This window comes from Gorilla gorilla, chromosome 7 (assembly GCF_029281585.2).
Source record: "Gorilla gorilla gorilla isolate KB3781 chromosome 7, NHGRI_mGorGor1-v2.1_pri, whole genome shotgun sequence".
Classification (NCBI taxonomy): Eukaryota; Metazoa; Chordata; class Mammalia; order Primates; family Hominidae; genus Gorilla; species Gorilla gorilla.
In genome coordinates this window covers 71755197-71899375 of record NC_073231.2, presented here as the reverse complement: position 1 = coordinate 71899375, position 144179 = coordinate 71755197, and the positions used below count along the sequence as shown (strand labels likewise).

Sequence of the window (144179 nt, the reverse complement as noted above, 5' to 3'; positions counted from 1 at the left end):
TTTGGCCAGCCCGGAAAAAGTTGAATAGGTCTTATTGCATAAATTGCACTGAAACTTTTCAGCTTCAATGGCATGGGGGTCTGAAAGCTTGGACTGTAGTCTTTCCTCTTCATCACTAATGGGGCTTTCTGAGCCACTGTGGTCCTTGGAGGAGGTGTCAGATGGAGGAGGGGGACTCACTCGCCCCAAAGATGAGGAGTATCCGGAAAGAGGAGAGAGGCCATTGGGTAGCTGGGCGTGGAATGGAGCTGCGGTAGTCCACACAGTGATGGGGCTGTATGCTCCTGAGCTGAGGATCTCTGGTTGTGGTATGACAGGCATGGAGTAACTCTCATAGAGATACGGGGAAATAATCACTGGGAAAGAAAAGGGAGGGAGAGAAGATTAAGGCAAAAATTATTAAAAATAAATCCACACGCAAGCATACACACACTGGAAAGATATTTAGCAACACACACGTGATTTTCTTAGGAAGAAGATAGACCCACTTAGGAGGTCATACACACTGGTAAAATGTTTCATTTCCACCCTGGCACCTACGGAGTTACTGTACTTAATGCACACATAGGCTGACAGCTGCACGGAGCTATAGGTGCTCTGCAGTCAGACAGTGCAGCCAAGCCAGTGCCTTCGCCGTCCCCACTGAGGAAGGAGAGCCTCAACATTATTTTTAAACATACAGAAAAGTTGTTTTCCATGTTACGTATGGGCTATTTAGGTGTATTACGACCGTGAGTACAAAGATATGCCTGCATCAAGCCGCCTTCTAAAGGAAAGGAGACTTAGTGCATGAAAAACGCAGTAATTCAACCCTTATGTTGCTCATCTTTCACATACTCATTATGCACGTATACACAGGCTTTAGCAAACGAAGCTGCGAGATTTGAATGAAATCTTCCTTGTTAGTCAAGACTTTTAAAAGTTTTGAATTAAAACGCACCCTAAATGATCAAAAGAATGTAAGCTCCCTTTCAGGACACTGTTTAAAAGGAAAACAGTTGAATCTTTGGCTCTTTTGTAATGGTATTTGAAGGGTAATACGTAGATTCATATTTGCAAAGCTCTAGATACGTAGTTCTAGATATATTTTTCTCTTTTTACCTGTATGTGTGTCCAGTTCGCTGTAGTTTGGCTTTTTGGAGGCGTTGAAATGCTTCTTGACCAGGAAGGAGCGCGGCATCTTGCCAGCGGGTCTGGCGGGCGCCCGGCGCGGATAACGGTCCGGCGGGAGGACACGGCGGTCCCTACAGCATCGCGGCGGGCCAGGCTCGGGCAGGGGCCGTGCTCAGGTGCGGCTCAGGACGGGCCGGCGCCTCTGAAGTCGCCCGGCTCCTTTACGAACTGAGCCCGTTTTGGCTGGGAGGGTTTTTTTTTCCTCTCTTTTGCAAGAAAGATCCAATCACAGCTGAGAGGTTCAGATTTCAGCTCCTCCCTCTGGGACAGCTGTGAACAGAGGAAGAATCTGTTGTCAGACTAAATTATTCTGGTTCAAAATGGGCTGTTTTTCGAGATTTCAGTGGAGAGGAAAAAAAGTGTTTAAGTATTTTCAAGAGAGGTAACCTCGCTCGGTGAGCCCCGCCCGCGATCCACGCTCTCTGGGAGCTAGGAGGGGCGCAGGAGCTGGGGTCTCTGCCCTGCCCGCCTGGCTTCCAGATGTGGTGCAGCGCCAGCGCGCGGGGACACAGTGTCCGCCAGGGGAAGGAAGGGCCGCCCTGCACCACACCAGGCCAGCCTCTGGTGTTAATGAGAGCCTATATTTGGAAGTGGCATCTGGAGAGGTTTGCCTTGCACAAAGACCAAATAATTACCTCTTGGCTTTTGAAAAAGGAAGGGGGAAGCGGGAAGACAAAGGCGCCTGTGAGCGCGGAGGACGCTCTCCTGGGACTCTGGCCTGGAGCGGGACTGCAGCCTTGCGTGCGGCGAGGGCGCTGCGCTACTCAGGGCTTCCGCGAAGCCAGGGGCAGCGCGGCCGCGTGCAAAATAAGTACTCATGTCACCGTGTTAGCTATGGTGGCTTGAAAGAAATGCTTTGTAGCCCTCTAAAGGCAAGCTGATCGGAAGAACTGGAAGATTGCAAAGATAAAAAGGAACTCTGGCAGAGAAGGGGGGCAAGAGGTAAACTGTCATTTGGAACCACCGGACATTCTCTCACACTTTTGACAAGAGATCTTATCTTTTCATGTACTACAGTGCATCTTTTTTTATGGGAAAAAGGGTGTATGGGTCTTTAGAGACAATTATTTTTATTTCAAATATTCCCCTGCTTTTATTTGGTGCTATTTTCATCAGTATAAAGCCATTAAAATCCATCTCAGTATCTGCCAGTTTCCTGTATAATGCTAAAAAAGAAATTGAAGGATATTATTATGAGTATAGATTGATTAAAGTTTTAAAAACCCAGTCTACTAACTGCAAAAACACGTTTATTTTGTGTATGGTCTTCAATCTAAAAATACTTTCAGGTGGTTTATTTTAAATATAAAATTTCAAGCATATTTTAAAGCATCTCTGTCCATTGCAGACTTTTATCCCTACCTTTTGCTAAAAGAATAAGGAAAGAACAAATTCACATGAAGATCACCCTACTCTTGTTTCTAACAGGTGCTGGAGGAAAAAAGTGAAAAAGAAAATAACAGTGGTGATGTCAAGACTTGTCAGAGAAAAGTGCATTGTCAGGTTGCATAACTTCTTAATCTTGGAATGAGAAAACAAGAGTGTATGTGTGTTTGGAGGGTGAGGTGGGGCACTCACAGATTTCCTAAGCTAATTTCAATGATTATTCTTATTTCTTCCAACAGTCACTAATTTAAATGTCAAACAGAGAAAATAATTCAAAGGAATCCTTATGCTAATGGAACTGTACTTGCAGGAGAGAGGAAAATATGAATACATATTCGATTTCTCCACACACAAACTGGAACCTGGAGTACAAGCCAGAGGCAGTTTTCTAAGCTTGCTACTCTATGTGAGGGTTTGTTCGGATGTAGGCACCTGGGTTTATGAGAGCAGGAGTCCTCCTTGCTTTTCACTCCATTTCCCACAAAACACACATTTTTGTTACAGATATAGCACAGTTGAGAAAACACATATCGCCATGGCTATTATTTCCTTGTTTCACTCTACACAGTCTATTCACAACAAAGAAGAGTGTTAGACAATGTTTTGGTATTTATTTGCTGGTAGTTATAACACAAGATCATCTACTAAAATGTGTATTCAAAAATCCATTTACAACGTTTAATAATAATTCACTATGCATGAAAAAAGCTTACATTTGGATCACAGAGGCATAATCCAGCCCAGCCCCATCAGCAGGTATCCAGGGTGCACTGCACAGATCGGCGTCGGGACGTGCGGCCACACCTACTGTGAGGAGAGGATGGGGCTCGGGTCTGTGCATGGGGCATGTCATTACACAGATCCGCGTGCTAGCGAGTAACACGTATGCCCGTGTGAGGTCTGGGCCGCTGTCAGAGCAGGGCGAGTCTGCGCGCTGATGGCGTGAGTCAGACGAAACAGGTGCTCTGCTCAGACACAGCGGAGGGCATGTGGCGCCAGCACCATGTGGTAAAAACGCAAGCCGGGAAGTCAAGGCCACACCCAAAGGCCAGCTGCTGGGACTCTGCTAAGACAAGACAGAGGTTTCCTCTCCTTCTGCCAGCCAGAGGGCTCATCTGGAGGGGTTGGCTTTGGTCGTTGACAAAAAGACTTTCTCTTGCCCAGGGACAGAAATCTTTGTGGAGGCAACTGCACCAGATTTTAAAGCTTTCATTCTGGAATCCAATAGAAGTCAAGTCAATGACTGAGGGGGAAAAATGGAACAAGCAAACCCAAGTGGGTTTGCTATAATCCAAGGATTCAGTCCTAGGCTGGTGAGAAATTGGTGCTCCATAATTAGGCTGATTGGGTTTATCAGCCTAATTTATTTCATAACTATTAAATAAATGGTGCTTGTTCTTAGAGCCACGTGGACACAGCCCAGCCAGGGTGAAGCCAGTGGGCACGGGTAAGACAAAAGGAAGGCACAAGCTCTGCTCTTAGGCTCTTGAGAGTTTAATGTAGTGTAGGGAGAAAAGAAGAACTCTGGAGGCCATAGTGAGGCTTAAAAAATAATCCTTCCTAGGCTTGAGCCACACTGGCGAGACTCCATGGCATGGGTTGTGTGGGTTGCCTGGCACCCCAGACACCCGTATAATCTAATTCCTTAATTGCCATGATGTGATTTGATGTGACGTACCTGACAGGCTCTCATTTCCTCTGTTTTCTGAAGAAGCTGACCAAGATAACTTGTGGAAAACTTTGTAAGTTAAAGATCTGGGCCAGCCTTCCCCACAGGCTCCCTGGATGGGTGGGGTTTCTCCTGGAGCCAGTCTTCTTCATGAAAGACACATTCTTGCCCTGCCAAGTAGGGGAATAAATTAGATCCGTGAGGTTTGGGAATGCACCTTGGGTTTCTTTACTTTGCGTGGAGATTTGTACACATTTAGATATTTAGGTGTGTAAAAAGCAGTGCAAGTATTGACTACCATGTTTAGGAAATGGAGTAGTAAATCTAGCACCAGAAGAAACCAGGGTGTGGCATAGGCTGAAAAATCCCATTTTATGCTGTGTCCTGTCTCCTAAAATGAAAGGCATCTCTTTCTAAGTTTGGTGTGTGGTATGATCACTCTGGAGGGGGCTCATATCTCCTCAATTCATATGCATATTCATATCCCTTGAAAAATATGAAGTGATGAAATATCATGAGTTTGGCTGTGCTATCTGGAGAATATTATAACACATTAGTAATTTTAAAAATCTATTTACATAGAAACAAAGCATTTATTAAATATAACTTTGAAGTTTGAATGACAAGGGTGTGATGCCATTTTGTGGGTTTTTAACATAAACATATCTGTATGTAAAAGGATTTAGGAAGAAATATTCCTAAATTTCCTTTTGGAAAATTGTTAGAGCGGGCATGGGATTCTGCTTATATATTCTGAGCTCCACAATAAGGAGAACCTCTTTTCTCAGAGGGAATGGATGGCACTCGCCTATGCACTCCACATATGTAAGTATATGTGCTTGGTGATGTCAACAGGGCCAAATATGAGCATGAACACGCCTTTGTGTGAGCACTCACATGTCTGAATGTTGGGAAAATAATAGCCAAAAGTGGTGTCAGGATGTCCCTCTGCTGTTTAGGAGTTTCCATTATTTCCTGCGTGTTCCCAGTGTCATGTTCAGCAGGCCAATAGCCACTAGGCATCTGTGTCTGTCTGGAGTTAGTGCTAATGCCAATAGCTCAATAAGTACCATCACATATGATCAGTAAATATTTAAGATCACTCCAAACAGAAAACCCTTAACTTGGGAACAGCATTTTAATGAAATCTGCTTTCTGCCAAGTCACTTGTGTTCAGAATCTCATTCCTAGTTATGTTTGTATGATCTCATTTCCCTTTGGGTGGATAGCATATGGTTAAGTGTATCATGAAAAGTAAGAGATATTCATCTCTTCAGTGTTCTGTGTGTACCTTGTGGAAAGTGTTGATGATATTATCTGTAAGATGAAAAAGAAAGACTAGGGAGTGTTGAATTTGTGTGTATTTTAAGCTACAGCTCAGGGATATGTGGTTGCAAAGAGACATCTATTGGTCAGCTTCAGAAGACTCATTGTTTTCTTTTTCTTTCTTTCCTTTTCCGTAACTATTTAACAAGGTCTGCCACCTAGTGGAAAATGGGTGGATTTGACTCAACCCTGAGAACATCAACCTGACCTTGTTTTGCAATTGCCCCAATTTCAGATGGACGTTATATAAATTTGTTGAACTTATTAATGTACTCATAATTCAGAGTGACACATTTGTATTTGTAGAAATATGCACAACATTTACACAACAAATTATGATGATTTTATAAGATAGGCGAGAAAGGGAATGTTATGACGTCATCAGTCTGTGCAGTCAAGAAGGAAGTAGGCAGAAACAGCTAGCGTTACACTGGAGGCAAGTGAGCAACCTTCTGGACTCTTTGTTATGTTTGCATGATAACCTACAAGGTAAAGGAATTTAAAAAATGGGAAACCAAGCCTGAGCCCAGTTTCCAGGGCATTCAGAATGATTTCTTCTTAGTCTGTCTGCCTCCAAGGCTATGTACTTCGTTGCTGGAATCTGCTATCCCATTTGGTTTGCTTAAAGGACACTCAGTGCCCAACAGTGTGTGGCATTATGGGTAGTGATAAGAGCTGCTATTCTTCATGATTAATATGATTGTCTGGCTACTATGCTAAGCACTTCACACGCATTATTTTAATGCATGCCTCCAAAGTAGCTTATTTTGCAAGGTAGAAGTTATCCCTACTTACAGATGAAGAAATGAAGACACAAGGAAGTTAATTATCTTGGTCAAATCACACTGCTAATAAGGAGTACTTAGAGGTCGCACTTGAATCTAGACCTGTTTAACTTCAAATCCCATGCATTTCACTACAGTAATGGTAATAACACATCATAATGGTGAAATAGACCCATGATTAGCTGTAAAACATGACTTGTTTGAAAATTGGCCTCCCTGCTTTCTCTTCCCCACTCAGAGGATACTCACATACAGTGTTTGCAATCCCTCACTGTCACTCACTGCTCTCTCCATGCTGTCTCTCCCCCTTTTCCCAAGTCATACCAGGGTGAGGGTTACTTGATTTCAGACTTGATGCCAGTTGCCTCCAGGTGTTGGGTGTGACTTCAAGGAATAGAATACTAAGTGCTTAATGAAATAGGTGCCATTGTCTTCTGGTCTGCCAAAAAAGGAGATGATCATTAATTCTTATTCTGTAAGAATCATGTGGTTTTTCCAAACGGGTGGTTAAATTTGTTGCCTTATCTTGAATGGGATTATGTGGGGAAAGATAAATGCATCAGTGAGGAATCAATGTTTCCAAATATGATGGAGAAGTTTTATAGTCTGAAAATTTCTCTTTTCCTCTCATAGGTGTACCCATGTGTGGGTGTGTCCTTGTGGTGTGCCTGCCTTGCTCCAGAATAAGCCTCCATAGGTTCCCATGGCAGTGGACATGTTTGGTAAACTTGTAAGGTAGGCTGGTCTGCATTCTTTTACAAGAAGGGCTTGAGGTGCTTCCTGGGGGAGAACATATCCAGGAACAGTAGGGAGAATAGGAACCAGGCCTACCAAGCCTAATCTTACAACCAGCTCTTAGTAGCCACAGAAGGGTGTTGAAGCTGAGTACAGCAGGGTACCAGCCACTCCAGTATGTCTTTTGGCCATGCACCCAAACATGCTACGGAGAAGCACGCATGAATCCCTCAGTGAAGTTGAAATGTGGCTTTCCTGGAACTCTGTTGGCGTTAGAGAGCAGGTAGTGCTGCCTTGGAATCTCTGAGGCAGAGGTCGCATGAGACAAGGAGAGAGCTTCCTGAGAGCATTGCCACAGCTGGCAGTGAGCACGACAGTAATGTCCCTGAGTGCCCCAGGGGCATCAGCATGGGTGGTGGGCTTGCCAACAGGTGTCGTGGTGCCTGACAGGCAGGTGGGTCCCCAGTGGAAGTGGCAGTGCTCTGCTGCTGTGGACTGAATGCTTGTGTCCCCCTAACATTCCTGCGTTGAAACCTGACTCCCAAGGTAGTGGTCTTTGAAGGTGTGTCCTTTGGGATTTGGTTAGGTCCTGAGGGTAGAGCCCTCATAAATGGGATTAGTGCCCTTTTAAAAGACCTTAAGGAGCCCTCTCCTCCCTTCCTGTATGTGAGCATACCAAGGAAGACAGTCTCTGAGCCAGGAAGCTCACCAGACTCTGAATCTGCCCGGGCTTTGATCTCTGACTTTCAGCCCCCAGAAGTGTGAGAAATGAACTTCTTTCTTTTGTTCTTCATAAGCCAACCAGTCCCAACACTTTATTCTAGCAGCCCCAATGGAGGGAGGAGGCTGCCCAGGGAGAAATGAAGGCCTTTCAGATCCTTTGGCTCTCAGCAGAAGTAAGAGCAGTGCCCTGTAAGGGGGCAGAGAAGACAGGGTGCACAAGACAGAGAGACTGGAATGGATTAGGAGGAGGAACACTGCCTGTTCTACATCAACACCCAAAGCTTGTCTTCTAGGCCATAAAGGACAGCACTGTGGGATTCCCAGAATGATGTTGCAGTTGCTGGGCCCTGCATCAGTGGGAAGGGAACACAGCCGTCGCCTGCACATGAGCAAAGGAGAAACAGATTGGGGTCGCTGGCCTAAGGGTGCTGGTGTGAATTCCCAGTCCTTGCCCTGCATGGCACCCCTGCCTCTCTCTAGGCTGGAGATCTGAGTCATCAACACACCTATCTGAATATGAAATTTAAAATCCTTTAGAACAGCAGACTGTGATGCTTCCCAGGGTGATGTAGAGAAGCAAAGTCTAAATTATGACATGTGTAGGATGGACTCCCTCCTTTAGATCTTGATGAACCAATTGCTGAGCTATATCCAAAAGCACACCTGTCAGAGCTCTGGGAATACAAGGCTTGGGAGTGCTTCCCAGGTCCTACAAGTGCTGTTGCTTTTTCTGCTCCACAGACACTGGCCACTTGCCTATCAAACTCGGTTACACCATTTGCAAACCTAATCCTTGATAAAGATCCCTGAAAAAAGATGGAGAACCTGGCCTTGAAGAACTTTGTGGCTACTTGGACTCACCACGAAATCCAAATTTTTCCCGGGATAGAAATATTTGTATGTTGTGCTTTATCAAAGGAGACATTTTCTTAAATGATACCATGGCTATTTAAAAAGAAACACACACATGCACACACTCCACAGGTAGAAAGATCTTTCCTAAAAGTGCTTTTGGGCCTTGCATTTAAAAATGAAAGTCCTATCTTAAGGCCAGAATGATAACGGGAAAGAAATATTGCACTTATTTGTCCCCTTCAAACCTACTGCTGTCCTTGGATATGAGCCTTTGCTGGCACTAGGAATGTGCCCTCATTGCTCAATTGTCAGGTGAGTGGGCAGTCCAGGTGAGCCAGTAAGAGAGGAGTATTCTAATCTAACACTGAAGTTATTGACATAACACTTGCCGCACTTAGAGGTGATTGGCTGCTTGTGGAGGCACAAATCCTTTTAAGACCTGGGTTGATGGGTCCCTTTCTCATTGTGATTTTTTAGACAGGCTTTCTTCTTCCCCACCCTGCTTCCCCAGCAGCGTTATATAGACCCAAACTCTACTGAGTGGGTGGAATTCATCATTGTACTTTTAAAGAGAAGGTGGAAGATACTGTGAAATCATTTGCAAGTGATAATGAATGGAAGTTAATGGCATGCAAATCATCCTGAACCTCCTAGCTCTCTTGAATCTTTGGGATTGATTGCAGTACCTCAATGATGAGTGAGTGATGAGCTAGAGTCGGTAATTGTACTCCAGGAAAGTGGAAAGGGAATCTGAGTCTTAAGAGAAAACTGAGATGGAATGAAGTCATAGAACATTAGAGTGAGGGAGGGCCTTGGCGACCTAGTGTAACACTCCCTCCCATTTTTTACTTTTGCCTGAGAGGGCAAGAAGAGGCTTGTGCAAGGATGTGAATCTTCCTAGCATCATAGAGGATTACAACTGTAATGTGCAAACTTCTAGCAGAGCGCCATAGCAGGTAGCCCCCAAAAGGTACCCTGCAGAGGCAGTCTTTTATTTGAAAATGTAGTTGATCAGCTTCTGCAAATTATCCTTGAAGGCCTTTAAAGAGAAAGAATAGTACTCTATTTAACAACTCAAGTGCAATTCTGTATCTTGACCTGCTTAGTCCTTTCCCACCCCATAAAGTAGTACAGTTTAATATCTAAGGGGTTATTCCTTGTGGGCCATCTACCTTGCGTGTTTCATTTTCATTTTCATTATTATGCTTCTGCACCCTGTGCAGAAAACAGAAGGTACAAGATATTGTGGCTTCAATAATTTTAGACCAAAATGCAAAGTAGGACTTTTAACCCACACAACTCCAAGTGGCTACATCGTAAGGAAGAACTTATGGTGGAAAGGATGAATGTGTACACCTTGGTCTTCCTGACTCCCAGTGTGTGGTTTTCTTTCTATGATCAAGTCAAGAGTGGATTTCCCTTAGCTAGAAGCTACAATGGAGTAAGATTTTGTTGGCCTAGTGAGTAGATACTTTGAATTTTATACCGCAACTATATGGGTACAATGGCGTTCTCAAAATTGGGTTGCAAGTTCTTTAGTCCCTGATATCTACCCTAAAGCCATCAAATGAACCCAAGTCCTGCTAGGAACAGTGAGGTTGAGCCGCCACTTGAGACACTCCTGTGGGGACTCTAGGGATAGCACTGTCAGGCACAAGGCAACAATCCTCACTCCACCACATACCACAAAAATGTCTCTTATTTCTCTAGGTGACAAGGAAAATTGATCAAGTTACAGTAAGAGGAAAAAAGGCATTCCAGGCCACCATATCCTTAGTCACATAGGCTACTACCAGGTCACTTCTGTAGAGGGAGAATGCCGAGCCAATTTGTCTGCATCATTTCTATGCCATGAATCAAAGTTGTATTTGTGTCCATCAGAATAGAGACTTTATGCTGGAGGAAAATCACCCATGAGCCCCAGGGAAGGCAGTGATTTGACACAATGATGTTGAAAGTCAAGAGTGCTCAGCATGAAATGCCCCAGCGATGACAGCAGGATTAACCGTCAGTGTGAAGACAGAATGGGTGTGCCTGTTGACGAAAGGCGCTGGGATACAGAGGCAGCCCTTCCCTGGCTCTTCTGAGGATGTCTGCTGGATGGAGAACAGTCAGAACACCTATGGATCTGAAGCTTAACCAAAGTGGAGATTGAGCAGCTGTGGGACGTCATAAGTAAATCAAATTTACAACTCAGCTGGTTGTACAGATGCAGTTTGGAAAATTTGGAAGCTGGTTTTATATATTGTATCATTCTCTTTTGAGAATAAGATTTTGTTGTTGTTGCTGCTTTGCACTTGGAAGAGAAAAGTTGGATATTTCTGCTTGGAGTGTGTCAATGGATTCCAAAGTGAATTTGAAAAAAAAAAATCTAGAAATGATAGGAAGTGGTATGCTCTTCATCACCATCATCATTTTCTTATGAGAGCACTTAAATGTATATATTTTGAAGAAATTTCAGTAGATACACCCACAGTCATTTCAGGTTGATGAACCATGCTCTTGAAGCCTCCGCGCAATTGCCAGAGCACTAAGATGGAGAAACAATAGATGTTTTCTTTGGAAAGAACAATTAAAGGTGATTGATCACAAATTCTTTGTCTTACACGCAGCTTATGTTTTCTTAAGCTGTGCCAGCCTGGAGGTTAAAAGAAGGTTCAATTAAAAACACAGAAGAGTAGCTGTCTGTCTTTGTCCCTATAGCTTTGCAGAAGGCCTCCTTCTCAGGCTCTCCCCATCCTTCCCAGAGTACTGGGTGGGGGCTTGGGGTCTCTCATGGCCTATCCATCTTGGTGGCACTGTTATTGTCTTTTTCCTCCTTTCCTGGCCCCAAGCCAGGCCTCTGGTAGTCACCATTGCTGCCAAACATGCTGTGCAAGTTGCCAAAGCCATTGCAAAGCTTGTATGATGTTCTTGAAGGGAGGTGTTCCCTCTGGCTTCTTTTCCTGTGTACATGCAGACCCATTTTGCTTAGACTCTAGTGTCCATGCTCCCATGGGCTCCAATCCTCTGCAGGTAGAGAACATCTCACTGCCAGATATGTCTTCTTCTCTTCCACATGGATTGCTGAGCACAACAGCCATAAGGCCTCAATACCTTTACCCAGCCCTATGCTGTGTAACTTTGTTTTAATCCCCCACCCTAGGGTCTGGAAATGAGGCCACGGGGCCCAAGAAGAAAATATTAATACAAATGACAGATACTGTGCTCAATGCAAAATAACCTTTCTTCTTTGACACTGAAGCACTTGTCTTCAGATTTGTGCCCTTGGATTACCATCATATTCACTTAGCGATGGGGATATATTCTGAGAAATTTGTTGTGCAATTTTGTTGTGTGAACATCAGGGTGTATTTACACAAACCAAGATGTCAAGCCTACCGCACTCCTAAGCTATATGATATGGCCTATTTCTCCTAGGTGACACACCTGTAAAGCATGCTATTGTACTAAAAACTGTAAGCAATTGTAAAATAATGGTATTTGTGTATCTAAACATAGAAAAAGTACAGTACAGTAAAAATGCAGAATCATAATCTTATGGTATCACCATTGTATGCATGTTCCATTGTTGACTCAAACCTCCAAAACATTGTTTATGTGATACATGACTGTATTTTCCTTGAAGGCCTCCTGGTCTTTTATGCAAATAGACACCTGATAGGTGATCTCTCCCCTGCCCTGCAGACATCTCCTGATTGTTGAATGCCAGGATGAACACAACCTAGGTCCTTGAACTGAAAATCTTATTACATACAGATTAATAAATTAAGAACTAGGCCAGGTGTGGTAGCTAACGCCTGTAATCCCAGCACTTTGGGAGGCCTAGGTGGGTGGATCATGATGTCAAGAGGTAGAGACCATCCTGGCCAACATGGTGAAACCCCATCTCTACTAAGAAATAAAATGGCTTATTTGAAATCCCATGTGTGCTTGGTGACAGAGTAGCACCCGGGAGAGCAGACCCTTCCTCTGCCACACTCAGTCTATCACCATGGATGCTTCTGTTCCCTTCAGCTCTGTGCTTTGTGTCACTTAAAAGCTATGGAGCATTTCCCCCTTCATTTGGTCAATACCAAACATTCTGAAAGGGAATACAGTCACCCACATGGCAATGTGGGCATAATGTAGAGAACACTGCTCGTAATTTCTCCCAGCCAGAGACATTATAGATTTGTATAACTCTGGAAAGGGTAGAAGAACCTTGATGACAGAGAATGAAATAGTGCAAATGGGTAAAGGTGGGCTGTACATTGTTTTAGGAGGAAGTGATTCTTCAGGTTGCAAAGATTTCATGTGCTGCCTATCAATCATCTAACATCTAACTGTCACCAATCAATCTATCATCAATCTATCATTAACCTGTCACCTATCTATCAGTCATCTATCATCAGTCAACCACCAATCAATCTATCAACAAATTACCTATCAACAAATCATCTGTCATCAATCAATCATCTATTTATCATGATCTACCTGTCAATCATCATTTATCACATGTCCTCAGAAATGTACATATAGATATATATATTTCTTTTTCTTAAATATACACTTATTGAGTGCCTACCTTGAGCCAAGAATTGTACTGACTATATTTATGAATCTTATTTAAATCTCTTAACAACTCCCTGAGACAGGTATAATTTATTATTTTACAGTGGATGATGTTGAGACCTAGAATTTATACAATGGTAGTTGTTCTAACTCTAAGTTTACTGGTTTTTTTAAACTGGATCTTAGCAGAACAACCAGTTATCGACTTCCAATTATTTCTGAATCAAAAAATAACAGCCATTATTCAGATGGCGGAAATTGTGTGTGTTTGGTTAAGAATATAATAAAGAATAACATGATGTAGTCTAAGTGCCCATTACATTATACAGCTTTAGAGATCTGTAATGATAGCAGACTTTGAAGTTCTATAGGTCTGGATTTAAATAATGACCGGTATTACTAGCTCAGTGACCTCAGCTTCTTTATTGAATTGCCATTTACTGACTGGTAAATGGGAATGTTGATGATTGTCTTGCAGAGATGTTGTAAGTATGCAAGATAATGCATGTAAAGTTATAAATAGAGTGCCCAGCACATATAGAAATAATGAAAAGAACTGCCCTTTATTAAGTGCTTACTATGTGCTAGATACTCTATTAAGCAATTTAGCAGATTTTATTTAATCCTCTCCCAATCCTTTAATTCAGTCCTGATAAAATCACCGTTTTGCATATGGGCTGCCCAAGTTAACAGCCCATAGCTATTACAGACAAGAGGTGAATACAGTTAGTCTGACGCCAGAACCCATGCTCTTATCTGGTATGACCTCGTGCTTCTCCCACAAGACCTGCTGCAGAGGAATGGAATTAATGCTCTTATTGTTCGAAATCACATAACACAACTCCCTTTCATTTTTTTTTTTTTTTTGGTTATAAGAACATTTTAAAAGGAACTAGATTGACCTGTAGATCAGACCTATAGAACTGATTTAATATCCAACAACAGCAGTTTTATTTCAGAAACATGATTATTGACCTTTTAATGCCATGATTCTAGGGTGACCGTAAGTTTTGTTTTGTCTTGTTTTTCTTTGTTTTTAAGCACCTTAAGACAAGTTGAGATAGAAGTAATCCTAAGACTTCTTTTACATAAGATCTTGCCTCTGTCCTTACTGCTGTTAGTTCTCAGGGTGGTGTTATTTATTACTGCAAAAGTGGGCATTGGATCTGAGCCAAGATAAGCCATTGAGACCTCTGTCACTCTCCTGCCAAAATTTAATAATAACAGTAGATCCCTGTTACAGCATGACTCATCTGCAGATCTGGATATATTGCTGGTCAACTAAGTCTTCCAAACATAACAAGGACACCTGCCAAAACCTCAAATAATGTGATTAGTCTGTGATACAGGTATTAGTCCTATTTCTTGGGACTTGACTTATAAAGTATGAAGGTGTAATAACTCTGAGTATATTGCTTGGATAGACTTTGCTGCACTATAATGATTTAAAAAATACACTGAAGAGGATATGACTAAGTAAATAAGGCAGGGGAAAGGAGTTGATTTAATTTCCCCCTTACTCTTACTTTCAAGCATGGTGACTGGAACTTAGACATTCTATACAGGGAGAAGTGAGGGGTTGTAAAAAACGATGTGTATACTAGTTCATTATTTATTCCACTGATATTTATTAATTGTCCAGTATATACAAGATGATGTTCAGGATGCTGGGGAAATGATAGTGAGCAAAACAGACCCCTGATCTCATGGAGCTTGCAATTTAGAGGGGAGAAGGGTATTGATTGCCTCAAAAATGTGAACCACAAATTGTAGCAACTGTAGAGGCTGAGCGACGCTACAAAAGTACTTAACAGGAAAACAATCCTTTTCTGGAGAGTCAAGATCCTGTTCTGATGAAGTGATGCTCAACTGAGTTCAGAAAGTTGGGTAGGTATTTGCTGCCTGAAAGGAGGAAAGGGCTGGGAAGCATTGTAAGTAGAAGAAATAATGAAAGCATGGAGCCTGGGGAACATGCAGGAACTAAGAGGCGCTGTGTTAGAATGGGGGCCATGGGAAAAGTGTGGCCAAAGGAAACCCAGGAGGGGAGGCTGACTCTCGCAGGCTACTGCTGGCCATGTTGAGGGTATTTTCTTTATTACAAGATTAACAAAAAAAAAATGGAGAAATCATATGTGTGAATATGTACATTGACATTTTGTTAAAAGTATAAAATACTCTTGTATTTAGAAATAAACCACTTTTTCAACAGTCTAGCTTGATTAAACAAAAAGTAAAACTCTTCATCCTTGTTCTCCTTCCTTGTTGCATTCTTTGGAACATCAGTGTTTGTCATTTCCCCATATTTATCTGTATTGTTGAGGGTGAGCTCCACGAATTCCAATCACATTTCTTGGTTTGTAATGCGAGGCAGTGTCTGCTAGCTCCCCACCATGAAAACTGGACTGAAAGTGGGGAGGTCCTCTCCTCTCTCCTTCCCCAACCTATTTGTGGTTTTGCATTAAAAATTTTAATTCAGTCAGGTTATTTTACTAGTTAGAAACTTAACTATATCTTTGATTTCTGTAGCTTTGCAGTAAGACTTAATGTCAGGTAAAGTGATTCCTTCCACTTTATTCTTCTTTTCAAGATTGTTTAAGCTATCCCAGGGCCTTTCCCTAGGAATCTTAGAAGGAAGCTTTTCTATGCCTATCAAAAATATTGCTGGGATTTTCATAGGAATTGCATTAAATCTATAAATTAATTTAAAGTCTATTGACATTTTTGCTAAGTTTAGACTTCTGATCTCTGAATAGGGCATGTAGCTCTGTTTATTCAGATCTTCTCTTATTTGCCTTGACCCTGCTAATTAGGCATATTAATGTAGTTTTATGAAATTATTCTTATTCACATTTACCTATTTACCATTATTTTTGTGGTAATAATGATAACCCAAATGAAAACAAACCAAGGCTGTCTATTTGGAGCTTGCTAAAGCAAGGAAGACAGCTACCATCACTGAAGATCTGCAGGTCCTCAAAGGTAATCAGGGGAGTGGGAAAGTTTTACTGAAAAGGAGGGAAGACTTCAGGTATTTCTGATTAGAAGTTGTTTGTTATGGGGAAGCTGGAATGAGCTAAATAGAAGCTAAATATCTTTCATAATTGGTTTGGGAAGGATATTTAACTTTCTCTATCTGTCCTGAGTTGGAAATGAGGGTAGGAGCCTGGGAGAGGTGGGCCAATTCCTATAGAGGTGGTTTGGTTTCTAGAGCTGGTTAATGCAGAAATTTGGGGTTAGAGTTCTACAGGCATGCACGGTCTAGCCACGGTCAGTGTGCATATTTAGTCTCTTTTGTTCTCTATTCTTTCTTGCATCTTAGAAATTTCTTGCAGAATCATTTTTGTTTTCTTCTTAAAGAATATTCTTTTCTGATTCATTTTCTAAAGCTCTCTTGGTAATAAAAACCTTATTTTTCAGTCTGAAAAATGTTGTTTCGTTCAATTTCATGAAAGAATATGCATTATTTCCTTTTGCTTCTGTGTTGAATTTGCTGTTTTTTTGGTTTCTTAAATTAGAAACTTATATCATTGGTTTAAAGTCTTTCTTTTCTTCCAATATAAGCATTTAGTACTTTAAATTTACCAATTGGGACTGTTGTAGCTGCATCTTTACATATTTTGAAATATTGCATATTCACTGTTATTCAGTCCAAAATGTTTTCAATTTACCTTGTGATTTCTTCTGTAACTCATTGACTATCATTGGGTTGTTTATTTTCAAAATATTTGGGAGTTTTCGGATATATTTCACTTACTAATTTCTAGTTTAATTTTTGGGGGTCAGGTTTCAAACACCTGTAATAGTTTATCTTTGTGAAAGTGTCATATGCCCTTGGAAAGAATTTGTCTTCTGCTATTGTTGGCCAGCGTGTTCTATAAATGCCGGGTAAGTCAAGTGACTTGATTGCATTGTTCAAGTCTATACATCCTCACTGAATTTCCACTGTTTTTTATCAATTACTAAAACAAGAGTGTTGAAATCCTCACTGATAGTTGTGAATTTATGTCTTTCACCCCTCACTGCTGCCACTTTTTTCTTCACCTATTTGGGACCGCTATTACATGTGCGAACCTTTAGTGTTGTTACATGCTTATTGTGATTGATGTCTTTATTGTATTGTCTCTTTTTATCTTTTTTTTTGGATGGGTATTCGCCAAATCTTTTTGCATTCTTTTCTTTTAACTATATGTGTCTTTATATTTAAAAACGTTGAGCGGTTTCTTGCATTCTTATTCAAAATGACAATATCTACCTTTTAAGTTAGGTTTGTAGACCTTACACATTTAGCACATCTTGGGTTTGTGATTTGAATTTTAATATGCCAGATTGCTACTTGCTTTCTACTCCTGTCATTTGTTCAATTGTCATAATTTTACTTCTACATATGCTACAAACTCCATAGTATAATAGTCAATTATATCCTAAGGAGATGAAAAGTGACATAAAAATGTCATTTATATTTACTCCCGTATTATACTTTCTTTTCATCTGCCATCATTTCCTTTCTGCTTATGGAACTTCCTTTAATATGTTTTTGCAGGGCAGGTGTGCTAGCAATGAAACTTATTTTTTTCAGATTTTGTTTCCTGAAAAAGTCCTTATTTCATCTACTTTTTAAAATGACATTTGTGCTGTGCAAGGAATTCTATGTTGAGAAGTTTTTTATCTTCGGTACCTTAAAATGTCTTTGTTTTTAATAGTTAAAAAGAAATAAAAATCTATACAGTTGTTATTCTCATTTTTTAATATATCAAGCTAATCCTATTAACTAAGGTAACAGATAGATTATTGAACAATGAACCAAGCAATTTAATTAGATAAAAAGAGGGGTGAAGAAAGGAGAAAGCTAATGGAAGAGGGAACTCACAGAATTCCCTAACAGGAAGGCTTGTAATATTTAAGAACAGATACAGGGAATTAGATGAGTAAGCAATTCAATAGAATGAAGGGATATAATCAGATAATAGGAAGCTGGACTGATTCTGGAGGTAAGGCAGTTCTGAGCATGCAAGGCATCAGCCCCTCCGTTGACTGGCGTGGGAGCCTACATTGACCCGAGAGGCCAGGGCGTGGGTGTGTTTCACATGGACACTAGGAAATTCAAGATGAGAATGACACTTCAGGGAAGCAGGAAAGTTGCAGGTCAGATCCTAAGGTTCTTGCAAAATAACAGCCACACAGAGGTCATTATCCACAATTATGGAGGGTACTAGAAGGGTATGGTTGTTGTAGTTATGTTATACCCCTGTTCTCCTTTCCTTTTGTTCAGAAAATATACATAAATGAAGAGACTTTTGAAAAATGTCCGTAAGCCACTGGCAGGACCCTAAAAAAGGGAGAATTGTTGAAGTTGATCTCTTAATGTCAACTTTGAATGACTTCTATTTGAATTTTCTCTGAACTTGCAAAATGAGGGATTGAAGGCGAATACTTTTCATTTTGAAAATAAAGAACCATAGAATTTATTTCATTCATAGTAAAGTAGAATATTGTGTGTGTATATATTACATATGTATGTATATATGTACATGTATATACACATATATGTTGCATGTATACACACACACGCACATGAACACACACACCTTTGTATATGAGTTTATGTTAGTTTGGTGCAAAAGTAATTGCGATTTTTGCCCTTAATTTCAATGGCAAAAACTGCAATTACTTTTGCACCAATCTAATAAATGTACCAAGACATGTGGCAGAAGCACTCATATGTTACTATAGCTGTTTTCTTTGCTTAGACTTTGAGATTTTATAATAAGCACGATTAAAAAATTAAATAAATCTTGGACATTTTTAAAAACAAAAATAAAATGGACATATAAATTATATATATATTTTTATTATTATACTTTAAGTTCTAGGGTACATGTGCACAACGTGCAGCTTTGTTACATAGGTAGACATGTGCCATATTGGTTTGCTGCACCCATCAACTCATCATTTACATTAGGTATTTCTCCTAATGCTATCCCTCCCCCAGCCCCCTCCCCTCACTGACAGGCCATGGTGTGTGATGTTCCCCACCCTGTGTCCAAGTGTTCTCATTGTTCAGTTCTCACCTATAAGTGAGAACATGTGGTGTTTGGTTTTCTGTCCCTGTGATAGTTTGCTGAGAATGATGGTTTCCAGCTTCATCCATGTCCCTGCAAAGGACATGAACTCATTCTTTCTTTTTGGCTGCGTAGTATTACATGGCGTATATGCGCCACATTTTCTTAATCCAGTCTATCACTGATGGACATTTGGGTTGGTTTCAAGTCTTTGCTATTGTGAATAGTGCTGCAATAAACATACCTGTGCATGTGTCCTTATAGTAGCATGATTTATAATCCTTTGGGTATATACCCAGTAATGCAATCACTGGGTCAAATGGCATTTCTAGTTCTAGATCCTTGAGGAATTGCCACACTGTCTTCCACAATGGTTGAACTAATTTACATTCCCACCAACAGTGTAAAAGCATTTCTATTTCTCCACATCCTCTCCAGCATCTGTTGTTTCCTGACTTTTTAATGATCGCCATTCTAACTGGCGTGAGATGGTATCTCATTGTGATTTGATTTGACAAACCTGACAAATGGAACTGATGACCAGTGATGATGAACATTTTTTCACCTGTCTGTTGGCTGCATAAATGTCTTCTTTTGAGAAGTGTGTGTTTATATCCTTTGCCCACTTTTTGATGTTTTTTTTTTCTTGTAAACTTGTTTAACTTCTTTGAAGATTCTGGATATTAGTCCTTTATCAGAGGAGTAGATTGCAAATTTTTTTTCCCATTCTGTAGGTTGTTTGTTCACTCTGATGGTAGTTTCTTTGCCATGCAGAAGCTCTATAGTTAAATTAGATCCCATTTGTCAATTTTGGCTTTTGTTGCAGTTGTTTTTGGTGTTTTAGTCATGAAGTCCTTGCACATGCCTATGTTCTGAAACCTAGGTATTGCCTAGGTTTTCTTCTAGGGTTTTTAGGGGTTTAGGTCTAATATTTAAGTATTTAACCCATCTTGAATTAATTTCTGTATAAGGTGTAAGAAAGGGATCCAGTTTCAGCTTTCTACATATGGCTAGCCAGTTTTCCCAGCATCATTTATTAAATAGGGAATCATTTCCCCATTTCTTGTTTCTGTCAGGTTTGTCAAAGATCAGATGGTTGTAGACGTGTGGTGTTATTTCTGAGGCCTCAGTTCTGTTCCATTGGTCTATATATCTGTTTTGGTACCAGTACCATGCTGTTTTGGTTACTGTAGCCTTGTAATGTAGTTTGAAGTCAGGTAGCGAGATGCCTCCAGCTTTGTTCTTTTTGCTTAGGATTGTCTTGGCAATGTGGGCTCTTTTTTGGTTCCATATGAACTTTCAAGTAGTTTTTTCCAATTCTGTGAAGAAAGTCATTGGTAGCTTGATGGGGATGGCATTGAATCTATAAATTACCTTGGGCAATATGGCTATTTTCATGATATTGATTCTTCCTATCCATGAGCATGGAATGTTCTTCCGTTTGTTTGTATCCTCTTTTATTTCAATGTGCAGTGGTTTGTAGTTCTCCTTGAAGAGGTCCTTCACATCCCTTGTAAGTTGGATTCCTAGGTATTTTATTCTCTTTGTAGCAATTGTGAATGGGAGTTCACTCATGATTTGGCTCTCTGTTTGTCTGTTATTGGTGTATAGAAAAGCTTGTGATTTTTGCACATTGATTTTGTATCCTGAGACTTTGCTGAGGTTGCTTATCAGCTTAAGGAGATTTGGGGCTGAGACTATGGGGTTTTCTAAATATACAATCATGTCATCTGCCAACAGGGACAATTTGACTTCCTCTTTTCTTAATTGAATATCCTTTATTTCTTTGTCTTGCCTGATTGCCCTGGCCAGAACTTCCAACACTATGTTGAATAAGAGTGGTGACAGAGGGCATCCTTGTCTTGTGCCAGTTTTCAAAAGGAATGGTACCATTTTTTGCCCATTCAGTATGATATTGGCTGTGGATTTGTCATAAATAGCTCTTATTATTTTGAGATACATTCCATCAATACCTAGTTTATTGAGAGTTTTTAGCATGAAAGGCTGTTGAATTTTATTAAAGGCCTTTTCTGCATCTGTTGAGATAATCATGTGTTTTTTGTCATTGGTTCTGTTTATGTGATGGATTACATTTATTGATTTACATATGTTGAACAAGCCTTGCATCCTAGGGATGAAGCCAACTTGATCATCATGGATAAGATGTTGATATGTTGCTGGATTCGGTTTGCCAGTATTTTATTGAGGATTTTCACATAGATGTTCATCAGGAATATTGGTCTAACATTCTCTTTTTTTGTTGTGTCTCTGCCAGTCTTTGGTATCAGGATGATGCTGGCCTCATAAAATGAGTTAGGGAGGATTCCCTCTTTTTCTATTGATTGGAATAGTTTCAGAAGGAATGGTACCAGCTCCCCTTTGTACCTCTGGTACAATTCAGCTGTAAATCACTCTGGTCTTGGACTTTTTCTGGTTGATAGGCTATTAATTATTACCTGAATTTCGGAACTTGTTATTGGTCTATTCAGAGATTCAACTTCTTCCTGGTTTAGTCTTGGAAAGGTGTATGTGTCCAAGAATTTATCCATTTCTTCTAGATTGCCTAGTTTATTTGCACAGAGGTGTTTATATTATTCCCTGATGGTAGTTTGTATTTCTGTGGGATCAGTGGTGATATCCCCTTTATCATTTTTTAGTGCATCTATTTGATTCTTCTTTATTTTCTTCTTTATTAGTCTTGTTAACAGTCTATCAATTTTGTTGATCTTTTCAAAAAATCAGCTCCCGGATTCATTGATGTTTTTTAAGGTTTTTTTGTGTCTTTATCTCCTTCAGTTGTGCTCTGATCTTAGTTATTTCTTGTCTTCTATTAGCTTTTGAATTTGTTTGCTCTTCCTTCTCTAGTTGTTTTAATTGTGATGTTAGGGTGTGGATTTTAGATCTTCCCCTCTGTCTTTTGTGGGCATTTAGTGCTATAAAATTTCCTCTACACACTGCTTTAAATGTGTTCCAGAGATTCTGGTATGTTGTTTCTTTGTTCTCATTGGTTTCAAAGAACATCTTTATTTCTGCCTTCATTTCCTTATTTACCCAGTAGTCGTTCAGGAGCAGGTTGTTCAGTTGCCGTGAAGTTTTGTGGTTTTGAGTGAGTTTCTTAATCCTGAGTTCTAATTTGATTGCACTGAGGTCTGAGAGACAGTTTGTTGTGGTTTTTGTTCTTTTACATTTTCTGAGGAGTGCTTTATTTCCAATTATGCAGTCAATTTTAGAATAAGTGTGATGTGGTGCTGAGAAGAATGTATATCCTGTTGATTTGGGGTGCAGAATTCTGTAGATGTCTATTAGGTCCACTTGGTGCAGATATGAGTTCAAGTCCTCGATATCCTTGTTAACCTTCTGTCTCATTGATCTGTCTAATAGTGACAGTGGGGTATTAAAGTCTCCCATTATTACTATGTGGGAGTCTACATCTCTTTGTAGGTCTCTAAGGACTTGCTTTATGAATCTGGGTGCTCCTGTATTGGTGCATATATATTTAGGATAGTTAGCTCTTCTTGTTGAATTGATCCTTTTACCATTATGTAATGCCCTTCATTGTCTCTTTTAATCTTTGCTGGTTTAAAGTCTGTTTTATCAGAGACTAGGATTGGAGCCCCTCCTTTTTTTTGCTTTCCATTTGCTTGGTAGATCTTCCTCCATCCTTTTATTTTGAGCAAATGTGTGTCTCTGTGTGTGAGAGGGGTCTCCGGGATACAGCACACTGATGAGTCTTGTCTCTTTATCCAATTTGCCAGTCTGTGCCTTTTAATTGGGACATTTAACCCATTTACATTTAATGTTAATATTGCTATGTGTGAATTTGATCCTGTCATTATGATGTTAGCTGGTTATTTTGCCCATTAATTGATGCAGTGTCTTCCTAGCATTGATGGTCTTTACAATTTGGCATGTTTTTGCAGTGGCTGGTACAGGTTGTTCCTTTCCATGTTTAGTGCTTCCTTCAGGGGCTCTTGTAAGGCAGGCCTGGTGGTAACAAAATCTCTCAGCATTTGCTTGTAAGGGATTTTATTTCTCCTTCACTTATGAAGCTTAGTTTGGCTGGATATGAAATTCTGGGTTGAAAATTCTTTCCTTAAAGAATGTTGAATATTGGCCTACACTCTTTTCTGGCTTGTAGGGTTTCTGCTGAGAAATCCACTGTTTGTGGGTAACCCAACCTTTCTCTCTGGCTGCCCTTAACATTTTTTCCTTCATTTCAACCTTGGTGAATATGACAGTTATGTGTCTTGGAGTTGCTCTTCTTGAGGAGTATCTTTGTGGTGTTCTCTGTATTCCTGAATTTGAATGTTGGCCTGCCTTGCTAGGTTGGGCACGATCTCCTGGACAATTTCCTGAAAAGTGTTTTCCAACTTGGTTCCATTCTCCCTGTCACTTTCAGGTACACCAATCAAACATAGATTTTGTCTTTTCACATAGTCCCATATTTCTTGGAGGTCTTGTTTGTTTCTTTTTATTCTTTTTTCTCTAAACTTTTCTTCTCACTTTATTTCATTAATTTGATCTTCAATCACTGAAACCCTTTCTTCCACTTGATTGAATCAGCTATTGAAGCTTGTGTATTCGCCACGAAGTTCTTGTGCCATGGTTTTCAGGTCCATCAGGTAATTTAAGGCCTTGTCTACACTGTTTATTCTGGTTAGCCATTCATGTAACCTTTTTTCAAGGTTTTTAGCTTCCTTGGAATGGGTTTGAAAATGCTTCTTTAGCTCAGAGAAGTTTGTTATTATCAACCTTCTGAAGACTACTTCTGTCAACTTGTCAAAGTCATTCTCTGTCTAGCTTTGTTCCATTGCTGATGAGGAGCTGAGATCCTTTGGAGGAGAAGAGGCGCTCTGGTTTTTAGAATTTTCATCTTTTCTGCTCTAGTTTCTCCCCATCTTTGTGGTTTTATCTACCTTTGGTTTTTCATATTGGTGACCTACAGATGGGGTTTTTGTATGGATGTCCTTTTTGTTGATGTTGATGCTATTCCTTTCTGTTTTGTTAGTTTTCCTTCTAACAGACAGGTCCCCCAGGTGCAGGTCTGTTGGAGTTTGCTGGAGGTCCACTCTAGACCCTGTTTTCCTGGGTATCACCAGTGGACGCTGCAGAACAGCAAATATTGCTGCCTGATTCTTCATCTGGAAGCTTCATTCCAGAGGGCCACCTGCCTGTATGAGGTGTCTGTCAGCCCCTATTGGGAGGTGTCTCCCAGTTAGGCTACATGGGGCTCAGGGACCCACTTGAGGAGGCAGTCTTTCCATTCTCAGATCTCAAACTCTGTGCTGGGAGAACCACTGCTCTCTTCAGAGTTGTCAGACAGGGACGTTTAAGTTTGCAGAAGTTTCTGCTGCCTTTTGTTCAGCTATGCCCTGCCCACAGAGGTGGAGTCTATAGAGGCAGTAGGCCTTGCTGAGCTACAGTGGGCTCTGCCCAGCTGGAGCTTCTTGGCCACTTTGTTTACCTACTCAAGCCTCAACCATTGTGGACGCCCCTTCCCCGGCCTGGCTGCAGCCTTACAGGTCAATCTCAGACTGCTGTGTTAGCAGTGAGCAAGGCTCTGTGGGCATGGCACCCACTGAGCCAGGCACGGGAGAGAATCTCCTGGTCTGCCAGTTACTAAGACCCTGGGAAAGCACAGCATTTGGGTGGAAGTGTCCCATTTTTCCAGGTACAGTCTCTCATGGCTTCCCTTGGCTAGGAAAGGGAAATCTCCCAAACCCTTACTCTTCCTGGGTGAGGCGACGCCCTGCCCTGCTTTGACTTGCCCTCTGTGGGCTGCACCCACTGTCCAAGCAGTCCCCATGAGATGAACCAGGTACCTCAGTTGGAAATGCAGAAATCACCTGTCTTCTGTGTCCATCCTGTTGGGAGTTGCAGACCGGAGCTGTTCTTATTCAGCCATCTTGGAATGGACTCATGAATTATATTTTAATTGACACATGTGGTGGACAATTTATGGTGGACCCAATGACCTCACCCCTTGGAGTTCATGTCCTCTGCAGTCTCCTTCCCTAGAGTGTGGGTACAGCCTGATGGTCCCTAGCCAATAGAATATGGCCAAGGTGATAGGCTGTCACTTTCAATGATTACGATAGTACATGGGACTCCATCTTACTAGAGGACCCATTCTAGAGACTCTCTCCTTCACTGGCTTTGAGGAAGTAAGTGGCCTGGTTGGCCACAGGTGCCAAGGTGCCAAAGTGGCACACAGGTGCCAAGCCTGTGTGGCAAACATTATTCAAGTTTCTGTCTCTGTAAATTTTCCTTTCATGAGTCTTTCAAATAAATGAAATCATTCCATATGTTGTCTCTTGTATCTGGCTTCTTTCACTCCACATAAATGTTTTTGAGGTTCATCAGTCTTGCAGCATGTCTCAGTACTTCATTCCTTTCTATTGTCCAGTGGTATTTTATTTTAAGGACATAACATGTTTTATTTAGTCATTCACCAATATACTAAAGGGGAAAGCTTAGATTATTGATTTGAGATCATTCGTCTTTTCTAATATAGGTACTCAAGTTAAATTACAATAAGCACTGTTTCAGTTGAATACCATAAATGTCAATGTGTTGTATTTTTATTTTCATTCAGATCAAAATACTTTCTGATTTACCTTATAGTTTCTTCTTTTGCTCATGTATATTATTTAGAAATCTATTGTTTGATTTCCTAATATTTGTGGTTTCCCCAAATTATGTTGTTATTGATTTCTCATTTAACTTTGTGGTCAGAGCATATTGTTTGTATGATTTCAACCCTTTCCATTTATTAAGACTTGGTTTATGCCAGGATACGTTCTGCATTGGGGGATAGTCCATGTGTACTTAAAAAGGGTGTGTATTCTGCAGCTGTTGGATGGTATGTTCCAGAGGTGACTGTTAGTTCAGGCTGGTTGATCGTGTTCCTCTATGTCTTTATCAACTGCTATTTTTTCCTATACATGAGCCATAGTTTCCTATTTCCTTAGGCACCTTAAGATATTTTGGTAAAAACTAGATATTTTAGATAACATAAGATGACAACATTGCAATCAGATCCCCATCTTCTCCCGCCACCCTGCAGGATTTGTGTGGTTATTGCTGTTTTCCTATCATTATTTTTCTTTATTAACTTTCCTAGACTAACTCCCTGAAGTCTGTATTCCCTGTTGTGTGTTGAGCACTGAACTTTTAGTTTTTAGTTAATGATTGATCAGTGATTTCCTTAGGTGTCTCACGCCAGTAATTCTACTCTTTTCCGAGAGGCTGTATGTGTGTGCATGTGCATGTGTGCATGTGTGCATGTGCATTTGTGTGTGAGTGCATGTGTGTGAGTGCATATGTATCTGTGTGTTCATGTGCATGTGTGAGTGCATGCATGTGTGTGTGCATGTGTATGCATGTGCATGTGTGCATGTGCATGTGTCCCTGTGTGTGCATGTGCATGAGTATGTGTGTGAGTGCACGCATATGCATGTGAACATGTGTATGTGTGTGCATGTGTGCAGGTGCATGTGTATGTATGTGTGCATGTGCATGTGCATGTGTATGTGTATGAGTGCATGCGTGTGTGCATTGGGTCACACGTTCAATGCTGAGACAATTCCATGTTAATTTCCACTTTTAGCTTGCACAGAGCCTCCAGGTCAGCCAGAGATAGCTGGGACCCTCCGTGTTTTTCCTGCACATGCACTTGGCCTTCTAGATCTCCAGGAATATGTCAAGCTTTTCACATCCCCCTTTGGACATCTTCTCCAGATCATTCTTTTAAATTTTTGGTCAGGCTCCTGTTTGCATTAGGCAGCTGCCATGTTAAGCAATTGCCCTGGGATAGAGTTTTTCAGGAAGGGAGCTCTGAGCCAGATTGAATAATGGCAATACCTTGGAATGTGGCTTTTCCAAGGAGCTAGAAGACAGACGTGATTGCACCACCGCACTCCAGCCTGAGTGACAGAGCGAGACCCCGTCTCAAAAAAAAAAAAAAATGATGTTTCCCAAAATGCATTCAATGCAACTATGGAGGGAAAACAAAAATTGAAAAGAAGATAGGAAATTGAAATGGAATTATTTCAAATTCAGATGAATAATAATAACCAGGAAATAAAACATGAAGATGAAGAGGATTTTAAATAACTTTTTAGGGAAGAAAAAAATCTAAATTTAAATAGAATAGAAAATGGAGAGAGAAAATCCTTCTTCGTAGCTCTAAAAAATTAATTCGAGGGGTCAAACTAACTTACTTTCACCTGGCACCCTGATTTCATCTTCAATAATTTTCTGGGCGTTAATCATTCTTATTTCTCTTCATAATATAAGACTAGTGACAACTGGCCACTAAACATTTGAAATTTCAAAAGGTAAGTGTCATGAATGCAATTGTTTTGGATATCTGTGAAATCATATATCTGAAAATATTCTAGCATATAGCCTCTATCACCAGACGTCCTTGCAAACATGGAGAGAAGTCACTGTGGGGTGGCGGAATAAGCTTCATGAGTGATAAGGTGTCTTTCGCCTCCAGGGGCTGGAGTTCAAGGCTCGCTGTGCTTGCACACATTTGGCCTTCTCTCTACAACCTCACTTTGTCCTCATTGGATATCTTGCTCGGGCCTCCAGTCTGTCATGTGATGGCTGTAGTGTAGAACAGCAGGCCTGCTCCCTTGTTACAGGGTCTCTGTTCAGCAATGACAAGCATTTGACAAGGAAGGACTGAAATATTTTGGGAACCTGAGTAAGTTAGAGTTTACAAAAGGCCTTTGTGCTTTGCCAAGCTGAAATGTTATTTCTGATGGAATAAATGCCAGCTCTACCTGAACCTAGGGAAGTGAGAAAAATGAAGTTTCCGCAGTAACCACAACACAGCCACTCCCAGCAGCAGAAGGAGGGACCTTTAGTGCATGTGCAGCTGGGGTCACGGCCTGTCACACACAGGAAGAGGTCACAGAAAAGCTCAGTATTGTGGTTGAGGTGTGTGCTCTTCATACCTCATCAGGCACAGCAGGAAAGAGCCCCTAGGATGGATGTTCCGCCTCCTCATTTGAGAAAGGAAATAACGTGACGTTCATGACTATGCAACTTCTGTATGAACATGGCATGGTGTTAAATTCCAAATACTGCTTCTTATGGTGATTAATATATTACATATTTGCATGGGAGCAGTTTACAGATAAAAATGATGTTTTATTGTTAGCCTGAAAGCTAGAAGAAGGAGGTAATATTTTTAATAACTGTGGCACTTCAGTTCTGATTATTTTGTGGGGGTCACTTGTTTCCATTAGTGCCAGTGACAATATATTTTGATACTCTGATTCCTGGTAGGTCATTTTCACATATAGTCAAAAATTTCAGTATAAAGACTTAAATGACCATGGTAGCTATTAAAATGGTGATTCTTTGGTGTCAGCAGAAATAAAACAATTGCCAAACAGGCACCTCCTGGGGTAATATGGAGCTAATTGGCAAGTGGGGATGTCCAATCTTTTAAGGGAGTTTTTTTATGTTTCTAAGTGCATTGTCTGCAAACACTTAGATTTTTACTATTTTTATCTGATTTTGCATAGCCTTTTGAACTTCTTTACGTTAAAAAAATACATTTCTTTATTTTTAAAAGAATTTAATATTTTCAAGAATCAAATCAATGATCTGTGAATATGCTTAAGTTGTCTTTTATTATTAGTTTAGAAATGTAGCACAGTAATCACTCATTAAACTATTATATTTCTGAATTGAATTGTTATTAAAAGTTACTACACAAAAATAATGCTACTATAATTCTACTACTCTGCACAGGTGCTTCTTGAGCATGAAAATTCATAATTTTAAGGGGTTGTTTCAAGAGAATTCACTGCTTTTCTAAAAGCACCCTATGTGTTACTCTTTTTACTTTGATCAGAGCACCTACAATTGTCATTTGGACCAGTTCCTCCCCATTTCCCATCCCAGACCTTTTCTCCACTCCTCTGTAAGCCCTCAAGGGCTAGCACATGTGGAGTGCATTCCCTAGGTTTCTGGTTGGCTAGTTAGGAGTCCCTGGGTAGCAGAGCAGCAAAGGAAGAGATTTGGGTGTTTCCTCTCCTTCCTTGTGTCACAGTCATGCCTCCTGCCCTGAAGAGCAAGCAGTTTGGTCACCCTTTGCCTAAAGTGCCAGCTCCCACTGGGTTTCAGAGTCTCTGTTCCCTCCCTGTGCCCCTTCCATCCTGTGGGTGGTGCCAGTCTCCTGCTCCTACTTAACTCTGTGTACCTCATTGTCTTGTTTGTTCTTTTCCTCTGTCTGCGTCTCTATGAGTAAGCCCTGCTTTTAAGGATCTCCATTTGACCATTGGGGTGAAGTTTGTTGTTTGCAGGGACCCTTATTCCTTCACATGCCCATCTTGCTACCCAGCTAAAGGGTCCTGGAAGCCCGGGAATTATGGGCGAATTATGTGTCATTCAGGGTAGGCTAAGTCATGCTGCAGTAAGGAAACAAATATTAAATTTAAACAACATGAACTATCACTAGCTTAAAACATAGAGATTTATTTCTTGCTTTATGTTAAATGCACATGTTGAGACTATGTCTAGAGTAGGGAGGGGACTCTCCGCTTTTTATAGAAACTTGGGATTCCAATTGTCATGGCAGAGAGGAAGGGACTGACATTTGTAATAAAATATTCTCTTCTGGGAGTGGCACACGCCAGGCTCTCCACAGCCATTTGGCCTTAGAACTAGTCATATGGACCCACCTAAACAGAAGAGGGGCAGGGAATTCAGTCTTGTCATCTGAGGGCAGAAAGTCAGCATGTTTAACAAATAGCACTAGTTCCTACTAAGTGTGCGCTTCTGTCACACATACTCAGCTCATGGTCCTCCCCAAAGGCAAGATGTTTTCACCTCTTCTTAAGGGGGGCAGCCCAGGGTTCCAATCCTGGCAGGCCCTATACTCAAAGTCAAGACTGTCTGCAGAGTGTCTGAGGCCTCCACAGGTGGATCTCTGCCTTGGTCTACAGACCAATGAGCTGTCCCTTTATGCACCTGATATATGATGGTGAAAAGGGCAGAAAAAGTAGACAATAAACACTCTCTCCACTTGAAAAAATAATAATGAGAGACATACAGAAGTCACTGGGACTCTAAGTATTCACTGGGCAGATATTTTAAGCATCCCTCACACAGGAAGTGGAATTATTCCTTGACCCAGCTCTGATTCTTCTTCCCGGAGTGCCTTGATCACCATGGTCTCCAACACATCCTGAAATATTCTTCCTTCTTCATATGCTCTTTGGTCACATTTGAAATGGTCACCGGGCATGGTTGCTCCTTGGGGACTAGTTTCTTGAGCCACTACTTCCCCATGGAATGTTATGCACATTTGGTTCTTTTAATTCTAATACAGTCTCAGTCTCTTTTCTCCCTGGCTGATTGTTTCTTTAGGCAGCAAAACTCTCAAAAGACTTTGGTGGCTTTCAAGAGAATTGATTCCTCAAGTATATGTGGCAAAAACACACCCACTGTTATTTTCTAGATATGTTTCTTAAATTCGCTATATTTCTCTGCTTTCTGGGTACCATGTCTTTCTCTCTCACAACTTTAATTCTGGCTTTGGAAGCTGAAATCTTATTTCCCTGAATCATTTTGTCCACTTGAGATTTATCTGGTGCCAAAATTGTAACTGATCATTGCTTTAAAATACCTCAATCCATCCTGATATTGTAACAATGCATGTGACTTCTATGCCTTGGTATTAAAAAAAATGTTGTTTGTAAAATGTCCCACAATCTGGATTTATGTGAAGATTTAGGTTAACATTTTTGGCAGGAATACCACATAGGCGATTAACATTCTTCTAATAATTGTGTCAAATCTGGTGGCACATCATGTCAGTTTGTCTTATGATATGAAGATCACTTGATCCCTTACTAATCATTTTGCTGTTTTAAAAAGAGCTTTTTCACTTTATAAATAATCTGCATGGGGTACTTTGGGCAAGGAAGTCCATTCTGGATTAAAGGACACTAAAAATACTCTCTGGGTGGTCTCGTGTGCTTTAGCCACAGCTTGCTGGTGGCAAGCTGCTTGGTCTGGAATGGTCCTGGCTACAGTGACAGCTCTCCCCCTGGGGTCTGTCACTCAGGCTCTTTCCTGTGAGGGACACATTCTCATGGTGGGGTGGGGATCTCCAGTAGAATGCTAAACTTCATAACTGTTTTTCCAAGGCTTTGCTAGGGTCTAGTTTGCTATGACTCATTGGCCAGAGAAAAATCCCACTGCCAATCTCAGAGTCAGTGTAGAAATGTATGTCCAAAGGGCATGGTCACAGGGAGGGCTAAAAAAAGTGGAGGCTCTTAATGAGTCAGAAGGTAAATGCATGTGTAATACTGCAGGTGACTGACAATTCTCCTCTGCAGGGAATAGTAGTCTTCATTCCCATCAGGAATGAAATTTTATCTGTTAAGAATTTATTGGACTGTCTATTTCTCCAGGACCTCCTCCACAGTATATGTTGTTAAATTTTGGGTTATGTCATCAATCTGATTTTGGAAAATTGTATATCACATCTTAAAAAATTGCATTTCACTTATGCAAAACAGAGAGCATTTTTAGTAAGGTGAACTGCCATTTGTAGATTTTTTTTTCCTGTAAGCTGGCTTTTTATATCTTCAATGTATTATTAATTGTGTAATTGCAGCTTTATATATTACAAACGAAACCCTTTGTAAAATGTTGTAAATATAGTTTTACTTTGCTTATGGTGTTTTTTTGTTTGCCTGTTCATCACAGAAATTTTTTATGTAATAAAAAATTCTATTAATAAATATTTTCCCTTATTGCTTCAGGATTTCAAAGGATAGGAAATTGTTTTCTACTGCCATGTTTCAGAGAAATTCATCGGTGTTTTCTGTTAATACTTGTATGGTTTCATTTTTCACATTTAAATGGCTGATCAATTTGCAATTTATCTTGCTTTCTAGATAATAATTGAATTTCTTTTCTTTTAAAATATGAACATCAATTTATTTTAATAATAACAAAGAACATCAATAAATTTCTTTTTTTCCTTTGAAATCCACTTCCTACTTTTTAAAAATATATATATTATATATGTTTATTTATTATACTTTAAGTTCTAGGGTACATGTGCACATTGTGCAGGTTTGTTAGATATGTATACATGTGCCATGTTGGTGTGCTGCACCCATTAACTAACCATTTACTTTAGGTATATCTCCCAATGCTACCCTCCCCCTTCCCCCACCCCACAACAGGCCTCGGTGTGTGATGTTCCCCTTCCTGTGTCCAAGCGTTCTCATTGTTCAATTCCCACCTGTGAGTGAGAACGTGCAGTGTTTGGTTTTTTGTCCTTGTGATAGTTTGCTGACAACGATGGTTTTCAGCTTCATCCATGTCCCTACAAAGGACATAAACTCATCATTTTTTATGGCTGAATAGTATTCCATGGTGTATATGTGCTACATTTTCTTAATCCAGTCTATCATTGTTGTACATTTGGGTTGGTTCCAAGTCCTTGCTATTGTGAATAGTGCCACAACAAACATACATGTGCATGTGTCTTTATAGCAGCATGATTTATAATCCTTTGGGCATATACCCAGTAATTGGATGGCTGGGTCAAATGGTATTTCTAGTTCTAGATCCCTGAGGAATTGCCACACTGTCTTCCACAATGGTTGAACTAGTTTACTGTCCCACCAACAGTGTAAAAGTGTTCCTATTTCTCCACATCCTCTCCAGCACCTGTTGTTTCCTGACTTTTTAATGATCGCCATTCTAACTGGTGTGAGATGGTATCTCATTGTGGTTTTGATTTGCATTTCTCTGATGGCCAGTGATGATGAGCATTTTTTCATGTGTCTGTTGGCTGCACAAATGTCTTCTTTTGAAAAGTGTCTGTTCATATCCTTTCCCACTTTGTGATGGGTTTGTTGGTTTTTTTCTTGTAAATTTGTTTGAGTTCTTTGTAGATTCTGGATATTAGCCCTTTGTCAGACGAGTAGACTGCAAATATATTCTCCCATTCTGTAGGTTGTCTGTTCACACTGATGGTAGTTTCTTTTGCTGTTCAGAAGCTCTTTAGTTTAATTAGATCCCATTTGTCAATTTTAGCTTTTGTTGCCATTGCTTTTGGTGTTTTAGACATGAAGTCCTTGCCCATGCCTATGCCCTGAATGGTTTTGCCTAGGTTTTCTTCTAGGGTTTTTATGGTTTTAGATCTAACATTTAAGTCTTTAATCCATCTTCAATTGATTTTTGTATAAGGTGTAAGGAAGGGATCGTTTCAGCTTTCTACATATGGCTAGCCAGTTTTCCCAGCACCATTTATTAAATAGGGAATCCTTTCCCCAATTCTTGTTTTGTCAGGTTTGTCAAAGATCAGATGGTTGTAGATGTGTGGTGTTATTTCTGAGGCCTCTGTTCTGTTCCATTGGTCTATATATCTGTTTTGGTACCAGTACCATGCTGTTTTGGTTACTGTAGCCTTGTAATATAGTTTGAAGTCAGGTAGCGTGATGCCTCCAGCTTTGTTCTTTTGGCTTAGTATTGTCTTGGCAATGCAGGCTCTTTTTTGGCTCTATATGAACTTTAAAGTAGTTTTCTCCAATTCTGTGAAGAAAGTCGTTGGTAGCTTGAGGGGGACGGCATTGAATCTATAAATCATCTTGGGCAGTATGGCCATTTTCATGATATTGATTCTTCCTACCCATGAGCATGGAATGTTCTTCCATTTGTTTGTGTCCTCTTTGATTTAGTTGAGCAGTGGTTTGTAGTTCTCTTTGAAGAGGTTTCACATCCCTTGTAAGTTGGATTCCTAGGTATTTTATTCTCTTTGAAGCAATTGTGAATGGGAGTTCACTCATGATTTGGCTCTCTGTTTGTCTGTTATTGGTGTATAGGAATGCTTGTGATTTTTGCACATTGATTTTGTATCCTGAGACTTTGCTGAAGTTGCTTATCAGCTTAAGGAGATTTTGGGATGAGACTATGGGGTTTTCCAGATATACAATCATGTCATCTGCAAAAAGGGACAATTTGACTTCCTCTTTTCCTAATTGAATACAATACCCTTTATTTCTTTCTCCTGCGTGATTGCCCTGGCCAGAACTTCCAACACTACCTTGAATAGGCGTGGTGAGAGAGGGCATCCCTGTCTTGTGCCAGTTTTCAAAGGGAATGCTTCCAGTTTTTGCCCATTCAGTATGATATTGGCTGTGCATTTGTCATAAATAACTCCTATTGTTTTGAGATACATCCCATCAATACCTAATTTATTGAGCGTTTTTAGCATGAAGGGTTGTTGAATTTTGTCAAAGGCCGTTTCTGCACCTATTGAGATAATCATGTGGTTTTTGTCTTTGGTTCTGTTTTTATGCTGGATTACGTTTATTGATTTGCATATGTTGAACTGGCCTTGCATCCCAGGGATGAAGCCCACTTGATTATGGTAGATAAGCTTTTTGATGTGCTGCTGGATTTGGTTTGCCAGTATTTTATTGAGGATTTTTGCATTGATATTCATCAGGGATAGTGGTCTAAAATTCTCTTTTTTGTTGTGTCTCTGCCAGGTTTTGGTATCGGGATGATGCTGGCCTCATAAAATGAATTAGGGAGGATTCCCTCTTTTTCTATTGATTGGAATAGTTTCCGAAGGAATGGTACCAGCTCCTCCTTGTACCTCTGGTAGAATTTGGCTGTTAATCCATCTGGTCCTGGACTTTTTTTGGTTGGTACGGTATTAATTATTGCCTCAATTTCAGAGCCTGTTATTGGTCTATTCAGAGATTCAACTTCTTCCTGGTTTAGTCTTGGGAGGGTGTATGTGTCGAGGAATTTATCCATTTCTTCTAGATTTTCTAGTTTATTTGCGTAGAGTTGTTTATAGTATTCTCTGATGGTAGTTTGTATTTCTGTGAGATCAGTGGTGATATCCCCTTTATCATTTTTTATTGCATCTATTTGATTCTTCTGTCTTTTCTTCTTTATTAGTCTTGCTAGCAGTCTTTCAATTTTGTTGATCTTTCAAAAAACCAGCTCCTGGAATCACTGATTTTTTGAACGGTTTTTTGTGCCTCTATCTCCTTCAGTTCTGCTCTGATCTTAGTTATTTCTTGCCTTGTGCTAGCTTTTGAATGTGTTTGCTCTTGCTTCTCTAGTTGTTTTAATTGCGATGTTAGGGTGTTAATTTTAGATCTTTCCTGCTTTCTCTTGTGGGCATTTAGTGCTATAAATTTCCCTCTACACACTGGTTTAAATGTGTCCCAGAGATTCTGGTAAGTTGTGTCTTTTTTTCATTGGTTTCAAAGAACATCTTTATTTCTGCCTTCATTTCGTTATGTACCCAGTAGTCATTCAGGAGCAGGTTGTTCAGTTTCCATATAGTTGAGCAGTTTTGAGTGAGTTTCTTAATCCTGAGTTCTAGTTTGATTGCACTGTAGTCTGAGAGACAGTTTGTTATAATTTCTGTTCTTTTACATTTGCTGAGGAGAGCTTTACTTCCAAGTCTGTGGTCAATTTTGGAATAAGTATGATGTGTTGCTGAGAAGAATGTATATTCTGTTGATTTCGGGTGGAGAGTTCTATAGATGTCCATTAGGTCTGCTTGGTCCAGAGCTGAGTTCAATTCCTGGATATACTTGTTAACTTACTGTCTTGTGGATCTGTCTAATGTTGACAGTGGGGTGTGAAAGTCTCCCATTATTATTGTGTGGGAGTCTAAGTCTCTTTGTAGGTCTCTAAGGACTTGCTTTATGAATCTGGGTGCTCCTGTATTGGGTTCATATATGTTTAGGATAGTTAGCTCTTCTTGTTGAATTGATCCCATTACCATTATGTAGTGGCCTTCTTTGTCTCTTTTGATCTTTGTTGGTTTCAAGTCTGTTTTATCAGAGACTAGGATTGCAACCCCTGCCTTTTTTTGTTTTCCATTTGCTTGGTAGATCTTCCTCCATCCCTTTATTTTGAGCCTATGTGTGTCTCTGCACGTGAGATGGGTTTCCTGAATACAGCACACTGATGGGTCTTGACTCTTTATCCAATTTGCCAGTCTGTGTCTTTTAATTGGAGCATTTTGCCCATTTACGTTTAAAGTTAATATTGTTATGTGTAAATTTGATCCTGTCATTATGATGTTAGCTGGTTATTTTGCTCGTTGATGCAGTTTCTTTCTAGTCTCGATGGTCGTTACAATTTGGCACGTTTTTGCAGTGGCTGGTACTGGTTGTTCCTTTCCATGTTTAGTGCTTCCTTCAGGAGCTCTTTTAGCACAGGCCTGGTGGTGACAAAATCTCTCAGCATTTGTTTGTCTGTAAAGGATTTTATTTCTCCTTCACTTATGAAGCTTAGTTTGGCTGGATATGAAATTCTGGGTTGAAAATTCTTTCCTTTAAGAATGTTGAATGTTGGCCCCCACTCTTCTGGCTTGTAAAGTTTCTGCCAAGAGATCAGCTGTTCGTCTGATGGGCTTCCCTTTGTGGGTAACCCAACCTTTCTCTCTGGCTGCCCTGAACATTTTTTCCTTCATTTCAACTTTGGTGAATCTGACAATTTTGTGTCTTGGAGTTGCTCTTCTCGAGGAGTATCTTTGTGGCATTCTCTGTATTTCCTGAATGTGAATGTTGGCCTGCCTTGTTAGGTTGGGGAAGTTCTCATGGATAATATCCTGCAGAGTGTTTTCCAGCTTGGTTCCATTCTACCCATTACTTTCAGGTACACCAATCAGATGTAGATTTGGTCTTTTCACATATTCCCATATTTCTTGGAGGCTTTGCTCATTTCTTTTTATTCTTTTTTCTCTAAACTTCTCACTTCATTTCATTCATTTGATCTTCAGTCACTGATACCCTTTCTTCCAGCTGATCGAATCGGCTACTTAAGCTTGTGTATTCATCACATAGTTCTCGTGCCATGGTTTTCAGCTCCATCAGGTCATTTGAGGCCTTCTCTAAATTGGTTGTTCTATTTAGTCATTTGTCTAACCTTTTTTTCAAGGTTTTTAACTTCTTTGCGATGGGTTTGAACTTCTTCCTTTAGCTCTGAGAAGTTTGATCGTCTGAAGCCTTCTTCTTTCGACTCTTCAAAGTCATTCTCCGTCCAGCTTTGTTCCATTGTTGGTGAGGAGCTGTGTTCCTTTGGAGGAAGACAGCTGCTCTGATTTTTAGAATTTTCAGTTTTTCAGCTCTGTTTTTTCCCCATCTTTGTGGTTTTATGTACCTTTGATCTTTGATGATGGTGATGTACAGATGGGGTTTTGGTGTGGATGTCCTTTCCGTTTGCTAGTTTTCCATGTAACAGTCAGGACCCTCAGCTGCAGGTCTGTTGGAGTTTACTGGAGGTCCACTCCAGACCCTGTTTGCCTGGGTATCAGCAGCAGAGGCTGCAGAACAGTGAATATTGCTGAACAGCAAATTTTGCTGTCTGATCGTTCCTCTGGAAGTTTTGTCTCAGAGGGTACCCAGCTGTGTGAGGTGTCAGTCTGCCCCTACCGGAGCGTGCCTCCCAGTTAGGCTACTTGGGAGTCAGGGACCCCACTTGAGGAGGCAGTCTGTCTGTTCTCAAATCTCAAAGTCCATGCTGGGAGAACCACTACTCTCTTCAAAGCTGTCAGACAGGGACACTTAAATCTGCAGAGGTTTCTGCTGCCTTTTGTTTGGCTATGCCCTGCCCCCCAGAGGTGGAGTCTACAGAGGCAGGCAGGCCTCCTTGAGCTGTGCTGGGTTCCACCCAGTTCGAGCTTCCAGGCTGCTTTGTTTACCTATTCAAGCCTCGGCAATGGCAGGCGCCCCTCCCCCAGCCTGGCTGCCACATTGCAGTTCGATCTCAGACTGCTGTGCTAGCAATGAGCGAGGCTCTGTGGGTGTGGGACCCTCTAAGCCAGGTGCGGGATATAATCTCCTGGTGTGCCATTTGCTAAGACCATTGGAAAAGTGCAGTATTAGGGTGGGAGTGACCCAATTTTTTAGGTGCTGTCTGTCACTGCTTTGCTTGGCTAGGAAAGGGAATTCACTGACCCCTTGCATTTCCCGGGTGAGAAGATGCCTTGCCCTGCTTCAGCTCATGCTCAGTGCACTGCACCCACTGTCCTGCACCCACTGTCTGACAAGCCTCAGTGAGATGAACCCAGTACCTCAGTTGGAAATGCAGAAATCACCCATCTTCTACGTTGCTCATGCTGGGAGCTGTAGACTGGAGCTGTTCCTATTTGGCCATCTTGGAATTGCCCCAATAAATTTCTTTATTCAAGAGAACCAACTTAATTTAGAAAAGTATGTGGATATGGTCAAGCCTAATGGAGATATTGCAAACAATAGAGATTTTGAAGGAAAGCGATGAAAAGACGGCTGATAGTCCACAAAAGCAAGAAGGTAAACCACAGTAAGTTAGTAGTTTACCAGAGAACCAGAGAAAGAGACAGGTAAGAAAAGCCTTCCTGGGGTTGGGATAAGCTTCAAAAACTGGCCTAAAAACTACTACTTCAAAGAAGCTGGAATTTAGTTGGATCAGACTGTGCAGCAATTTATGTCCCAGAGCATTGTTGAAAACAACAGAGAAAACCAGCCAGCAGTTAGTGGAGGCTAACAACTGGTGTGATGTCATCCAAGGCAGTGGAATTAACAGGGATATGAAAGAAAGAGAAAGGCAGAGAGAACCCTAATGTAAACACTGTCTTTCCAAGGTGGCCGTGCACCTGCCCATGGCTACGTTTTCTGCAGAGTGATGGCAGGAGCTGCACACTGTTGTGGAAATAACAATCACTGAACAGTCCAGCTAAGGCAGTAACCAAGTAATAAACCAAATAAACAGGCAAAGAAAAGCAATGAAAAGCCCTAAACCAGATGAAGATAGCACAAGTAAACAATTACAACAAACTATTGACCAAAACCTCTTAAGGCTATAGACACAAAAATCCTCCACAATATTACAGAAAACCACATCCAGCAACATTTAGAAAGTAATACATTATGACCAAGTAGGACTTATCCCAGGAATGCAAGGCGATTTAACATCCAAAAATCGATGAATGTAAGATACTCTATTGATAGAATAAACGAACAAAATTCAAATGATCATCTCAGTTGCTGCCAATAAAAGCATTTGATAAAATCCAACACCAAGATAGAAGAGAACTCCACTTGATAAAGGACATCTATGAAAAACTCAAAGTTAGCATCATGTGAATGATAAACTAATTCATCATGATGAATTGATGGTGAATCACTAAAAGCTTTTCCCCTGTGATAAAAAAAATACACAGCCTGAAAATCTGTATTCTTCATAAGCATTTACTGTAATTCCATATGGTGAATTCACAGATCAATACTCAGCAATCTCTGTAAGAGAAAAATAGATTTTTTTTATCTGATTAGAACTGGAAATTAATAACCTATTAAAGAGCACAGATTAAGGGGGAATAATCATTAAAAATGGCATGCACATATCTTAACCTTTCAATAAACTTGGATTAGTGTAGGTTACCACAAAAGTGACAAGGAGTTTGGTGCAGGTAATTTATTTGGGACTTGGGAAGTGATTCCAGAAAGCAGAAGGGTGGTAATAGGGAGAACGTAACTCCAATACAGAGCAAACATCTCACAGACTTGCTAGGGGCATTAAAGTCTTGAATCCACCAGATCATTCTTGGGCCTAGTCATTGCAGCTGTGCCTAAGATCAGAAGTGGGCAGAGAAATGTGAATTGCAGCATTAATGGCATCTGCTACCAATATTGATCCTATTTAATAAGAGAACATTTCATTGTAGGTCATGCCAACACTCCTTCATTCTTCAATCTTTGAATGCTGGAAAAGTTCCAGAAAGGTTGGTTTAACTGCAATGTATTTTAGGGGACGTTTAAAACTTACTGAACCTCTGTTTCCTTTAGTTTTCTCATATTAATATTCAGATAACCCTAGTAACTAAGTTGTAAAATTGTTTTAAGGAATAAATAATCATTACTTATAAAGCTATGGAAAAACACCTGACACAAATTTAGCTCTCAGTAGATGCTATTTGTATTCTTAAACTGGCTGCATTATCTGTAGTTACACACTTGTACTATACACAACCATAATGATTTGCTCTCTTACATATTTTAAAGTGGATAAAATTTTAAAACACCTTTGTAAAGGAACCACATAATCAGAATGTGTCTAGATTTTCATGATTTTCCTTCAGTCTTGTATATATGTTTGTCCATAACGCAATTTGGTATTCGTTATTTACCTTCATTGAGTCTTTTCAAAATAGTTAACAGACATTAAATTCCAATATTCATGTATTTTTTTTTGCAAGGCAATATGCATAATGCACATTATTCAAAAGGCACAACCCTGTAATCAGTGAGGAGCAAAATCTCTCCTTCCTTGTCCCTGGGCCTCCTAGGTTATTTCCCAGAATCAGTGGCTCTTACCATTTTCTCAAAATTCCTATTAGAGATAGTCTGTGCCTTCAGAAAGTTTTCCTTAACTTTTTGCTCCACATTTATGTTGGGAGCAGGCCCCCCAAAATCTGCCATAAACTGGCCCCAAAACTGGCCATAAACAAAATCTCTGCAGCACTGTAACATGTTCATAATGGCCCTAATGCCGAAGCTGGAAGGTTGTGCGTTTACAGGAATGAGGGCAAGGAACACCTGGCCCACCCAGGGTGGAAAACCTCTTAAAGGCATTCTTAAGCCACAAGCAATAGCATGAGCAATCTGTGCCTTAAGGACATGCTCCTGCTGCAGTTAACTAGCCCAACCTATTCCTTTAATTCGGCCCATCCCTTCATTTCCCATAGGGGATACTTTTAGTTAATCATATATCTATACAAACAATGCTAATGACTGGTTTGCTGTTAATAAATATGTGGGTAAATCTCTGTTTGGGGCTCTCAGCTCTGAAGGCTGTGAGACCCCTGATTTCCCACTTCACACCTCTATATTTCTGTGTGTGTGTCTTTAATTCCTCTAGTGCCACTGGGTTAGGGTCTCCCCGACCAAGCTGGTCTCGGCAAGTGGCGTCCATCATGGGGGTTTGAATCCAGGTCAAAGGGTCACCAGAGTGACGGTTGGAATGGAAAACTAGCTGGAGGACACCCAAGTACTCTTAAAACAATCCCCATGGTGAGTAAGAAGGGGAGCTCAGAAGCATCAAGGTAACAATGGGACAGGTGTGGGGCCTGGTTCGTTTCACCTTGGAGCTTTTTCACACTGATGATGAGGAGGAGTGAGAGTATAGCAAAGTAACAGAAGAGGTTACAGAGCACGTTTATTTACCAGCTAAAGCTAAAGTGGCAAAGGAAGGGGAGGTTCATCCCTACCCTTCTGCACCCCCTCCTTATTATTTTGAAGAAAAAGACCCTCCAGATCTTTCTTTTCCAGAGGACACTGGGCAAAAAGTAGTTGCTCCAGTGACTGTTCAAGCAGTGCCTCGAACGACTGCTCTTAGTTCTATTCTGGCAGGAATTCAGCAACCTAGATGAGAGGGCGATTTAGAGGCTTGGCAGTTCCCTGTTAGACTACACCCCCCAGATCAACAGGGAAATGTAGCTACATTTGAGCCTTTTTCTTTTAAATTACTCAAAGAATTTAAACAAGCTATAAATCAGTATGGACCAGGTTCTCCTTTTGTAATGGGACTGTTAAAGAATGTTGCTGTTTCCAGTCAGATGATTCCTACTGACTGGGACACTCTTACTTGAGCTTGTCTAACTCCTGCTCAGTTCTTACAATTTAAAACTTGATGGGCAGATGAAGCTTCCATTCAGGCTGCTTGCAATGCCCAGGCCCAACCTCAAATTAATATAACTGCAGACCAACTTTTGGGGGTTGGTGGCTGGGCTGGCTTAGATGCACAAGTGGTCATGCAGGATGATGCCACAGAACAGCTTAGCAGAGTGTGCATTAGAGCTTGGGAAAAAATCACTTCAAATGGGGAACAATACCCTTCCTTTAGTGCTATAAAACAGGGACCAAGAGAACCATACTTTGATATTATATCTTGGTTACAGGAGTCTCTTAAAAAGATGATTGCAGATTTGGCTGCTCAGGATATAGTATTGCAATTACTAGCTTTCGACAATGCTAATCCTGATTGCCAGGCTGCTCTGTGACCTATCAGAGGGAATGCACATTTAGTTGATTATATCAAGGCCTGTGATGGTATCAGAGGTAATCTGCATAAAGCTACTCTGCTAGCACAGCCACTGGCAGGACTGAGAGTGGATAAAGGAAATACTCCATTTCCTGGAGCTTGTTTTAACTGTGGGAAGCATGGTCATACTAAAAAAGAATGTAGAAAAAATCAGTGAGTCAGGCCGCCAGATAGGGGAAAAAAGAAAACTGCTGATCCTGAAATATATCCAAAATGTGAAAAAGGAAAACATTGGACTAATCAGTGTCACTCTAAGTTTGATAAAGAAGGGAACCCGATTTTGGGAAACACCATGAGGCGCCCATCCCGGGCCCCATTCTAAACTGGGGCATTTCCAGCTCAGGCCATTCCCTCACCCCCATACAATGTCTGTCCCCCACCACAGCCAGGAGTGCCGCAGTAGATTTATGCTGCACAAAAGCTGTGAGCCTTCTGCCTGGGGAACCCTGCAAAAGGTCCCAGCAAGAGTCTGTGGACCCTTGCCAGCAGGGACAGTAGGATTACTTTTAGGAAGGTCTAGTTTAAGTTTAAAAGGGGTACAGATACATACAGGAGTCATTGATTCAGATTATAAAGGGGAAATTCAGATTGTTGTATCTACTTCTGTTCCCTGGAAAGCAGAGCCAGGAGAGCACATAGCACAGCTCCTGGTTGTGCCGTATGTGGGAATGGGAAAAAGTGAAATTAAACGAACAGGAGGATTTGGAAGCACAAATAAACAAGGCAAAGCAGCTTACTGGGTAAATCAAATTACTGATAAACATCTTACCTGTGAAATAACTATTCAGGGAAAGAAATTTAAAGGTTTGGTAGATACAGGAGCAGACGTTTCAATCATTTCTCTACAGCACTGGCCATCCATGTGGCCAATTCAATCCACTCAATTTAACATAGTTGGAGTTGGTAAAGCCCCTGAAGTATATCAAAGTAGTTATATTTTGCATTGTGAAGGGCCCAATGGACAACCTGGGACTATTTGACCAATTATAACTTCTGTACCTATAAATTTATGGGGAAGAGATTTATTACAACAATGGGGAGCACAAGTTCTAATTCCAGAACCATTATATAGCCCTCAAAGTCAACATACAATGCATGAAATGGGGTATGTCCCTGGTATGGGACTAGAAAAAAATTTGCAAGATTTGAAAGAACCGCTTCAAGCGGAAAAACAAAGTTCCCGCCAAAGATTAGGAAATAACTTTTGATGGCGGCCATTGTTAAGCCTCCAGAACCTATATCTTTAAAATGGTTAACAGATAAGCCAATTTGGATAGAACAATGGCCTCTAAGTAAAGAGACACTGGAGGCTTTAGAGAAATTAGTTACTGAACAATTAGAAAATGGGCACATAGCTCCAACATTTTCTCCTTGGAATTCTCCAGTTTTCATAATGAAGAAAAAATGAGGTAAATGGAGAATGTTAACTGATTTAAGAGCCATTAATTCAGTTATACAACCTATGGGAGCATGACAACCAGGATTGCCTTCTCCTGCTATAATTCCAAAAAATTGGCCCTTGATAGTCATTGATTTAAAAGACTGTTTCTTTATTATCCCTTTAGCTGAGCAAGACTGTGAATGGTTTGCATTTACAATTCCTGCAGTAAACAACCTGCAGCCTGCTAAGTGTTTTCATTGTTTTACAGATGGGTCTAGTAATGGTAAAGCTTCTTATTTTGGATCAAAAGGTAAAGTTTTCCAGACGCCCTATACTTCAGCTCAAAAAGTGGAGCTTGTAGCTATAATTGAGGTATTGACTGCTTTTGATATGCCTATTAATGTGATTTCTGATTCTTCATATGTGGTTCATTCCACACAGTTAATTGAAAATGCTCAGTTACAATTTCATACAGATGAACAACTGATGACTTTATTTACCCAATTGCAAACAGCAGTTAGGAGTAGAATGCATCCTTTTTACATCACTCACATTAGGGCTCATAGACCTCTTCCAGGACCTTTGACTAAAGGGAATCAAATGGCTGATCGCCTAGTTGCAAATGCAATATCTAATGCTAGACATTTTCACAATTTAACCCATGTTAATGCCTCTGGTCTCAAACGCAGATACAGCATTAACTGGAAAGAAGCTAAAGTGATTATCCAGCGATGCCCAACTTGCCAAATGGTACATTCCTCATCTTTTACAGGAGGAGTTAATCCTCGAGGATTGGAACCTAACTCTCTTTGGCAAATGGATGTCACACATGTTCCCTCATTTGGGAGACTAGCTTATGTACATGTATGTGTGGACACCTTTTCTCACATTGTCTGGGCTACACGCCAAACAGGAGAGTCTTCTGCCTGTGTTAAACATCATCTTTTGCAGGGTTTTGCAGTGATGGGCATTCCAGCTTCTATTAAAACAGATAATGCCCCAGGCTATACTAGCCAAGCTCTGGCTACATTTTTCTCTATGTTGAATATTAAACACATTACTGATATCCCATACAATTCTCAAGGTAAAATAATAACTTGGGGTAGAGGTTATGCTTGTGTTTCTCCAGGCAAAAATCAAGAGCCGATTTGGATACCATCAAGACACCTTAAATCTTATTATGAGCCAGATACTGGGAGGATCCCAAGGACCCCTCAGTTGCAGCCATGTCAAGACTGACGCTGAGGAGGACCCCAACTGTCATAAGCAATACCTGTCAATCACAGCCACCCACCTGGGGACAGATCAAGAAGCTGTCACAGATGGCGGAAGAAAACCTGAGGAAAGCTGGACAACCAGTCACAACGAGTAATTTAATGGTAGCTATGATAGCAATTTTCACTGCTGCCATGAGTATTCTTTCAATAAGGGCTGACACAGAGAACAATCATACTTATTGGGTATATTTATCAATCTTGGCTGGCAATAATGCCTGGGTGCAATCACTTTATGACACAGTTACACATGCTTTCTGATCTCAGTACTTACCATAATAAATCTGCTCCTATAATTGAGGCATACTGCCCTCAAAAACCTATTTGTAAACAGGATTGGACCCAGTTAGAAAAAAATGAATGTACTTGTTTAGGAAGATTGCATTGCAGAACAGGCAGAGGTGCTGCACAACGATTCCTACAGAATCATTATTAATTGGAGCCCTAAGGGGATGTTTAGCTTGAATTGCACCTCTCAGTCTGCCTGCCATGGCCACACTATGTTCAGCTGGTGTGAACAAAATGGTCAGATTGCAGATATAATAAGAAGTATGGCAAGAGTTCCTATTATCTGGAACCATGGCGGTATAGTGGCACCTCAACCTCAAATGATATGGCCTGCTCCAGGAGCTTAACATAAGGATTTAAAATTAAAAGAACAAATATTTAAAGCATCCCAGGCACACCTGACTTTAATGCCAGGAACTGGAGTGCTTAAAGGAGCTGAAAATGGATAAAACACTTGGAAGCTCTGTGATTTCAATGATGATTGTGCTTTTAATCCATGTTGTTTGTCTCTGCGTAGTCTGCAGATGTGGATCCTGACTCCTGTGAAAAGTAGCTCACCGTGACAAAGCTGCCTTTGTGTTTATCAATTTGCAAGTCAGAGAAGGGGACATGTTGGGAGCAGGCCCCCCAAAATCTGGCCACAAACTGGCCCCAAAACTGGCCATAAACAAAATCTCTGCAGCACTGTAACATGTTCATAATGGCCCTAACACCCAAGCTGGAAGGCTGTGGGTTTATGGTAGTGAGGGCAAGGAACACCTGGCCCGCTCAGGGCAGAAAACCTCTTAAAGGCATTCTTAAGCCACAAACAATAGCACGAGGGATCTGTGCCTTAAGGACACGCTCCTGCTGCAGTTAACTAGCCCAACCTATTCCTTTAATTCTGCCCATCCCTTCGTTTCTCATAAGGGATACTTTTAGTTAATCATGTATCTATAGAAACAATGCTAATGACTGGTTTGCTGTTAATAAATACATGGGGAAATCTCTGTTTGGGGCTCTTAGCTCTGAAGGCTGTGAGACCCCTGATTTTCCACTTCACACCTCTATATTCCTGTGTGTGTGTCTTTAATTCTTCTAGTGCCACTGGGTTAGGGTCTCCCTGACCAAGCTGGTCTCGGCACATTTAAATAAACTTTAACGTTCTTTTTTTTTCCCTACGAATGGTAGCATAGTATATAGGTCATGTTTATTTCCCCTTTCTCTATCACAACTTAAAATTTTCTCTTATTCTTTGTTCAATGTAATTTTTATTGGAATCTAATTTACTATTTATAATTTACCAGTGAAAAGTGCCAATCTTCAGGACATGTGGGAGACATTTTGAGAAATAGATCTACCTGGGAAGCCCACATCTGGATCAAAATAAGGAACATTTCCAATTTCCCTGGAAGTTCCTTTGTGCTTTCCCAGTAATCCTTCCAGCCATGGAGGTACTCTTGGTACACAGGTGAGTCTTCCTGTTCCTGAGCACAAGCGCACAACACCCTGCCCTGGGCTTGCTCTTCTCCCTCCATGCAGTGCTAAGGCCGTATGACTCGTGGGCTGCTCCTGTCCCTTATTGTGCAGTATTCATTTAAAAGAAACCAATAAACTTTAATGATATATAATTTCTATACAATTAATGTCCCTTAATTGCACAATTCTATACATTTTGGCTTTGTGTGTATGTGGTGTGTGTGTAGTGTGTGTGGTGTGTATATGGGTATGTGTGATGTGTGTATGTGTGTGGTGTGTGTCTATTTGTAGTCTTGTATGTACATGTGCATGGTGGCTATGTGCTGTGTTTGTGCGCGGTGAGTATGTGTGCATGTGTGTGTGGTGCGTATGTGTATAGTCAGTGTGTGGTATGTGTATGGTGTATGGTGTGTGTAAGCATGGTGTGGGTGTGTATAGTGAATGCATATGTGTGTGAAGGTGTGAGGTGTGTATCATGTGTATATGGGTAGTCAGGTAGTCAGTGTGTGGTGTGTGTATGTGTATAGGGTGTGTGTCATGTGCATATGTGTATGAGGTGTGTGTGTGTATATATGTGTGGTGTGTAATCTAAATACAGAACAGTTTTAGCACCCCAGAGAAGTCCTTCATTTCCTTCTCCAGTCTCTCTCAGGCCCCTACTCCTACAACCGAAGGGCAATTGCTATTTTGAGTTCTATCATTATCCATTTGTTTTCCTTTATCTCAGATTTCACCTGACTGGAACCCTACGGTATCCACTGTTTACAGTGTGTGGCTTTTTGGCTCTGCATGAGTCAAAATGAGATTCAGCCATATTGTTGTATGTTTGTTCCTATCTATTGTTGAGTGGTGTTTTATGGTCTGGATATACTGCAAAATGTACACCTCTTGGTAGACATTTGGAATGTTTCCAGTTTAGGACTATTATAGCTAAATCTGCTGTGAACATTTGTGTACAAATCTATTTGTAGACATATGAATTTAGTCCTCCTGGATAAGTAGCTAGTCACAAAGTTAATGCATCATAGTGTGGATAAGAATGTGTGTTTATTGCATTTGTGGATATAGAAAGGCAGGTGTAGGAGATAATGTTATGGATGTAGAATAAGATTATTAAATAAATGTTGGCAAAGTGGAACAACGGTCCATAAGTTACATTACTGAATATTCTGGGTAAAAAACGTAAAAGTTAAATATACTTAGGGAAAAACCAACTGCAGGAATAGTAAATATGGACATAGCCATTTATCCCAATAAGTACATGCGATTTTGTTGCCACAAAAGGCTAAACTGAAGGTAACCTGCTGCATGTATTCAGAGGTATGGTGTCCATGATGTGGAGATTAGCAATACTTTTAAGGTGTTCTTCCTTCTTTAGAACATTATCTACTGTCTTACAACCAGTCTGTATGCAAGATTTTGGAAGGGAACTTAACGAATTAGAATGCCTGCAGTGTGTGTGGACGTTTTGTTTAAATAACTGGAAAATTTACATTAAAAATATTTTGTATATGTTTTCACATACTTTAAGAATTATCAAATGGAAAAAAAATAATTAACTTAATCTTGCGTAGATTTACAAACACCTTTGGGGAGACTGAAATAATTAAGGTTTTAAGTTCATGTAAAGAGTATATTTTCAAAAGAATTTTCAAAAGGTGGGTTGAGAGGGGACACACACACACACACACACACACACAGAACGTGAGAATGTTCTGGCTTTGTTCATGGAAGATAATGTCTGCTGTACTTCACATATTTGTATCTGGGAAAACCCCTTGGGAGAAATTTCCTGTTAGCCTTGATATTTTTCTAAATTAACAAATTTGTACCACTAAGTCATTGCCAAATTTAGTTATTCACTCTCCATAAATTGTCACTTATCAGAAACAGGTCTCTGGAAAGGTATGTTTTAATTTGTTAATTGGTTTGAGGCAGATAACTAAAATTGGAAGATGAGGCATTGTGAGCAAATCAGTTTTCATATATCATTTCACTTAATGTTTAGGAAACTCTTCAAAGTGAATATTATTATGAATAATGTGCAGGTGAGGGAATTTAGTGTACAAGATGCTAAGTAACTTCTCCAAGGTCACAAAGCAGAATTGGGACATGTTTTCATTCTGCTTTCAAACCCTCAACCTTTTCTACATCCCACTTTCCCAATATACAGCAGGGGTGAGTCACTGACAAAATGAGTCATATATTAATTCTTATTGTAATTTATTCCCAGTCAACTAAATTCTGTCAAGATTTAAGTTATTTCCCAAAAGAAAGTCAGGCACATTCAGGTGAAGACATTTATACATTTGTTTCTGCAGTACATTAAATTACTCCCTTGTGACCTAAAATGGAAAGCTTTTAGTCATATATTCAACTTCTCTCCACAGAAAGGCTGGCTGACATGTATTTTGACTACTGAACTTTACTAAAAAGAATTAATTCTGATCATATTTTTTTTCCATAGTTAAATTAAGTCTTTGGGGGGAGCTTATTTTGAACTTAAAAAATATTTTTACAGGATAAAACCATGTTACAAATACAAATGCACCTACCCAGAGAGGTGTTTTAGAAGTGGTGTGAAAAGAATAAAAACCATTTCATTAGATTTAGTAAATTTAGCCTTTCCTATTGTAGCCCTAATCCTAGTACAGTACATTGTTGGCTTTGATGGTTGTTCAAGGAAGATTGGATGAATAATTAATTCTTCGTACATATATCCCATTGGAAGGAATATGAGTTTTGTGTAGAAAGAATGGGTTCCCCAAACGCTTTTCTAATTTATTTTCAACTTATCAGTTGAATGCAAAGTAGGGTTTAACAAAACCACTAGCACTTGGCTTTTCCTCTCTCCTTTTCCACAAACAAGTAAACTACTAAGTGGATTTCAGCTGGAAGTCACTTCTGTGACTTCTCCCTGAGTGGCTCCCCTGAGTGGTTTGTATGAAGTAATTCATCCTTCACAAAGAGCTGGATAACAGAAAAATTTTGTAAAATAACAATTTTTGCTTTTACATTTTGTTTTATTTGTTATTTTGTTCTGTTTACTCTTTTGAGGTATTGAGAAATCCTAAATTAATCGATGCTCATATTAAGCAGCCCAGTGATATCATGTGTTCTGGGTCCATTGTTTTTTATCAGATGTTTTGTTAAAAGCTGAAAAAGACGAGCTTTTAAATACTCCAATTATGTTTTTCCCTAAAGCTAATATAATTATTGGGAATTCTTAAAAATATATGCTACTATATATTATATTTATTATGTTGGTAAATGATAAGCTGTTTAAAGTGTTCTTTTTAGAACTGACAAAATATTGTCAAAAAATTTGGGAAACAAAAAGAAAAAATATATTACTTTTAGTAATAAAAGAGAGACTTTACTAAAATTTTGCGTTAATTTTCAAAGATTTTGGGTGCACATTTAATACTTTGTTGTAACAATATTGTTCAGACAAGACTGTGCTCTGCTCTGTTATTTAGCTCTGCATCCTGAGTATTTTCCAATGTAATTAAACAATCCTCATGATCATAAACTATAAATAATTACTTAATAATCCATCATCTGGAAAGATCCTAATGTGTTTTAATAGTCTTCTGTTTGTCAACATTTTGTTGTTCCCAAATGTTCACTGTGACAAATAGTACTATAATAAGTATGTTTGATGATATGGAATTTAGGATTATACCATTAGAAAATAGTCTTGGAAACAAAATTGTGATGCCGAAGGATATCAACATTTCAATAGCTCGTGATACAAATTGTCAAAATTTCAGATATCAAAACCGAAGCTGTGTGTTCAGATAGAGTATATGAGTGAGTTCACGTAGCCACACTGCTGTCATCATGGACAGATAGTGTCTTCACTGTAGATGTTTCCTTAGTGTGTGAAAAACTACAGCACATTTTTAAAAAAATGCATTTGATTCTCAGAAAGGTTAAAGTCTTTGTTTTCATATTTAAATTACTAGAACTATTTATCACTAATGAAATGTCTGTGTATGTCCTTTGCCTATAGATTTATTGGGACTATCATTGCTTATTGACATATATGAGCCCTTTATAAAAAAATTAATACTTTTTAGATAATAATCTTTTTGAGATCTGCAATGGTTTTCATGATTAAATGTACGTACATGGTTTGGCCCTTTTTAAGCTTGGATTCAAATGTTAGTCTAATTTATTATTGTTGTTGTGTGCAGTACATTCTCATGAATATATTTTTTAAATTTTCACTATGGGCTCTGAAGAAGGTTTGAAAGCCCTTTGTCACAGGGTTGTTTTTAACGTTTGAATTAACTGTTAAACTGAGCAAAGATGTATTGACTATGTACTCTGTGGCTGTCCCTAGAGGCCCCTCACTCTCCCCCTCCAATACTCTCTTGATGCTGTCTACTTTTCTCTCCCTGCACATTCCTTCCAAGCCATATTCCTAACTCCCAAGCCTTCATGGGCTGTCTCTCTGGTGTTGGCCACAAACCAGAATCTCTGCTCTCATTTCTTCCCCAGTTTCAGACCCAGGCATGCATTGTAGTCTGTGCCTTGGAAGTCCCACACATACACCCACGCTGAATCGATCCTGTTGTCTTCTGCCCCCTTTAGTGCTACCTGTCCCGCTGATGCGCTGATAGCACTTCGCTGGTTTTTCAAGTGAGAAGCCTCACTTACACCTCCCTCCCCCTCATTTCCCATCCAGTCACCAGACCTGTGGTTTTTCTTCCTGCACCTGTGTCTCCCTATGCCCTCCGCCCTGCTCTAGGTCAAGCCACTGTCCACCTTTACTGGGGATATTGAGAACCTCTTAGTTGGTCTCACTACTTTCAGTATTCCCCTCTTTTAACCCCTTTCCTGATAATATAGAGAAAAATATCCTTCAAAAAATGTACGAATCGTTAAGTCGCTGTTTCGTAAAATGCATAACATTTCCATTACTTTTAGGATGAAGCCCCACATCCCAGGGTGCTGCTAAAGGCCCCGTGTTCACACCATACTTCCCTCTCAGATAGCTTCAACCAAAACCCCTGTCTTCATCTGTGATACACACAGATTGAGCAGTTCCATAAATTAACTCCTTGAGTTTGTCCTGCTCTCTCTTACCTTGGGATTATTTTCTGTGACGTTTTTCTACCTGGACTATCCCTCCCATCTGTTCATTCCCCTAGTCTATGTTCACTTGGCTAATGCATACTCTGTACTGAATTTCAGCTTAGATATTCCTTCTGTGGGCTGTCTTTTCCTAGCCCACAGCTGTACTTGTCACTGCTTTACTTATTTTCCCCCATCACTAGATCAGAGACCCTTGGCAACAGAAACAGTGTTGTTCTGTCCTTACATGCCCAGTGGCTAGCCAATGTCTGCAACATTGTATGGTCTGAATAAATGCCCATTGATTGAACAATGAATGGGGCCGAAGTGCAATGCAGTGTTCTCACTGGGGGTACTGTCCCAGGAACCCTAACAATAAGAGTGTCCCTGATTTTTTTGTGAGTTGCTTCTTCCTGTACTTCAAGTGTACCATTGAAAGCTGATGTTAACAAAAATCACAAATCGTAGATGCTAATTTAGTAGTTTCAAGTTATAAGTAGTCATGTATAGTGTCCAAGAGCACGTTAATACACACTGAGCATCTGACATCTCACCTATGTATCTGTCTTGTGTTAGACTCTGTGAGGTTGCAAAGTTAACCAAGATTGGTCTTCTGGGCTCTGTCAAGTCAGTCTCCATTTAGTGGAAAAATGCAAATGATAGGGACTCTACCTGAAGGCAATTTGCTAATATCACTGAGTTCATAAGTGTAGATACGTAGATGCAGATATGGAGGCTGATGCAAATGCAGATGTAGGTGTACATGTGGATGCAGATGCAGATGCAGATGTAGATGCAGAAGAAGAGGTATTCACTGATGCAGATGCGGATGCAGAGGTAGATGTAGATGAGGATGCAAATGCAGAGAGACGCAGATGCAATACAGATGAAGATGAAGATTTAGATTTAGATGTTGATGCTGAAATGGATGCAGATGTAGATACAAATTTAGATGTAGATGCAGCTGTAGATGTGGATGTGGATGCAGATGCAGATGTAGATGCAGATACAGATGTAGATGTAGACACAGGTCTAAATTTAGAGGCAGAGGCAGATTTAGATTTAGATGTGGATGCGGATGTGGACACGGATGCAGATGTAGACAGGGATGCGGATGTGGACGCGGCTGTGGATGCAGATGCCGCTGTGAATGCAGATGTAGATTATGTAGATGTAGATACAGATTCGGATTGATATTTAGATGTTGAGGTTGATCTGAATGCAGATGCCAATGTAGATGTGGATGTAGATGTAGACGCAGATGTTGATGCATTTAGATGTAGTTGTAATGTAGATGTAGAGACCGATGCAGATGTAGTGATGTAGATATAGGTGCAGATGCAGAGGCAGGTTTAGATTTATTAATTTATTTATTTTTGAGACACAGCCTCACTCTGTCGCTGGAGTGCAGTGGTGCCATCTAGGCTCACTGCAACTTGTGCCTCCCAGGTTCAAGTGATTCTCCTGCATCAGCATCCCAAGTAGCTAGGATTACAGGTGCCCATTACCACACCCGGCTAATTTTTATATTTTTAATAGAGATGGGGTTTTGCCATGTTGGCCAGGCTGGTCTCGAACTTCTGACCTCTGGTGATCCACTCACGTTGACCTCCCAAAGTGCTGGGATTACAGGCGTGAGCCACAATGGCTGGGCCTCAGATTTAGATTTAGACGTAGATGTGGATGCAGATGTAGATGTAGATATTCATTCTCCAGGCCCTTTATTCTCTGGGTAGTTTCTATATTGTTTAGTCAAGGAAATGGAAGTAATAGTGAAGCAGGCTCACTGTGCACTGGTCATCCACATCTCAGTCTGGTGAGACAGATCATGCATGCAGTAAGTTATATCAGGAGGGTTTATTACTTACAGATAGGCAGTGAGGGACAACAGAAGCCTAGGATCCATGTTGAGCTGGTCCCCAGGCTCAAGAAAGCTGCTTAGGGTAGATGGAGCCTGACTGTGCATGTCCCACTTGCACCACAGCTGAGGAACACTGAAAGGCAGCTTGCCCTGGGTTCTTTACCTCAAGGGAAATGTGACTTGCTGGGCAAAGCTTTAAAGGACACCCTACTTCCAGGGAATAGAGGAGCAAGGCAAGGAGAGTCTTGGGCAGTTCATTCCTAATTCAAGATGGTACATGCCCCAGGAGGGACAGGAGCAAGGCTCAGGCCCCTCCCTGCCTCAGGACATTGTATTGCCAGCACATTCTACAGTTTTTCTGGAGAACTACAAGCAAGAAATGGGAGAGAAGCAGGTTACTTCAGGGGTACCTGAAGAACTGCCTTGCAAATAGAAGTAACTGTGTATGGTAAAAACTGTTTACCATAGAGTTTTTATGTGTTTATATGTGTTTAATCTCACCTTCCAAACCAGTTTCCATGGAAACCAAACAAAAAATAAGAAAATATCTATTATATATTCAACTGCTTTCAATGGACATAAATTCATATTTTTATTTTATTTCAATTAGACACCTAATATCTTGACTATGAAAAAGCATTTTGAACCAGATACAGATGCTGAAATATACTAAAATTTTTCCATCTTCAACCATCATTTGCTAAATTCATTCATTCACTTAACTTTTTTAAAATTATTTTGTTATATTTTTACTTGACAGACTTATTTATTTTAGTCCTTGCATCCCCCTCCCAGGCTATCTGACATTCCTTACCCCTCCTAACCCCAGGGGCAGCCTGACCCCATTTTGTGCTCTGGTAAGGGGAGACCAGGGCCACTGCACCTTTAGAGTTTATGAACCAGCACCAGGACTGGGGTTAATGACTCACGCCACCAGCTGAGTCTTCCAGAACACTGGGCTCTGGGCAGCTCCTAATCCCCTCCAGAGCTCCAGAGCCTGTACACAAGAGGCGCCGCCCCTATTAACACCACTCGGGACTCTGGGCAACCTACCAAGACCGCAGAGGCACGCGCCGGAGACAGCAAAGCTTGCCGGGAAGAAAGCAAAGACCAGACTGCCTCCCTCCTGAGACGCCTCAGCACTGGCAACTGTGCTTCTCCAGCCCATGCTGCCTCCTCCTTGGCGGCAACGCCAAAGGTCCCCATGGCCAAGCCTAGAGCCACAGACCCTATCCCCTCCCACCAGCCAATAGGAAACTAAAGCAGTGAAAATACCAAGCTTTGTGGCCAGAAAAAAAAAAAAAAATTCACCGGAAGTAAAATTTAAATTGAAGCCTAAGTCCGCTGGGCCAGCACCAATCAGCAAAGGCCTTGATTTGCAGACACATGCTCTGCCCCCAGCCACACTTCCTTCGTATTTCCCAAGCCCAGGGTCTCCAAAGACAGAAGGAAGGGGCTTTGGGCTGAGTCTGTCCGTCACCAAGAGGCAGCCTTCTGGGAAATCAAGGTTAAGGCAGAGGTGTCCTCAGGGGGTCCCCGGTGTGGGGCACTGAGGACTGTAAACAGGACCTACGTGAGAACCGGGTGTCCCAGCCCCGAGTTTGTCTCTGCCTGAAGAACTGGTACTGCAGTGACTGAGAAGATGGGAACAGCGGTCAGCCAGCAGCAAGACGAGACCCCGTCTCCCCTAGGAATACCGGGGGTGGAGTGAGCCAGAAGGGGGCATGCGAGGGGCTGCCTGCAGTTGGAGGGGGCCTCCGGAAGCCATGCACAGCTTTGGGCTGCTTTTTCTCTGCCACTGGGTCAGCGCCCGGGCCTTCTTGGCCACGGGCCAACTCTTGGCCTCCCCTCTCAGAAGGAACCTGTTTTAGGGTCAGCTCGGGCCAGGCTGCCTAGCCCAGGACTGGAGGTCAGGAGAGCTCCCAAGGAGCCCCAGACCTGGGGGACGAGACTGAAGGATGCGTCCAGGGGGCCACTGCCTCCCAGAGCAATACCGAGCCTGAAGCTCCTGGAGGCAGGTGGGTGGTCTGGAGCCAGGCCAGTTCCTCCTAGGCCCCGGGACAGGGTGAGGTCCGGGTATGGCTGCCACCGCTAACCTCCCTCTCCGCCCACACCGCGGGCCCTGTCAGGACCCAGAAGGACCAGGGCAGACCGCATTTGCTTTTCAGGCCATAGATTATCATCTTTGGGCCCAGTGACTGTGCGCGCTGTGGGCCCCGCAAGGCCTCTACGGGGTCGCTCGGGCCAGGCCTGGGCTGCAATTCTCGGGAAACCAGTCCTTAAGGCTCCAAAGGCTCCTCCAGGCCTCACCTCTCCTTAGCGTCAGGCACGACGGTCCCAGAGGCTGGGCCTTCTGAGCCACATGGTCCTAAGGCCTCCTCGGAATCCAGCACCTTCTCAGAGCTTACGCCCGAAACCCGGCCCCCAGGGCGATCCGGGTTCGCCTTGACCACGGTTCCCCCAGGGCTAGGTTCCCGGGTCACTTCGGAGCAGGACCTGGCCCAGCGGGGCTGGGGGCTTGCGTCACCCTGGAACAGGCGCCCTGGCGACCCCAGGGGCACTTGGGACGGTTCTCACCGTCCCCGCAGGGCCGGGCCAGGAGGTGGCCGCGCGGCTGGGGAGGGGCTCAGTGCTCCAGAAGGCACCGCGCTCTCCTTGGGTGGGAAGGCACTGGGCCAGCGGGGCTGGGGCGGGCAGCCCCCAGGCAAGGCCGCCAGCACTGCGCCAGCACTGCGAGCCGCTGGTAGCGCGACCTGGCCCTGTACCTAGCCTTGCACCCAGCCCCCGGCAACTCCTGGGCGGCCTGCGTCAGCTGCATCGCGCAGCCCTCGCGGATGGGACGCCCAGGGCTCGAACCCGAGGCGGCGTGGGCCGCTGCTGCCTACCCTTCTTGAACTGGAAGCCCGCCGGACCACCCGGGCGTCGCAGGTGGCGTGGAAGGCCAGGCTGCGCTGGCTCTGGGAGTGGCGGCGAGGCCGGGACTGGAAGGGCCGGGCCTCTGGGGCCTCAGTTGGCCTCCCAACTTCTGCCCAGCTCGACTCGCCTGGGTCTTTCAACGTGAGCTCTGCAGGGCAGGCTGGGCGATCCCGGAGAAGCCTCTGTTTCTGCATCTGGGTCATCTTTGCCTGCTCTGGGAGGGCAGAGTTGTTTTGGTTTGAATTCCAGAGCCTGGCATGTAGTAGGTGCTGGGATACCTCGCTGCGCAGGTCTGGGGTGGCGGGTCTGGAGGCGCGGGACCCTGGCTGGACTCACTCTCCGCCTGGTCTAGGTGATACATATATATACTGTTTTTATAATGATTATGTAAATGTGCATAATTTGAAGGAAATTGAGGAAAGTGAAAGTGCGGCATAATAAATACTTGCCCAAGGTCATGGTTTTAGAAAACACCATCTCAATTATTCTGTAATCTTTACTCAAAGTAGGCAAATTAGAACTCCATTTTGGTGAATGCAATACATCAAAAGGATTGGTGATATTGTATATACTGGTAATACACCTTATCTTATTTTATAAATATATAAAATATACGAAAGTGTTCATATACAAAATGTATGAAATAGAAAATTAAAATATTTGAAATGAAAGAGCATTTTAAAGTATTTGTAATTTAAGACGTTCTTGAAAAGAAACAAAATAAAGATTAATAAGTAACCCTGCCTAAAAATTAAAGTAATGAAAAGATACGTTAAAATTTGAAAGCTTTATTTATTGGAAAACAAATGTGCTCAAGATTGTCATTTACTTGGGAAACAATTCATTGTCAGAAGAACGACAGGCTTCCCATGCAGGGCTATAGAAGGCGGACTGGCCGCCAGAGGGCAGGATGCACTTGTAATCAAGGCGATTCTGTAACTGATTCTGTTTCTACTACCTCCATCCAAAAGTCTGTGCTGTGATAAAGTCACTTTAAGTATTTGTGTTGTATCTATTGGGAACATACAGTATTTGTTTACTTAACTTTTATTGCAGATATATAGCAGTTATATATATATATATTTATAAACATGAATGATTTGTCTTGAGAAAAAAACAGGAAATGAGTGAGCTCGAAACAATCTGAGTGTTTCCACAAGCCAAAAATTCATTTTTATCTGGTTTTCAGGTTTTAAGTGTTGCTATACTTTACTCATGACTACTGTATTTCTAACAAAATATGCTTGTGTGAACAAAATGGGGACAGTAATTTCTGCAGTTTTAATTCCAAGAGAAGTAAATACATAGGGAATTGCAAGAAAGTCGTTTTATTTTTGAATAATGAAGAAGAGAAAGAGGAAAACAGATATTTGGCAGGAGATAATTCCAGCATCAAACTGTCATCGTTGCTGAGGCAAGTAAAAGAAGTGCCTTGATTTTCAGGCTCTTAATTATAATTAAGCACTTTTAAAGTTGGTGAGGATGACATTTTACCTGTGTAACTTCTAGACGGCTGAATTATATCCAGGCAGCTTCATTACACTTAGCTGTTGCTAAAACTGCTATCATCCAATTTTGGAACACTTCATGTGGAACTAAGTGGAAACCACTTTATAAAAGTTACTAATAACCAGAGCACATTGCAGTTTATACTTTTACAAACATTCTCTCATTAAGCCTTGGCACAACACATTTTACAGATGAATAAACAAGCTTAGATTAAGTAATAAGCTTGCGGTCATATGGCTTGTGCATGATGCTAGTTCCCAAGGGAACAGCTATTATCTAGGGCTAAATCCTAAATCTCTGAATCCCTAATCAGCTAACTAGAGTGGTTGCATTTAGAGCAAGAAAAATGTAAGCACAGCAAATAAGTTTTATTATGAGCTCAGGGCTTCAGGCTCAAGCCTCATACCTAGTCCTTTTTTTTTTTCCCAGATGAACAAGACTAAGCATAATGTTATTTGTGTTTTGGGAAAGAAACCTCAAATCTCAGCCTTATCCAGACACAAATATGTGCTGCTGAATTTATTCCTAAGAGGCGATCACCAGGCATATTGAAAAGTGCCTTTAATCTCTAACTTTGAAGGCATCTCAGGAGTTAGAGGCAGGGATAAGGATTCACCCCGGGGAGGTGCTTTCCCAATCTTTGCTTTTATGACTCCTTCTGGGAACGATGAGTTGAGTAGCCACTTCCCCCATCCACCCAATCCAGGAAAATAGAATGGATGGTGACATTAGTTTCTTGCAAGAAGTAGTCTCTGCCCATTTACTTCCCTTGTCAGGCGAGAGCCTGCAGTATTGTTCAACCAAGTTTCTCAGCCAAGATGACAAGGACAGTTTTATTGCCTGACCATATGCAAAATAGAATCAAATATTTTATTGTCATAGTATATTCTTCAAAGTTGTACATGTCATGAAAAAGTGGAAAAGGCACATCTTTATTTGCAGAGATCAAATCTCAAGAAAAATGAAAGCTCCTGCATCTGCATCTCCACAGATACATTAAGAACAACGGTTATGAAACCTGCATGGGAGTGTCTCAGTTTATGTAGTTCCTCCTCTGGCTTGGAGATCTGAGAAGCTCCACCCTGGAGTCTGACCGGGGCTGGGGGCTCTACTTTAGCAACTGTAACCTGGGACACATTTCCTGTGCCTTCATGGAATTCCTGCAGGCCATTCACCCAATTCAGACACTCGATGAATACTTCTTGAACACCAGTTAGATGAACAGGCATCTGGGTTAGGAGCTAGGATTCAACAACAAACAAAACCAGACATGCCAGCACCGTATTACTCCATACTCAAGTCTCTCTAAGTAGTATTTTCTCAAGAGCCAATAAGATTCATGGAACTGTTTCACCAGGCGGGCATTTGGTGAACATAGAAACACAGCCAACTACTCAACCAAATATACCATTCCAGCAACTTACAATCTAAACATCCTTTCATAATATTCATTCTCAGGAAAACCAGCCAACCAATTAACCAACCAACCAACCAGTCAACCAAACAATGACGAAAACCCCAAATCCCGTGTTCTAAAAGGCTAATATATAAGTTAGACTCTGGTAGGCAGCATGGCACAGTAATTAGCATATGAGCTCTGGAATTTGGTGCGATGGGTGTGGTTTCTGGCTTTGTCTCTTACCAGCTGTGTGACTTTGTCTTTCACCAGTCTGTTCTGAGTTTCATTTTATCGTAGTGTTTTCTTCAAAGTGCAGTTCAGGGTTAATAAGAGTATCTGCTTTTTATGGTTACTGTGAAGATTCAATTTACATAAAGCAGTAGTACTACACTGGCTGTTGTGTAGTGAGTGCTCAATGTATGAAACTATTGTAATTAATAACGTCATTATTGCTGTCAGCCACAGATCACATACTTGGGAAGAGGGAAAACAGAAGAGATCAAAAGAGCACTTTCAACTTTTCTAGGTTACCAGTGAGTCTATGCCGGTGGTTCTACAAAATTAAAGATGATTTTGAAGACAGAAATCCCCCAAATTAGCATATCCTAACAAGTCCTTGACTAATGCATAGTCTTTTCTAATCGCGGTTTTTGCCATCGAAAGTAATGGCGAAAACCGGAACTACATTTGCCCCAACCTAATACTTAGGCAGTGACATCAAGAAAACTTCTATTTGCTGGCTAAATTTGCAAATTTACAATGCCATGGTCTTCACTGAATACCCCTTCTTCCTGTAGAGTAGATACTGTATTTAAAATCTCTTAACTCATCTTTTCATTTTATCCTATCACCAGTGGTCCTAGTATTTGAATGATGGATCGAAGGTGGAGTCTGGTTGAGACAGTTTGCCTTCTTTAAGGATAGGATAACCCGTATTTATAAAATTCAGTTGTGGAAACAAAGCCCATGGCTTGGCATTTCCTGCAGCCTCCATCTCTTGATGGGCTCTCTGCTTTTTTTTTTTTGTTTTTTTCCAGACCCGCCAGGAATCTTCTCAGAGCTTTAGGATCATGGTGCTACCATCTGCATTGGATACCCGATTGCTGCTACTGCCTCTGCTCCCGAACCTCTTCTCCTCTTATATCTGTCAATTTGCTTGAATGGGAGAATTATCTCAAAACATTTCTGCAAGGAATCTTTGCACTAGGCTCTTTGTCAGCCTGTCCTTTAGGATCCAGTAAAGGTGAATATGTCCTCTGCCCTGTGATTCTTTTCCCTAAAATCTTCTTTTGTCTCAGCTCATACATTTCCTGTGCAATCCCATCTCTGCAGATACAGCCCAAACATTACTTTCACTGCCTTTACTCCCTAAGGTTTGCTTCTATTTTCTCTAGGCTCTCATTTCCTTGTTTCCCAAATATTCATTCAGTTATTCGTTTATTCAGAACACATGCATATCCTGTCACTGTGCCTGGGAATGGATATGGCCCTGAGGACATTCTGACCAGCAAGAAAGTTCATGTGCCTGAGAGCCTGGCACCTGCAGCTGATTCAAAGGGCTGTCAGAATGCAATGGGCACACAACAGAGGAGCCTGGTCAGCTCTTGGGGCAGGAAGTTAGGGAAGGCTTCCTGGACGAAATGGTACTGCCCCAGTGGAGTCTGAAAGAGTGAGTTGGAGTTAATCAGGCCAAGTGGGGCTGCCTGAGATGAGGTACTGACTGCAGGTTATTCAGTAGGAAGTACAGAGTGTGAGAAACTGTGGGCAGAGACAAACCCCTGTAGTAAGAAGAGCAGGCCGCAGCACTGAATCCCATCCTGGGGTGTAGACCTTGTTCTGAAAGTGACAGGTAGCCAGGCAAGGCTCTGGTGATCACATTTGTGTTTTAAAAGTCTCTGGACTCGTTTCAGGCAGGCTGGTTGTGTTTCTGATCACCTTCGCTTGTTTGTAGAATCTACCTTGGCTCATCCCGGGGCAAAGGATGCCTGGGTGCAGCTGGATCTGAACACCTTTCTTTTTCAGTTTACCTCTCACAAGTTATATATTGATTGAGCAAAACAGGCTTTCTTCTCCTTCAAGTAATTCTGTTATTCTCTGTATTTCTTTTTTTTCTTCTTTAGAGGCAGGATCTTGCTCTGTCACCTAGGCTAGAGTGCAGTGGTGCCATCATGGCTCACTGCAGCCTCAACCTCCTGGGCTCAAGCCATCCTTCCCTATCTCGGCCTCCCAAGTAGCTGGGACTATAGGTGTATACCATGATGCAGGGCTATTTTGTTTTCTACAGGTGGGGGTCTCACTATGTTGCCCAAGTTGGTCTTGAACTCCTGGTCTCAAGCAATCCCCCCACCTCAGCCTCCCAAAGGAGGGATTACAGGTGTGAGCCACCCTGCCTGGCCTTCTCTGAATTTCTGATATGCTTCTTGCAAAGGAAGCACATGCACACATGTGTACTCAAGCACCTTGATGTCCATGAAAACAGTCCCCAAGCCCTTCCCACTCACTGGCTATGGCTGCCCCTCCATCTCAGAAAAATTAGAAAACACAAACAAACACACTTATTATACTTCATTCTAGACCCTGAGTATTCTTGCAACACAAGGTGCTGCATGTCAGGCCATGTGATCCAGAGACTCCATATGCCACTGTCAACAAATTTGGATGGCAGGCATGAGCTGAAATTCTGAAGTTGAATAATTCATGATATAGTGCTGCCTTCTTGAAAAATAGATTTATTTTATCATATAACTTTATGTTATTATATTTATATTTTATATTTATATCATTTCCAAACTTTTTACTCTTGCTTCCAAGAATGGAACTGGCTCAAAAAACAAATCCCATGCAATAAATTCCTTATTTATATCCTGAAAGACGAAAGTATTAAAATGTATCAGTATAATCAGATGTCCCCATCCACACTAAATAAATGAAGATCATTCCTTTAAAAAGGGGCACTCCGTGGATCACTTGTTTGGGCCTTGGGAGTTCAGAATCTCCACTTGGGTTAACCATTCAGGTTGAGTGTTTCATATTTGTCTATAATTTCCTCTATCCAAACTCACCTATCCCTGTTCATTCAACATGGAGCTACTTTAACATCAGAGTATGTGAATTCACTTGAAATAAGGTGTTTTTGGTTGATTGAGCTTAATGCCTATGGTATTTCCATAAAGAATAGTTGGGTAACTACAGATGGATCCCTATTGGTGAGATTTACTATATCAGCAGGAAGCTAGTGGTGAAAGATCTGTTGGGCAGGAGACATTTCCCTAATCCACTTAAGCCAGACCATATCAGTGACCAAGTACTTTGCTGACTTGTAGGCAGGCCCAGGGCCAAAGGACAGAGGGCAATTCTTCTCTTCTCGGTTGACACGAATCCTCCTGTGTTGGGCTGTGATTGAGTCTAGAGGTCAGCAGCACATTAATCATCACTGCAGAGAACCAGCCCTGAGGCATTCTTCATAGCCTGCCCTGGTCACTGACCCTGGCATTTTAAAAACCATCTAGTCAGATTCTGGAAGAAAGATGCATCTTCATCATTTCCAGATCTTGACCAAAGGATGTGCTTCAAAGGTACAAAAAGACATAGGAATTTAACTAAACAATAGGCTATTAATAAGTGAACACTTATAAATGTATTAAATTATCTAAATATGAGTAAAGGAATAACTTGCAGGTATGTTCAATTTAGTGCCATTTAAATACCATTTTTAAAATAAAAACAGTAATAGTATAAATTGTTTATGGATACATGCACATTTAATACAGTTATAAAAATCCCCATGATAAAAGCGCACACAAACAGCAGGTCAGAAGTTCCTTGGGAAGGAGAGTGGGGAAGGATGCGGGTTGGAATTGTTTGTGTCAAAGTGAAAACATGTTAAACCCTGAAGGTGGGACATACATTTCTTTAGCTATTTTTTCTATGCTTAAAACATTTCACAACTTAATTATTTATTTATTAATTATTTTCCCAACTTTATTGAGATGTAGTTGACAGTTTAAAATGGTATATATTTAAGTCGTACAACTTGATGATTTGCTATATACATACATTGTGAAATATTCATCACAATCAAGCTAATTAACATGTTCACCTCACAGTTACAATTTTTTTTGAGGTGAGAACACTTAAGATCTAACCTTTTAGCAAATTTTGAGCATACAATATCATATTGTTAACTATATTCACATAGTTGTGCATTATCCCTTCAGAACTTACTTGTATTGCATAACTGAAACTGTATTCCTTGGACAGCATCTTCCCACATCTCCATTCCCTGAGCCTCTGGTAACCACCATTCTACACTCTGCATCTGAGTTTGATATTTTTGGACTCTACATGTAAGTGAGATCATGCTGGATTTGTCTTTCTGCATCTGGCTTATTTTGCTTAACATAATGTTCTCTAGATTCATCTGTGTTGTCACAAACTGTAAGGTTTCATTCTTTTTTAAGGCTGAATAATATCCCATTGTGTACAGGTGTGCACATATGTGTGTGTTTATCAGTTGTTTTTATAACTTTGCAAGCACTGTTCCACTGCTTTTTAGCATACACTTTGATAAATGAGAAGTCTGGAGGCTTTTGGATTCCTTTGTAGAATATTTGTATTTTTTTTTTAATCTCTGTGGATCTCAGGATATCCTCAAGATCTTTGTTTCTCTAAAATTTCTGTCATTTTTGCATCTTTCCTACTTGCTAGCCAGCCCTTTCCACTTGAATATTTGTGCCTTTTTCTAATACTAAAAAATTCTTTGTTCATTTCATGTCTTCCATCTTCTCGATTTATAAGTCTCTATTTGCCAGAGATGGTCTGTATAGAGCTTTAATTTTTCTCTTGTACTTTCCTTTTCTTTGACTTTTTTGCCTTTTATTTTTGTTTTGATTTCATAGTCCTCCTTGATATTGACACTTTTATTTCAGCAATCCTATGTTTATATCCTAATTCTTCTTATTCTCTTGTTTTATAAATGCAATCACTCTGAGCCTTACTGATGATGGAATTAGACTTTTTACAATGCTTTCTTTGCGGTCTGAATTATTTATGTTTCTGTATGGATTGTTTTTACATTTATCTAAATCAATTATCTTTAGGCTGTTGATTGCCAATATCTGAGATCTTTGATCTTTTACTTACCTTCAAGAGTTGTACACTCTGAGGACACATACATGTAGCCCATTTACAAAGACAGTGATAGTGACGACCTCAGAGGCTATTTCTAAGAGCAGAGGCATCTGCTAGAACTGCAGAGAGGGACTGGTATGACAATAACTCATTTTCAAATGGACATCCTGAGCATGGTGACAGAGCAGAATTCATTTTAGGTTTTATAGGTTAGAAGCTGTCTGTGTGGATGGGAACTCCCAGCTGCTACAATGTAGAGGGTTGCCAATGCCAGACCCACACTAGGTTACATGGCCATTCCTAGCTAAGGGTTTAAGAAACAGTCCTCCAGTTTATTTTGGGACAACTCAAAGTTTCTAGAGCTATTTGCATAGCAGTAATGGTGGTAGTGGGTGGTAGTAGGGACTGTTTAGGTGGCTCCACAAATAATAAATAAATCCTCATGTTTTCAGATTTACTTTTCACATATGTCTTCTGAGCTCTCTGGAGCTATCACACTAGGGCACCCATTTCTGGGTGATGACACCGCATGCTCAAATTCTTATGTCAGTGTTTTGCACTGTTTTCCATTGTCCTTAAATTAGCTAAAGCCTACCATCCACTGATTAAAATCTGTCTCCTGTTGAGTTCTCTTTGTTATTTGGGATTTGTTGTTGTTGTTGTTCATGAACATGGAATATCTCTCCATTTATTTAGTTGTACTTTGATTTGTTTTAACAGAGTTTTGTAGCTTTTCTATACAGATCTTGTACAAATTTTGTTAGATTTATATCTAAGCATTTCATTTTGGAAGTGCTAATGTAACTAGTAATGTGTTTTAAACTTCAGATTCTACTTGTTCATTGCTGATAAGAAAGTAATTGACTTTTGAATATTAACCTTATATTGTCAAACCTTGCTATAATTGCTGATTAGTTCTAGTTTTGTTTCTTTGTTGTCATTTTTTTTGCCAATTCTTTCGGATTTTCTACACAGGCATTTTTATTATCTGCAAAGAAAAATAAGTTTATGTCTTTCTTCTCAATGTATATACCTTTTATTTTTATTTTCTTGTCTTATCACATTAGCTAGGATTTCCAATATGATGTTGAAAAGCAATAGTGAGGTGGGACATCCTTGCCTTAAGATAAAGAGTATCTACAAACAATTGCAGCTAACAGTATTTAATGGGGGAAAAGTCTGAATTTCTCATAATTAAATACTATGTTAGCTGTAGGTTTTTGTAGGTATTCTTTATCAAGCAGAGGACGTAATCCTCTATTCCTAGTTTACTGAAAGAGTGTGTTCTACATTTACGCTACAACCCCTAAATACCAGAATTATTTCTCTGTTCCTATCACCTTACTAAGCACAAATTTATTTCTTTCGTTTTTATTTTTCACTGTAGGATCCTGACAAAATTTATTCCTATACTTTCACTCTCTCTTAAAAGTACTATGCAATTCTTCAAAATATTGTTCCTCACTCACAAGTGCCTTCACACTTCTGTTATACTTGTTAAGGCTAGTAATAACTCTTATATGCTTTCCCCTGTGGTGAAACTGTTGAACTCTTAGCCAATATATTATAGTGATTTTGAGTATCGACTCTGGATTTAGCTTGGGTTTGAATCCTGACATTACCACTTATTACTGCATTATGTTGGGTTACTTTACCTCTTTAGATCTGTTTCTCACTTTTAAAATTAGGATAATGATGGTACCTATTGTATGAGTTATAAATATTCCATGAGATAATCCATATTAAACAACAGTCAGTGCCTAGTGTGAAATACATTCATTATAAATGTTAGTTATTATTCTACTAACATGTTTCATGGCCCATCTAAAATGGCTCTCATCTGCTTTCCCTAAACACGAGGGATCCAGCTCTCAGTTGAGCCCTTCCAACTTCTTTTCCTTCTCTGTGTTTATGTTACAGTCATGATCATACTGTATTTTGTACGATGTTCATACACTTGCTTCAACTAGTAATACTTTCTAGTAATTGCACTAAACCTCAGTATATTCATGTGTATAAAAAAGAACAGTAACTAGCTCAAACATTGTATTAAATTCCATATAGTGTATGTCTATAAAACCATGTGATTATTAATGGGCTGCTGCTGCCCTAGGGCAGTCCACTAGTCTAACACCCACAGAACATCTGACGTAGTTTCAGCTCATAATATTTATTGAGTAGAATTGATTTTAATAGTATTCTAATCAAGAAATAATTAAAAGGGCTCTACAAGCTTTTTAATAAGAGAAGCGGTTAGAATACTTTTAGCAACACTGAAGTTTTTGATTAGGGAACATTCCATATAAGGAGACTGAAAGATAAGTGTTAATGTGCTGTCCTTACCCACATCTGGTACAGGCTCATACAGAATTTACAATTTTAATCTGCTTTAAATGAAGAACACTTCATTCTTTTTTCTGTCTCCTCTTTCTTCTTACTCTTCTTCCTGCTTTTCCCTTTTCTATTTTTTAAGAACTAAGAGTTAATATAATTATTTACTAGTAATCTATGTGGATTTACAAGCTTGCAACTGAATCCTAATGCCATTGTCCTTTAGATTTAAAAACATCAGTGTTCCTTTACCAAAAGCGTACCTTAGAATATTAACTTTTAAATATACTTGTAAAATCTTCTTTAAGTATAATGAAAAATAAGCTTTCTTTTTGAGCAGTAATATGTAATTGAATCGGCAAAGCTCTATGTCTGTTTTCATTCACTAAATGACATGTCTTTTCACATCTGTGGTTCCCACATGAGCACTATCTAATGGATTGGTGATCATTTTTTATGACACATCTTCTGAGTATAATTTAATGAGAAAGTATCAAAAAAAATTTTTCCCCCTGTTTTTTTTCTCTTAACAATTTGGACAAATCACTTAATTGCTCCAGCATTTGATTCCTCACTGGAATATACAAATGTTGAAATACTTGGACTGCAAAATCTCTTGCAAATCTGTATAATTTATTCCAGGTTATCTTGTGTATTCTCATTAACGGCTGGCCTAGAAAACAAAGAAATCACGTAGCATACCACTCTTTCATAGCTACTTAAACTTGTATTCTTTGCTGAAGTTGTTCTTTCATGGTCCAAAGGGCATTAATATTAAAATGAAGGTCTTTATCTAACAATTGTGCTGAGAAACATTAATAAAAATAATTAACATGTTTCCCCCTTTGCAGTTTAATGTGAAATACTTCCTTGACTCAGCCAAGCCTGTATTAGGGGAAATAGTAATAAGAAACGTGTTAGGATTTTCTAAACTCTAGTTCGAGATAAATGTGACTTTAGAGCTATGAGTTTTTCAAGTTTTTTTCCCACTTATTTAAAAATTTTATTATATGTTTTATATTTCCCTATTTAATGAACCAAATTGAAATGATAAAATTTTATACTCCCTTTGTTGCTCTTATAGTAATTTACTTCTTCCTACATTGCAGTCCTTAAGTTGTATTTTTAAAATTTAAAATTTATTGAACAATTGTAGATTCACATGCAGTTGTATGAAATAATACAGAGCGATTACCTATACAATGTGCCCACCTTCCCCAATGGTAAAATTTTACAAAACTATATAAACAATTCTGAGGTCAATGTATTATGCTTGTTCCGAAGGCAAGAGGTCTCTCCTCTTTCCAGGTTCTCTCTTGCCAACTAGCTGGCCTAATGTCTATACCTCATCTTAATTAAATTCATAAAGTTACTCCCTGTTACCTTATATTATAACCTCCACTGTTCTTGTGGGCACCCTTAGTCTTGAGCTTCTCCATATTCTGTTGCAAATGAAGTGAGTTCCACTGGGAAAAGATGAGGAGATATCTGTTTTATGGCTTGCCTCTCCTTCCAGACAAAACATTGAATCAGAGATTTGTAGCTGGGAGCAGGGACAGTGGCAAGCTTCTCTCAGAGTAACACCATCACTACAGGAAATGAACACTCAGTCAAGGATGTTGCAGAAGCCTTAGGTCTTCTCAGTTTGCATCTCCTGACATGAAACCAGAATGTCACAAGCCAGGGCAAGGTCATTCAGGGATCCAGTATCCTTAGTGTACCCCAATCAAGGTAACACCTCTGTTCCCCATGTGAGAGCTGAGTAGAAGAACAGCCTCTACCTTTGACTTCACTCACTTGGGAGTACTCAACAGGCAGCTAGAGGCAGAGCAGAATGAGGAAACGCTGAAATCCTGCTCTTACCTGGGAGTTAGTCTTCTGTCCAGGACCAGGGGAAAGAGGGAGCCCTGTGTTCTTGGCTGCAGCAGTCTCGAGTGGTCTCTGCCTTGCTGAGCCAAAAGGAGGGAAAGAGCAATCTTGGTTCAAGTGCCACAGATTTCTAGCTTTCTTAACCAGCTTTCACAGATTTTCTTGAATATATGTTTGTTTGTTTTTTTTTCATTTGCTCTTTTCCTTTGGACAGAGGCATTAAATGGTTATTTTAAATTATTTTTCTCCACTTTCACTGAGGAGCACGTCAGTGGAGCTCTTGATGCTGCCAGGCTGTATCTCCTCCTTAATGTGTTTTATAAAAATATTTTATTGATCAAATATAAATTCAGCCTTAGAATACTGGGAGAAAAGAAATGTATGGTTCAGATATTGGGGCAGAAAGTCAGGAAAAGTCAATGCTATGTGATTGAAAAATAAAATAATGTGTTAAGTCTTTTTTTTAAACCCTTCCTTAACTTCCAACAGATTTTTGCACATTTAATCATTTAAAATATTTCTAGAAAGCATAATAACACATCTGGAAGTTTTCCAAAGTTATAAACAGGAGAACAGAATAGCAAGATGGCACAGAGTCCTTCTACAATTAACATATATTTAAGTCTACTTAACTGCATTCTCCACAAGCTACTCTTTCTGAAATAATAAATCAAAGCTACAGAGGCATCAGGAGCTTCTTAGCCATATTGGAACTATTTTTTATAAAGGACCCAATCTTTATTATTATTTTTCATAGCCAGGGAAGTGACTACGGGGTACACACTTTTTATGGCTCCATGAAATAAAGGTGTGAGGCCCAAGAGGTCCCAGGAAGGATTGGAAAGAAAGAGTAATGAAAGGACACTACAGGTCACCATTTTAGAATGGAGCCAGGAACGCTGCTGGGATGAAGTAGCCTGGAGCTCCTTCCTCCCAGAGATCTGCATTTTTGCCTGTCTGCATTTTTAACTCTGCAGTTCATGTGCTCATTGCTAAAATATAGATATACACTTGATTTTTATACATTTATCTAGTATTCTGCCATTAAGTATAACATTAGCTGTAGGGTTTTTGGTTTTCTTTTTTTTAAGATTCCTCTTGTAAAGTTAGGATGATCACCTGTATTCCTATTTTATGGGAGTTTTTTTAAACATGAATGGTGTTAAATTTGATAAAATATTTTCTCATCATCAGTTAATTTGATTATGATGTTTCTTCTTAGTTGTTGGTATCTTGGATTACATTGATTAATTTTAAATTATAGAACCAGCCTTGTATAATTAGAATAAACCCTTTTGTTCATTGGTATATAATTATTTTTTATATATTGATAAATCAAACTTGTCAATATTTTGTTGAGATTTTGTACTTCAGTTTGTGAGGAACATTTGCTTTCTTTTTCCACACTGTTTTCCCTGATTTGTTATCTGGGTAACACAAACTTTAAGAAACAAATTGGGAAATGTTTTCCCCTCCTCTATTTTCTGCAAGAGATTGTGTAGAGTTTGTGTCAATTCTTCTTTAATGTTTGGTTGAAATCTCCAGTTAAAATATCTGGAAATGGCAGTTTCCTTTTTAGAAGCTGTTAATTTATGAATTAAATTTCTTTAATAGGTTTAGAGCTAGTCAAATTACCTATTTCATATTGGGTGAGTTGTGGCAGTTTGTATTTTTCTGGAAATCGATGTATTCCATTTAAGTTATTAAATTTATCTGTGTAGAGTTCTGTGTTGTATTTCCTTATTATACTTTAGATATCTGCAATGTCTGTCATGATATTCCCTCCTTCATTGCTGATGTCGGTAATTCATATATTCTGTCTTTTCTTTTTTGTCAGTCTTGTTAAAGGTTCATCTATTTTACAGATTTTTTTCAAAAAGAGCTTTTTGTTTCATTTGGTTTTTAAATAGATCTATCCATTTCAATTTAATTAATTGTTGCTCTTATTTTTTATTATCTTTCTTTTCCTCTTTGAGTTTGTTTTGCTTTTCCTTTTCTATGTTCTTTAAGTGAGAGCTTAAATTATTGATTTGAGACTTTTCTACTTCTCTTATGTAAACGTTTTGTGCTATAATTTGTTGTTGTTGTTGTTGTTGAGACACAGTCTTGCTCTGTGGCCCAGGCTGGCATGCAATGGTGCGATCTTGGCTCACTGCAACCGCCGCCTCCCATGTTCAAGCAATTCTCCCACCTCAGACTCCTGAGTAGCTGGGATTACAGGCACCCACCTTCATGCCTGGTTAAGTTTTGTATTTTTTTAGAGATGAGCTTTCACCATGTTAACCAGGCTGGTCTTGAACTCCTGACCTCTGGTGATCTACCTGCCTAAGCCTCCCAAAGTGCTGGGATTACAGGCATAAGCCACCGTGCCCAGCCAGTGATATACATTTTTATCTCTTCCAATCTTTTGCTATTTTCTACAGAATTTGATGTACTGTATTTTCTTTCTTTTTTTTAATTAATTGTACATTAAGTTCTGGAATACATGTGCAGAACGTGCAGGTTTGTTAAATAGGCATACATGTGCCACGGTGGTTTGGTGGTTTGCTGCACCCATCAACCCGTCGTCTACATTGGGTATTTCTCCTAATGCTATCCCTCCCCTTCCCCCTCAACCCCTGACAGGCCCCAGTGGGTGATGTTCCCTTCCCTGTATCCATGTGTTCTCATTGTTTGACTCCCACTTATGAGTGAGAACATGCGGTGTTTGGTTTTCTGTTCCTGTGTTAGTTTGCTGAGAATGATGGTTTCCAGCTTCATCCATGTCCCTGAAAAGGACATGAACTCTTCCTTTTTTATGCCTGCATGGTATTCCATGGTGTATATGTGCCACAGTTTTTTATCCAGTCTACTATTGATGGACATTTGGGCTGGTTCCAAGTCTTTGCTATTGCGAATAGTGCTTCAATAAACATACATGTGCATATGTCTTTATAGTAGAATTATTTATAATCCTTTGGGTATATACCCAGTAATGGGATTGCTGGGTCAAATGGTATTTCTAGTTCCAAATCCTTGAGGAATCGCCACACTGTCTTCCATGATGGTTGAACTAATTTACATTCCCAACAACAGTGTAAAAGTGTTCCTATTTCTCCACATCCTCTCCAGCATATGTTATTTCCTGACTTTTTAATGATTGCCATTCTAAGTGGTGTGACAATTGTATCTCATTGTGATTTTGATTTGCATTTCTCGGATGACCAGTGATGATGAGCTTTTTTTCATATGTTTGTTGGCCTCATAATGTCTTCTTTTGAGAAGTGTCTATTCATATCCTTCACCCACTTTTTGATGGGGTTGTTTCTTTTCTTGTAAATTTGCTTAAGTTCCTTGTAGATTCTGGATTTTAGCCCTTTGCCGGATGGATAGATTGCAAAAATTTTCCCCATTCTGTAGGTTGCCTGTTCACTCTGATGATAGTTTCTTTATTATTATTATTATTATTATTATAGTTTAAGTGTTAGGGTACATGTGCACAATGTGCAGATTTGTTACATATGTATACATGTGCCATGTTGGTGTGCTGCACCCATTAACTCGTCATTTAGCATTAGGCATATTTCCTAATGCTATCCCTCCCCCATCCCCCCACCCCACAACAGTCCCTGGTGTGTGATGTTCCCCTTCCTGTGTCCATGTGTTCTCATTGTTCAGTTCCCACCTATGAGTGAGAACATGTGGTGTTTGGTATTTTGTCCTTGCCATAGTTTGCTGAAAATGATTGTTACCAGCTTCATACATGTCCCTACAAAGGACATGAACTCATCCTTTTTCATGTCTGCATAGTATTCCATGGTGTATATGTACCACATTTTCTTAATCCAGTCTATCATTGTTGGACATTTGGGTTGGTTCCAAGTCTTTGCTATTGTGAATAGTGCCGCAATAAACATACATGTGCATGTGTCTTTATAGCAGCATGATTTATAATCCTTTGGGTATATACCCAGTAATGGGATGGCTGGGTCAAATGGTATTTCTAGTTCTAGATCCCTGAGGAATCACCACACTGACTTCCACAATGGTTGAACTAGTTTACAGTGCCACCAACAGTGTAAAAGTGTTCCTATTTCTCCACATCCTCTCCAGCACCTGTTGTTTCCTGACTTTTTAATGATTGCCATTCTAACTGGTGTGAGATGGTATCTCATTGTGGTTTTGATTTGCATTTCTCTGATGGCCAGTGATGATGAGCATTTTTTCATGTGTTTTTTGGCTGCATAAATGTCTTCTTTTGAGAAGTGTCTGTTCATGTCCTTCACCCACTTTTTGATGGGGTTGTTTGTTTTTCTCTTGTAAATTTGTTTGAGTTCATTGTAGATTCTGGATATTAGCCCTTGTCAGATGAGTAGGTTGCAAAAATTTTCTCCCATTCTGTAGGTTGCTTGTTCACTCTGATGGTGGTTTCTTTTGCTGTGCAGAAGCTATTTAGTTTAATTAGATCCCATTTGTCAATTTTGTCTTTTGTTGCCATTGCTTTTGGTGTTTTAGACGTGAATTCCTTGCCCATGCCTATGTCCTGAATGGTATTGCCTAGGTTTTCTTGTAGGGTTTTTATGGTTTTAGGTCTAACATGGAAGTCTTTAATCCATCTTGAATTAATTTTTGTATAAGGTGTAAGGAAGGGATCCAGTTTCAGCTTTATACATATGGTTAGTCAGCTTTACCAGCACCATTTATTAAATAGGGAATCCTTTCCCCATTGCTTGTTTTTGTCAGGTTTGTTAAAGAACAGATGTAGATATGAGGCATTATTTCTGAGGGCTCTATTCTGTTCCATTGGTCTATATCTCTGTTTTGGTACCAGTACCATGCTGTTTTGGTTATTGTAGCCTTGTAGTATAGTTTGAAGTCAGGTAGTGTGATGCCTCTAGCTTTGTTCTTTTGGCTTAGGATTGACTTGGCAATGAGGGCTCTTTTTTGGCTCCATATGAACTTTAAAGTAGTTGTTTCCAATTCTGTGAAGAAAGTCATCGGTAGCTTGATGGGGATGGCATTGAATCTATAAATTACCTTGGGCAGTATGGCCATTTTCATGATATTGATTTTTCCTACCCATGAGCATGGAATGTTCTTCCATTTGTTTGTATCCTCTCTTATTTCCTTGAGCAGTGGTTTGTAGTTCTCCTTGAAGGGGTCCTTCACATCCCTTTTAAGTTGGATTCCTAGGTATTTTATTCTCTTTGTAGCAATTGTGAATGGGAGTTCACTCATGATTTGGCTCTCTGTTTGTCTGTTGTTGATGTATAAGAATGCTTCTGATTTTTGCACATTGATTTTGTATCCTGAGACTTTGCTGAAGTTGTTCATCAGCTTAAGGAGATTTTGGGCTGAGACTATGGGGTTTTCTAGATATACAATCATGTCTTCTGCAAACAGGGAAAGTTTGACTTCCTCTTTTCCTAATTGAATGCCTTTTATTTCCTTCTCCTGCCTGATTGCCCCGGCCAGAACTTCCAATACTATGTTGAATAGGAGTGGTGAGACAGGGCATCCCTGTCTTGTGCCAGTTTTCAAAGGGAATGCTTCCAGTTTTTGTCCATTCAGTGTGATATTGGCTGTGGGTGTTTCATAGATAGCTCTTATTATTTTGAGATACCTCCCATCAATCCCTAATTTATTGAGAGTTTTTAGCATGAAGCGTTGTTGAATTTTGTTGAAGGCCTTTTCTGCATCTATTGAGATAATCATGTGGTTTTTGTCTTTAGTTCTGTTTATATGCTGGATTACATTTACTGATTTGCATATGTTGAACCAGCCTTGCATCCCAGGGATGAAGCCCACTTGATTATGGTGGATAAGCTTTTTGATATGCTGCTGAATTCAGTTTGCCAGTATTTTATTGAGGATTTTTGCATCAATTTTCATCAAGGATATTGGTCTAAAATTCTCTTTTTTTGTTGTTTCTCTGCCAGACTTTGGTATCAGGATGATGCTGGCCTCATAAATAAAATGAGTTAGGGAGGATTCCCTCTTTTTCTATTGATTGGAATAGTTTCAGAAGGAATGGTACCAGTTCCTCCTTGTACCTCTGGTAGAATTCGGCTTTGAATCCATCTGTTCCTGGACTTTTTTTGGTTGGTAAGCTATTAATTATTGCCTCAATTTCAGAGCCTGTTATTGGTCTATTCAGAGATTCAACTTCTTCCTGGTTCAGTCTTGGGAGGGTGTATGTGTCGAGGAATTTATCCATTTCTTCTAGATTTTCTAGTTTATTTGCGTAGAGGTGTTTATAGTATTCTCTGATGGCAGTTTGTATTTCTGTGGGATTGGTGGTGATATCCCCTTTGTCATTTTTTATTGCGTCTATTTGATTCTTCTCTCTTCTTTATTAGTCTTGCTAGTGGTCTACCAATTTTGTTGATCTTTTCAAAAAACCATTTCCTGGGTTCATTGATTTTTTGAAGGGTTTTTTGTGTCTGTATTTCCTTCAGTTCTACTCTGATCTTAGTTATTGCTTGCCTTCCACTAGCTTTTGAATGTGTTTGCTCTTGCTTCTCTAGTTCTTTTAATTGTGATGTTAGGGTCTTTCCTGCCTTCTCTTGTGGGCATTCAGTGCTATAAATTTCCCTCTACATACTGCTTTGAATGTGTCCCAGAGATTCTGGTATGTTGTGTGTTTGTTCTCACTGGTTTCAAAGAACATTTTTATTTCTGCCTTCATTTCGTTATGTATCCAGTAGTCACTCAGGAGCAGGTTGTTCAGTTTCCATGTAGTTGAGCGGTTTTGAGTGAGTTTCTTAATCCTGAGTTCTAGTTTGATTGCACTGTAGTCTGAGAGACAGTTTGTTATAATACCTGTTCTTTTACATTGGCTGAGGAATGCTTTACTTCCAACTGTGTGGTCGATTTTGGAATAGGTGTGGTGTGGTGCTGAAAAAAATATATATTCTGTTGATTTGGGGTGGAGACTTCTGTAGATGTCTATTAGGTCCGCTTGGTGCAGAGCTGAGTTCAATTCCTGGATATCCTTGTTAGCTTTCTGTCTTGTTGATCTGTCTAATGTTGACAGTGGGGTGTTAAAGTCTCCCATTATTATTGTGTGGAAGTCTAAGTCTCTTTGTAGGTCACTAAGGACTTGCTTTATGAATCTGGGTGCTCCTGTATTGGGTGGATATATATTTAGGATAGTTAGTTCTTGTTGTTGAATTGATCCTTTTACCATTATGAAGATGGCCGAATAGGAACAGCTCCAGTTTATAGCTCCCAGCATGAGTGACGCAGAAGACAGGTGATTTCTGCATATCCAAGTGAGGTACCGGTTCATCTCACTGGGGAGTGCTGGACAGTGGGAGAAGGACAGTGGGTACAATGCACCGTGCATGAGCTGTAGCAGGGCGAGGCATCACCTCACCTGGGAAGCACAAGGGGTCAGGGAATTCCCTTTCCTAGTGAAAGAAAGGGGTGACCGACGGCACTTGGAAAATCGGGTCACTCCCACCCTAATACTGCGCTTTTCCAACAGGCTTAACAAACAGCATACCAGGAGATTGTATCCTGCACCTGGCTTGGAGGGTCCTATGCCCACGGAGCCTCGCTCATTGCTAGCACAGCAGTCTGAGATCAAACTGCAAGGTGGCAGCGACGCTGGGGGAGGGGCGCCCGCCATTGCTGAGGCTTGAGTAGGTAAACAAAGCGGCTGGGAAGCTCGAACCGGGTGGAGCCCACCGCAGCTCAAGGAGGCCTGCCTGCCTCTTTAGGCTCCACCGCTGGGGGCAGGGCACAGGTAAACAAAAGACAGCAATAACCTCTGCTGACTTAAATATCTCTGTCTGACAGCTTTGAAGAGAGTAGTGGTTCTCCCAGCACACAGCTGGAGATCTGAGAATGGGCAGACTGCCTCCTCAAGTGGGTCCCTGACCCCTGAGTAGCCTAACTGGGAGGCACCCCCCAGTAGGGGTGGACTGACACCTCACATGGCCAGATACTCCTCTGAGACAAAACTTCCAGAGGAAAGATCAGGCAGCAGCATTTGCGGTTCACCAATATCCACTGTTCTGCAGCCACCACTGCTGATACCCAGGCAAACAGGGTCCGGAGTGGACCTCCAGTAAACTTCAACAGACATGCAGCTGAGGGTCCTGACTGTTAGAAGGAAAACTAACAAACAGAAAGGACATCCACACCAAAACCCCATCTGTACGTCACCAACATCAAAGACCAAAGGTAGATAAAACCACACAGATGGGGAAAAAACAGAACTGAAAAACTGAAAATTCTAAAAATCAGAGCATCTCTCCTCCTCCAAAGGAACACAGCTCCTCACCAACAACGGAACAAAGCTGGAAGGAGAATGACTTTGATGAGTTGAGAGAAGAAGCCTTTAGATGATCAAACTTCTCAGAGCTAAAGGAAGAAGTCCAAAACCATCGCAAAGAAGTTAAAAACCTTGAAAAAAGATTAGACAAATGGCTAACTAGAATAACCAATGTAGAGAAGGCCTTAAATGACCTGATGGACCTGAAAACCATGGCATGAGAACTACGTGAGGAAGACACAAGCTTAAGTAGCTGATTCGATCAGCTGGAAGAAAGGGTATCAGAGATTGAAGATCAAATGAATGAAATGAAGTGAGAAGTTTAGAGAAAAAAGAATAAAAAGAAATGAGCAAAGCCTCCAAGAAATATGGGAGTATGTGAAAAGACCAAATCTATGTCTAACTGGTGTACCTGAAAGTGACGGGGAGAATGGAACCAAGTTGGGAAACACTCTGCAGGATATCATCCAGGAGAACTTCTCCAATCTAGCAAGGCAGGCTAACAATCAAATTCAGGAAATACAGAGAATGCCAGAAAGATACTCGTCAAGAAGAGCAACTCCAAGACACAAAATTGTCAGATTCACCAAAGTTGAAATGAAGGAAAAAATATTAAGGGCAGCCAGAGAGAAAGGTCGGGTTACCCACAAAGGGAAGCCCATCAGACTAACAGCTGATCTCTCGGCAGAAATTCTACAAGCCAGAAGAGTGGGGGCCAGTATTCAACATTCTTAAAGAAAAGAATTTTCAACCCAGAATTTCATATGCAGCCAAACTAAGCCTCATAAGTGAAGGAGAAATAAAATCCTTTACAGACAAGCAAATGCTGAGAGATTTTGTCACCACCAGGCCTGTGCTAAAAGAGCCCCTGAAGGAAGCACTAAACATGGAAAGGAACAACTAGTACCAGCCACTGCAAAAACATGCCAAATTGTAAAGACCGTCAAGGCTAGGAAGAAACTGCATCAACTAACGAGCAAAATAACCAGCTAACATCATAATGACAGGATCAAATTCACACATAAGAATACTAACCTTAAATGTAAATGGGCTAAATGCCCCAATTAAAAGGCATAGACTGGCAAATTGGATAAAGAGTCAAGACCCATCAGTGTGCTGTATTCAGGAAACCCATCTCATGTGCAGAAACACACATAGGCTTAAAATGAAGGGATGGAGGAAGATCTACCAAGCAAATGGAAAACAAAAAAAGGCAGGGGTTGCAATCCTAGTCTCTGATAAAACAGACTTGAAACCAACAAAGATCAAAAGAGACAAAGAAGGCCATTACATAATGATAGTTTCTTTTGCTGTGCAGAGCTCTTTAATTAGATCCTTATTTGTCAATTTTGGGTTTTGTTGCAATTGCTTTTGGTGTTTTAGTCATAAAGTCTTTGCCCACGCCTATGTCCTGAATGGTATATTGCCTAGGTTTTCTTCTAGGGTTTTTATGGTTTTAGGTTTTATGTTTAAGTCTTTAATCCATCTTGAGTTAATTTTTGTATAAGGTGTCAGGAAGGGGTCCAGTTTCAGTTTTCTCAGTATGTCTAGCCAGTTTTCCCAACACCATTTATTAAATAGGGAATCCTTTCCCCATTGTTTGTTTTTGTCAGGTTTGTCAAAGATCATATGGATGTAGATGTGTGTGGTGTTATTTCTGAGGCCTCTGTTGTCTTCCATTAATCTATATATCTGTTTTGGTACCAGTAGCATGCTGTTTTGGTTACTGTAGCCTTGTAGTATAGTTTGAAGTCAGGTAGCATGATGCCTCCAGCTTTGTTCTTTTTGCTTACGATTGTCTTTGGTATACAGGCTCTTTTTTTTTCTATGTGAAATTTAAAGTAGTTTTCTTTTAACTCTGTGAAGAAAGTCAATGGTAGCTTGATGGAGATAGCATTGAATCTTTAAATTACATTGGGCAGTATGGCCATTTTCATGATATTGATTCTTCCTATCTATGAGCATGGAATGTTTTTCTATTTGTTTATTATTATTATTATTTATTATTATACTTTAAGTTTTAGGGTACATGTGCACATTGTGCAGGTTAGTTACATATGTATACATGTGCCATGCTGGTGCGCTGCACCCACCAACTCGTCATCTAGCATTAGGTATATCTCCCAATGCTATCCCTCCCCCCTCCCCCCACCCCACAACAGTCCCCAGAGTGTGATATTCCCCTTCCTGTGTCCATGTGATCTCATTGTTCAATTCCCACCTATGAGTGAGAGTATGTGGTGTTTGGTTTTTTGTTCTTGCAATAGTTTACTGAGAATGATGATTTCCAATTTCATCCATGTCCCTACAAAGGACGTGAACTCATCATTTTTTATGGCTGCATAGTATTCCATGGTGTATATGTGCCACATTTTCTTAATCCAGTCTATCATTGTTGGACATTTGGGTTGGTTCCAAGTCTTTGCTATTGTGGATAATGCTGCAATAAACATACATGTGCATGTGTCTTTATAGCGGCATGATTTATAATCCTTTGGGTATATACGCAGTAATGGGATGGCTGGGTCAAATGGTATTTCTAGTTCTAGATCCCTGAGGAATCACCACACTGACTTCCACAATGGTTGAACTAGTTTACAGTCCCACCAAGAGTGTAAAAGTGTTCCTATTTCTCCACATCCTCTCCAGCACCTGTTGTTTCCTGACTTTTTAATGATTGCCATTCTAACTGGTGTGAGATGGTATCTCATTGTGGTTTTGATTTGCATTTCTCTGATGGCCAGTGATGATGAGCATTTTTTCATGTGTTTTTTGGCTGCATAAATGTCTTCTTTTGAGAAGTGTCTGTTCATGTCCTTCACCCACTTTTTGATGGGGTTGTTTGTTTTTCTCTTGTAAATTTGTTTGAGTTCATTGTAGATTCTGGATATTAGCCGTTTGTCAGAGGAGTAGGTTGTGAAAATTTTCTCCCATTTTGCAGGCTGCCTGTTCACTCTGATGGTGGTTTCTTTTGCTGTGCAGAAGCTCTTTAGTTTAGTTAGATCCCATTTGTCAATTTTGTCTTTTGTTGCCATTGCTTTTTGTGTTTTAGACATGAAGTCCTTACCCATGCCTATGTCCTGAATGGTAATGCCTAGGTTTTCTTCTAGGGTTTTTATGGGTTTAGGTCTAATGTTTAAGTCTGTAATCCATCTTGAATTGATTTTTGTATAAGGTGTAAAAATCCTGGCAAAACGAATCCAGCAGCACATCAAAAAGCTTATCCACCATGATCAAGTAGGCTTCATCCCTGAGATGCAAGGCTGGTTCAATATACACAAATCAATAAATGTAATCCAGCATATAAACAGAGCCAAAGACAAAAACCACATGATTATCTCAATAGATGCAGAAAAAGCCTTTGACAAAATTCAACAACCCTTCATGCTAAAAACTCTCAATAAATTAGGTATTGGTGGGACGTATTTCAAAATAATAAGAGCTATCTATGACAAACTCACAGCCAATATCATACTGAATGGGCAAAACTGGAAGCATTCCCTTTGAAAACTGGCACAAGACAGGGATGCCCTCTCTCACCACTCCTGTTCAACATAGTGTTGGAAGTTCTGGCCAGGGCAATTAGGCAGGAGAAGGAAATAAAGGGTATTCAATTAGGAAAAGAGGAAGTCAATTTGTCCCTGTTTGCAGATGACATGATTGTATATCTAGAAAACCCCATTGTCTCAGCCCAAAATCTCCTTAAGCTGATAAGCAACTTCAGCAAAGTCTCAGGATACAAAATCAATGTGCAAAAATCAGAAGCATTCTTATACACCAACAATAGACAAACAGAGAGCCAAATCATGAGTGAACTCCCATTCACAGTTGCTTCAAAGAGAATAAAATACCTAGGAATCCAACTTACAAGGGATGTGAAGCACCTCTTCAAGGAGAACTACAAACCACTGCTCAAGGAAATAAGAGAGGATACAAACAAATGGAAGAGCATTCCATGCTCATGGGTAGGAAAAATCAATATCATGAAAATGGCCATACTGCCCAAGGTAATTTACAGATTCAATGCCATCCCCATCAAGCTACCAATGACTTTCTTCACAGAATTGGAAACAACTACTTTAAAGTTCATATGGAACCAAAAAAGAGCCCGCATTGCGAAGTCAATCCTAAGCCAAAAGAACAAAGCTGGAGGCATCACACTACCTGACTTCAAACTATACTACAAGGCTACAGTAACCAAAACAGCATGGTACTGGTACCAAAACAAAGATATAGACCAATGGAACAGAACAGAGCCCTCAGAAATAACGCCGCATATCTACAACTATCTGATCTTTGACAAACCTGAGAAAAACAAGCAATGGGGAAAGGATTCCCTATTTACTAAATGGTGCTGGGAAAACTGGCTAGCCATATGTAGAAAGCTGAAACTGGATCCCTTCCTTACACCTTATACAAAAATCAATTCAAGATGTTTTTCTACTTGTTTGTGTCCTCTCTTATTTCTTTGAACAGTGGTTTATAGTTCTCCTTGAATAGGTCCTTCACATCCCTTGTAAATTGTATTCCTAGATATTTTATTCTCTTTGTAGCCATTGTGAATGGGAGTTCACTCATGATTAGGCTCTCTGTTTGTCTATTATTGGTGCATAGGAATGCTTGTGATTTTTGCACATTGATTTTGTATCTTGAGACTTTGCTTAAGTTGCTTATCAACTTAAGGAGATTTTGGGCTGAGATGATGGGGTTTTCTAAATATACAATCATGTCATCTGCAAACAGAGACAATTTGACTTTCTTTCTTCTTATTTGAATACCCTTTATTTCTTTCTCTTGTCTGATTAACCTGGCAGAACTTTCAATACTATGTTGAGTAGGAGTGGCAAAGGAGAGCATCCTTGTCTTGTGCTGGTTTTCAAAGGGAATGCTTCCAGCTTTTGCCCATTCAGTATGATATTGGCTGTGGATTTGTCATAAATAGCCCTTATTATTTTGAGATATGTTCCATCAATACCTAGTTTATTGAGACGTTTTAGCATGAAGGGGTGTTGAATTTTATCAAAGGCCTTTTCTACATTTATTGAGATAACATGTGTTTTTTGTCATTGGTTCTGTTTATGGAATCAATTATCTTTATTGATTTGCATATGTTGAACTAGCCTTGCATCCCAGCTATGAAACTGACTTGATCATGATGGATAAGCTTTTTAATGTGCTGCTGGATTCAGTTTTCCAGTATTTTATTGAGGATTTTTGCATGGATGTTCATCAGGAATATCGCACTGAAATTTTCTTTTTTTGTTGTGTCTCTGCCATGCTTTGGTATCAGGATGACGCTGGCCTCATAAAATGAATTAGGGAGGATTCCCTCTTTTTCTATTGTTTGGAATAGTTTCAGAAAGAATGGTACCAGCTCTTCTTTGTAACTCTGGTAGAATTTGGCTGTGAATCCACCTGGTCCTGGGCTTTTTTTGGTTGGTAGACTATTAATTACTGCCCCAATTTCAGAACTTATTATTGGTCTACTCAGGGATTTGATTTCTTCCTGGTTTACTCTTGGGAGGGTGTGTGTATCCAGGAATTTATCCATTTCTTCTAAATTTTGTAGTTTATTTCTGTAGAGGTGTTTATAGTATTCTCTGGTGATAGTTTGTGTTTCTGTGGGATCGGTGGTGATATCCCCTTTATCATTTTTTATTGTGTCTATTTGATTCTTCTTCCTTTTCTTCTTTATTTGTCTGGCTAGTGGTCTATGTATTTTGTTAATCTTTTCAAAAAGCCAGATTGTGGATTCATTGATTTTTTGAAGGGTTTTTTGTGTCTCTATCTCCTTCAGTTCTGCTCTGATCTTAGTTTATTTCTTGTCTTCTGCTAGTTTTTGAATATGTTTGCCCTTGCTTCTCTAATTCTTTTAATTGTAATGTTAGGGTGTTGATTTTAGATCTTTTCCACTTTGTCCTGTTGGCATTTAGTGCTATAAGTTTTCCTCTAAACACTGCTTTAGCTGTGTCTGAGATATTCTGGTACGTTGTATCTTTGTTCTCATTGGTTTCAAATAACTTCTTGATTTCTGCCTTAATTTCATTATTTACCCAGTAATCATTCAGGAGCAGGTTGTTCAGTTTCCATGTAGTTGTGCAGTTTTGAGTGAATTTCTCAATCCTGAGTTCTAATTTGATTGCACTGTGGTCTGACAGACTGTTTGTTATGATGTCCATTCCTTTGCATTTGCTGAGGAGTGTTTTACTTCCAATTATGTGGTCAATTTTAGAATAAGTGTGATGTGGTGCTAAGAATAATGTATATTCTGTTGATTTGGGGTGGAGAGTTTTGTATATGTCTATTAGGTCCGCTTGGTCCAGAGCTGAGTTCAAGTCCTGGATATCCTTGTTAATTTTCTATCTTGTTGATCTGTCTAATATTGACAGTGGGGTGCTAAAGTCTCCTGGTATTATTGTGTGGAAGTCTAAGTCTCTTTGTAGGTCTCTAAGAACTTGCTTTATGAATCTGGGAGCTCCTGTATTAGGTGCATATATATTTAGGATAGTTAGCTCTTCTTGTTGAATTTATCCCTTCACTATTATGTAATGGCCTTCTTTGTGTCTTTTAATCTTTGTTGCTTTAAAGTCTGTTTTATCAGAGGCTAGGATTGCAACACCTGCTTTTTTTTTTTTTTTTTTGCTTTCCATTTGCTTGGTAGATCTTCCTCCATCCCTTTATTTTGAGCCTATATGTGTCTCCGCACATGAGATGGATCTCCTGAATACAGCACACTGATGGGTATTGACTCTTTATCCAATTTGCCAGTCTGTGTCTTTTAATTGAGGCATTTAGCCCATTTACATTTAAGGTTAATATTGTTATGTGTGAATTTTATCTTGTCATTATGACGTTAGCTGGTTATTTTGCCCGTTTGTTGATGCAGTTTCTTCATAGGTCTTTATAATCTGGTATGTTTTTGCAGTGGATAGTACCCATTTTCCCTTTTCTTGTTTAGTGTTTCCTTTGGGTGCTCTCATAAGGCAGGCCTGGTGGTGACAAAATCTCTCAGCATATGCAGCATAGGCTTGTCTGTAAAGGATTTTATTTCTCCTTCGCTTGTGAAGCTTAGTTTGGCTGGATATGAAATTCTGGATTGAAAATTATTTTCTTTAATATTGTTGAATATTAACCCCCAATCTCTTCTTGCTTGTAGCATTTCTGCAGAGAGATCTGTTCTTTGTCTGATGGGCTTCCTTTTGTGGGTAACCCAACCTTTCTCTCTGGCTGCACTTTACATTTTTTCCTGCCTTTCAACCTTGGTGAATCTGACAATTATGTGTCTTTTTGTTGCTCTTCTCAAGGAGTATCTTTGTGGTGTTCCCTGTATTTCCTGAATTTGAATGTTGGCCTGTCTTGCTAGGTTGGGGAGATTCCCCTTGGATAATATCCTGAAGAGTGTTTTCCAACTTGGTTCTATATACTGTATTTTCATTTTCTTCACTTTAACTCATTTTTAGTTTTCCTTGAGACCTTGCTTAGATTATTTTGAAGTGTAATGGTTAGTTTCCAACTTGTTGGGGACTTTCCTGTTATGTTTCTTTTATTAACTTCTAGTCATTTTTATTCACTAAATAAGAGAGTGTACTCTGTGTTATTAAGTTGTTTTAAACTTGCTGAGGATTATTCTTCATAGTTTCTATAAATTACTGAGAGATTTTTGAAATAATTTGGCTTTTGTTTATTTCTCCTTTGAGTTTATCAATTTTTGTTTCACATATTTTGCAGCTCTGTTGTTTTGTTCACACACATTTAGGATTGCAATGTGTTTTTTGTGGATTGCCCCTCTTTCTGTCTTTGATAATTTTTCTGGCTTTGCAGTCTATGTGATTTGACATAACCATGCCTGCTTTCTTTTGACTACAGTTTACAGGTGTACATTTTCATAATTTTGCTTTTAACAACTATATTGATATATTTGAAGTAAATTTTATGTAGACAGTTTATGTTTGTTCATATGTTTTAAGATGCTGTGCCTCTCTGTCATTTAGTTGGTGTATTAAGACCATTTACTTTTATTGTAATTATGGCTATGTGGTAGCTTAAGACTATTCTTTATTTCTTGTTTTCTCTTTGTTCTATTTTTTGTTTTTGTTTTATTTTTTCTACCTTGCTATGGGTTACTTGAACATTTATTATAATTCAATTTCAATTCATCCATAGTTTTTTTGGGTGTAAGTCTTTTTATAGCTTTTTAGTGTTTACTATAGAAATTATATTACATTTATATAACTTATTGAAGTCTACTGTTGTCATCATTTTCAAAGTTTGAATTAAGTATACAAATAACACCTACCTATCCCTTTACATGCCCCCATTTAAAATATAATTGTTTTAAATATTTCTTCTAAGAACACTTAGAAACATTTCACAGTGTTACAGATTTTTTTCAACCTTCTACCATAACTTTGGGAACTCAGTAAGAGAAGGGGGGAATGCATTGTATTTATCCATATGATGACAATTTTCAGTTTTCTTTCTTCCTTTCTGATATTCCAGTATTCCCTCTTTATTATTACCTTTTGTTTAAAGAACTTCTTCAGCAATTTTTAACGGTATGTCTCCTGGTGACACGTTCTGTCATCTGAGAAGGTCTTCATTTCCCCTTCACTCCTGAAAAAAGATATTAATATATTGCTCAAAGAATTCTGGGTAGATAGTTCATTTCTTTCAGCACTTAAAAATGCACCACTTCCTTTTGCTCTCTATCATTTATAATAAGAAATCTGTTGTCATTAGAATTGTTTTATTTTTTCAGTAAGATGTTTCTGTAGCTATTTTCAAGATATTTTCTGTTAATTAATGTGTCTTGGTTGGGCACCGTGGCTCATTCCTGTAATCCCAGCACTTTGGGAGGCCTAGGTGGGTGGATCACCTGAGGTCAGGAGTTTCAGACTAGCCGGGCCAATATGGTGAAACCCCGTCTCTACTCAAAATAGAAAAGTTAACCAGGTGTGGTGGCATGTGCCTTGTAATCCCAACTACTCGGGAGGCTGAGGCAGGATAATTGCTTGAATCCAAGAGGCAGAGGTTGCAGTGAGCTGAGATGGCACCACTGCACTCCAGACTGGGCAACAGAGTGAGACTCTGTCTCAAAAATAAAACCAAAATAAAACAAAATAAAATAAAAAAGTGTCTTGATGTGAATACTTCATTTGAGATTTGTTTGAAAATCTTGTTTGGGATTTGTTCAGCTTCTTGAATCTATTCATGTCTTTTGACAAATTTGGGAAGTTTTAGCTATTATTTATTAGAGTACTTTTGCAGTCCTGCTCTCTTTCTCTTCATCTTTTGAACTTCAATGATGTCAAATATTAGAATTTTTGTTGTTTTATACAGGTCTCTGAGAGTTTCTTTTTTTTTTTCAGGCTATTTTCTCACTCTTGCTTATATTGGATAATTTCTGCTCTATCTCCAAATGCACTGGTTCTCTCCTCCTTTGCTTTCATTTGCTGTTTTTAAGAATTTTGGTCATTGTAAATTTTAGTTCTAGAATTTCAATTTAGCCCTTCAAAATATCTTCTATCTTTTCTGAAACTTTCTCCTTTTTTTTGGCTAAGCCTTTCTATTTTTTTTTTTATTTTCAAGTGTGTTTGCAATTGCTCATCAAATAATTTTTATCATGATACTTTAAAATCCTTGTCAGATAATCCTAACATCTCTGTTATCTCAGTGCTGGTGTTACCAGAAAGGGGTCTGGATCCAGAGTCCAAGAGAGGGTTCTTGGACCTCATGCAAAAAGAATTTAGGATGAGTCCATAGAGTAAAGTGAAAGCAAATTTATTAAGAAAGTAAAGGAATAAAGAATGGCTGGCTACTCCACAGGCAGAACAGCAGCATGGGATGTTTGACTGAATATACTTATAGTTATTTATTGATTATATGGTTAACAAGGGGTGGATTGTTCATGAGTTTTCCAGGAAAGGGGTGGGCGCTTCCTGGAACTGAGGTTTCCTTCTCTTTTTAGACCATACAGGGTAACCTCCTGACATTGCCATGGCATTCATTAACTGTCATGGTGCTGGTAGCAGAGTCTTTTAGCATGCTAATGCTCTATAATTAGCATATAGTGAGCAGTGAGGATGACCAGAGGTCACTTTCATCACCATCTTGGTTTTGGCTTCTTACCACATCCTTTTTTAACAGCAAGGTCTTTGTGGCCTGTATCTTGACCTGTATCTTGTGCTGACCTCCTATCTTATCCTATGACTAAGAATGCCTAACATCCTGGGAATGCAACTCAGTAGGTCTCAGCCTCATTTTACTCAGCCCTTATTCAAGATGGAGTTGCTCTGGTTCAAATGCCTCTGACACTGGCATGTATTAATTTTGTTTTTCCATTCAGGTTGAAATTTTCCTGGTTCTTGATATGATGAGTGATTTTCAACTGAAACTTGGAAATTTGGGTACTGTTCATCTTATGTAAATCTTGTCTTTTACCTAGCTTTCTCTGAGAGATTTCTCTGGTAAGGGAGGAAGCTGCTGTCCCATTACTGTCAGGTGGGTGTAGATGTCCAAGTTTTCTGCTTCGCCTTCATTGACATTCAATATAGGGGTCTCCTTATTTCTGCTCAGTGGAGGGAGTTTTGGCAGCCCATGAAGCTTCTACTGATACTAACCTGGCTGGGAGAGGCAGAAGTATCTATTATTTCTCTCCATGTGTCTTCCACAGACACCACAGGGAGTGTGTGTTACCCCTGGGCAGTGATTAAAATTTTCACTCTCACATAGATCTCTTCTGATAGCACTCAACCAGATAGGAGAGGAACACCCTTGCTGTTGGATGTGGATAGGTTCATACTTTTTCTATGGTATCTGGATGAAGTAGAGTGGTTACTGTCTAAAATTCTTCTGTCTGGCTCTTGTTGTTTGACATGAGGAGAAGGCTTTCCTTGGGTTTAGAAAAAAATCTGATTTTCTGGTTTCTTCAACTCCGATTCTGAAATATACGAGGCAAAAGAAAAACTTAAAAACTCACCATCATGTCTTTCCCTTTATTGGGACTTAATGAAAAGGTGGGTTGCTTCCTTAATGGCCAGGGCATGAAAAAGAAATGTATGGTTTAATTAAGATTATAGGAACCACTGATATGCTTATTGCTCAATCTTCAGGTTTATTTTCCAGATGATAGACTCAGCTAATTCCTCAATTTGGCCACAGTGGTCTTTTCCAGCAGATTTGTGATCAAAGCACTACATATTTTTTTCTAGAATCTGTAAGCTACCCTACGAATAGTCCTGTTTGCATGGGATGAGCAATGCACAAGGGTCGGGGGTTGGTGCCAAGTACTCTAAAGACCCTCGAAACCCTTGTCTTGTCCCTATGTCTAATAATCTTTCCAAACTTTCCTATTCTCATGTTACACACCCAGAAGCATTTCCCGCATCTCTTTCCCCTTCAATCATTCATTTTTATATTCAACAAAGTTGAGTAGAATATTTACTACACGGGAGGCATATAACAACCGGAAAAACACCAGTAAACAAGACACAGGAAGTTCACATTCTGAGTCTGGTGTAATTGTTTCAGAGAGCTTTTAGAACACAGTGCTGCCTTTTCTTTCCTGCAGGAGGTATTGAGAACAAGCAGGTGAAGTTTTTTTTTTTTTTTTTGAGATGGAGTCTCGCTCTGTCACCCAGGCTAGAGTGCAGTGGTGTGATCTCGGCTTCACTGTAACCTCCACCTCTCGGGTTCAAGTGATTCTCCTGCCTCAGCACCCCGAGCAACTGGGATTACAGGCATGTTCCACCATGCCTGGCTAATTTTTGTGTTTTTAGTAGAGATGGGGTTTCATCATGTTGGCTAGGTTGGTCTTGAACTCCTGACTTCAAGTGATACACCCGCCTAGGCTTCCCAAAGTGCTGGGATTACAGGCATGAGCCACCACGACTGGCCTGAAGAATTTGTTTTTCTTAGCGCTCATTTGATGAAATATGGCACTGACACCATTACATGTACTTGGTCTCATTTGTGCCTTGAGTCTCCATTCCTCCCCCTTTTCACCTTAGAAATCAAAGCATACATTAAAACTAACAGATAAGAGTACAAAAAAAATCCCTAGGCTTAACGTCATCCCATCCAATTTCACAGTAGGCAGTAAAAGAAATGGTAAAATTGGAAAACTCTGATTCAGTAAATTTCTGCAATTTCTTTCAGCATTTTAGACAGACTGGAGATCAAGGGGCCAAAGGTATATACAAAGATACATTCTGGTAATGTAGCAGAGCTGCTGGCCTCTGGAAACATGAACATTCTGGGAAAATCAGCATAAAAGGGAATTAAATTTTATTTTAACTTGCTATTTTTATTTACATAAATGTAGATTCACATGCAGCTATAAGAAATAATAGGAAGATTTATCAAATTTCCCTAAATGGTAACATGTTACTAAACTATGGCATAATGTCACAAACAGAATATTGACATTGATACAATTGAACAACTTTATTAAAATTTCTCACTTTACTTGTATTTGTTTGTATGTGTGTGTAGAAGCAATACAATTTTATCACATACATAATTTCTGTGTTCGCCACCCTAATCAAGATGCTAAACTATTGTTCGGTGTCAAGGTAATGCCAAGTAATACTGAATAATATTCAGTTATACCAAGGTATTAACATCAAACCATGAGAGCTAACCATACCCTATAATTTTATCATTTCAAAATATTATATAAGTGGAATTGTAGAGTATACACGTTTTGGGATTAGATTTTTTCACTCTGGATAATTTCCTGGAGATTTGTCCAAGTTGTTTAGTGTATCAGAATTCAGTCCTTTTAATATCGTTCAGTAGTATTCAACAGTATGAGTGTACGATAGTGTCTGTTGGTACTCAGCTAATGCCATATTTGTGATTAGATTTCACATTCATATATTATTGGCTGCCCTAAAACACACTGTATGTCATTTGATTCTTGCAGCAATGTTTCAAGGTGGGTGCTGTCATTTGATGGTTGCAGACACTGAGGATCAGTGGGCTGAAATGTCTGGTGGGGATCGCACAGCTGAATTGGGTCTGAGCTGCAGCTCACACTCTTAGGTCTAGAATCCACACGGCCTCCTTTAGTACACTACAGAACAGAGTTGGAAATCCAAGGGTGACATTCAGGGTGCTGTGCTTCCTCAACTAGGTAGGGCCCCACATCTCATGATAGCAGGGGGGTGTGAGAGAGAGAGAGAGAGAGAGGGAGAGAGAGAGAAAATGAGAGAGAGAGAGAGAGAAAATGAGAGAGAGAGAGAGAGAGAGAGACAGATATAGAGAAACAAACAGAGACAGAGGAACAGAGGCAAAGAAAAGCAGTTAGAGACTCTGATTTTCAGTGTCCTCAGCATATAACATTTGCTATGCACTTTTTAACTTTAGTCTTCAATGAAAATCTCATATCTAGTATTTTCTACAAATACAGACACCAGTAATTTGATACACACTCAGGCAGATATCTCTAGGTAATTTGTTTATCCAAATGATGCCTAATTTCATGACACTCATTTCTCAACTATATTGCTATGCCACATTTAATTGACTGCCCTGCCATTCACATATGAAATTTAAAGTAAAATTAATGTGCGTGACATATTTATGTTCCAGTATGGCAGCGTAGGCCCACAGGGAATTTGTAGGCACTGAGAAATTGATATGTGACCTGGAGACCTTATAAATCAAAAATAGCATTAATCACTTATCAAGCTTTGACATAATGAAGACAAACACCTTTCTATCATTAGGTAGGAAGAAGGAAGGGGTTGCCTAGGTCACTAAAGGATGTGAGTTGCATCCTTATTATCTGCAGGAGACCTCTGTGTTACCATTAGAATCACATCATTGTTATCAGTAGGACACCATCTTTGTTATCTGTGGGATCCCATCCTTACTATCTGTGGGATCATATCCTCACTATCTGTGGGATCCTATCTTCACTATCTGTGAGATCACAACCTTGTAATCTATCTGTAGGATGATGCTACTGTTATCTGAAGATCTCATCCTTGTTATCTGTAGGATTACGTCTTTGTATCTGTAGCATCAGATCTTTATCTTTGGGATCACGTCGTTGTTATCTTTAGGGTCACATCTTCATTATCGGTAGGATTACATCATCTTTGTTATCTGTGGGATCACATTCCTGGAGACGTTATTTTATCCTAGCACCAGAGCCATTGGAACAAGTGCATATTAAATTACCTCTATTGACAATGAATCAGGGATTTATAAGTAATTTTTTTCTTTTAGTTTGTGAACTTGGAGGGAAGGAGAAAGGCAGAATGGTAATTGAGAAAGAAAAGTGGGGTTGAGAGGAAGCTTGCCTTTTGGAGAACAGTGGTCGTTTCAGACTTGAAACAGTCTGATTGGTATGAGTTGGTATCTCATTGTGGTTTTGATTTGCAATTCTTTAATAATCAGTGATGTTGAGCCTTTTTTCATATGGTTGTTGGCTGCATAAATGTCTTCTTTTGAGAAATGTCTGTTCATATCCTTTGCCCACTTTTTGATAGGGTTGTTTGTTTTTTTCTTGTAAATTTGTTTAAGTTCCTTGTAGATTCTGGAGATTAGACTTTTGTCAGATGGGTAGATTGCAAAAATTTTCTCCCATTCTGTAGGTTGCCTGTTCACTCTGATGATAGCTTCTTTTGCTGTGCAGAAGCTCTTTGGTTTAATCAGATCCCTTCAGTCAATTTTGGCTTTTGTTGCCATTGCTCTTGGCATTTTCTTCATGAAGCCTTTGCCCATGCCTGTGTACTGAATGGTATTGCTTAGGTTTTCTTCTAGGGTTTTTATGGTTTTGGGTTTTACATTTAAGTCTTTATCTTGAGTTAATTTTTGTATAAGGTGTAAGGAAGGGGTCCAGTTTCAGTTTTTTGAATATGGTTAGTCAGTTTTCCCAGCACTATTTATTAAATAGGGAATCCTTTCCCTGTTGCTTGTTTGTGTCAGGTTGTCGAAGATCAGATGGATGTAGATGTGTGGCATTATTTCTGAGGCCTCTGTTCTGTTCCATTGGTCTATATGTCTATTTTGATACCAGTACCATGCTGTTTTGGTCACTGCAGACTTGTACTATAGCTTGAAGTCAGGCAGTGTGATGCCTCCAGCCATGTTCTTTTTGCTTAGGATTGTCTTGGCTATATGGACTCTTTTTTGGTTCCATATGAAATTTAAAGCAGTTTTTTTTTTTCTAATTCTGTGAAGAATGTCAATGGCACTTTGATGGGAATAGCATTGAATCTTTAAATTACATTGGGCAGTATGGCCATTTTCATGATATTGATTCTTCCTATCCATGAGCATGGAATGTTTTTCCCTTTGTTTGTGTCCTCTCTTATTTCCTTGGGCAGTGGTTTGTAGTTCCCCCTTGAAGAGGTCCTTCACATCCCTTGTTAGCTGTATTTCTAGGTATTCATTGTCTTTGTAGCAATCGTGAATGGGAGTTCACTCATGATTTGGCTCTCTGCTTGTCTATTGTTGGTGTATAGGAATGCTTGTAATTTTTGCACAATGATTTTGTATCTTGATACTTTGCTAAAGTTGCTTATCAGCTTAAGGAATCTTTGGGCTGAGACGATGGGGTTTTCTAAATACAGAATAATGTCATCTGCAAACAGAGACAATTTGACTTCCTCTCTTCCTGTTTGAATATCCTTTATTTCTTTCTCTTGCCTGATCTCCCTGGCCAGAACTTCCAATACTATGTCTAATAGGAGAGGTGAGAGATGGCATCCTTGTCTTGTGCTGGTTTTCAAGGGGAATGTTTCTAGCTTTTGCCCATTCAGTATGATATTGGCTGCAGGTTTGCCATAAATGGATCCTATTCTTTTGAGATATGTTCCATCAATATCTAGTTTATTGAGAGTTTTTTAACACGATGATGTGTTGAATTTTATCGAAGGCCTTTCTGCATCAATTGAGCTAATCATGTGGTTTTTGTCATTTGTCCTTTTTATGTGATGGATGATGTTTATTGATTTGCGTATGTTGAACCAGCCTTGCATCCCAGGGATGAAGCCTACTTCATCATGGTGGGTAAGTTTTTGATGTGCTGCTGGATTTGGTTTGCCAGTATTTTATTGAGGATTTTTGCATGGATGTTCATCAGGGTTAATGGTCTGAAATTTTCTTTTTTTGCTGTGTCTCTGCCAGGTTTTGGTATCAGGATGATGCTGGCTTCATAAAACGAGTTAGGGAGGAGTCTCTCCTTTTCAATTACTTGGAATAGTTTCAGAAGGAATTGTACAAGCTTCTCTTTGTGTCTCTGGTATAATTCAGCTATGAATCCATCTGGTCCTGGGCTTTTTTTGGTTGGTAGGCCATTAATTACTGCCTCAATTTCAGAACTTATTGGTCTATTCAGGGATTTGACTTCTACCTGGTTTAGTCTTGGGAGGGTGTATGTGTCCAGGAATTTATCCATTTCTTCTAAATTTTCTAGTTTATTTGTGTAGAAGTCTTTATAGTATTTTCTGATGGTAGTTTGTATTTCTGTGGAGTCAGTGGTGATATCCCTTTTATCATTTTTTATTGTTCTATTTGATTCTTCTCTCTTTTCTTCCTTATTAGTCTAGCTAGTGGTATATCTATTTTGTTAATTTTCTTAAAAAAACCAGCTCCTGGATTCATTAATTATTTTGGAGGGTTTTCCATGTCTCTATCTCCATCAGTTCTGCTCTAATCTTAGTTATTTCTTGTCTTCTGCTAAGTTTTGGATTAGTTCACTTTTGCTTCTCTCACTCTTTTAATTGCGATGTTAGGGCATCAATTTGAGATCTTTCTAGCTTTCTGATGTGGGCATTTAGTGCTATACATTTCCCTCTTGACACTGCTTTAGCTGTGTCCCAGAGATTCTGGTACATTGTCTCTTTGTTCTCATTGGTTTCAAATAAGTTCTTGATTTCTGCCTTAATTTCATTATTTACCCAGGAATCATTCAGGAGTAGGTTGTTCAATTTCCATGTAGTTGTGCAGTTTTTCAGTGAGTTTCTTAATGCTGAGTTGTAATTTGATTGCACTGTGGTTTGAGAGACTGTTTGTTATGACTTCAGTTCTTTTGTGCTTGCTGAGGAGTGTTTTACTTCCAATTATGTGGTGTACTTTAGAATAAGTGTCATGCAGCACTGAGAAGAATGTATATTCTGTTGATTTGGGGTGGAGAGTTCTGTAGATGTCAATTAGGTCTACCTGATCCAGAGCTGAGTTCAAGTTCTGAATATCCTTGTTAATTTTCTGTCTCATTAATCTTTCTAATATAGGCAATGGGTTGCTAAAGTCTCCCAGTATTATTGTGTGGAAGTCTAAGTCTCTCTGTAGGTCTCTGAGAACTTGCTTTATGAATCTGGGTGCTCCTGTATTGGGTGCATATATATTTAGGATAGTTAACTCTTCTTGTTGCATTGATCCCTTTACCATTACGTAATGCCCTTCTTTGATCTTTGTTGGTTTAAAGTCTGTTTTGTCAGAGACTAGTATTACAACCTCTGTTTTTTTTTTTTTTTTTGCTTTCCAATTGCTTGTTAAATTTCCTCCATCCCTTTATTTTGAGCCTATGTGTGTCTTTGCATGTGACATGTGTCTTCTGAATACAGCTCACTGATGGGTCTTGACTCTATCCAGTTTGCCAGTCTGTGTCTTTTTTTTTTTTTTTGAGACAGAGTCTTGCTCTTGTTGCTTAGGCTGGAGGCAGTCTATATCTTTTGATTGTGACATTTAGTCCATTTACATTTAAGGTATGTGAATTTGATCCATCATCATGATACTAGCTGGTTATTTTGCACAATTGTTGAACAGTTTCTTCACAATGTTTTTGGTCTTTATATTTTTGTGTGTTTTTGCAGTGGCTGGTACTGGTTTTTCCTTTCCATATTTAGTGCTTCCTTCAGGAGCTCTTGCAAGGGAGGCCTGGTGGTGATCAAATCTCTCAGCATTTGCTTGTCTGGAAGCTATTATATTTCCCTTTGCTTCTGATTCTTAGTTTGCCTCGATATGAAATTCTAGGTTGAAAATTCTTTTCTGTAAGAATATTGAATATCGGTCCCCATTCTCTTCTTGCTTGTAGGGTTTCTGCTGAGAGATCGACTGTTAGTGTGATGGGCTTCCCTCTGTAGGTAACCTGACCTTTTTTCTGGCTGCCCTTAATATTTTTTCCTTCATTTTGACCTTGGAGAATCTGATGATTATGTGTCTTGGAGTTGTCTTCTTGTGGAATATGTTAGTGGTGTTCTCTGTATTTCCTAAATTTGAATGTTGGCCTATCTTGCTAGATTGGAGACATTGTCCTGGATAATATCCTAAAGTATGTTTTCCAACTTAGTTCCATTTGCCTGGTACTCCAATAAATCATATGTTTAGTCTTTTTACGTATTCCCATATTTCTCAGAGGTTTTGTTCATTCCTTTTTGTTCTTTTTTTCTCTAATTTTGCCTGAATGCCTTATTTCAGCAAGCTGGCCTTCAAACTCTGATATACTTTCTTCTGCTTGATCTAGGTGGCTATTGATACTTCTGTGTGCTTCACGATGTTCTCGTGCTGTGTTTCCCAGATCCATCAGGTTATTTATCTTCCTCTCTAAACTGGTTATTCTAGTTAGCACCTCCTATAACCTTTTATCAAGGTTCTTAGCTTCTTTGTATTGGGTTAGAACATGCTGCTTTAACTCAGCAGAGTTTGTCATTACTGACCTTCTAAAGCCTACCTCTGTCAATTCATCCATTTCATCCTCCGTCCACTTTTGTGCCCTTGCTGGAGAGGTGTAGAAATCACTTGGTGGAGAAGAGGCACTCTGGCCTTTTAGGTTTGCAGCGTTTTTTGTTGTTGTTGTTGTTGATTCTTTCTCATCTTCATGAGTTGGTCTAGTATTGATCTTTGAGGATGCTGACCCTTGGATGGGCTTTTGTAGGGACTTTTTTGTTGATGCTGTTGTTGTTGCTTTCTGTTTGTTTGTTTTTGTTGCAATTGTCAGGTCCCTCTTCTGTAGGGCTGCTGCAGTTTGCTGGGGGTTCATTTCAGGCCCTGTTTATCTGGTTAGGTCCTGTGCCTGGAGATGTCACTTGAGGACGCTGGAAAACAGCAAATATGGGTGCCTGCTCCTTCCTCTGGGATCTCTGACCTCGAGGGGCACTGACCTGATGCCAGTAGGAATGGTCCTGTATAGGGTGTCTGACAACCCCTGTTGGAGGGTTTCACCCAGCTGGGTGGCACAGGGAGCAGGACCTGTTTAACAAAGCACTTTGTCCCTTGGTGGAGGCGGGTGTGCTTTGCTGGGGGGAAACACACTTGTCTGCACTGCCCAGATTCCTCAGACCTAGTAGGAGTAAAGACTAAGTGTGCTGATTCATAGTGACTGTGGCCATCCCTCTCCCTAAGGGCTCAGGTCCAGGGAGATCAGAGTTCTGTCCCTGAGCCCCTGGCTGGAGTTCTTGGAGTTCCTGCAGGGAGGCCCTGCCTAGTGAGGAGGGATGGGGTCAAGGTTAGGCCTGAAGAGGCACTCTGTCTGCAGTCTGACACAGCCGGTGTGTTGAGCTGCGGGGGATACCTCTTGGGACCAAGCCGTCCAGCCTGCCCGGCTCCAGCAAGGGAAAAGCACAGCCTGGAGCTATAGAGTTGGCTGCCACTCTTCCCCTGCCCTGGGAGCTTAGTGTGTTACTCGACTATCAGTCCCATTGTTGGCTGTTGCCCCTCCCCCAAGGAGCTCAAACAACTTAGACTACAGGCAGCTGCAGCTGTGGTGCTGGTCACCCCTCCTTCTGGGAGCTGGGCAGGCTTAAGCAGATTCTAGCTTAGTCGCTGTTGAGAATCTGTGCAGCTCTGGGGTTAGGACCCTAGGCCCTGGTGGCATGGGCTCACCAGTTGGATCTTCTGATCCATGGGTTGCAATTTCATGGAAAAATCACGTTTACCAAGGCTGGGTAGCACGCTTACTCACCACCTCTCTTGGCTGGGGGTGGGCACTCACCTGCCCCGTGTGGTTCTCAGGTGGTCCCCAGCACCACACTGCTCTTCCTTTCTCTCTGTGGGTCATACCAGCTGCTTAGTCAGTTCTGATGACAGAACCTGTATTCCTCAGTTGCTGGTGCAAGATTCACACGCTGTTATGGTTCTTTTCGATGGGAGCCTCCAATTACCACTTATTTTAGTTGGCCATCTCTGCCCCAGCCCCATCTCTGTTTTTGATTGATCTTGTCAAAAGACTTAGGTTGTCCATTAAGGTATTTCTAATGACTTCAGTTATACAGCTGAGTGCACACAATTACCCACCATAGTGATATGTGTTTATACATTTCACTTTTGACTGATTTCTTTATGACCACAGTTCATCTGATTATAACTGTTACACCCATGTGACTGTCATTAGTATTCTTGAGTGTTTATGTTTGCAAAAATATGTATATTATTGCCTATTTTTTTGTGTAAAGTGGCCTATGAAGTGTTCTGTCATATTTTTATGTTTCTCAAGCAAATCCCCTTTTACAAATGTGATTAAATATTTTTATAGGATTTTTAAAATTATTTTTTCCAGAATTATATTTTTGGGATTTCAATACTCAGGATTATGGCATTGGAGATTTTGTCTTTTCGGATTATGATCAGCTCCCATTCCTTAAAGATTCTGTTCATATGTGTAGAGCATTCATTAGAAACTTATCTCTAGAAAGAATTATAGGTATTATCTAATTCATTTGTGCCATCAGTCTGCTCAGGCTGTGTGTTAGGCTGTTCCTGTGTTGCTGTAAAGAAATACCTGAAGCTGGATAACTTATAAAGAAAATAGTTTTAATTGGCTTATGGTTCTGCAGGCTACACAGGAAGTGTGGTGTCAGCATGTGCTTCTGGTGAGGCCTCAGGGAGCTCACAGTAATGGAGGAAGGTGCAAGGGGAGCTGGCATCTCATGTGGCGAGAGAGGGGGCAAGGGGCAGGGAGGTGCCACACACTTTAAAACAACCAGATCTTGGAGAACTCACTATGGTAAAGACAGCACCAAGCCATGAGGGATCTGCCCCCATGCTCCAATCACCTCCCGCCAGGCTCCACCTCCAACACTGGGGATCACAATTCAACATGACATTTGGAGGGAACAAATATCTAAGCCATATCAGGATGCCATAACAGAATACCACAGATTAGGTGACTTAAACAACAACAAAATATTTTCTCACTGTTCTGGAGGCAGGAAGTCCAAGACCAAAGTGCTGGCAGGACACCTTTCCTCAGGGGCCTCACTCATTAGCTTGAGGACAGCTGCCCCTGCTGCCTCTACACAAATTGTCCCTCCGCCCCACTGGCTGATCTCCTTCCGTGGCTCCTCCCCACCTTCTTAATCCCCAAGCTTTGCATTGCCTTTGCGCTTTGTCCTTGCTTGGTTCTCCCCTGTATTGCGTCTATACCTACTCCAACAGAGACACATCCAGTCTCATTGCTTGAAATGCCCCCTACCTTACATTTTTGTCTCCACCCTGAAGCTCTCCCCTGGTTTCTGGATTGCTTTATACAGTTGTATTATTGATATTTGCGTTGAATATCCTTCAGACATTGAGAACTTAACTGGCCTGTCCACACCTGATAACCTGACATTGCTCCTCAAGCCTCCCTGTCCCCTGATTACCTGACACTGTTCCTCAAGCCTCCCTGTCCCACGCCCTTCTCCATCCCAATTCAAGCAACTATCTGTTTTGATTGGGATTATTGCAACTGTCCTCTAACTGCCCTTGCTTCCTCCAGCCAGAGTAGTCCTAGTAAAATGATATATATATGTATATATGTGTGTGTATATATATATATATATATATTTAGGGTATTAACTCACATGATCACAAGGTCCCACAATAGGCTGTCTACAAGCTGAGGAGCAAGGAAGCCGGTGCAAATTCCAAACCTGAAAAACTTGGAGTCCGATGTTTGAGGGCAGGAAGCATACAGCGCAGGAGAAAGATGTAGGCTGGGAGGCTAAGCCAGTCTAGTCTTTTCACTTTCTTCTTCCTGCTTTTTATTCTGGCTGCACTGGCAGCTGATTAGATTGTGCCCACCCAGATTAAGAGGGGCGGTCTGTCTTTTACCCAGTACACTGACTCATATGTGAATCTCCTTTGGGGACACCCTTACAGACATACTCAGGAACAGTACTTTGCATCCTTCAATCCAATCAAGTTGACACTCAGTATTAACCATCACAAACACCCATGCCCTTCTGTGAGCAGCAGGACCTCCTGCCATGTGCCCGAACCTGTTCTCCAAGGCTCCCCACACTTCCCTGTCCTTCCTCTCTGCACTCTCTGCTCCACTCACTGACCTGCTGTTCTTCTAGCCTCAGGGCTCTTGCACAAGCTATTCCTTCTGGGAATGTCTAGGAATTCTCTTCCCCTCCCATGTGCACACACCTGGTCCACACAGACGAGTCTTTGCCTTCTGATCTCTTTGGTTGTGTGCCTTTCCCTAAGAACTTCCTTGGCCCTTCAAGGACATGACTTCCACTCCTTAATTTCCCCTCAGCTTTGTCTACACATTCCTATTGTGCATACCATATAATAACCCATCAACTTTATGCATTTCTTCACATTTCGACAGCTCTGGAATCAGAATGCTCTAATAATCCATAGCATTTTAGCTAATGTGTTATTATTTAATGTTTTTCTTTCTTTGTTGCGCCTTAAAAGATAACATCTTAGCTTTAATGAAACAGAGGATTTACCTTGGTATCAGTCTTTCTCTTTGAGAGAGAAGGATTATTGTCATTTTGTCTTCTGTTTTATTCCTAGCAGTCAATGTAAAGCTTGATAATCAATGAATCAGTACTAATCATAGAAGATGGGTTTTTGAGCAATGGTCCTCTCATCTTAGGAAGCTTTATCAAGGGGAAAGAGAACTGAATTACAGTGACAACCAGAAGGCTTTTCAGTGTTTTAGGTGAAAACTTATTAAGGCTCATGTCCAACTTATGTGGAAGAAATGATAAAAGGGAGGGGACACATATTTGAAAAAGTAGAATCAACTGTACCTTGCTCCTCCAGGAGCCAAGGAAATGAGCCAATGCAAGATCCCAAAGATGGCTGAGATTTAAGCTGGGGGAAGATGACGACTTTCCTTCAGGAGCTGGGGGATTGTAGAAGGAGAATATTTTTTGAGAAGAAAGACAAATATGTTGATTTTAGTTAAAATTGATTTAATTTCCTAGCTAAATACTGTATTTAAGATAGTAATACTCAAAGGATGGAGTGTAAGCTTTGTAATAAAAATACACACGGGGAAAATCAGACTGTAGTTGGCAATTTACAACAAAGTGTCAAAAATGAAAAAGTGATACTACCAGCTTAGTCAGGGATGTGTGGGTTGCAAAGAATGGAAATGCACCTGAGCTAGTCTGGGTGGAAAAGAAATTTGTTAAAGGACAGAAGGATGCCCAATAGAAAAGAAAGGCCATCAAAGCTTTTGGAAAGGAAATCAGTGGAGTGGCACTAAAGACTGTGGATTTAGAAACCAGAATGCCCCTGTCCAGCTGCCTGTACTGCCTGGCTCCTGCCTCCTGCTTCTCTCAATTCATGTCAGTTCCACCCCATGCACTCCCTACCACATTTCTCTCTCTCCTTGAGCTGTTTTCAACCAATTGCACTCTGCATCTTGGGTTAAGTAACAATTTAACACACCCCAGTTGCTCCCTTTTACTCTCAATTATACATTTGTTGGAGAGAGAATTGAGTTGGGCCATGAGTAATCAGGTGTTCATCTTGGCCATCAGCTTTAGCAGCAAGAGTGGGTTCAAGCAGTGCATCACGATGGGGGAGGCAGGTCCTTCTCCCAGAGTGCATGCACCACCACACCCTAGGAACCCATATTGGTGTGTGTGCATCACAGCCACACATGCTTGATAGTAAAATTCAAACACTGCATTTGCTGTGAGTCCCTTCCACGCCTGGCCGTCCGTCCACTTAGGGAGACAGAGCCCAGGCCCTGGTTCATGTGCTCACACCTTGCACTGCGTACAGAGGGACACCTTGTTCTGCACTTTGAGACTGATCTGTCTACAGTTTTTGGAAATATGTTCATAGCAGTAGATATAGTACCCACAGAACTTTCCTTTTTCATAGCTGCAGAGAATTCAGTTTTCTGTTGTTTTCACTATTTATTGATTTATTTTGCTGCATGCATGTGATTACATTAGTCCTGTAATTTTCTGGACTTAGAACTGCTGTAGAAAAGAGGATATGCATTTAAGTATTCTGTGGTTATCATGCTACCCTCCTAAGGGAATGTGCATGAGATAATGTATTCTGTCTACCTTGTTGTTAATATTCTGTAATATCAAACTTTTAGAGCTTTGCTAATATAGATTTTAAAAAATGATTTAAAAGAGCTCAATGTTTTTAATGCGAAATGAGCTTATTTCATTTTTAAACACTGCTATCCTTTTGTTAGTAATGATTGAATGAACTATTTCCTTAGCATACAGAACATAATAAGTCATAAAAATTATAAATATAAACACATAGTAAGTTAGCTAAAATTATTTGTAATTGATATCCTTTATGTGATACAGAAATTTATTTTTACAGTTGTGTTCAATTTATTAAAATTTTATTTTATGACCTCTGGATTTTATGTTTTTCTTAGAAAAGACTACAATATAATCAATGCTTATATTTAGATTATTTAATATTATAAATGTTTAAAGTGTTATAGCCTATATGCACTAATATTTAAATTACCCAAGTTACTAAAAGTTTCCACCCAATAAAATATTTAATTCTTTTAAAATATAAATTTGAATTAACATTAGCAGCCTAGCTATAGGAAACTAGTTAATTAAGTACAAAAAAATCTCCCAAATTGTTCACCTTCTCAAAAGTTTGATGAAATATTTAATTATTTTGAAGGTCTTAGTCTCTTTAAATATTTTTTTAAGACTGTGTGATCTAATACTCGCCCCTCCCATCTCCTCTCTCCTATTCTCCCTCCTTCCTTCCTTCATATTTATCTTTGCTAGGCATGACATAAAAAACGTATTTTTATTGATAATATTCTTATCAATAAGGATAAGAAAAGGATAAGGATAATGAAAAGGAAAAGGCTATTCATTTTCATCTATTTTCTCACACTCATTTCTCCTCAATTTAATAAAATCTTCAAGCAGTGACTTGTTTTTAATTGAGCATTTCAAAGACTATATCTGGAAAGTTTAAATGTTGGCAATGGAACATAAAGACTTAAACATATTTTATAAAATGTGTGCTATTCAAATTAAGTAGCTTATGGTGAAATTCAACATATTATAATATGCCACAAATTGCTAAAATCAAGTAATTATTCATTTCACAATTAACTGGGAATGCCATAATTTAATATAAACTGGTTTAAACACATACAGAGTCCATTTAGGATGATTTAAGGATATATAATATCTCCCAGGGAGCATTAAATTTTTTACTTAAGATTTGAATAGCTTTTTGTCTCTTCTGTGTCAGATAAATGCTTTTCTGTTGAAAGTTTTTTTTAATTTAGATATAAGCTTTGTTTAATAAATCACTTTCAGTTTTTAGGAAATAAAACCAAGAAAAATAAATGTTTTTATTGTTAGTTACAAAGGCTATCATAGAACTATTTTTTGTTTAAATGTTCCACTGAGGTTTTGTGTATTTATTTACTTATTCTAGCAAAAAGATTATAGGTACCTAATGTTTGAAGTATTTTGGGGGAGGAAATTCTTTTACGTTTTTTTCTTCTTGTAGCAATGAGTGGTGAAGCTGCTGGGCTTCTGGGTCGGGTGGGGACTTGGAGAACTTTTCTGTCTAGTTAAAGGATTGTAAACACAACAATCAGCGCCCTGTGTCTAGCTAAAGGTTTGTAAACGCACCAATCAGCACGCTGTAAAAATGCACCAGTCAGTACTCTGTAAATTGGACCAATCAGCGCTCTGTAAAATGGACCAATCAGCAGGATGTGGGTGGGGCCAAGTAAGGGAATAAATGCTTGCCCCCTGAGTTCGCAGTGGGAACCCAGTTGGGTCGGCTTCCATGCTCTGGGAGATTTGTTTTTTCGCTCTTCATGATGAATCTTGCTGCTGCTTACTCTTTGGGTCTGCACTACCTTTATGAGCTGTAACACTCACTGCGAGGATTTGCGGCTTCACTCCTGAAGTCAGGGAGATCACAAACCTAGTGGGAGGAACAGGCAACTGGACGCATGCCGCCTTTAAGAGCTGTAACACTCACTGCGAGGGTCTGTGGCTTCATTCGTGGAATCAGCAAGACTACGAACCCACAGGGAGTAACAAACAACTCTGGACGCGCCACCTTTAAGAGCTGAACACTCACTGCGAAGGTCTGCTGCTTCACTCCTGAAGTCAGTGAGACCATGAATCCACTGGAAGGAAGAAACTCCGGACACATCTGAACATCTGAAGGAACAAACTCCGCACACACCGTCTTTATGAACTGTAACACTCACTGCGAGTGTCCGCGGCTTCATTCTTGAAGTCAGCGAGACCAAGAATCCACCGGAAGGAACCATTTCCAGACACAGCAAGAAATTTGAGTTATTTAATTCTTCAGAGAAATGATTATGACTACCAACGAAAAGTGAGTGGAGACTCAGCCAAACATTGTGTGTAATAAATCACCTAGGCTCTAAACTACTTCTCACAGCATAAGTCAGTATCCCCCCACATTCCCCTCCCCACTGGGTGTTGAAATACATTTTCACAGCTTCTTTTCAATACACACCCAGAATCTTACCGTAGAGGTGGAGACGGTGCATTTTGCATAAGCATACACTTGCTGTGAAGCACATTGGGGTTTGAGAGCCAGCGTTTCAGATTCATGCTCGCTGGAACGTCACATTCACATGGAGGGCACCTGCAAAGTGGCCCACTGCACGCAGAAAGGAAGGATGGGTTTCTACATTTATGTCCATTTTTGTATTACTATTTTAAGGTTTTGGTTTTGCATACATTTAATAATGCATACAATAGACTTGAGCAAGTACATTTATGAAGAATTTGATATATATTTGAAGTGTGCACTCAACACATTTTCAGAGTTCACTTTAGAGATCACTAAAGATTAATTTTAGTGTGATCCCAGCTTAAATTATTGGAGATTTAGATTGGAAGTAACTGGATAATTACCTTACAGTAATAGCTCATTTTGTATACACAGTCTAAATAAAAGCAGTAAACATTGAATTCTGTTTCATCCTGGGGTTAAAGTAGTAAGATCACTCACTAGATTACCTCTGGGTAACTTCAATTTTCTTTGAAGTTTTAGTGCAATGTTGTAACTACTGGATCCAAAGAGCAAAATTTTTAAAGATACTGTACCTCCTTTTCAGTGGAACCTGAATATCTCTGCATGGGAGCTTTGTAACTTGGATACAGTCATCTCCAGGGGTTATTGGTGATAACTTGGGTTTCTGATTTAGAAATTATCAATGGCAGTGTTATCAACCTGCTCTCCTTTCATGAAGGAATCTAAAAATATAAAACAGCCACAGAAATGACAATATACTTGGAAACCTTGTGCAACTAGGAAACTCTCACACTGCTATAAAATTTAGGGGTAGACAAACTTAACTGCTGCTTGATCAGAAGTCATTAACCAGCTATTTGTCGAACAATGACTTTTAAACCAGAATGATACAAATTCCCTTTCATTCTGTCCTTAGGGGCGTTCTGTCAGCTCCAGAGCTTCCCGTTTTGCATACACGGGGAGACTTTCTCTAGCTTCTGTCCTTCCTGTTTTGTGATTTGTACGTGGATGAAGATCTCTCTCGATCATGCTCTGGCAAAGCATCCTTACCTTGTTAAGAGTGTATGTAGAATCCTTTTCATAGTTTAAATCGGATTTCTGCAGCAATAGGCAGCCTGGCTCAGCAGAGAGCCTGGAGAGATTGGAGTTACGAGGTATTCATTTAAGTCTTATCTATACTATGCTGATGTCTGTTATTTGTTGTGATAAATCCTCGCAGTGTGACCAGCTTTCAGAAAATGATGCACTCTTGCTAAAAGGCACCTTTGAGCAACATTGTTGAGCTGGATATTTGTGCAACCCTAGTGGGAGGTAATCTGGCAATATATATCACAATTGCAAATACATATTCGTTTTATCTAAGGAGTAATGTTTGCTGGTTCTGTGGTGTACATACGCCCACCAGGGATGACTTCAGGCTTCCCACAGGACAACATTAATGGCGTAGCTGGGAGGAGATGGTTCAGAGGACACGTCTCACTCTGGGTTTTTGAGCTCAGCTCCCCTTTCTGGAAAAGGCAACATTAGGGTAAGGTGATTCCCCAGTTTCTTTTTACCATCAGCACGTCTCCCCAAGTTTGGGAATAATATTCAAAATATTTGGCAACTCTTGTGGCACAGGTATTGGCCAATCAGAATGGTCCCTGGTTATAAATTCCTGGGCTCCTTGTGGAGGGCCCTGCTGAAGGTCAGCCCCACCAGCCCCTATGGAGGGCCCACTGCACTGTGGTTGGTGTCTCAGGTATCTTTCCTGGAATAATTTGGGGCATATACTAATACTAAAATACTAACATATTATTTTCCTTTGATTGTTTCAACAGATGATGGCATATTACACACCCTCTACAAGATCCTGGTTTTTATCTACTTAATATATTTTGCCTGCCATTCTGTTGTTCCACATGAGTGCCAACATATGTTCCTTTATTTATTGTCTTACCTTTATTTATTTATAGTTACACAGTATTTTCAGTATTCTCTGGCTTGGTCATAATTTATTTAAACAATGCGGTATTGATGAACACAAGTAGGTTTCAATTTGCTACTTATTTGAAGTGCTGAAGTGAAGACATTTGGACATATATTGATTCATATTTGTGATGAATAATCAAAAGGCGTATGTGGGTTAAATACCCAGAAGTAGGATTACTGGGGCAAAAGGAATATTCATTTGCAATTAGGATATATATTGCCAGACTTCCTTCCACAAGGGTTGCAAAAATATCCGGCCCACCAATGATGATCAAACATGCGTCTTACCAACAGAGTACATCATCAGACTTTAGACTGCAAATTTGGTGAATCAGAGACAGTATTTCAGTGTGGCATTAGCTAGAAATACACTAGTTGAGATTGAAACTTCTTTTGTTTAAGACACATTTGCGTTTCCTGCTCTCTGAACTCTATTTTCATCTCCCTTTTTTTTTAAATTCTTTCTGCTGAATTCTTGATCGTTTTCTAACTAAACTGCTATATATTGAGGATGTTAGTATTTTGTGATTGAATTGCAAATATATTTTTCCTAGCTTGTCGTGTGTCTTTTGTCATGTGCCTTTTTTTTTTTTTTTTTTTTTTTTTGATGGAGTCTCACTCTAAAGCCCAAGCTGGAGTGCAGTGGCGCAAAGTTTGTTTGTTTTTTTTTTTTTTTTTTTTTGAGACGGGTTTTGTTCTATCACCGGGGCTGGAGTGCAGTGGCATGATCTCAGGTAACTACAGCTTTGACCTGCCTGGGCTCAAGTGATCTTCCCACTTCAGCCTCCTGAGGAGCTGGGACTACAGATGTGAGCCACTGTGCCTGACATCTTTTGTTTGTCTTTGGTGTTTTATGCTGTGCAAAGTTATGATTTGATTTAGTACAGTTTATCAATGTTTTTCCTTTTATGGCTTTGCATTTTGAGGCAGCGTTAGAAAGATCTTTCCCACTCTGAGGTTATAAATAATTCTCTTTCTTTACAGAAAGATTATTGTCCCAGGACTATATATTTCTCTCCAGGTCTGTGACACTGGCTGGACATTTAGATCTATTGTATGGCATTGTTATTTGTGAAAGCCTGGGAGAAGAGGAGGCTGCAGATCATGAGTCCAAATTACAAATACGGTAAGTAGAATGAATGTATGTGGCAGTAGATAATGGTAATGTTAGTAATAACCCAAGCCTAAAAGTCAAAAAATTATGTGTGTGATTGTTCTTATTCTATGCCAGATAATGCCCTGAACAGTTTACATGGCTCATCTAATTAAATTCTCAAGTAGCCTCATTGTTATTACTCTTTATAAATGAGAACACTGAGGATTAGACAGGCTAAGTCTAAGATCACATCGCTGTTAAGTGTTGACCTTGAGCAAGATCCAGGTCTGCCTGGCTTCAGCGGCATTACTCCTGGCCGGGCTCCCACAGTCCCACGGAACAGTGAAGCTTCTTCCCTATCTGACTGGTCCTGTGAGGTCTGGGGATTCCCAGGAGAGGCAGAATGTGCAGCAGGCAGGGCTGGTTGGTTGTAGGGAGTGGGGTGAAGGTGCAAGATGCTACCCATTGTAGAGAGAAAGAGAAAATTGGGAGATTGTGGAAGTTTGGCGAGACACTTGATCTCTGGACAATGTGTAGAACAGCTTCTGCATTTTGGAGATAGGATACTGATACTGGAGATAGGACACTGATACTGGAGATAGGAGAAAGTGTTTTAGGTTTATGTCAACTAGCTATGGGAACATGGAATGAGAGTTCTAAATTTTTCTTTCTCCCCTCCCTACCTCCCTCCCTACCTTCCTTCCTTCCTTCCTTCCTTCCTTCCTTCTCTTCTAAATGGTATCCTATGAATATATTTTATTCCCAGAGACAATTCAACAACACTGGATAAAATATCAATTCCAATTGAGAATTCTAAAAAGTTAAGTAGAGATCAAAAATAGAGAGCGAGAGCGAGCCTATTTGCACATAAAAGTGCCAAGTGCAAGTTGCTTACTTGCAATCACAACCACAAAGGCCCCACAAGCCAAGAGCTAATTATATCAATTATTAAGATGAGCCAAGGTCTTGCAAAGAATTAAGCTAGGAATAGAGGTGCTCCCCTCTGACTATGAGGCTGATCTGTATGGAGTGCTATTGTTCACCTTTATAAGGTATCCAAAGCTCAATCCCTATCAAAACAGTTTCTTTAAGAGTGATAGGGTATATAGACAAGATATTCAACATTGTTAAATACTTGGAAGCCACAGATGGTCCTCAACTTACAATGGGGAGCCAAAAATTTCTGTGTCTCAGTTGAGACCATCTACGTTAGCTACAATAGTGCAAGATTGATGGACATTCAATAGAAACTGTACTACAAGTATGCATTATTTGAATGCATAAAAACCATTCTATTTTTCACTTTAAGTACAGTATTCAATAAGTTACATGAGATATTCAGCACTTTATTATAAAATAGGTTTGTATTAGATAATTTTGCCCACCTGTAGGCTAATGTAAGTGTTTTGAGCACGTTTAAAATAGGTGAGGCTAAGCTATGATGTTCAGTAGGTTAGATGTATTAAATCAGTTTTGACTTACGATATTTTCCATTTATAATGGTCTTGTCAGGATGTACTGCCATTATAAGTTGAGAAACATCTGTACGTGTTTCCATCCTGCTATGTATGTAACTGAACCAATCAGGATTAAATATTAATGATAAGGAACAAGAATTCAGTTACATGTTTTTGTTCATTCTAAAGAGCATTACAATGCCAAATTTCCATATATGATGATGGATATGTGTAAATTCATGTCCAACATTCTCAATTTTAAATAAAAGTATATTTTGTGTTTAAAATCTTTGATAGAGTTATTTCTTAATTATGAAAATTGAGGAGAAATATCAAAGAAAACAATAGACCCTAAGTGACAGCGTATGTTAAAGAAAGAAGCAAAACCATGGGATCAGATACAGTCATTGATTATACTAATACACAATTTTAGTTTAATGCCCTAAGGTCTGCTGAAAATTAACCAACTCTGTCCATTTTAGTGATAACTATATCTCTTTAAGTATGACATAGAGCAGGGTGGTAAACAGAAAGGAAGTATAAGGAAGGTTCAAGATGAAGGCAGCCTATGAAAACCTAGGTACAATTAATACATTTAAAAACCTCGTTCTCAACATCACTTTAATTCCCCCTTCTTTGCAGTTAAACCTTTACTTTTAAAATAATATTATAAAGGTCTCAACTCAGTTGAAGTTGGTTGAAATACACTGAAATAACACTGGATTTTTTCTGTACTGTTTAGTGAGTTCAATAAAATCTAACTCTGTAACTGACTGCAAAGGAACATTTTATCCCTGGAAAATAAATTATTAAAACATTGACAAAGTTGATTTGGAATAAAAACTATCAGAGGAAACAGCCCTGAATAGCTTTTCCTAAAGTTCCATGGATTTTTATGAACACTAAAGGCAAAGTACTCAATGGTAGTTTTTTTTAAAGCAGTTAACTATAAAAGGCCTTTACCCTTTTTGTCTAAACATTGTATGCACATGTGACTCTTTTGGATTGAGAATACGTTGTCTGCCAAATAACATTGATTTGTGATTATTGTTTATGTGCTTATACTTTTTAATCATGTGAGAAATAAAAAGTATATTTACAAACCAAAAAATGCAATAATGCTGCCTTTTATGTTTACCTATGCAGTTCCTTTTACCAGAAATCTTTATATCTTTGTTCTTTGGGTCACTGTCAATTGTTTTTATATTTCTGAAGGACTCACTTTAGCATTTCTTGTAGGGAAGGTCTATTGGCAAATAAATCACTCAGCTTTTGTTTATCTGGGGTTGTCTTAATTTTACCTCTATTTTTGAAGGATAGTTTCATCAGATAAAGAACTCATGATTGACAGTTTCTTCTTTTGGCACTCTTAACATGTCATCTTACTACCTTCTAGCTGCCATGGTTTGTGTTGAGAAATTTGTTGTTGCTGTTACTGGGAATACTTTGTACATGAAGGACTGCTTTTCTCTTGCTGCTTTCAAAATTCTTTTTGTCTTTGGCTCTTTGCAGCTTGATTACAATGTGTCTTAACTTTATTTTGTGAATTATATATTGTGAATATATGATAGTGTGACTCTCTTGCTTTTATGATAGTTGGAGTTTGATGAGCTTATGTTTTTCATGAAATTTGTGAGGAACTGGTTATTATTTCCTCAAATATTTTTTCTGTTCTTTTCTCTCTTTCTTATTCTTCTAAGACTCCAATAATGCATATATCAATTTGCTTGATAATGTCCCTCAGATCACTTAGGCTGTGTTCACTTTTCTTTATTCTTTATGCTCTTTACACTGGGTAATTTCAATTATTCTATATTCAATTGCTTATTCTTTCTTCTGTTTGCTCAATTCTGTGGTTGAAGCCTTCTAGTAATTTTAAAATTTTAGTTATTGCATACTTCAGCTCCAGGTTCCCTTTACTAATTTCTGCCTCTTTACTGATAGACTTCTTTTGACCATAAATTATTTTCTTGATTCCCTTTAGCTCTTTGAGAATATTTAAGGAAATCAATTTGTAGTCTTTGCCTAGTAAGTCTGATATCTGTGCTTCCTCAATGATAGTTTCCATCAATTTATTTATTTATTGGAAATTGGCCAAAATTTCCTGTTTTTTGAATGCCTTCTGATCTTTTGTTGATATCCAGAGAGTTGAATATTATAATGTGGCAACTGATAATTATATTTTTCCTTTTCTCCAGCGTTTCTGTTTTTTTATTGTGGATTTCTGCAGTTGTCTATTTGTTTAATCACTTTCTCCAAACTATTTTTTCAAAAACTGTATTCCTTGTCATGTGTGGTTACATAAAGTCTCTGTTTCTTAGCTTGCTTTTAGCTAGTGTTTTGACAGAAATTTTTATTCTTGAGTTCCTTTTTTATTACACTTTTTTTTAGTGGCCATTAAAGTTTGACTATTATCCAGGGCTCTGACAAAGTTGTTTTGGCAATTTCTGCTTTTAAAAAAAAGTTTCTATGATGGATGTGAATTTGAAGTTGCATACTTTGCCGTTTTGCTCTATTAGTAAAGTATCTTAATCAAAGAGGAACTGACCTTAAGTCAGAAGAAGGCACTGGAGAATAATGTTTCTCAGAATTTTAATAAATCTGGCCATTGGTCTCTGATATGGTTTAGCTGTGTCCCCACCCAAATCTCATCTTGAATTTTAACTCCTACAATTCCCACATGTTGTGGGAGGAACCCAGTAGGAGGTGATTGAATTATGGGGATGGGCCTTTCCTGCACTGTTCTTGTGCTAGTAAATGAGTCTCACAAGATCTGATAGTTTTAAAAACAGGTGTTTCCCTGCACAAGCTCTCTCTCTCTTTTTGCCTGCCGCCATCTATGTAAGATGTGACTTGCTCCTCCTTGCCTTCCACCATGATTGTGAGGCGTCCCCAGCCATATGGAACTGTAAGTCCATTAAACCTCTTTTTTTTCCCCAGTCTTAGGTATGGTATGTCTTTACCAGCAGCATGAAAATGGATTAATACAGTCTGTTACAATATGGAACCCTAATGTACATTCTTAAGAGAGCATGCTTCTAAAATTCACCAGTCAAAATGCTCCAGTAGCATTTAGAAGATTTTACATGAGGTGTAGTATAGTTAAGAAAGTAGCAGATAGACAGTAACTGGACCTCTGCTTGTGTCACCCTGGGCATGCTACTTCTCTGGGCCTTGGTATTCTCATCTGTAAATAAGAAATTAAGACAATAGGAGAATTCATTTTGATCTTTTAATCTATGATTATATTTCTGGGTTCCAGAATCTAATTCAATATACAACTTTTCAGCCTGCCTTAAAATGGACCTGAAGTCACTTGTCAGTTATTTGACATCAATAAATGAAATTTACTGAATAGCATATAATACACAGTTTGTTCTTATTATGTACGTTAGCTATGATCTGTTAAGTCTCCAAAAATACTGAATTATCGAATAGTGAATCATCATTTCTAGTGGAAATACCCTCTAAAACATTGTTTCAGAGGGTCAGGCTCCTCTCAGCCTCTGGCCATAATTTCATCAACTGATCAATATATAAAATTGTTTTATTTGTGTTTTGGTTGAAATATGCTGTATTTAGTATATATTGTTAATTCATTGACATTGAACTAACAGCCAGCAGCACTATAACTCGTGTCTGAATGAAGCCTATCTAGCATACATATTTTTCCCATAAGTCACATCACCACCTTCTTGCATTTAACAACACTAGCCAGCACTTCAGCACTATGGTTGGTGTCATTTTAAACAGGAAAATTACCAAAATAAAAAACAAAAATGCAAAAGCAACAACAAAAAACAATCTAAAGCATGGCACTTAGTAGATTATAGACAGGACACTTTCATTAACCACTGCAACTATTGACTGGGGGGTTACAAATAAATTTTAGTGAACAAGTTCATTCATGAATATGAAATTCATGAATAACAAACTTCAATATTCCACTGACAGCAATAGACAGATCATCAAGACAGAGAATGAACAAAGCAATTCTGGACTTGAATTTGACACTTGATTAATTGGAGCTAAGAGTCATCTACAGAATACTCTACTCAACAACCACAAAATATACTTTCTTCTCATCTGCATGTGAAACATGCTCTAAGATTGACCACCTGCTTGGTCTTAAAACAGGTCTTAAAATACAAAAAAAAGAATGAAAATTATACTAAGCATCTTCTCAGATCACAGTGGAATGAAAATAGAAAGCATTAACAAGAGGAACTCTCAAAACCACACGAGTACATGGAAACTAAACAACTTGCATCTGAATGAATTTTGAGTAAATAAGAAAATTAAGGCAGAAATAAAAAATTATTTGGAACAAGTGAAAATAAAGACATAACATACCAAAATCTCTGGGATGTGGTAAAAGCAGTGTTAAGAGGAAAGATTCTAGTGTTAAACACCTACATCAAGACAACAGAAAGATGTAAAATCAACAACCTAATGCAGTACCTGAATGAACTAGAAAAACATGAACAAATCAAAGCCAAAGCTAGCAGAAGAAAAGAAATAACTAAAATGGGAGCACAATTAAATGAAATTGAGACCAAAACAACCACACAAAGGATCAATGAAACATCAAGCTGGTTGTTTGAAAGGATAAACAAGAGTAGATCCGAGTAAGCACAATAAAACATGGCAAAGGTGACATTACAACCAACTCCCCAGAAACGAAGATCCTCAGAGGCTATAAACGTCTCTATGCATACAAACTAGAATATCTAGAGAAAACTGATAAATTCCTAGAAACACACAGCCTCTTGAGATTGAATCAGAAAGGAACAGAAATCTTGAACAAATCAATAACAAATAAGGAAATTGAATCGGTAATAAAAAACCTGCCAACCACCCTGAAAAGCCCTGAATCAGATGGTTTCACAGCTGAATTGTACCAAACATGTAAAGAAGAGCTGGTACCAATCCTACTGAAACAATTCCAAAAAATTGACGAGGGGCTCCTTCCTAACTCATTCTAAGAGTACAGTATCATCCTGATACTAAAATCTGGCAAAGACACAACAAGAAAAAAACTACACACCAATATCCCTGATGTACATAGATGCAAAAATCCTCAACATAATTCTCAACAAAAACTAGTAAACTGAATCCAGCAGCACATCAAAAAGTGAATTCACCACAATCATTTGGGCTTTATTCCTGGGATGAAGGGTGGTTCAACATATGCAAATCAATAAAAGTGACTACATAAACGGAATTAAAAACAAACAGAAATGATATGATCATCTCAATGGATGCAGGAAAAGCATAAAAACCAACAACATTCTTTTATGAGAAAAAACCTCAACAAACTAGGCACTGAAGGAAGATAACTCAAAATAAGAGGCAGCTATGACAGTCCCACAGCAAACATCATACTGAATGGGTTAAAGCTGGAAGCATTCCTCCTAAGAACTGAAAGAAGACAAGAATGTTCACTCACACCATGCCTATTCAACATAGCACTGGAAGTCTTAGCCAGAACAATCAGTCAAAGAAAGAAATAGACATCCAAATTGGAAAAGAGGAAGTCAAATTATCTCTCTTCACTGACGATATGATTCTATACCTAGAAATCCTAAAGATTCTGCCAAATCTCAGGATACAAAGATTAGCTTACAAAAGTTAGTAGCATTTCCATACACCAATAACTAAGCTGAGAACCAAATCAAGAATGCAATCCCATGTATAATACACACACACACACACACACACACAATAAAAACAAAAACAAAAAAACAAAAATTAAGTACCTAGGAATACATCTTACCAAGGGGTGAAAGATCTCTACTAGGAGAACTACAAAATTGCTGAAAGAAATTATAGTTGACACAAAACATTCCATGCTCATGGTTTGGAAGAATCAATATCATTAAAATGTCTACACTGTGCAAATAAATCTCTAGATTCAATGATATTCCTATAAAATTATTAATGTCATTTTGCACAGAATTAGAAAAATGTATTCTAAAATTTATATGGAACCAAAGAATAGCCACAACAGCCAAGACAATCCTAAGCAAAAAGAAAAAAATCAGAGGCATCACATTACCCTACTTCAAACTATATTACAAGGCTACAGTAACCAAAACAGCATGGTACTGATACAAAAATAGACACATAGACGAATGGAACAGGATAGAGATCCTTGAAATAATGCCACACACCTACACCCAACTGATTTTCAACAAAACTGAAAAAAAAAAAAACTATAGGAAAAGGATACTCTGTTTAATAAATGGTGCTGGAAAAACTGGCTAGCCATATGCAGAAAAATGAAACTGGACCCTTATGTATCTCCATATACAAAAATTCACTCAAGATGGATTAAAGATTTGAACGTAAGATCTTAAACTATAAAAATCCTGGATGAGGCCGGGCGTGGTGGCTCACACCTGTAATCCCAGCACTTTAAGAGGGTAGTCAAGGTTCTTAGATGCAAATAACAGAAACCAACTAAGGTTGACTTTAACAATTAGCTTTTACTGTGTAACAAACCACTCCAAAATATAATGCCACAAAATAAGAACCAGTGATGTAGTTCATGACTCAGTGGGCTGGCAATTTGTGCTGGACTCATTTTATTGTTGTTTTTAATCTGTGAGACAGAAGTCAGCTATCATATGTAGAATGCCTCAGCTGGGGTTTCTTACCTCTGGATGACAAGGTTGTTCACTGTCCAACAGAGTTGCCAAGGTGCATTCATATTGTGGCTGAAAAGATTTCCGAGATACTTAATGGAGAGCTTGTAAGTCTTCTTGTGACTCTGTCTTCGGAGTAGAAATTACTAAATTCCTGACACTTTCTTTTGGTCTAAGCAAATCAGAAGGATAAGATTTAAGGGATAGGGAAATAGATTCCACTTCATGCTGGGAAAAGCTACATATTCACATAGCAAGGACATAGATACACTGAGTTGAATAATCGATCACATGGGCTAAGCAAAAGAAAGGTAGGTCACAACATGACTCAGTAGTTTAGAGAATGAATTAGAGATTTGCCAGGATATAAGGTGGGTTGAGTAGCCAAAATTACAACTAAAAGCACACCACAGAATTAGTCCAATGCCATCATCACTGCTGCTGACCCCTGGATGCTGCAGCCACCTACCTCTACTGATGCTGTGGGTCAATGTCAAGTGCTACCCATGAAACAGGGTATTACTGCCACCCTGATGCCACAACCCCTTGGAATGGATGCTTCACTAGTTTTGTCCTGGTGATGCACTTTTGCTAAATAGGCCGTTTGCCTATGCCCCAGTTGCAAGGGGAGTGGGGAAAATGATTCTCTGGCCCTTTGGGCTTCCAGATGAGGAAAAGTTGCTACATCCCAAGGAGACCATAAGGTGGGGAAGTTGCTAAAAATATTAAAAAGCTTAAGATTCTGGATGAAAGAAAAAAATGTGAAATAGCCAACACGTGTTATCTCAGGACAAGTAGAAAGGGATTGAAGAGTCTAGAACTTAAAGTGTCCTGTCCAAAAACTTGTTTGTTTGTTTTCTCCTTGGAGCACAGCTGGGTGTCATCAAGGCTCACAGTGTAATTTAGGGATGACAATTTGAAATCCAGTTAGGCATAGTGGAGTGAAATCCCAGCATTGGAGTTTCCTGGCCAAACCATGTTTCACCATGTGGTCACACAATTGAGCCCCCTGGTTTGCAGGATGGTTCTTTGTGAGGTCTCACTCTTATTCTGAACCTAATACAGGCAGATGAAGAAGTCACACAACACAAGGCAGACAATGAAGAATGTGTGTGTTCGCTATGGCGGGAGCCCAGTGTGGGTGTGGCGTGTGAGCACACAAAGCAGGCACATTGGAGTTCAGGTCATCTACAGGTTGTGTGGCCGAGGGACTCACCACTTCCTGCCTCTGTGTCCCATAAAATGATGACAGCTAGAAGGCACCTACCTCCTAGCTTTAAACCTCATAACTTGTGAGCATTAAAAATATGTGAGCTGTGCTTATACAGTTGCAGTCAGTGAATGTTCATATTGGTCCTGTTATCCCTGGAGAATCACTTACTTATGTGGGTAAAGACATCAGAGAAGAAAACACAAGTCCAGGGGGCATATAAAACTTCAGCTAAGGTTACTTCTAAACTAATGAGGAAAGTGCATGTTTTTATTATTATATGAAGAATGTTCTTTTCTTTGTGAAGGTATTACGTTTCTTTGTAGAAGAGAAAGCTTTTAATGGTGTTTACATTTCTATGGCAACAGTAGCATCAAGGGAGTGGGCCAGTTTTCCAATTCTATCCCACCTTCATAAGTGATTTTTCTTCATTCCATATGGCTATCACCACAGTAGTTCTCCTTATCTGAGGTTTCACTTTCCAAGGTTTTAGTTACCTGTGGCCAACTGTGTTCCAAAAATATAAAATAGGAACTTCCAGAAATAAACAATTTATAAGTTTTAAATTGTGAGCCATTCTGACTAGTGCAAAGAAAACTCGAGCCATCTTACTCCATCCCACCTGGATGTGAATCCTCCCCTTGTTCAGTGTCTCCACACTGTCTATGACACCCACTGTGACTCACTTCATAGCGGTCTTGGTTATCAGATCAACTATTGCGGAATCACAGTGCTTGTGTTCAAGTCACCCTTTTTTACTCAATGGCCCTAATGCTCAAGAGCAGTGATTTCAGTAGCAATTTGAGTAGCTCAAGCATAGCAATTTGGATATGCCAAAGAGAAGCCATGAAGTGCTTCCATTTAGTGAAAAGCTGAAAGTTCTTGACATAAGAATTTTTTTTTTAAAGTATACTGAGGATGCTAAGATCCAGGTAAGAATGAATTTTCAATCTATAAAATTGTGAAGAAAGAAAAAGAAATTCATGCATAGTACTGTATAGAGAGGGCTCAGTGCTATTTATGATTTCAGGCATCACCAGGGATCTTGGGACATATCCTGCTTGGATAAGGGGGACACTGTAATTGTGCTCTCACTGTGATCCAGGAAGCAGGTCATACTCTTTATGTGAAGCACATTATTGTCCTTATCATTGATCTCTCTAGCTTGGTGATCTGAGAACTGAAGTGCAGAAGGTTAATAACTTGCCTAATATTAAACAGCTAAGTGGCGGACCCAGGATTCAAACCCAGAGTCTGACTGCAGAGACTTAGTTTTTGGCTGCCCTCACTCTTGAAGCCAGAGTCTCATCTCAGAGCCCAAGACCACCCCAGAGGACCCTGGCCCTAAACTGCTGTTGGCCAATAGCATGTACCCCAGCCCATCCACACAGAGTCTGAAGGAGCCTAGTGCAGGCCAGTGTCTTTCCTAATTGCAATGTTAGAATATCTAGGTCAACTGCTCTCAAAATAGATGTGTCATTGGGCCGCCCCTTTGTCTGCTGTTTACTTCTTCTAAGCACATTCTTCCTGGAAGTTGGTTGCTGTGGAAAATGGGCATAGTGCCTTCTATCTTGGATCATCAGCTAAGTGGCTAAAGACAGAGGTTGTTTGCAGAAACCCAATACTGTATTAATGCAAGGACTTCAGATGGGTGAGCTTGGTTATATGTTCAATCAAGGGAAGAGCATTTGTTTGTTTTAAGTAGATTAGTAAAGGGAAGTTATTCTAGCCTAAATCTTGTGGAATAAGTTGTTAGGTTCCAGAAACACTGTAATTAAGTCCAAGGTCACACTTAAGTCCCTCTCCACTCTTCGCAACTAAGGAAGCTGATGAGCACAAAAGACAAGCACCTCATGATCTCCAAAAAAATCTAAAATCTAAAAATATCAAGCTCATAGTAGCAGAGAGTAGAATGGTGGTTGCCAGAAGCCAGGGGTTGGGGGAATGGGGAGATGTTGGTCAAAGGATACAAAATTTCAGCTGGACAGGAGGAATAATTTCGGATCTATTGTACAACACGGTGACCATAATCATGACGTATTGTATACTTGAAAATTGCTGAGCAAGTAGATTTTGTGTTCTCGTTACAAAAAAGGGTAAGTATGTTAATTAGCCTGATTTAGCCATTCCACAATGTAGACATATTTCAAAACATCATGGTGTACACCATAAATATATAGAATTTTGGTAAATTTATTTTTTATTATTTTTTAATAAGGGCATAAAAATTTATTCTGTGTTAATTGACTAAAATATTTTATAACTATAGTTTTGATAGCATAAGTTTCTATGTTTTTGTGTATAATTTTAAAGAGGAAAAATGAAAACATGTTCGCCTTTTGATTAAAAGTTATCAACTTAAAGGTAAATACATTTAAAAGAGCATAATTTTTTTCCTGTAACATACTCATTCTGTATCAAAGTTATTCTCTGTCCAAAAAGCATTTTTCAGCATTGCAGATGGAGTCAAGAGATTTTTTAAAATAACTGTACCAGTCATGACTATGAAAGTATAGTCCTACTTCACCCTGATATGGAAAGTTTATTAACTGGAAACACAAAGTCATTTTTTTCCCTTGTTATGTCTGTCTTAGTCTGTTCAGACTGCTATAACAAAGTACCTCAGATTGGGTAACATAAAAAATAGAAATGTATTTCTCACAGTTGTGGAGGCTTGGAGGTTCAAATTTAAGGCACCAGTAATATCTGGTTGAGGGCCTGCTTCCTAGATCAGACATGGTGACTTCTTGTTGTGTCCTTACATAGTAGAAGGGGCAAACATGCACCATTCATGTCTCTTTTATTATTATTATTATTTTTTTTTACCAACCTCAGATTATTCGTTTAATAACATCTTTATAGGTATCCACCATTCTTTTTTTTTTCTTTTTTTAGTATTTATTGATCATTCTTGGGTGTTTCTCGGAGTGGGGGATTTGGCAGGGTCATAGGGCAATAGTGGAGAGAAGGTCAGCAGATAAACACATGAACAAAGGTCTCTGGTTTTCCTAGGCAGAGGACCCTGTGGCCTTCCGTAGTGTTTGTGTCCCTGGGTACTTGAGATGAGGGAGTGGTGATGACTCTTAACGAGCATGCTGCCTTCAAGCATCTGTTTAACAAAGCACATCTTGCACCACCCTTAATCCATTTAACCCTGAGTTGACACAGCACATGTTTCAGAGAGCACAGGGTTGGGGGTAAGGTTATAGATTAACAGCATCCCAAGGCAGAAGAATTTTTTCTTATTACAGAACAAAATGGAGCCTCCTATGTCTACTTCTTTCTACACAGACACAGGAACAATCTGATCTCTCTTTCTTTTCCCCACATTTCCCACTTTTCTATTTGACAAAACCGCCATCGTCATCATGGCCTGTTCTCAATGAGCTGTTGGGTACGCCTTCCAGACGGGGTGGCGGCCAGGCAGAGGGGCTCCTCACTTCCCAGACCTGGCGGCCGGGCAGAGGCACCCCCCACCTCCCAGACAGGGCGGCCGGGTGGAGACGCTCCTCACTTCCCAGATGGGGCGGCCGGGCAGAGGTGCTCCTCACATCCCAGATGGGGTGGCCGGGCAGAGACGCTCCTCACTTCCTAGATGGGATGACGGCCGGGAAGAGGCGCTCCTCACTTCCCAGACTGGGCGGCCTGGCAGAGGGGCTCCTCACATCCTAGACGGGGTGGCGGCCAGGCAGAGGGGCTCCTCACATCCTAGACGGGGTGGCGGCCAGGCAGAGGCTGCAATCTCAGCACTTTGGGAGGCCAAGGCAGGCGGCTGGGAGGTGGAGGTTGTAGCGAGCCGAGATCATGCCACTGCACTCCAGCCTGGGCAACATTGAGCACTGAGTGAGCGAGACTCCGTCTGCAATCCTGGCACCTCGGGAGGCCGAGGCGGGCAAATCACTAGAGGTCAGGAGCTGGAGACCAGCCCAGCCAACACGGCGAAACCCTGTCTCCACCAAAAAATACAAAAACCAGTCAGGCCTGGCGGCACGCACCTGCAATCCCAGGCACTTGGCAGGCTGAGGCAGGAGAATCAGGCAGGGAGGTTGCAGTGAGCCGAGATCGCGGCAGTACAGTCCAGCCTTGGCAACAGAGGGATACCCTGGAAAGCGGGAGACAGAGACGAGGGAGAGTGGGAGACCGTGGAAAGCGGGAGACAGAGACGACGAGGGAGACGGAGAGGGAGAGGGAGCGGTAAATTTAATAAATAAATTTTTTAAATGAAGCTGATGGTTAGAGCTGGTCTTTACTCAAAGCATCAGCATTTTAAAATTTTAATCACAAAATTACTTTAAAAATGTGTGTGTGTGTGTGTGTGTGTGTGTGTGTGTGTGTGTGTATGAAATAACCTAAGTGGATAGATTATTGGTGTCATTTTAAATACTCAGTCTTGTTGAGAACTAATGTTGAACCAATCTTAGGTAGTTTTAAAATCACTCATCACTGATTTGGAAACAGGGAGTATTAGCCCTTTTAGGAGCCCCTGTGTTCTGTTAAAGGATTTAAGAACGAGGCATCAGAAGCACCCATCACTTAAACACAGTGAAGTCAGTGCAGTGCTCAGCTTTCAGGCTGTGCTGGGGATTCCCAGGGGGCTTTTAACCCAGCGGGCCAGTCAGGGAGGTGCCTACCTGGGGGAGATGAGCTTCAGTAGTTAGGCAGGAGTGATCAGGCAGGATCATGTGATGGGCCATTTTTTGTAGGTCAAAAATCATCAGTTTTGCATAGTTCAACCTAATCATCAACATAGTAATATCTGGACAGAGGACAGAATAGGAGCAGGCAAATGTCTTATTGTCCCTTTCCCATGGTCTGAGCTCAGGATGTGCCTCAGGGTCCTTGGCCTCCATAGAAGCTCACTCCTCTGTCCCCCACAGCCTGTGACTAAAGATGTGGGGTGACTCCTCCTCTGCAAGGGACAGGCTTTTGTTCCTTGTTGAGCTACAGTAGCAGTGAGTCTTTCTTCCCTTGTCACAGGTGTGGGCCACGTGTAGCAATAGTAGGAAGAGGAAAGGGAAAACCCCATTAAACGATGGTTGGGTACTCATCCAGTGTCAAAAGCAGATGCTGGTGAACTCATGCGGTAGTCATTGCATAACGTGTCTACACACAGGAACTGTAAGCCTGTGGAGGAGGGCTTCTCACAGGAGGTTAACAGATCTCAGACCTTGCTGGCAGTATGATTATGGCTTTAAGTTGCCATTGATATTTGAATAATTTTAAATTCCAGCTTTTACATAGTAACTGCCCCCACGACTGATTGCTTTGTATTTTGTGAACTCGATTCATGTGTTATCTCTCCCAAAGAGCTGCAACTTCCCGAGAGCTTGGGGACTGTTATATTTCCTTGCACCCCCAGCACCTACAGAAGGAGAAGGGAAATGAGGGAAATAAATGGCAATCTAGTGCTAGCACCAGCTATACAGTCTATAAACATTGCTCTCTGTTTAAGTCCTTATGTAGATCCTTGGGATTGGGTAATGTTATGATCTTAGATAACTGGGATTCAGAGATGGGGGAACTGTGCCTAACATCACAGGTGATAGAGTCCGGATTCAAATCCAGGTCTGCCTGGCTCCAGAGCGGCTGCTGGCTCTCTATCCCATGCTGCATCCAGTGCAACGACTGCTGTGCAGAAGATGCTTACGAAATGTTTGTTGGTCATGTGACTCAACCTTTCCTTGGAACTGCTTCCAGTTGCACCTGCACAATGATATTTGATACTTGTCATGTGTACACAATATCTTGAGTGTAAATACATTGCAAAGTGTGCCATCTTTTTACAGTTAGTGCATGGTAAACATTAGGATAAGATGCATAGTCAAGTTAATGAACACTGTGCTGGCCCAGATGGAAAGAAAAGGGGATATTTGAGCTCTGAAAACTGCATTGTCAAAAGCTTTTCTTAGCTTATTAATTTTTCAAATCTGATGAAGTATTTAGTGCACCTGGATACAACAAAGGCCACTGATGTTGCTGATGGGAAGTATGATTTGTCAACAGCTCTTCCAGTAGCTGTGCTATGATGGGGACCTCTTCTGGGGGATGTTTGTGGGGAGGAGGTGGGTTTCATTCAGAATCACCAGCCAACTATCTCCTTTTGACAGGTTAAGCCTGTCTTTCTTCTGAGACTGATGGAACAGATGTCACCCTCTTATGTGAGATCCCCACTTGCACTCAGAGGGGAGTGACTCCCTCACACCCCCTGAAGGGGCAGGCCTAGGAAAACCCAGGTGAAAGGCTAAAGGCTGACCAGTGGGAAGAGCTGGCTGCCCATTGAAAGCCAGCCTTCAAAACCATCACTGTCACTCTGCACAAAAGACCTCTGCATTTGACAGTTACCTCTACTGACCACTGTATTTCCTAGATTCAAAGGCAAATAAAACCAACTCTGTCCTTCCGCACTCAAAAGGAAGTCCTGAAGGGGAATCTAAGGCAGCCAGGACAGTGAGAATGGGTGCCCTCCTGCCATGTAGCTCTCTCTGCAGGGCATGGGAGAGGGATGCACTGCAGTGGGTACAGAGATGAGAGCAGCTTCCAGCCATGGTCAGAGAGTCTTTCTTGGGCCCACAGGCACATAGCTGACACCAGAGATCTTTGCCTACACAGTATTTTAAGGTTAAACTTACTTGGAACATTTCTTTTTTATGTTTCCACATCTGTGTTAATAATTATATCTTTTTATTTTCAGGTTTGTCTTCTTTAGTATGCTGAAACATAGTTTCACTATTAGGCAGATTTTATTGCCCTGGGGAATACAAATATTTTTAATTAAAAGTTTCTTGATATTTTCAGAACCATTTATGGTTGGAATCTTTCCTTGGTCTCCCAACATCTCTGAATTTGGAACTATATTATGAATTTCCAAATACATCTTCTTGTCCATCTCATTTGCATAGGTATGAATAAGTGAGGCTACTTGGAAAGAGAACTAGACATTTGGGGATAAAAAGGCCACCTTTCCACTATGTTTTCCAATTTGATCATGATGGATGAGCCATTCATCTGTCTCAGTGTCTGGCTACATTTGGATCACAGTCAAGGGAAAAGCATGATTACAGCCATCATCCTCCCTTGGCTGAGATAAAGCCACCTGGAAATGCAACGTGACTGAATGCGGAGAGCTCTCTGGGGTTCTCCGTGTTTACGCGTGTGTGTGCATGCATGTGTCTTAATTTAAGTAACAGGAATATTAAGAAAACAACACCTTTCTCTCTACAATATTTTTGTTATATACATCTTTCTAATATCTTTCAGATAATAAAATGACCATGCAGCAGAAAAGCAGAAAACAGAAAAGCAGAAAAATAGTTGGTGTTAAATGAAGTTGCAGCTTGATCACTGACTACACTTCGTTTTCTGGAAAGTTGTCAACTTAAGTTGCATTTAATTCATTTTACTGAAGGTAAAACTGCCTAACTAAAGCATTCAATGCTTAGCGACCGAGCAACATCATGCAAACATTTAGAATGATCAGCAAGGCACAGGCACATGTAAGAAACAGAGAAAAACATTAATATCCTAGAATCTACATCTTTGTGTAACGTAATATTCAGAAACGATCAGCTTCATGTCTTCTAGTCATGTATTTGAAGTGAAGCCTATCAACCAGTGGGTGCATCATTCCATGAATTGGGATTTTTAAATGACTTCCTTTAATAGAATGTGGTCCACCCCACAGTGGTTGTAAAATGTGTAACCATGTTGCCCCAAGCTACTGCCTTTGGGAGAACTGCAATTACACGAGATGATAAGCACCAAGGCAAACATTTTCAAACTGGACCCTATGCAAGAGGTAGTCAATATGGAGAAAGGGATGGAGGTGTTGGCCCACAGGCTCCTGTGCTGTTGGTCATGGACAGCCCCCTACCCATACAGACATACACTACCCTGGCAGCCCTTGGTTCTCTCAGCCTGTGCATGGGCCGGAGTGGGCTCCACTACCACCCCTGACAGTGAGAGATACATGCTGGAGCTGAGGTGGAGTGCTGTCAGTCAGCTCCTGGCCTGAGGGAGGGGTGCTAGTGGCCTCTAGGGCATGGAGGCCAGGGCTGCTACTGAACATCCTGCAATGGGCAGGGCCTCCCCACGTCACAGCTGCAGTGCTCAGGTGGAGACCGCTGGGAATGCATTTGTTAGAGTGGGTCACCAGAACCACGCTGGAGGCAAGAGTGGGTAGGGAGACCAGGTGTCAGCACAAGGAGGCATCCATTAGAAAGTCCACACACACGCCACACTGTGGACGCATGGCCGAGAGCGTGGATCCTGGCAGAAAACAGCCCCTTTTCAGAAGAGGGTGCGAAGAAGGCTGCATCCCTCGTTGGTATTATAGGTATACCGAAATGAAAGGTAACATTTAGGTATGAGAGACTGGGAAGCCCAGCGAGGATCGAAGGGCTGGAAGGAAGAATGGTGTCCCAATAAGAGTGTACGAGCTGGGAGGGGCCACAGCAGCCCCTCCCCAGACGCCAGCGACTCTCCGGCCAGGCATGAACCTTTCATCAGATACACTGGGTGGGGCTGATTATGGAGGAGGAACGGGAAGTTCTACCAGGAGTCGCTGTACTGTATTCACAGCTCTTGTATATGATTTATGCTGGCATTATCTAAACTGAGAAGCGGACAATCCTTTATTCAAAGGCGAGCTCCCTCTATTTTGTGTTGCCGCGCATGGAGTCCTAAGGTCGGAGCCACACAGGAGCTGCCAGCAGTCCCAACGGAGGTGAGCGGCTCATTTCAGCTCGGGTGAGTTCCACGTTATTTGACTGTGCCAACCGATGAGCTCTTCTCCCAGTTTTAAGGAATTACTTGAAAAGAGCAGTTGAGATCTTTTAAAAGGTGAAGCATAATTATTTCAAACTCACAGTGTTTCTCGAACCATAACTTTACTGGCCATTTTCTATTCAAATTAGAACAACAAATCCTTTGAGTTGCACATGAAGTGATTTCACAACAGCACCTTCTCTGTGGGGTCTAGTCTTCCTCATTAAAAAGCCAAGGTTAGAGGAGTTCCTCCTGCAGATCTTTTTTCCCTGCAAAGTTCTCATGTCTTTACCCCTCTTTTCCACCACAAATGAGGCTTCTGTGGGTGGCGATGGGGCAGTATTTCTAGGACTGTGCTTCCTCCCAGAATTGAAGCATTGAGGGAGGGACTGTCTGGAACAGTCGCTGAGGCCTGGAGAGGTCTCCTCTGCAAGGAAGCCCCTGGGCGGGGCTCCTCCTGACAGGAGTTTCAGGTGCACAGAACTGCCTGCCTCCTGGGTAAACGTGGTTCCCCAAGGGTGGTGTATGCTAGAGTCGAAGCTTTTCAGACTCTTTCGGAGGGCTGCAGAGTGTGGAGAATGTGGAACCGGTGGCTGAGAGAACCGCCCACAGCCAGAGCCAAAACAGCATGTCCTCTGGAACTGGAAAAGCAGAGGGCTTCAGAGAGACTGCTGTTAGCAGCTGGGGATTAGAATTGGGGAAGAAAGCCAGAGGAAAGATGGTTGAGTGGCAGGTGTACAGATGAGGGACTTTGATGTTTCCATGTTCCCAGAGGAGTGTATGGTGCCAGCCTGTTTTTCTCCAAGCCCCCAGGAGATACTAATGCGACCATCACGCCTCAAGTACCTGGGGTGCTGGTGACATTGCTCCTCTGGTGACCCTTCCACATGTGTTAACAAAGAGATTTCTAGGACATTTGAGTCTAAGGAAAACAAAAGAAAGAACGTGCCGATATGGGTTAGGGCAGTGATAAGAGCAGAGCTAAGTGCTGGCTCTGAGCACAGCATGCATTTCTGCTTGAGTCTCCCCAAGCCAAGTGCCTACAGAACCAGGCTGCGCTTCAGGATGGGAAAGCCATGTTTTAAAAAGTACCTAAAAGCTCAAACTGTGGTTTTGCTGCAATTGTTCGAGGTGTCTGGCCATCAGCAGCACAGGTGATCGTGGCTTGGCAGCGGTAGACAGAGGCAGTGTCCTGGGTGTCCGACGCTGGGATCCGCCGTGTGCACCGCTCCTGCATACCGTTTGGCAGGGAGCGAGAGGAGGCCTGGACAGGACAGATTTTCTTTTGTATCAGTAGCAACAGGAGCTGCCACCTCAGCCCACCAAATTAGGAAAAACAGGCATTTGGCAGGGATGATATAGTCCAGAGAAGCAGGTGCAGCACTCCTGGGGACTCCAGAATATTTAGGAAGAATTTGAAAGGATGTGGATTTCCAGCAGCATCAGCCAATGCCAGCTGAATTGGGTCTTATTTTACCCACAGGCCATGGGGCTGGTTTGGGGGCCCAGCACCCCCGTATCCTCACAGCTCTCCTCAGTTCCCCAGTATGGGTGCAGCATTGATGGCAAGCAACAGCAAGTAGGGGGTTTAACTCTGGACCCAGGTCGGCATGTGAATGGCAAGAAGGTGCAGAGGGGATATTTACAGATCATCAGCACCAAGTTAGAATATATAAGATCAGGTAGACAGCAGGGAAGAGCCATTGGTTTAGTAGTGTATGTGAAGACTGACATAAAATTGGTACTTGTTTGCTTAATTATAAAATTGACACATTTTATAAACTATAACTTCAGGAAGCATAATGCAAAATGACAATTGTCAGACCACTTAAATTGGTCATTTTCTTACTTTAATTTACAGAAATAGTGTTTTTTTATTATGGAGTGATGAAATGGACTTCCTCTCACTTTTCAACTTTAGAAATCATTATCTTCTGAAAGGATAATATAGAAATAATCTGAGGTCCTGGATGTGTTTTCACCATGGCACAAAATAACGAGAAATGGTTTGTGAATTACTTTATGTAATTCAGATTATAAAGTTATGTTTCCCTTGAAATCTGTGGTTGAATCTGTATTTCCTCAGACATTGTAAGTGGATTCTAAAGGGGTAACGCTTAAAAACACAATACATTTACTAATTACTAATCACTGACAATATTTACGCAGATCTAAAAAATTCACACTTTTTAATATTGTTGTTATAATTTTTGATGTTGCTAAAGGTTTTTAAGGAGTATTAATGTGAAACACACGTCTCTTTCTTTTTTAACTTTAGGAATACAAAGTGCAGCATATCTATTTTAATTTTAATCGTAATTTTAGATTCAGGAGGTACATGTGCAGGTTTGTTACAAGGGCATATTGCGTGATGCTGAGGTTTGGGCTTCTTTCCATCACCCAGATAGTGAACATAGAACCCAATAGATAAGTTTCCAGCCTTTGCCCTCTTTTTCCCTCCCACTTCTGGTAGTCCCCAGTGTCTATTGTTCCCATCTTTGTGTCTATGTGTACCCTATATTTAGCTCCCACTTGTAAATGAGAACATGTGGTATTTCATTTTCTGTTCCTTTGTTAATTCACTTAGGATAATGGGCTACAGCTGCATCCATGTTGCTCCAAAGGACCTGATTTCATTCTTTTTTATGGCTGCATGGTATTCCATGATGTATGTATACCACATTTTCTCTACCCAATCTACCATTGATTGGTATTTAGATTGATTCCATGTCTTTGCTACTGTGAATAGTTCTGTGATAATATATGAATGCAGGTTTCTTGTTGGTAGACTGATTTCTTTTCCTTTGGGTGTATACTCAGTAATGAGATTGCTGGGTCAACTAGAGTTCTATTTTTAGTTCTTAAGGAATCTCCAAATTGCTTTCCACAGTGGTTGAACTAATTTATATTCTCACTAACAGTGTGTAAGTATTCCCTTCAACATAGCCTCGCCAACAGCTATTATTATTGTCTTGTTAATAATAGCCATTCTGACTGGTATGAGATGGTATCTCATTGTGGTTTTGATTTGCATTTCTCTGATGATGAGGGATGTTGAGCACTTTTTCATATGTTTGTTGGATAGTTGTTTGACTTCTTTTGAGAAGTGTATGTTCATGCCCTTTGCCCACTTTTTAATGGGGTTATTTTTCTCTTGTTGATTTGTTTAGGTTTACTGTAGACTCCAGATATTAGTCCTTTTTTGGATGCATAGTTTGCAAATATTTTGTCCTATTCTGTAGATTTTCTGTTTAGTCTGTTGATAGTTTCTTTTGCTGTGCAGAAGCTCTTTAGTTTAATTAGACCCCAGTTGTCAATTTTTGTTTTTGACGCAATTGCTCTTTAGGACTTCGTCATAAATTCTTCCTCAAGGCCAATGTCCAGAACTATATTTCTTGGATTTTCTTCCAGGATTTTTATAGTTTGAGGTCTTGCATTTACACTGTTAATACATCTTGAGTAAATTTTTTATCTGGGTGAGAGATAAGGGTCCAGTTTCATTTTTCTGTGTATGGTTAGCCAGTTTTCTCAGCACCATTTATTGAATTGGGAGTTGTTTCCCCATTGTTTATTTTTGTCAACTGTGTTAAAGATCAGTTGGTTGCAGGTGTATGGGTTTATTTCTGAGTTCTCTATTCTGTTCAATGGTTCTATGTTTCTGCTTTTGTTACCAGTACCATGTTGTTTTTGTTAGTATAGCCTTTTAGTATAGTTTGAAATTGGATAATACAATACCTTCAGCTTTATTCTTTTTGCTTAGGATTCTTTGGCTATTCAGGCCCTTTTTTGGTTCCATATAAAGTTTAGTTTTTTCTGATTCTGTGAAAAATGATGGTGGTGGTTTAACAAAAATAGCATTGAACCTGCAGATAGCTTTGGGCAGTATGGACATTTTAATGATATTGATTTTTCTAATCCATGAGCATGGACTGCTTTTCCACTTCTTTGTGTCACTATGATTTGTTTCAGCAGTGTTTTGCAGTTCTCCTTGTAGAGATCCTTCACCTCTTTGGTTAGATGTATTCCTATGTATTTTATTTTTTATTGTCATTATAAATGGGGTTACTTTCTTGATTTGCCTCTCTGTTTGAAAGTTTTTGGTGAATAGAAATGACACTGATTGTTGTACATTGATTTTATAACCCGAAACTTCACTGAAGTTGTTCATCAGTTCTGGGAGCTTTTTGGCAGAATTTTTAGGGTTTTCTAGGTATAAAATCACACATCAATAAAGAGGGATAATTTGACTTCCTCTTTTCTAATTTGGATCTTTTTTACTTCTTTCCTTTTTCTGATTCCTCTGGCTAGGACTTCTAATACTATATTGAATAGGAGTGGTGAGAGTGGACACCCTTGTCTTGCTCCTGTTTCTGAAAGGAATGCTTCAAGCATTTGCCCATTCAGTATGATGCTGGCTGTGGGTTTGTCATAGATGGCTCTTATTATTTTGAAGTATGTTCCTTCAATATCTAGTTTGTTGAGGGTTTTTATCATGAAGATTTGTTTGGATTTTATCAAAAGCCTTTTTTGGCATGTATTGAGATGATCATTTGTTTTTAATTCTGTTAATGTAGTGAATCACATTTATTGATTTGTGTAGGCTGAACAAACTTTGCATCCCGAGAATAAAGACTACTTGAGCGTGGTGAATTAACTTTTACATGCTCCTGAATTTGGTTTGCTAGTATTTTGTTAAGGATATTTTTGTCTATGTTTCTCAGGGATATTGCCCTGTTGTTATCATGTGTCTTTGCCACATTTTTGTATCAGGATGATACTGCTTTCATAGAATGAGGTAGGGAGGAATCTATCCTTGTCGATTTTTTAGAATAGTTTCAGCAGGATTGGTACCAGCTCTTCCTTTGTATGTCTAGTAGAATTTGGTTATGAATCCATCAGGCCTTGGGCATCTTTTTGGTTATTGGTAGGTTTTTAAATTACTGATTCAATTTCCTTATTTGTTATTGGTCCATTTAGAGTTTCTGTTTCTTTATGGTTCAATCCTGGGAGGTTGTATGTTTCTAGGAATTTATCCATTTCCTCTAGATTTTCTAGTTTGTGCACACAGAGATGTTCATAAAAGCCTCTGAAGATCTTCTGTATTTCTGTGGGATTTACTGTAATGTCACCTTTATCTTCTTCATTGTGCTTATTTGGATCATCTCTCTTTTTTCTTTGTTAATCTATCTAGTGGTTCAGCAATCTTGTTTATTCTTTCAAGGAAGCAACTTTTTGTTTCACTGATCCTTTGTTTGTTTTGGGGGGTCTCAATTCATTTAGCATGGCTCTGATTTTAGTTATTTCTTTTGTTCTGATAGCTTTGGGATTAGTGTGTTTTTGTTTTTCTAGTTCCTTTAGGTGGATGTTAGATTGTTTATTCGAGATCTTTCTATCTTCTTGATGTAGGAAATTAGTGCTGAACTTTTGTTTTAACATTGCTTTTGCTGCATTCCATAGATTTTGGTATGTTGTGTCTCAATTTGTATGCTTCTAAGAGTTTTTATTTCTTCCTAAATTTTATTATTCATCCAAACATCTTTCTGGAGCAAATAGTTTAATTTTCATGTAGTTGTGTGGCTTTGATAGTTCCTCTTGGTATTGATTTCTGTTTTTATTGCAGAAAGTGCAATATTTTTTAGTTGAATCACACTTCGGCTAGCTTACAAGGCAACTAATCAATGAGGTAGTATTAGAAATGTGTTTGCTCAAAAGGGAGATTATATTACAAACCTAACATTTGAACGCTTCATCATAAACCTCATCTCATCACGTGATAAAACATTTGAAAGTGTAGCCACTGAAAAAATTCTAGAATACATCATAATACATAAAAGTACATTGTTAAAAATTAATGTTTATGATAAAAATAATTTTTGATGGATTATACATCTAAACATGAATTTAAAGCTTTAAAATCTCTAGGTGAAAAGGGAAGAAAATGTCTTTGCAACTGTGAAGTATGCAATGATTTCTTAGCAAGAACACAAAAGCGCTAGATTTAAAATTTAAATAAGATTATTAATTGGCTTCTATCAAAATTAAAAATCTCAGCTCATCAGAAACATCATTAAGAAAATGAAAAGACTATGCACAGATGGAAGAAATTTATTCATATGGTAGAGAGGACATGTATTCAAAAATAAAGCCTCCTACAAATCAATAAAGACAAACAACCTAGTAAAAAATGGGCAAAAAGCATGAATAGACAATTCATAAAATATGGGAATGGGCAATAAGCACATGAAAAGATGCTCACCACTATCAGGATATATGAGGGAACTTCTTGGTGTGATGAAAATACTCTATATCTTGATTGGAATGGTGGTTACACAGGTATATATATATATATATATATATATTTATCAAAACTCATCCAACTATACATGTAAGTTCTGTGCATTTCACTGTATATAAATTTTAACTCAATAAAAAGTAATGACATTTCTAAACAACAAAAACTATTGATATGCGTTATTTCAACTTTTCCCAAGTATATCTATTAAACTATGAAAAAGGTTGAAAACACAATTGGTATATTCTTGAGCTCAGGTTTTATTGAAATAGGAGGTCTCTAAAATACCCTCAGGAGGGACTGGAAGAAGACTGCATTAGTTCGTTTTCATGCTGCTGATAAAGGCATATCTGAAACTGGGACCAAAAAGAGGTTTAATTGGACTTACAGTTTCACATGTCTGGGGAGGTCTCAGAATCATGGTGGGAGGCGAAGGCACTTCTTACATGGTGGCAGCAAGAGAAAAATGAGGAAGAAGCAAAAGCGGAACCCCCTGATAAAACCGTCAGATCTCATGAGACTTATTCACTATCATGAGAATAGCATGGGAAAGATCAGCCCCCATGATTCAGTTACCTCTACCTGGGTCCCTTCCACAACATGTGGGAATTCTGGGAGATATAATTCAAGTTGAGATCTGGTGGGGACACAACAAAACCATATCAAAGACTAACACCTGTTAAGCATCTATGCACCAAGCACTGTGGTAGAAATTTTACAAACATTGTTGTATGTAGTATCTACAACAACCAAGTGGAGTTTGTTTAGTTATCCTCCATCTGTAGATAAGAAATCTGAGTTATGGAGATGAAGTAAATTGCCAAAGGCTACACAGTGAAAAAGAGGGAGAAGTAGAATTCAACCTCAGATTGGCTTGCTTCAGAATCTCTCTTCTTTCTATCATGCCCCAACTCATCAATATTTGCAGAAAGTCTGTGTCCCAGAAGAAACTGGTTTATGTAGAAAAAAGTATATGTATACATATATGCATGTGTGTGTATGTGTGTGTATATACACACACACATACATATGTGGATTTACTTCTGCCTCTGCCACCCCTGAAACAGCATGACTAATCCTCCTCTTCCTTTTCCTCCTCAGTCTACTCAGTGTGAAGAAGAGGAAGATGAAGACCTTTATGATGATTCACTTCTGCTTAAGGCATAGTAAATATATTTTCTCTTCCTTATGATTTTTTAATAATATTTTCTTTTATTTTACTTTTATTTTAGCTTACTTTATTGTAAGAATACAAGATACAATACATATAACGTACAAAAATATTTGTTAATTGATTGTTTATGTTATTGGTAGACCTTCTGGTCAACAGTTAAGATATTAGTAGTTAAATTTTGGGGGAGTCAAAGTTGTATGTGGATTTTCAGTTGCTCAGGGGCTGATATTTCACATTGTTAACCTTCACATTGTTCAAGGGTGAACTATATGTGTCTGAGTGTGTGTGTGTTTGTCCGTGTGTGTGTGTATACTCTTACAGGGCTTTCTTTTCTTTCTTCTTGATCACAGTGGGAGGAAATTAAAGATATATCCATCTGTTCTTAATGCACAAATTTGAAGCCAGGTTTAAAAAGTTTGAGAAAGATTCAGACAAGGAAATTTGAAACAGCATTATCACTCAAAGGCATACTTCACATATGTGTCAATATGTTCTCTTAGTTGTCTCCCTTATAATCTTCTAGGGCAGGCTCACTTTGCCCAATATATTCTTTAAATTTTTTGCTGGTGCTCCTCAAAGCTCTATTTTCCATGTGTGCTTTTAATTCTGGCTGAGGCCAGTCTCCAGTCACTGTTGAGCTCCATGATGCTTCAGAAACCTCAAGCTCAATATGTTTGAAACTGAACTCATAGAGTTTTCCTAAAATGTGCACATTTCTTTGTATTTTCTACTTAGAGAATGGCACTATGGTTTCTTCCTTGGCTGTGGATCAGTTGGTTTCTGGGCTCTATGATTTTATTTTGTTAAGTAGTGTTCATTTTATATTTTCCTCCTGCTCCTCTCCCTTGCTACAGTCTTATTGAAAGCCATCACCATGCCTTTCCTAGATTCCCCATCAGAGTCAACAACAGTGGCTTCCCTACTGTACATCAAAGGTTTCTGCACTGAGGCAGTCGCAAGGTCCTCCTTCTTGCCCCCTTTGTCTCATTTTGCACCTTGGACACCACACTTATAATAATTTCTGCTACTGCACTACCTGCTCAGGCCCCATTTCCTGTGCTGGCTCTCATTCTTCTGCCTGACTTCTAATGTTAGGTTGATATGCCCTGGTCTCAGCCTTTTGTGTTCTTTGCTGGTCTCTATGTACTATACCATCAGGTAATCCCATTTAGACTTTTGGTTTTAAATATGATATTACATTGGTAATTTCCAGGACTTATATCTATGAAATAATGAAGTAATATCTGTGAATAATAAATGCCAGGTCTTGCATCTCCATCTACAGCTCTGGCCTCTGTACTGAGCCTCAGGTGACTGTTTCATCTCCATTTGATTGTTTAATAAGGCATTTCAGATTTGACTGTCCAAAGTAAAACCCTTGGTCTAGATCCCATGGCATGCAAGAAAGACACTAGATTCAATTTGTTGTCAGTCTCTCCTTTACCAGTTGCCTAGGTGGAAAATCTAGTAGCCACTCTTGTTTTTTAAACATACTTTCCTCCCAATGCTAAAAATCGTATTTTGTCAGTTCTATAGCCAACTTACAAAATTTGATCCCTACCACTACATGTGTTCAATCTTTTGTTATCGCTCTCATGGAGAACTGCAATAACTTCCTAATTCTACTTGCTTGCACTTTTGATAACTTCAGAGTCCTTATTCCACAGAACAGCTAGAAACATCTTTTAACCATGAAAACCAGATTGTCATGATTCTGTTGAAAACTCATATATAGCTTCCCCTCATGCTCAAAATAAAACCCAATCCATATCCCTACTGCCTCTACAAGTAGGAGTTGTTCTCTACTCACCTCTCAGAGTACCTTTTCTATCAGCCTCCTCCCTCTCCCTGTCTCACTTGCTCAGCTGAATTCATGGCATTTTCTTCTGTTTCCAAGCATTTAGAGCACCCTTCCTTGCTGTTCTTGTTGTTTGGAACTTTCCTCACATTGATATTATGTTTGAATTTGGTCCTTCTTGCAGGCTCTGCCCAAATGGACCCTCCTCAGAGATGCTGTTTCTTAGGACTCTATCTAAATTAGCAGTCCTCCAACACTCTATCTCCTTGGTTTATTTTATTTGTAGCATATTTCTTTACTGGAAGTTATATTATAATTTATTAGATTACTTGAGTTCAATTAGATAAAAAACTTTGTCTTGTTAACCTTCTGTATTCACATCATAATAAGACCTGGTGTGTAGTATACATACACAAAAAGTCTTTGAATGAATCAGTGGATTGATGAGTTACTACTATCTGTGCAGTGAGCCTGCCAGATATCCAATGGGCATTGAGAATTTACAAAGTATATTGGCTTTCACCCTGCTGATAGAGCAATATCCATAAAAACTAATATCTGTAAATGATAAACACCAGATATATATTCAAAAATGCACTAATCATTTCAATCCCTAACTTTCCATTTTGTGATAGATAGAAATATGACAATCAGTTATCCTTTGGTATTTTTTAAGTCCACAAAATTCTTGGAAATAAAAATTGCAGTAGTGTGTGACATACAGTAGCCACTCATATAAATAGCTGTTACTTTGAACCATACCTTGCAAAATTTTTCACCCTAGTGTGTCATTTGATGATGCACAGATACCCCGTTTCTAGATTAGAAAATAAACTCCCCAGTTTTGTTGCTGGACTTGAAATCACTTGGTGATTATTATTTCAAACTTGGTATTCAAACTTTGTGTTCTTTCCTTAATTTTTTGAAAGCTTGTGACGTACGTGCAAGTTATGAAGCCCTTAGTACTGTACCCTAAAATGACAGGCTAAAAAAGCCTTGCCAATATATGCATTGTTTTAGTGAATGCACATTACTGTGGCTTTTGAAACAGTTACAAAGTGTTTCATTTTATGATTTCAGTTTTTGATGAAATATTTATCAACATTTTTATTAGTCTAAATGAAGGGTCGTGAATTTTGGACAATGAGCTAACTCTTTCTTTTCCTCCTAATAAGCCATAAGCACTTTATCTCTTGTATGAAAAATTCAATTAATTAAAAGTTAAAACAAACTATTTCAGTATATTCCCATTAGATATGAAGGAGCAAATTTTTTTATATTTACTTTTTAAATGAATTAAAGATTATATTTTACAAAATAATATGAGTGAGTTTGCAGCCTCTGTATGCATTGATAGCATAAAGCACTGCAAAAAGGGTGTGCTATTTCCATGAGCAATTCTACATAAAATCTCAGATCAAAGATATTTTAGTGATAACTTCAATGATACTTCACTACACTCACCAAAAGGCCTACACTCACCAAAAAATGCTGCTACAAAGTCAAACTGTATTTTAATGATCAAGGGAAGTTAGTTTTAATGAAGTTCACTGAAGGAAGCCCTTCAAGTCCCCTAATATGATTATATACTCTGATGACTGAACTCCAATAGACATGTCTCCATAGGGTTTTGCTAAAAATGGCTGAACATAGTTCCTTACCTTTCACAGATCTCTAATGTACAATCAGAGATTAACTGAAAAGTAAAGGAGAACAGTAATTGGGTTAAATTGGTAACAAGTGGTATAATGCATAAAATAATTTAAAGCTTCCTATATATAACATTTTGAAGAACACTTAAATTTTAATAACACTATTATTATAAGAAAAAATAAAGGCATAGGGGAGACAAACGCTATTTTCCTTACCCCAGCACATTTAGACAAAATCCAGACTTGAAGGAACACCTCCTGCATTTTATTAGCCCTCATCAACAAATGTAAGTAAAAATTATCCATTGTGGAATTAAGCATAAGGAAATTTGTCTTGGTTTATGTGAGTAGCTCAAAGCAAAGTTAGACCTATAACCTCTGATTCCCAACTTTCAATCCTAATCTTGAGGTTACATTTCTTCCCCATTCTATGAAATAAAAGTCTTACTTAAAAGATTAACAGTTTATAATTAAATGGTACAATATGCACCATATATTACAATATGCAGTTCTGGGATTTGTTGTTCCATTTCTGTGTTTAGGCATTCTGCTTCTACTGGAGGGCCCTCTGCTGGAATATGTGAGGGATGAAGACAGTGAAAGAATACCAAGCGGGAAACTGAATCAATGCATGTGTCATCTTGGAAACCAAAAATTAAAAGATCAGCTTGCTGGAGGTATTTAATCAATCTTGCTGTGCATATTAAATGTGCATTCAAAGAAAAATGTGTTTTAATTACAGTTTAAATGCATTCTGAATGCTAATATGACAAGGATTGAAGCACTTTATTTGTTTAGCCCAATATTTTACAGTTAGCACATTGCTTGCAATGGAGTATTTAAAAAGTTACTTCAGCTAAAAGTTTTATAATTTCATCAAGAAAGAAGGAGCCAGATAAGAAAGACAACTGGTTTCTTTATTTAATAAAGAGCCTTAAAGAAGTCTTAACCTCAAAAGTCTCCATTTTCTAGAAATTTGCTTAATTTGCTTGATGCTTGGCTGTCATTGTGCATCTCCTCAGAGTGCTGAGCGCCACCTCCACCCACTCTGATGCCATGCAAAGGTTCTTCTTTCTGGCTGCCTGTTAATAAAATTATCTCCACCAATTGGACTATAAATATCCTAATGGCAGGGATATATGCATCCCCACTAGTGCTTGGAATAGTATATTGCACAGTCGGAGTGGTCTGTAACTGTTGACTCAACAGCCTCTGTTCTGGCTGGCTTTCTTAGATATGGACACATTCCCTGAGAACAGTGTCTGTGGCACCCCACTTTAGTTTGAGTAGAAACGGTGCAGACAACAGGGGCTTTATATTCTGTCTCAGCTCTTTGATTTTAACACCTGCTCTGTAATGTTAAATGCTATCCTATTTCCAGACCCAGGTCTATATATATTCTGTGTGATGTGGTGTGTTGTGGTGTGGTGTGGTGTGGGGTTGGGTGTGGAGTGTAGCATGTAACAGAGGTAAAGCACAATACTTAAGGCCTTAAATTAAAGAGGGATAACGCTATAGTGATCTTGGTTCATGGTAGGGAATGAGGTAGCCAGGGGAGTAAGGCTTAGTCTAGAAATACTAAAACCTCAAAATACTTATACACATTCACCAAAAATTAGAAATGAGTGTGGATTCATGGAAGAACACTAAATCAAACCTTTCAGTTCAGTGTTATAGATGCAAAGGTAGAAGACTAACTTATTTTGAGGCAATTCTGTCTTTGGCAAATATTTTAGCAATATTTTCTCTAGATGGCAAGCAAAACTATTGTTATGCAAACACTTACTCTGTAATTACCTAAAATTCCATACCTCTTTGCATGTTTTTGTGATTGAGTGTATATGCGTGAATATATATAGTAATAATACTTTAGAAAATTGTCTATGATTAACATAATATTAATTGCTTGTGTCTTCCTGTACTTAACTATACAGAAATTACCTTCAACTACTGATCTTGTTACATAAAACTATCTTACTATGTTATAATGTATTTGCAATACCAGAGAGTTTTCTGTAGTTTCTGGCAACAGCTTGAGAAAATTTAGCCAAGGTAATGTTTTATTTTGTTGTCTTTTTTTTCTTTCATGTGATGAAACTTACAAAGATATATTGCCCTCCCTGGAGTGAAGTTCAAAATCCATTCTGGGCTTTGGACCATCTGATAAAAGTTAATACTGCACTTCAACTGAAAGTTTAGCAGGATTTATTTCCATAAGAGGGAAGAAATAGAAAGGAAATGAAAGAACACTGTAGTTGAACATTATATCTTCAATTAGGCATAGAGTGAAGAGTACAGTAAAATAAATACTACTGCTAAAGCTATTCTTTTTTGTATGTGTAGGTCTCAGATTTCAAAATTTTATATTAAATAAATAATATATAATTTAATGCTTTCAACATGTTAGGTGGGCTTGGGCTCTTTGATAATTATCCCTATGTTATTAAAAATGCATCTCCTGTCTCTACCTCTGAAGCTTATTGCATCTCTGTTTTTTGTTTGTTTGTTTGTTTATTTTTGAGACAGAGTTTCGGTCTTGTTGACCAGGCTGGAATGTAATGGCAGGATCTCGGCTCACCTCAACCTCCGCCTCCTGGGTTTAAGTGATTCTCCTGCCTCAGCCTCCCGAGTAGCTGGGATTACAGGCATGCGGCGCCACACCTGGCTAATTTTGTATTTTTAGTAGAGACAGGGTTTCTCCATGTTGGTCAGGCTGGTCTCGAACTCCTGACCTCAGGTGATCTGCCCACCTCGGCCTCCCAAAGTGCTGGGATTACAGCTGTGAGCCACCGTGCCCAGCCCATCTCTGTTTTTAATTCTGACTAGGAAATTATTTTGTATAAGTTTAGTTAAAGGATCAGCAGAAAAAAATGACTGTGTGAAATTTTATATCAGAAAATATGAATATTACCTTCAAAAATTGCAATGCATCCATTCATGGGTAAATAAAAATGAATCAAAATTGGCGTAATGGAAGATATTTTATAAAATAGGTAATTCATGTTCAAAAATAAACTTTTTTTCCCTTAGCATACATTTTGTGTTTGAAATCTTACTTATAATTGGTAAATTGTCTAAGTGATATCATGATGTAATTGATGAAGAGAGGTGATTTGAACAGGTGATGCTCGAGGACTGTCTCCCTCATGCGTCAGTAAACTTCCCCTACATAGACCTCATGGAGCCCAGCGAGAGGCAGAAACTCTCCTAGCAGTAGGGCTGGGCAGTTGGAGCTGATCCCCTTCAGTTGGCTGGCAGTGTGGACCCTGTCATGGGTGACAGGTGGGGACCCATAGTCTTTGGCAAGCTCAAGCAGGATGGCATGGGCTATACCGTGTCCCTCAAAACTCAGATGTTGATGTCTTAATCTTATAATAGGACTGGATTTGAAGATAGGGTTTTAAAGAGGTAATTACATTAAAATGAGCTTATTAGGGTGGGCTCTAATTCAATACAACTGGGGTCCTCATAAGAAGAGGGAATTTGGACACAGAGACCCACAGAGAGAAGACTATGAGCCATGGAGAGAGGCTGTAGAAGAAACCAACCCTGTGGACACATTCATCTAGGACTTCTCCTTCCAGAACTGTGGGACATAAATGTCTCTTGTTTAAGTCCCCCGCAGTTGGCCGTATTTTATTACAGTGGCCTTAGCAAATGAACACACGGGGCAATTGTCCAAACGCCCACAGATGGAAACTGGAATGGTGCGATGGTGGAAGGGGCTGCTTTAGTGGTTGCACCATCTCCGGTGTTTGAGAGGGTCTGGGGAAAGAGGGTCTGGGGAAACAGCAATTAGAGGGCTGTGGGATGAGCTGACTGGTGCTGGGTGCTGCCAATTCACTGGAGAAAATCTGCCAGAGGAGAGTGGGGAATATTGATGTAAGGAGAAAGTCAGATGGCTCCTTGGCAGCAGGTAAAGGGACTTGTGGCTAAATGATAAAAAAGCTGAGGAGTGAGCTTAATTATGAGAAGCTCAGAGTCTGCTTAATTATGAGAAGCTCAGAGTCTGCTTCTCCAAGGGGAAGGCCTCTCCGGGCAGAAACCAGACACTGAGATTTGTGATGGGGACATTTCAGTCAATGCATTAAAATTTTTTGAATTACAAGATTGTCCCAAACCTTCTACAACTACAGAAATGGCCAACTCCTTCGTTTTAAAATCAGGGCTCTTTCCTTGCTTAAAAGGATGCACCATATGTCCTTGCTGGATCTACACCTATGTTCTAACCTGCCCATTGGACAAATAACCTGCATGAGTTACAACATTAGCTAACTAAGGATTGCTGGCCTGCTAAGGTAGGAAAGGGCCTCTACCCTAAAGGAGCAGCAGGGCTTAGCTAAATGCACATGGGCAAATGCAAACAGAACTGGTTCCTGATGGAGCTGGCTCAAGGAGTGCCAGACATAAAGTTGGTTAAGGGAGAATTTTTTGATAAGGGTGATTTTTCCACCATATAGCATCTAACACCCTGGCAAGGGCACCATGTGAAACCGATATGTTGTGAGGATAATTCTTGGCAGTAACAATAGCCCATACAAAGTGAAATAGAAATTCCTGAATTACTACAGAAGGTGGTTGAAGAAAGGGTAAAAAACCAAAACCTCAGAGTAATGTGCACGCTGGAGTGGGTGTCCTACTTAAGCTGGTTGTGTTTCACAGGGAACACTGTTTTCCTAAAATGAAAAGGAGCACATTGGAGACAGGAGCACAAGTTTCACTGAGAAAATCAGTGAGGCTTATTTTCTATTTTTCAGGACTGAGGTGCTGTTATAGAGTAGGAAACCCTACTTACAGTGGGAATGACAAGATCCCCCAAGAAGGGTCAGGCAGTGGCACTTAATCATCAGAAGCTGGTGAGTGCAATTGTCATGAGTGGTAAGGTCAGAATAGCAGCACAGGATGCCCTGCACACAGGGAGATGGCTTAGAGACATGATGTTCCCAGGGCCAAGACAGACCAGTGGTCTCAAGAGCATTGCTTCATTTGTACAATAAAAATACAGCCAAGGATTTTGAGGGAAGCTAGATCAAAAAATATTCATGATCTCTGGCCTGGTTTCTGGATCTTATTAGACACTTCTCAGACCCAGAACTTAGGGAGTGAAGGAGGGCTGGGTTCCCACGAGTAGGGATCCTGTAACACCACGGGAAGTGCATCCGAAAATCATTACCCTAGTTCTTCCACAAAGGGATCTAAGGGATGTTCATGCACTGTGGAATTGAAGTACATGACATTTTGAGGACTTCTCAAACAAAAGAACTATGTTGAAATAGATTCTCAGGGGTCAGAAATGTCATCATGACATGCTTGTTAGGGCGGTATGTATAGGAGCCCTGACCCAGGTCTGGTTTACTCTTACTCTATCTATTGGTCGTAATGGCCAGTTCCCTGGTCTGCAAATGTAAAATTCACATGGGCACAATCCATGGCTGGCAGAACAATCATTTTGGTCACTGCCGTGTGATGCAGGAGTGATGTAGTAGGCAAGGCTTGGTGCCAGCTTCCAGAACTTCTCCCTGTCCTTCCACCTGCCCCATGTCATATAGCCAAGATAGTAAATGTTTTAAAAATTGCATCCTGGGAGAAATGGCTGATACTAATGCTACTTTTAAAGATATAAAGAATGAGCTGGGCGTGGTGTCTCATGCCTGTAGTCCCAGCACTTTGGGAGGCTGTGGCAGGTAGATCTCCTGAGCCCAGGATTTCGAGACCAGCCTGGGCAACATGATAAAACCCTGTCTCTACAAAAAATACAAAAATTAGCTAGGCATGGTGGTGTGCACCTGTAGTCCCCTACTTGTGAGGCTGAGGCAAGAAGATCACTTGAGCCTAGGAGGTGGAGGTTGCAGTGAGCAGAAATGGCACCAGTGCACTCCAGCCTGGGTGTCAGAGTGAGACGCTGAAAAAAAAAAGTATATATAAAAAATGCATGAGTGGTGGCTGCCATTTAATTTAACTACCAGGCCCCTACAAAAACCAGCTGGATCCAGTAGATAATGGTAGACATCCAAAGATTCCCTGGATTGGGGGAAGTCCGGAGAAAATCAGGTGTCACAAGCTTCTAGGTTTTCCTTCCCAGTGGTGTCACATAGGACACACTGAATTCTTCCAGTGAAGATGTGTGACATGTACAAAATGCTACCCATTAAGAAAGTGCACCTGAGCCTCAGAGCCTGAGGTTTTTATGGAGGGTTGGTCATGCAGGCATAGAGCACTTGCCTGACTTTCTTCTGTTACTGAAGCGCCAGATCTCCATAGAACACATGTTGCTCTAAACTATCCAGACAACTGGTACCATGTGGCTTAAGACCTCAGGAATGCAAAAAAACATTCCAGAGGCTCATTCCCAGGTACAGCCAAGGGCGAGCCATATGAACAGGACTTTCTTGGAACTGCACCTTTCCCACACATGCACCCACAGCTTACAAAAGATGTGTGACCAGTGGTACAGAAAGTTCAAAGATGAAGATATGGGTCGGTCCTCTGGGTAAACCATTTGTCTCAGAAGAGGTGCTGGTCAGGAAACACAGGCCAGAGAGGGTGGGAGTCACTGTGACCTCAAGTCCTCTGCAGTGGCAGGAATTAAACTTCATCCCACTTACCTTCCTTGTATAAGTTTTCCCAGAAAAAGAACCAATCTGAGCCCCTGAGGAGATGCTCCTCAGGGATGAACTTACTATCCAAAGCCAGTGGATTCAAGCAATGCAAAGGCAGGATGTGGGGCCTGGCAGTGCCGCCCAGGTTCCCCTCCAGGACAAGCCCACCGAGGCCCACTCACTGCAGTCCAGCATCTCTCACTGCTCAGCCCTGCTTTCCTTACTCTCTTTCAGCATTTTCCCAAGAAAAGTCTTTAATAAAACTGTGGGCAAATTTGTCTGTCTTCCAGGGAACAGAGCCTGAGTTCCTACAGTCAGATAATCAGATGCACTCTGCATTTCATAGATGAGGATCTGAGGCATATCAAAATAAGCAGCTTCCTCATATTGAGAATGGGGATTTGTGGGGAAATGGGAGTAATATAGATCGGGGGAAAATGGTGTTTAAATTTCGATCTGACATGAAAAGCAATCAAAATTTAAACAAAAAGAATTTGATAATTCTTTGGTCTTACTGATACTATGGAATGTCTGCTAGACAATAAAGTGTGTTCATGTTCCCAAACTGTTTCATAGGCTTCCAAATTATCAGTATATTGACCATTACTCAGAGTAATTATCCAACTCACTGGGTGTAGGATTTGCAAGCCAGAAACACAGATGTGGCTTGAGCCAGTTATGTTCATTTAGATACTTTACCACAGGAAGGAGGAAGTGTGACAGTACTGAAAAACAAAAAAACAAAAAAACAAAAAACAAGTGCAGCTCAGAGAATCCTAAAGGGAGAACATACTGAGGAAAGGTCTTTGCATCAGAAAGGGGAACTCACCTCCCCTCAGTGTATGAGTTAACATTGAGGCTGAGGTGGAAATATCTTGTTGCTACTAGTAAATTTAACTACCAGAGATATCACTCAGCTGCTCTGTCGCTTTCTAGATGGTGTCAAGGATGCCTATGGAGGAAACCTCAAGAATCCAGACCAGTGCTTGGTAATAATTGATCAAAAAGTGTTTTTATAGCATGATTACTATTTGGCAGCCAGGCAGGAGAGATGCAGGGCAGAGGAGAGAAGACGAAAACTGATATTAATTTGGTTTTTAGTGTTTTCATATTTGCATGATGGGCAAATGACTCATTATTCCATCCAATAGTAATACAGATATGAATCAGGAAATCATTTAACTTAATTTTCTTATGCTTTAAGGGGCTCAGGAAAAAGGGCAAAATAGAAATACTTGTAAGTTGCGTAAACAATGTAAGTTAGGGCATGTGGTGGGAATGAGGCTGCCACATTCAAGTGGAAGGAAATGACTGGGCCTGCTTAGCATAGCAAAAGATTTGTGTTAGGATCAAGAACAATAAAACATTCTGGTGACATCAGCCTTTGCTCCTTGGCAGCCTGGCATCTGAAGACCTATTTTGGGGGAACCTAACACTCTGTGCCACTCCCTATTGACGTCCGAGTTGATTTTAATGGTCAGAGTGCAAGCTAATCTCTTATAACAATAAGAACATGATACGGCCTAGAAAGGGAATTTTATTTCATTCTCTGGTACTAGCCCTGAGGTGGGAAAGCTATTCTCACAATGTAGCTTCTTCCAAGATGGTTTCAGTTAGTAACATTTTCCAGCCAGTAAGCCAAAAAGAAGTCCACGCCAAGTGGCTTGGTC

General features: G+C 39.9%; 1 protein-coding gene across 4 annotated transcripts in view; it reads right to left on the bottom strand.

Annotated features, from left to right (window-relative positions):
• The window catches only part of SNAI2 (snail family transcriptional repressor 2), a 5724-nt gene extending 2314 nt beyond the window's left edge, over positions 1 to 3410 (bottom strand). The window contains exons 1-3 of one of the 4 annotated variants that reach the window (XM_063709291.1): positions 3273 to 3410; positions 1102 to 1443; positions 1 to 356 (exon numbers count right to left, since the gene is read on the bottom strand). The exon at positions 1 to 356 is cut by the window's left edge and continues 190 nt beyond it. In XM_063709291.1, the coding sequence (XP_063565361.1) occupies positions 1 to 356; positions 1102 to 1180 (435 nt within the window). In that variant the 5' untranslated portion in view covers positions 1181 to 1443; positions 3273 to 3410. Of the gene's footprint in view, positions 357 to 1101; positions 1957 to 3272 lie in introns of those variants that run through there. The other 3 variants (XM_063709290.1, XM_063709289.1, XM_004046990.4) reach the window with 3 other exon arrangements.
• Positions 3411 to 144179: the final 140769 nt, after the last annotated feature.